The sequence below is a fragment of the Anomaloglossus baeobatrachus genome, chromosome 4 (genome assembly GCF_048569485.1).
Source record: "Anomaloglossus baeobatrachus isolate aAnoBae1 chromosome 4, aAnoBae1.hap1, whole genome shotgun sequence".
NCBI lineage: Eukaryota > Metazoa > Chordata > Amphibia > Anura > Aromobatidae > Anomaloglossus > Anomaloglossus baeobatrachus.
In genome coordinates, this window is record NC_134356.1 from 351725431 (window position 1) to 351869609 (window position 144179).

The 144179-nt window shown below is 46.5% G+C and overlaps 2 protein-coding genes across 2 annotated transcripts in view; one reads left to right on the forward strand and one right to left on the reverse strand.

Annotated features, from left to right (window-relative positions):
• Positions 1-3434, forward strand: part of ALG12 (ALG12 alpha-1,6-mannosyltransferase) — a 60904-nt gene extending 57470 nt beyond the window's left edge. Inside the window, exon 9 of the mRNA XM_075345103.1 lies at positions 3122-3434. Within this exon, the coding sequence (XP_075201218.1) occupies positions 3122-3347 (226 nt within the window). The 3' untranslated portion in view covers positions 3348-3434. The remainder of the gene's footprint in view (positions 1-3121) is intronic.
• A 45233-nt stretch (positions 3435-48667) lies between these two features.
• Positions 48668-108322, reverse strand: ZBED4 (zinc finger BED-type containing 4). The gene is made up of 3 exons (XM_075342550.1): positions 108190-108322; positions 56767-56829; positions 48668-53204 (listed from the first exon to the last, which is right to left on the reverse strand). The coding sequence occupies exon 3, from the start codon at positions 53011-53013 to the stop codon at positions 49555-49557; it is 3459 nt and encodes a 1152-aa protein (XP_075198665.1). The 5' UTR covers positions 53014-53204; positions 56767-56829; positions 108190-108322; the 3' UTR covers positions 48668-49554.
• Between the last annotated feature and the right edge of the window lie 35857 nt (positions 108323-144179).

Below are 144179 nucleotides of genomic sequence, written 5' to 3' on the forward strand. Positions count from 1 at the left end.
TGATTCAGTCATGGGTACGGGATTGAAATAGACCAGGTGAGTGCTGCTAAGAGCAGTTCTATTATTTCATATGTGAGGCCGTTTGGCACATTTTATAAAAATATTTTAGTGTTAGGACTGCCCCAAATGAGATTTGCTGTGGAGTGGCGCGGTGGCTCAAGAAATTGCAATTTTTTGCCAAAAATCTCAAATTTATAATAAGTACAGTTGGAATTTTTAGTGCTGTAGTGCACATTTAGTGCTAGCTTTTTTGTTTTTTCTTCAATGTACTTGCTTAAGCAGGGGAACATGTCCGGGCCCGTCTGAAGGTTGCTAGAGAGCATTTGGATTATCCAGAAGAGTATTGGGAGAATGTCATATGGTCTGATGAAACCAAAGTAGAACTGTTTGGTAGAAACACAACTCGTCGTGTTTGGAGAAGACTGAATGCCAAGTTGCATCCAAAGAACACCATACCTACTGTGAAGCATGCGGGTGGCAACATCATGTTTTGGGGCTGTTTCTCTGCAAAGGGACCAGGATGACTGATCCATGTACATGAAAGAACGAATGGGGCCATGTATTGTGAGACTGAGTGCAAACTTCCTTCCATCAGCAAGGACACTAAAGATGAAACGTGGCTAGGTCTTTCAGCATGATAATGATCCCAAGCACACCACCAGGGCAACGAAGGAGTGGCATCGTAAGGAGCATATGAAGATCCTGGAGTGACCTAGCCAGTCTCCAGATCTCAACGCCATAGAAAACCTTTGGAGGGAGTTGAAAGTCCGTGTTGCCCAGCGACAGGCCCAAAACATCACTGCTCTAGAGGAGATCTGCATGGAGGAATGGACCAACATGCCACCAACAGTGTGCGTCAACCTTGTGAAGACTTACAGAATATGTTTGACCTCTGTCATTGCAAACAAATGATATATAACAAAATATTAAGATGAACTTTTGTTATTGACAAAATACTTATTTTCCACCATAATTTGCAACAAAAAAAAAAACCTGCCTACAGACTGCACATGGATGACAAGTGAGGAAAATAACCCAAATTTCTGGATGAGAATGGGACCAATTTTATTTTTATTTATTTATTTATAAACACTTGTGACCCCCAGTGTAAAGCTCTCCCTCTTGCATGCGGAGTAAGCACATATCGCAGTGTTTGCACACAATTCAAAGTATGACTCTCTTAAGGTCCAGTCACACTAAAGAACTTACCAGCGATCCCAACAACGATAGGGATCGCTGGTAAGTTGCTAGGAGGTTGCTGGTGAAATGTCACACAGCGATGCTCCAGCGATCCCACCAGCAACCTGATCTGGCAGGGATCGCTGGAGCGTCGCTACACGAGTTGCTGGTGAGCTCACCAGCAACCAGTGACCAGCCCCCAGCGCCGCGTGGAAGATGCTGCGCTTGGTAACTAAGGTAAATATCGGGTAACCAACCCAATATTTACCTTGGTTACCAGCGCACGCAGCTACACGTGCAGGGAGCAGCGCACACTGAGCACTGGCTCCCTGCTCTCCTAGTTACAGCACACATCGGGTTAATTACCCGATGTGTGCTGCAGCTAAATGTGCACAGAGCAGGGAGCAGCGCACAATGCTTAGCGCTGGCTCCCTGCTCTCCTAGCTACAGCGGGTTAATTAACCCGATGTGTCCTGCAGCTACGTGTGCACAACAGAGCAGGAGCCGGCACTGACAGTGAGAGCGGCGGAGGCTGGTAACAAAGGTAAATATCGGGTAACCAAGGACAGGGCTTCTTGGTTACCCGATGTTTACTGTGGTTACCAGCCTCCGCAGAAGCCGGCTCCTGCTGCCTGCACATTCAGTTGTTGCTCTGTCGCTGTCACACACAGCGATCTGTGCTTCACAGCAGGACAGCAACAACTAAAAAATGGCCCAGGACATTCAGCAACAACCAACGACCTCACAGCAGGGGCCAGGTTGTTGCTGGATGTCACACACGGCAACATCACTAGCAACATCACTGCTACGTCACAAAAGTTGTTCGTTAGCAACGTTGCTAAAGGCCCCGTCACACTAAGCAACATCGCTAGCAACATCGCTGGTAACGAACAACTTTTGTGACGTTGCTAGCGATGTTGCTGTGTGTGACATCCAGCAACAACCTGGCCCCTGCTGTGAGGTCGTTGGTTGTTGCTGAATGTCCTGGGCCATTTTTTAGTTGTTGCTGTCCCGCTGTGAAGCACAGATCGCTGTGTGTGACAGCGAGACAGCAACAACTAATGTGCAGTGAGCAGGGAGCCAGCTTCTGCGAGGCTGGTAACCAATGTAAACATCGGGTAACCAAGAAGCCCTGTCCTTGGTTACCCGATATTTACCTTTGATACCAGCCTCCCCCCGCTCTCAGGCTCCTGCTCTGTGCACATGTAGCTGCAGCACACATCAGGTAATTAACCCGATGTGTGCTGTAACTAGGAGAGCAAGGAGCCAGCGCTAAGCATTGTGCGCTGCTCCCTGCTCTGTGCACATTTAGCTGCAGCACACATCGGGTTAATTAACCTGATGTGTGCTGTAACTAGGAGACTGGGGGCTGGTCACTGGTTGCTGGTGAGCTCACCAGCAACTCGTGTAGCCACGCTCCAGCGATCCCTGCCAGGTCAGGTTGCTGGTGGGATCGCTGGAGCGTCGCAGTGTGACATCTCACCAGCAACCTCCTAGCAACTTACCAGCGATCCCTATCGTTGTTAGGATCGCTGGTAAGTTGCTTAGTGTGACTGGACCTTTAGTGTGACGGGGCCTTTATTCTAAAGGGATTATCCCACAATCAACATTTATCACCTATCCAAAGGTTAAGTCATAAATGTCTGATTGTCCCATGTCCCCCGATCAGTATCTCCGAGATCTTGAGTGGCACGATTCTTGCGCTCTCCACAACTATAGTGAGAAGACTCCTGGATGGAGCGATGGTTGTATGTGCTCTGTCGCTCCATTATGTCTGAGCAAAAAAAAAAAAAGTTGTGCTCTGTGTAGTTTGGTGAATAGGACATAAATATTGATTGTGAGAAATTCTGTTGAAGATTAGTTTCCTCGTCTGGCTCCATGAGCATCACATAATGAGTAATGTTGTTGATCAATGTGACACTTTTTTTTTCTTCTTTTATAGGTATGATAAAAGAGAAGACTTATCAGCCAAAGAAAAAGCAATGGCTGCTTATACTCATATCATTATGGAATATAAAGAAGCTAATTTGCAACTCTACAAAAATACTCACAGAATATTGAAAGTAGTGCCTGGATTTGAACGACTTGGCTTTAATTATACTTTTCCACCAGTCTATCTCAAATTATTACCAAAATTAATAATCTTACAAAGGACCCAGTTTACATAATTTTTTACTTTTTTTTTGAGACCTTTCTTTGTTAAAATGACAAAAAAAAAAATTCTATTTGATTTAATATAAAAACAATGCTGGTAATGTTTCCTGTGTGCGACTGATGAAAGTACCTACCAGTCTGTGAAGGTAACCATACACTTTGAGACAATTGTTGACTTCTATACCAGACCCCAAAAAAAAAAAAAAAAAATCAGTACCTGAACTATGTCCTATAATTAACCACCCCAAAGTGAAGCCCAGTCCTGGTGAGGAAAAACAAAACAAAAACAAAACTAGCCACAGTCATTTCAGCCCACTTTATTGCACCCCCCCGCACCTTGTTTGTCTTCCCCAAAGTTTTTTTATTCATAATGCCAGTCACATGCCTCTTTTAAAAGGTGCTGGCTACTACTGTACATATCCCTTTCATGTGAACTGCCACTTCACTAAATACCCTGCCTTAGCAAATCCTGCTATAGTCTGCACTGCTTTTCTGGCCATATGATTTCTGGCAAAGAATTTCCAGGCTCTGGAAACTAGTGGAGGGCGGGGCTTGCTGTGTGGGTGGGCGGTGATGCAATCAGTAGAGCTCACTCTATCTGTGAATGCTACCAGCTCTCCTTGCAGACTCTCCTCTCTCCTATCTGAATAAACAGCAGTAATGCACCCTGCTGTATTACCTTTGTGAATACATTCAGATCTCTTGCTTATATTTTAATATATTGGTGAATACACCAGCACCCCCAATCAAAGAAGATGCAATCATGACGCACTGTGAGCTGCTGGAGATAAGGTTTTGTGCACCCCATAATGGTTCAACAATGACCAGTATAAAGTTCACAGCGGTCACGAAGCCCTAGATTCATAATGGGGAGGGTCTGAGACCCCTTCCCCCCCCCCATTCCTAATTTGTAAGTGAAAAGAAATAAATTTTAAAAAAAGCCTTCATTTGAAGTAAAATACAAAAAAAAAAAACACCCTCTTTCACTACCCCAAAACACCCAGTTCCGACATAATCCACACAAGCTCCCATGACCATTCTGGCTCTGCTACATACTGAACTCATACTGCGTCAGCACAGAACAGGTCTGCACGCTGAGGGCTTCAGGCAGAGACTGACTTCGTTCATCGCTGTGGCGGTGACATCACTCAGCTTATTTGCGGTCACAGTTGGAGGATCCCACGGTACCCCACCTTTGACTGCAGGCAAACTGACCTCATTAAACTCAGTGACCTCACCTCACGTGAGTTCTCAGACTTGCATCTCCTGGCAGAAAATCGTGTTTTATTTCATTTTTATTTTATTTTTTTTGCCAAGAGGTGCAGATTTAGTGCCAAAATTTATACACCATATTCCTGCACCCAATCTATATCTCCTGGCAAAAAATTGCATCAAAACCGCATTGTGTTTTGATGCATTTTTTTGCCAGAAGATGCAAGTTTGGTGCAGGAATGTAGTGTATAAATTTCAGCATCAAATCTGCATCTCTTGGCAAAAAAAAAAAAACGGTTTTCTGCCTGGAGATGCAGGTCTGAACTGTGGCAACCTCCAGCTGTGACCACATATAAACGGAGTATAGTCACAGCTGAGGCTCAGTCAGTCTCTGCCTGAAGCCACAGTGTGCGGACATGTTCTGTGCTTGCATGCTGTGACTTCAGTATGTACCAGAGCTGGAAATGTTGTGGGACCTCGTATGGATTACGTCAGAACTGGGTGTTTGGGGTGAAAGGGTGTTTTTGTTTTGTTTTTTTATTTCTTGCTATTTTAAGGCTGGGAGGGGCAATAACCATGGGCCTCCCCAGCCTGAAAATAGCTGTTGGCTTTTTATCATGGCTGGATATCCAAATTGAGGGAGGGCACCCCAAGTAACCGCATAAGGTCCCTCTTATTTTGATACACAGCCAAGAAAAGCACACAGCTGCAGACTATAGCTGTATGCTGTCTGTGCTGAGTATCAGTCTCCCCATATTATGTAAAAACATTTTTTTTATTTATTTTTACACACAGCGTGTGAGATTGAAAGCAGTCAGACATGCTGTATCACTGGGTGTGGGTGTCATCCGACTGCAATCAATCACAGACGCTGGGATTGCCGGTGGGTAGGGGAAGCAGTGAGTATGCATGAAATTACTAAGTGGCCCAGGAAATAGCGTTACAACCCAGTGGAGGCTTGTAAGTATAATGCGGCTGCTCTAATCCCCCTAGCCCTTTTGCCACAATTTAAAAGCGCATGTTTCAAGTCTCGAAACATTTTTATGGGGATTGATGTCCGCCCAGATATCTGGAATTAAATTTCGAGCCCGAACCGGGTTTTTAAAAAGAAAAAGCAAAATCGGGTTCGACCCTTTGATACCGGATGTCTTCGGCTTTGCCCATCACTACGTATGAAGAATCTCCACATAAGTAGTAGAATGAAGACAACTGCTTAAAAGGAAATGCTATACACCAGAGATCACTGCTTAAAATGAAGGGTGGCATTCACCCCCCCCCCCCCCCCTAATAAATAAGTGGTTTCAATGGAGTAAATATGAAAAATTCTAAATGATATTTTAATTTTTAAAGACTAGGGGGAGAAGCTGCTGAAATTTGCCAAGAAAACCTAGTGTACAACTAGCCTGCATTATGAGTGCAGTAAAAGTGGGTTTGATCTCCACACGAGTCTAACATATATCCTTCCCTTTTGGGCGATTGCAAAAGGATAAGGGAGGATGACGTTTAGAGCCACAGAACAGAGCCATTTTGTTGGTGACTGCAAGGTGATATTGACATGTGGAAAGTGAGGACGGCTGGCAGCACAGATTGTTTCTTGGTGCTGCTTGCTGTATCGTGCTGGGGTTAGATACACAGAATACATCATGTGCTACAATTAGACAAACAGTGTAACGTGCTGGGATTAGATGTAGGGCTTAGTGATGGGATTAGATGCAGTATGTAATGTGTGGCCCCGCTCTGTCCACTTCTATGGGGGGAGTAATGTAATAAGTGACAACTCTCCAGCCAATTCTATGGGATCGGTTATGTAATGTGTGACCCTTCTCCATCCACTTCTATGGGAGCAGTGGTGTAATGTGTGACTGATCCATCGAATTCTATGGGAGGAGTACTCTGTGAACCCCCTTTCTGTCCACTTTATGGAAGCACTGGTGTTATGTAATGGGCATTGGATACAATTGCTTGGGGGTATAATGCATGATTGACATTAGATACATGTCTTTGGGGTGTATCAGAGATGCTGGTCATTAGATACGCCCCAAAGCCATGCATCACATGATAGCATTAGGCATATGTTCTGTTATGTCAGTATAAGCTTAGAGGCTGTACAGAGACATAGCAGAGGTGAGTCCAGTGTTCAGAGCACAACAGTGTGATAATTACACTGTCTGCTCTGAACACTGCAGTGACAGCGGTGTGGAGTGGTGATAGTCAGCCTGCTACTGTACTACTAATCCCAGGCTGCTGATCACTGCTGCCGAAATCTAATCTTGAGTCTCTGCTCCCAATACTTCCTGTCATACTGGCATGCGGCTCCTCTTGTCACTATATGCACTGTGAGAGATTTCACTCTCATTCAGTTGGGACCCTGCAACATGATCACAGGGGCCCGATTTTTGCCATAGCAACCAGAGGTCAAATGACGACTTCTAGGTTACCTGGCTACGAGGATGGGCGTCATAAATCCACCAGAATTAAAAATTAAAGTGAACCTGTCAGGTGCAATATGCACCCAGAACCAGGAGCAGTCCTTGGTGCATATTGCTGATCCCTGCCTAACCGTTCCTGTATACACTAGCTTGCAACGGTATACACTGTACTGTATAACACTGTATACACTAGCTATAAAGAGATCTTTAGAAAAAGTACTTCTAAAGATTCTTTGATTTGCTAATGAGCGCAGGGACTATTTCCCACGACCAGTCCACCCTCCGTATGTTAGCACGCCCAGACGTGCGTACCTGTGTCAGTTTTCACCACCTCAGAACGCCGGGTTTTCGGGTCAGTGCACATGATCAGAAGTCCCAGCACTTCCGGTCATGCGTGCTATAAAGCTGGGTGTACGTGTCCCAGCTTCAGAGAGGTCTAGTGTGCAGGACTTCTGATCATGTGCACTGACCATAAACCTGGTGTTCTGAAGCAGTGACAGACACAGGCACTCGCGTCACTGCTGATGACTGTAGGCAATGGGCATTGTAAAGCATGTTATAGCATGCCCCTGTGGGTGTGCTAACATGCTACAAGGCCGGACGTGTTGGGGGATATAATGCCCCTACGACTGGTCCCTGCGCTTATTAGCATATCATAAAGGATCTTTAAAAATACTTTTTCTAAAGATCCCTTATTTATGCTAGTAGATACAGAAACAGTTAGGCAGGGATTAGCAATATAAACCCAGAACTGCTCATGGTTCTTTGTGCATATTGCACCTGACAAGTTCCCTTTAAACATTTTATTTCAACCACAAAATATATATACACTGATAATACCACGGTCATGGCTAGGTCTAGAGATAGCAAAGGTGCATGGTTACAAACTAGTAAGGAGAAGGTATAAAGTGCAAATTCTAGTGCAATACTTCTGCAATTCAGTGGCAGAGAAAGTCAACAACTTGCATATATTATAATTCATAATATTATAACTCCCATATATAATTGTCTAAATAAATCCTGTCTGCCCACATACAAAAGGTTAGAAAAAAATAATGCAGGCAGATGAGATGGACACAATGTTAGTAGCACTCACCCATGGTTCCCCAGCTCAAAAACAAAGCATCCGTACAACCCTGATGCGTGTCTTGCATGGACTTCTGCTGGGTGCTTCGCTACCATGTGTGACAGTGATATCCACAGGTGTCATATCTTTGTCGCAAAATGCGGCTCATGTCCAGTCTTAGAAATCCCCAAGCTGCGGGGCAGTAAGGCATACAATACATAGGGGGAAAACTCTCCATGACGTCACAATACTGTAAGTAGATACCATCGATGCCATCTTGTGGCAGTCAGATGCAGAGTGGATCCACGTAAATGTTCCATATCACCTGTGACCCAGATGAGCGTTTCAGTGGCAAATTGCATGCGTTCAGCTTTCCCAGCAAAGTGTATGAGAAAGCCGAAAAATCAGTGCACACGCTGCGTTTCTAAACGCAGCGTTTTGGATGCCACAAATCGGTGCGGAAAGAAAAGCAGCATGTCACTTCTTTTGTGCGGTGTGGCTGCGTTCTCTCCCCCATTGAATCAATGATGTGGGTCAGACCGCAGCTACCCCGCAGTGAGCTGCTTTTTTGTTGCGGTACGCGGGCTTTGTCGGCATGCCAGAACGCAGGCATTTACCTGGAAGTGAGGTCAAGAGGTTTCCTGTTGACCTCACTTCCTGGCAAAGTCCTGGAAAGCCCCCGGTGTCGCTAAAGTGCCAGCCCCGACCCCCGACCCCCCTCCCGAAAATCCAACATGGCCGTGCGCACAGCAGCGCACCGGCCGCCCTGCTCCTATGATTTCTGTCGCATGTGCCTTGAGACATGCGACAGAAAAATGCCCCCCAGGCCCTGCCAGGTCAGCCCCTATTCCCCTCGGTATTCCCCCTTACCTGTCCGGTCACAGCGCTGATCCCCCGCGGCCCCCTCCTCCTTCACAGTGCACGCTGGCCGGTCACATGTGCCGAGCAGCTGACAGCCAGCACTGTGTTCAGAGAGCTGTGCTGGCTGCTCGGCACTCTGCAGCTGTGACCCGGGGAGAGTGGGTGCAGATTTTTGGCACCCACTCTCCTCAAATGGAGGGTCTGCCCTCCTAGAAAATGGGGGATACGTTCCCTGAACGTGCCCCCATATTCTAGAAGGTCCAGAGGCGACGTGGGACGTCCAAATGGATTTCTGCGGACCCATTTTTTTTCAAATTTTTTGATTAAATTGGAGAACAAGGGAATGATTTGGGGAGTGTTTTTTCTAATAAAAAATTTTGTCTTTTTTTTGCTTTTGTTTACTGTCAATTAGTTATGTCTGGTATCTGATAGACGCCGTGACATCACTAATTGCTGGGCTTGATGCCAGGTGACATTACACATCTGGTATCAACCCCATTTATTACCCCGTTTGCCAACGCACCAGGGCGCGGGATGAGTTGGGGTGAAGCGCCAGGATTGGCGCATCTAATGGATGCGCCACTTCTGGGGCGGCTGCGGCCTGCTATTTTTAGGCTGGGAAGAGTCCAATAACCATGGCTCTTCCCACCCTGAGAATACCAGACCCCAGCTGTCAGCTTCACCTTGGCTGGTGATCTAATTTGGGGGGACCCCACGTTATTTTTTTTTTAATTTATTTATAAATAAAAAAAAAAAGCCTGGGGAGCCCTCCAAATTGATCACCAGACAAGATGAAGCTGCCAGCTGTGGTTTGCAGGCTACAGCTGTCTGCTTTACCCTGACTGGCTATCAAAAATAGGGGGGACCCCACGCCATTTTTTTCATTGTTTTGTTTTTTTGGATAAATACTAAGCTAGGCACCCTTTAGTGCCACATGAAAGGTACTAAAGGTGCCAGCTTAGAATATGCAGGCGGGGGTGGGACATTATATATATTTGACATCCATTCATCCATTGACGCTTTTTAGGCTGTGTGTCCACAATCAGGGTTTGCAACGTTATGGGCGCTGAGTGTTTTCCCTGCATCCATAACGCTGCGTTGTGCAGTAGAAGCACAGTGGAAGGATTTTTGGAGATCCTATGCCCACTGTGCTTCTTTTCTCCGCAGCATAAACTGACCGGTGGCATGGCTTCCCGAGCCTCAACATGTCAATTTATGCTGCGGAGACTAGAGTGTTCTCTGCAGGTAGAATAGAGCTAAAGTCCACAGCAGCCTGAACCCAAATCGTGGGCATGGGCAGCTGCAGGAAGGCTGGCACTGTGTACTAGACGCCGTGTCGCTGGATCATGGCCACATAGCCTTAGGCCTCTTTCACACGTCAGTGATTCTGGTACGTTTGTGCTTTTTTTTTTTAAACGTACCAGAATCACTGACATACGCAGACCCATTATAATGAATGGGTCTGCTCACACGTCAGTGATTTTTCACTGCACGTGTCTCCATGCGGCGTACCCGCGTGTGCGTGATTGCCGCACGGAGACGTCCATTTTTTTCTGGCATCACTGATGTTCCACGGACCACGCAGTGGTGTGGTCCGTGAAACACGTGCCAGAAAAAAACATGCTTTTAAAATAAAAATCATTTTAACTCACCCAGCGTCCAGCGATGTCCTCTGCAGCCCGTGCAGCTTGCTGCTTCTGAGCCGGCTCATTATTGTCGCGCTTATTCATGATGCGCGACACAGCCGACCCGGAAGCAGCTGCTGCGGGGGTCAGCACCAGCCGGATGCTACACCGCGGGAGCGATCAGCACCATGGAGAGCGGAAGCGGGCGCAGGTGAGATGATTACTGAGTGCAATCACGGGCCACGGAGAACGGAGCCCGGATTGCACTTAGACAACCCACGTGTGCCGTGATTCACGGCAGACGCAGGGACATGTGCGTGTTTTACACGCCAGTGAAAAACGTCAGTGTTTTTCACTGACGTGTGAAACGGGCCTAAAAGTGAGAATATTGTTGCTACAGCAACATTTTGGGGGAAGTGGCTGTGGATTCAAAATGCTTAATATACTCGAATAAAATCCTTGAGGGGTGCAGATTCCAAAATGGGGTCACTTGTGGGGGTTTTCTGACGTATAGGTACCCAATGGGCCCTGCTAATGTGACATGGTGCACGAAGTTTATTTCAACTTTTCCAAAATTCAAATAGTGCTCCTTCCATTCCAAGCCCTCCCATTTATCCAACTAAAGAATGTATGTCTGGAACACCAATGGTGTGAACAGGGTGCAAGACTCAAACATATACAACTAAACAATAGGATAAAGAGTTGCACACCAGTCACAATGTATAGGGGAATAATGAAAAGCATAACTGCTATATGAATACTAGACTGAAAAATACAATGGACTATCTGAAATAAGTGAAAAACATGAAAATGGTATCTGCATAACTGTTATGAAAAATAGAAATGAGAGATATTTAGCCATTGTATTGATCAATGCAAAGGAGCCCCAAAACCAAACGCCAAGGTAATCTCTATTTTTGGGGTCCCTAACCTATGTATGGGGACCCCAAAAATAGAGATTACCTTGGCGTTTGGTTTTGGGGCTCCTTTGCATTGATCAATACAATGGCTAAATATCTCTCATTTCTATTTTTCATAGCAGTTATGCAGATACCATTTTCATGTTTTTCACTTATTTCAGATAGTCCATTGTATTTTTCAGTCTAGTATTCATATAGCAGTTATGCTTTTCATTATTCCCCTATACATTGTGACTGGTGTGCAACTCTTTATCCTATTGTTTACTCCCATTTATCCAAACAGAATGTGGAGAAGGAAATGACATCACAGGTTTTTTTTTTTCCAAAGGTCTGTGTTCAACCAACTTTATTAACACTGACAAGTCTTAAAAAAACGCACCTTGAAAAACGCATGCGTTTGATGCGTTTTTCTCAAAAAGCATTGTTTACAATTCTCCCCTCTGCCAGAGGGTGCGTTTTTTTCCGCGCTGAAAAAAAAGCAACGTGTGCACATAGCCTAAGATGGACACCATAAGACCGACAGAATTTAACGATAAAAACGTGACAACACAAAATTAAAATTTGGACTAAAAGGAAAATCTATAAATCACACAATAATTAGAGGAAGGGGACAAAGCTCAGTTTTTCATTATGTCCATCTGTGACAATCCAGCGACATTCTAGTTTGGTCAGAAGGCATTGTTTTAGCCCCTAATGCCGCAGCGTAAAGTGTCAATACTCCGGAATTTTAGGTAGTTGGTATTCTAGTCAAGACAATTTAGAATAGTAAAATAATATTGTGGTGTGTGCATGTATGCTGATCACCCTTGTTCTTTTATATGAACTGGTAATTTATTTTTATACCGCACTTGTCACTTTAAAATTTGTGTGATGTTGTTATATAGTGTCCTTATATGCACAACTGCTTTGATTTATGCTTCTGTTTATTTCACTGGCACATTTTCTTTCTATGTTCTGAGGTGGTTTGCAACATTTATGTAGTTCCACTCTGCTTCTGATTGGCACAAGATGGCGCCGGTGGTCTCTTAGGTTTTTTTTTTTTACCTTCCCAAGATGGTGCCCCAATGCAGATGCAAACGTAGTTCCTGATACCCATAAGATGGCAGTTACACATTACATTCATTCACATACACTGTCAAGATGGTTCCCGCGTGTGCTCTTGCACAGTCTGTCTCGAATGGACATGTGGCACCGAAACGCTCATTTGGCAACGTGTCTGAGTATTGTGACCTAATGGGGGATTTCCCCCACAAAGTATTATACGCCTATCTGCCCGCACCTGAGGGATTACTAGGACTGGGCACGTGCCACATACTACAGCCAAGATATAGGACACCTGTGGATATCACTATATAACCTCACCCAGGAACACATGGTTGCAACCCACAAAGCCCCCCTCTTCCAACACCCCATAGGAAACCCATTTGAAAAATTATTTGGGTTGCACGGGTGCTTGGCTTTTGACCCGGGGAACCATGGGTGAGTGCTGCTAACATTGTGCCCATCTCCTCTGTCTGCATTATGGTTTTCTAACCTTCTGTACGTGGGCAGACAATTGATATATGGGAGTTGTTTAACTTTCTCTGCTACTGAATTGCACAAGTTCTACACTTTATACACTCCCCTTACTGGTTTGTAACCAATCACCTTTGCGGCCTCTAACCCTCACCATGACTGTGATTTTATTAATGTATAAAAGGAAAAAACAAAATCCAGCTCACCCGACTTGCATGGAAACCAGTATTAGAGGACGGTGCACGGATAATGTAGCAGGCCTGGCTGTGGAATCCAAGGAAAAAATCTCCAGCATCCAAGTCCATAAAATAAAACTTCTGTTTTTATTGGATATAGATTAAAATTGCAGGTTCATAATCATAAAACCATACGAGAACTGAGATGGTACGCGTTTCGGACATCTTGTGTCCTTAGTCCTAGTCCGAAATATGTAGATATTTTCACAAATAAAACAAACAAATTCTACCTAAATTTACCACTAACATGAAGTACAATATGTCATGAAAAAATCTGAGAATCACTGGGATCTGTAGAAGAGTTCCAAAGTTAAAACCATATAAAGTGACATGGGTCAGAATTATATAATAAAAAAAAAATGGCCTGGTAATGGTGAAGACAGACTTTGGTAGTAAGGGGTTAATACAAAAAAAAAAAAAACAACCTGCTTAAATTGCTACCAAGAACTGAAAATTTTAAAAAGCACCTTGTAGGAAAATTATGGCTGCATCAAAGATTAAGTAATAAGAATAAGGTTACGAAATAGAACAAAATATAAATGGCATACTAAGGTGAGAGAATAAGAAAATTGTCCTCAACTATATGCGATATAAAAATTCAGCATGTCCATATGATCAGTCTGAATTTGTAGAGGGAAAAACGTCTCCATGCTATGGCACTCTGGCCAGCAGTGTGCACAGCAAACTTGTGTATAACATCCATATGGTACTGGTGGGCGGGTGACATTGCCACTTTTTTTTGTCTCTTTAGATCACCATACCTGCAGTGGTGACATCACTCGCTAAATTTTACATTACAGACTAAGAACTCTGATTCAAATAGAAAAAACAAAAAGACCAGTTCACCTGTACCCAGTGCATGGACAATCACCTCGAGGGATCCAAATGAGAAAAAAGTAGTAGGTCCAGCACATATAAAAAATCATCTTTTATTCCATTATTATAAAAAAGTAGATTCACATACAGAGATACACTTTTAAAAACAGGTCAGGATAGTCCAGATAACACGTTTCAAGGATAACCTTAGTTTCTGACAGCCTTAAAGTCAGAACGTAGAGTCAGTGACATCCAAGCCCCATCTATAGATCCTCCTTTTACTCTGGTTTTTGATGATAGAGTGGTCCTGAGACCTGACCCTGCTTACCTCCTGAAAGTTTCCAGTTTTCATAAGTCTCAGGAGATTATTTTCCCGTCCTTCTAACCACAATCAGGTAGACCAGCAAAAATTTCAGCCACAAATGCTGGGAAAATTGTTCGGGATGCAAAGAAAAAGCTACAAACAACATCAGCTGAAATATAGCACTCACTGAAAACTAGCAGTGTGGCAGTTTCAAGATGCAGAATAATGAGGCACTTGAAGAAAGTAGACCTACCGGTAATAGTATTTCCAGGAGTCCAACATGACAGCACCACAGGAGGGTTGCCCCTATCCTCTGTAGGGAAAGGAAACACACAAGAGGTTAAAAAGGCCACTCCCTCCCACTCCTCCCCAGTGCTTTTTCAAGGATCACACCAGGACGGATGCAATTTTAGTTTATTAAACTCTGAACACATGCTAATGTCACATAGGTATACAGGGAGGGATACTAAGGGTGCTGTCATAATGGACTCCTGGAAATACCATTACCGGTCTAATGACTACTTTCCAAGTCGTCCCTCATGACAGCACCACAGGAGAATACCAAATAAGACACCTTAGGGAGGGACCACTGCCTGTAGGACTTTTCGTCCAAAAGACATTCTCTGGACTGAAAGGACATCTAATTTATAATGCCGGCAGGTGTTGGGCCCTGACCATGTAGCTGCCGCATAAATTTGTTCTAAAGATGCTCCCGCTCTAGCTGCCCAAGAATTGGAAATAGCTCTAGTGGAGTGGGCCCAAAGAACCCCCGGAACTTCTAACCCCTCTAAGGAATAGGCTAACCCGATCAAAGACTTAAGCCATCTAGCCAGGGTAGATTTTCAGGCCTTCTTGCCCTTCTTCTTTCCCCAGAATTGAATAAACAATCAGGAGTCCACTCTCCAGTCCCGACTTGCCTCCAAATTGGCCAAAAGTGCTCTCCAAACATCCAGGCAATGAAGTTCCTGATTCTTTGGATTCTTCAGATGTGCACAAAAGTAAGGAAGCATCATCTCCTGATTCAGAGACTCTAAAGACAAAATCTTTGGGGAGAAGGTCAGATCAAGTTTGAGAATGATGTGGGGGGGGGCATGGCCTGGATGGCAATGTGAGGAGACTTGTCTCTGGAGCTCTCCTGCAAACACCCACAATAAATACCTGAACACCGCTGTTATCACTGCCTCAGCCGGCTGTCTGGAAGATACGGTGGTGGGGACTTGTTTGGGGTGAGTCTGGTGGATCCAGAGTGGTGCCATGGTCCGTCGCAGGCAGAAAGATACTGGAGGCGGGAAAGTCCCCAGCTCTCAAGATGGTGCCATGATAAGTGAGGACGCTGAGAAAGCTAATGCAGCCTGTCAGCACAGGATGCAGGTCGCTGCAAGGCTGGAGAAGTTTCCTTGGAATTCAGAGAGATCCCTGCAGCATCCAGATAACAGAGGTGAGGAGTAGTGGATAGACACTGCCAGTTCTGATGAGATGGGGGATGGTGAAGAGCAGCAAGATAATACACTAGAGGTGGAGAAAGCCCATAGTGCAGAGGAGGCTACAGAAAACCCCACTCTAAAGGACGTTTTTGCAGTGGTGTCCTTTTGTAAACAAGCTCTGACTACCCTGACAAAACAAGTTACAGGAATACAGGCAGAGGTGGCTGGCATTAAGAAAGACCTAAAAAAAGCTGACCTGAGAACAGGAGCTGTGGAAGAAAGAGTTGGGATAACAGAGGATCATATCACAAAACTACAAAAATCTGAAAAAAACATTTGCACAGCAGATAGCTGAAATCATGGCAAAAAACGATGACTTAGAGAATCTTTCTAGAAAGAACAACATCAGGAATGTTGGCATCCCTGAGAAAGCGGAAGGAAGAAACCCCACTGAATATGTAGAAGGCTGGCTCAGGGGGAAAATTGGTGCTGATGCCTTATCCAAGCTCTATGACGTGGAACGTGCACACAGAGTCATGATGCAGCCAAAGCCAGCGGGAAGGGGCCCCTCACACTATGCTAGCCAAGCTCCTTAGGGACAGGGACACTATATTACGAAAGGCAAGAGACATGGAGGATCTTATGATTGACTGCCAGAGAATTTCCATATACCCGGACTACTCCATTTCTGTTCAAAAGCTACGTATGACTTTTACTGGAGTAAAGAGGCGCCTGTGAGAGATTGGAGTGCAATACTCAATGATGTTCCCAGCAAAGCTAAGAGTGACGGCGTTTGAGCAGGTGCACTTTTTTACAACTCCGAAGGAAGCCATGCAGTGGTTGGACGCAAACAAAAAGCGGATTCATTTGAAGGAATGAGCTGACTGTCTGAATCTGCAGTGTATTGGAGAAGGCTGGCTGAGGCTCTACGACATCCTTAGGAGCTTACCGGGGACCCTTCTTGTTTCCCCCCCCCCCCGTTTTTTTTTTCTTTTTCTCCCTCCTTCCCTTTGGGATTGAGGTAGAATGCAGGGGGAATGCTAAGTGTTTGATGTGAGCTTCGCAAGACTTGGGGACTGCCTAATTAGGCGTTGTGGTGGTGTTTACAATTTGAGATTCCAGTTTAATTACTGTTCGCCATTTTACTGTTATATTGGTTGAGTGGAATCTGATTATACATAGAAAGGGTGGGAGTGGAGAATTATTGGAAAAGGGACGAGTTTCAAAATGTGTCTAAGAGGGGAAGATGAGGGAGGTGGGGAGGAATTTAGTAGGGATTCTGGACCAGGTTTGGAAAACCCGATGCTTCACAGGAGTACTCAAAAACAGGAGGTGGTGGGGAGCAGGAGGGGAGGGGAGCAGGGGGTGAGGGGGGAAAGGAGTAGGGTAGAGGCAGCATGGGGAGATACTACAAGGTTTGATGGTTTTACTGGGTGGGATAATGGGGGATAGAATTAATGTGTTGAGTTGGAATGAAGGGAATTTTGTTTACTTACCGTAAATTCCTTTTCTTCTAGCTCCAATTGGGAGACCCAGACAATTGGGTGTATAGCTACTGCCTCCGGAGGCCACACAAAGTACTACACTTAAAAGTGTAAGGCCCCTCCCCTTCTGGCTATACACCCCCCCGTGGGATCACGGGCTCCTCAGTTTTAGTGCAAAAGCAAGAAGGAGGAAAGCCAATAACTGTTTTAAATACCAATTCAACCCGAGAAACAACCTCGGAGAACTGAACTGTTCAACATGAACAACATGTGCACCCGAAAAAAACAAACTTCCTAAGAAAACAGGGCGGGTGCTGGGTCTCCCAATTGGAGCTAGAAGAAAAGGAATTTACGGTAAGTAAACAAAATTCCCTTCTTCTTTGTCGCTCCTAATTGGGAGACCCAGACAATTGGGACGTCCAAAAGCAGTCCCTGGGTGGGTAAAAGAATACCTCGTGATAGGGCCGTCAAACAGCCCTTTCCTACAGGTGAGCCACCGCCGCCTGAAGGACTTGTCTACCTAGGCCGGCATCCGCCGAAGCGTAGGTATGCACCTGATAATGCTTGGTAAAAGTGTGCAGACTCGACCAGGTAGCCGTAGCCTGGTGCCGTAATGCCCAGGACGCACCCACGGCTCTGGTAGAATGGGCCTTCAGTCCTGATGGAATCGGAAGCCCAGCAGAACGGTAGGTGTGAAGAATTGGTTCCTTGATCCACGCGCAAGGGTGGATTTGGAAGCTTGCGACCCTTTACGCTGACCAGCGACAAGGACAAAGAGTGCATCCGAGCGGCGCAGAGGCGCCGTGCGGGAAATGTAGATCCTGAGTGCTCTCACCAGATCCAATAAATGCAAACCTTTTTCAAATTGGTGAACTGGATGCGGACACAAAGACGGTAAAGTGATATCTTGATTGAGATGAAAGGAAGATACCACCTTGGGAAGAAATTCTGGAATTGGACGCAGAACTACCTTGTCCTGGTGAGACACCAGGAATGGAGATCTGCATGATAACGCCGCCAGCTCGGACACTCTCCGAAGAGACGTGACCGCCACTAGAAAGGCCACTTTCTGTGAAAGACGAGAAAGGGAAACCTTCTTCATAGGCTCGAAAGGCGGCTTCTGGAGAGCAATTAGAACCTTGTTCAGGTCCCAGGGCTCCAACGGCCGCTTGTAAGGGGGGACGATATGACAAACCCCTTGCAGGAACGTGCGTACCTGAGGAAGTCGCGCCAGGCGTTTCTGAAAAAATACGGATAGCGCGGAGACTTGACCCTTAAGGGAGCCAAGCGACAAACCTTTTTCCAACCCAGACTGCAGGAAGGAAAGAAAGTAGGCAATGCAAAAGGCCAGGGAGAAACTCCCTGAGCAGAGCACCAAGATAGGAATATCCTCCACATCCTGTGCCTGAGGCCGCTAGGATCCAGGACTCAATGGCCACACAGTCAGGTTCAGGGCCGCAGAATTCAGATGGAAAAACGGCCCTTGAGACAGCAAGTCTGGACGGTCTGGTAGTGCCCACGGATGGCCTACCGTGAGGTGCCACAGATCCGGGTACCACGACCTCCTTGGCCAGTCTGGAGCGACGAGAATGGCGCGGCGGCAGTCGGACCTGATTTTGCGGAGCACTCTGGGCAACAATGCCAGAGGTGGGAACACATACGGTAGCCGGAACTGCGACCAATCTTGAACTAAGGCGTCTGCCGCCAGAGCTCGGTGATCGTGAGACCGTGCCATGAAAACCGGGACCTTGTTGTTGTGCCGTGACGCCATCAGGTCGACGTCCGGCATCCCCCAGCGGCGACAGATCTCCTGAAACACGTCCGGGTGAAGAGACCATTCCCCTGCGTCCATGCCCTGGCGACTGAGAAAGTCTGCTTCCCAGTTTTCTACGCCTGGGATGTGAACTGCGGATATGGTGGATGCCGTGTCTTCCACCCACGTCAGAATCCGCCGGACTTCCTGGAAGGCTTGCCGACTGCATGTTCCCCCTTGGTGGTTGATGTATGCCACCGCTGTGGAGTTGTCCGACTGAATTCGGATCTGCTTGCCTTCCAGCCACTGTTGGAAGGCTTGTAGGGCAAGATAGACTGCTCTGATCTCCAGAACATTGATCTGAAGGGTGGACTCTTTCCGAGTCCACGTACCCTGAGCCCTGTGGTGGAGAAACACTGCTCCCCACCCTGATAGACTCGCATCTGTCGTGACCACCGCCCAGGATGGGGGTAGGAACGACTTTCCTTTTGACAATGAGGTGGGAAGAAGCCACCACCGGAGAGATTCCTTGGCTGCCTGAGAGAGGGAGACCTCCCTGTCGAGGGACGTCGACTTCCCGTCCCATTGGCGGAGAATGTCCCATTGTAGTGGACGCAGATGAAACTGCGCAAAAGGAACTGCTTCCATTGCTGCTACCATCTTCCCTAGGAAGTGCATGAGGCGCCTCAAGGGGTGCGACTGGCCCTGAAGGAGAGATTGCACCCCTATCTGTAGCGAGCACTGTTAGTCCAGTGGAAGTTTCACTATCGCTGAGAGAGTATGAAACTCCATGCCAAGATATGTTAGTGATTGGGTCGGGGTTAGATTTGACTTTGAAAAGTTGATAATCCACCCGAAACTCTGGAGAGTCTTCAGTGCCACGTTCAGGCTGTGTTGGCATGCCTCTTGAGAGGGTGCCTTGATAAGTAGATCGTCCAAATACGGGATCACGGAGTGACCTTGCGAGTGCAGGACTGCTACTACTGCTGCCATGACCTTGGTGAAGACCCGAGGGGCTGTCGCCAGCCCGAAAGGTAGAGCTACGAACTGCAGGTGTTCGCTTCCTATAACGAAGCGTAGAAAACGCTGATGCTCTGGCGCAATTGGTACGTGGAGATAAGCATCCTTGATGTCTATTGATGCTAGGAAATCTCCTTGAGACATTGAGGCGATAACGGAGCGGAGAGATTCCATCCGGAACCTCCTGGTTTTTACGTGTTTGTTGAGCAGCTTTAGATCCAGGACGGGACGGAACGACCCGTCTTTCTTTGGCACCACAAACAAATTGGAGTAAAAACCGTGACCTTGTTCCTGAAGAGGAACAGAAGTCACCACTCCTTCCGCCTTTAGAGCGGACACCGCTTGTAGCAGAGCATCGGCTCGGTCGGGCGGTGGAGAAGTTCTGAAGAAGCGAGTTGGAGGACGAGAGCTGAACTCTATCCTGTACCCGTGAGACAGAATGTCTCTCACCCAACGGTCTTTGACCTGTGACAGCCAAATGTCGCCAAAGCGGGAGAGCCTGCCACCGACCAAGGATGCGGAGAGAGGAGGCTGAGAGTCATGAGGAAGCCGTCTTGGTAACGGTTCTTCCGGCTGGCTTTTTTGGGCGTGATTGAGTCCGCCAAGAATCTGAGCCCCTCTGATCCTTTTGAGTCCTTTTGGACGAGTAGAATTGGGACCTGCCTGAGCCTCGAAAGGACCGAAAACCAGACTGTCCCCTCCTCTGTTGGGGTTTGTTTTGTCTGGGCTGAGGTAAGGATGAATCCTTACCCTTGGAGTGTTTAATGATCTCATCCAAACGCTCACCAAACAATCGGTCACGAGAAAAAGGCAAACTGGTTAAGCACTTCTTGGAAGAAGAATCTGCCTTCCATTCTCTCAACCACAGGGCTCTGCGTAAAACCACAGAGTTGGCTGACGCCACCGCCGTACGGCTCGTAGAGTCTAGGACAGCATTAATCGCGTAAGACGCGAATGCAGACATTTGAGAGGTCAAGGGTGCCACCTGCGGAGCAGATGTACGTGTGACCGTGTCGACCTGTGTAAGCCCAGCTGAAATAGCTTGGAGTGCCCATACGGCTGCGAATGCTGGCGCCAACGACGCTCCAATCGCTTCATAGATGGATTTTAACCAGAGCTCCATCTGTCTGTCAGTGGCATCTTTAAGTGCCGCCCCATCTTCCACTGCAACTAGAGATCTGGCTGCAAGCCTGGAGATTGGAGGGTCCACCTTGGGACACTGTGTCCAGCCCTTGACCAGGTCAGGGGGAAAAGGATAGCGTATATCTTTAAGCCGTTTGGAAAAACGCTTATCAGGATAAGCGTGGTGTTTCTGGATTGCGTCTCTAAAGTCAGAGTGGTCCAGAAAAGTGCTTAATTTACGCTTGGGATACCTGAAATGGAATTTCTCCTGCTGTGAAGCTGCCTCCTCCGCAGGAGGAGCTGGTGGAGAAATATCTAACATCTTATTGATGGACGCTATAAGATCATTCACTATGGCGTCACCATCCGGGGTATCTAGATTGAGAGCGGCCCCAGCATCAGACTCCTGATCAGTTACATCCGCCTCATCACACAGAGAGTCGTCCCGCTGGGACCCTGACCAGTGTGATGAAGTTGAGGGTCGCTCATAGCGAGCCCGCTTAGGTTGTCTGGGACGGTCGTCCGAGTCAGAGCCGTCACCCTGGGGTGCATGTGACACCCCCGGAGCTAGGAAGTGGTCCAGCTGAGGGGGACAAGGGGGCAATGAATCCACAGTGCCCATGGTCTGAGTTACTGGTCTAGACTGCAATGTTTCAAGAATTTTAGACATAGTCATAGACAATCTGTCAGCAAAAGCTGCAAACTCCGTCCCTGTCACCTGGACAGCATTCACAGGTGGTTCTCCCTGGGTCACCTCTAGCAGCGGCCCCGGCTGAGCAATTGCCACAGGGGCCGAGCACTGCACACAATGGGGGTCAGTGGAACCTGCCGGTAGAGTAGCCCCACATGCGGTACAAGCAGCATATAAAGTCCGTGCCTTGGCACTTTTGCTTTTTGCGGACGACATGCTGTTGTCTCCTTGAGAAATCTAAGGAGGGTATATAGCAGAAAATCACCAGCGACTGTACAGTGCAAAGTATTGCCAGCACAAAATACAAAGTACACTATGGCACAAGTGGGGGAGAGCCCTTGAGGGCTGCTTACCGCCCGCTGAAAAGCGGGTGTGAGGTCGTAGAATCCCTTGTCTGAGTCTCCCAGCCTCCCCTCTGCAGCTCAGCGTGCAGGCAGGAATGGCTGCCGGCGTCCTGTGAAGAGGGGCGGACCGTGGGCGTCACAAACAAAAGTGCAGGAAACTGCGTCCCACTGTGCCTAGTGTGAGGGCTGGAGTATGTAAAACAGACTGCAGCTCTTAGCGCTGCTGGTCTGTACAGCGTCCCGCCCTCCTCCTGACTGGCAGGTCTGGGGGCGGGAACGATACGAACTAGGCCGCAAAAGCCGGGGACTGTAGTAATCTAGCGCGGCCGTCATATATGCACGGCCAGCGCGGAAGTCCCCGGCGCACCACAAATCCCAGCCGCGACGCAGTAAAAACTGACCCCCGCGGCCGGATCGGCCGATCGTACTAAGTCACCTCACTCAGCAGAGCTGTAGTGAGTAACGGCACAAGCGCAGCAGCGCTGTTTACCCCGGCGCACTAACACACCCAGCAATGCTGCAGTGTGCGTGCGATAAGCACGGGGACACGGAGTACCTTGATGGAGCAGGGTCCTGTCCCTGAGGAAACTCCGCTCCGTATCCAGCAGATCCTCCAGGGGCTGTGGATGGAGCACGGCCTCAGTGCCCGGAGACCGGTAAAGTCCCACTTCACCCAGAGCCCTAATGGGGATGGGGAAGGAATCAGCATGTGGGCTCCAGCCTCCGTACCCGCAATGGGTACCTCAACCTTAACAAACACCGCCGACAGAAAGTGGGGTGAGAAGGGAGCATGCTGGGGGCCCTCGTATGGGCCCTCTTTTCTTCCATCCGACATAGTCAGCAGCTGCTGCTGACTAAACAGTGGAGCTATGCGTGGATGTCTGGCCTCCTTCGCACAAAGCATAAAACTGAGGAGCCCGTGATCCCACGGGGGGGTGTATAGCCAGAAGGGGAGGGGCCTTACACTTTTAAGTGTAGTACTTTGTGTGGCCTCCGGAGGCAGTAGCTATACACCCAATTGTCTGGGTCTCCCAATTAGGAGCGACAAAGAAATTAGAGGGTTATCAGATAGGTCTAGGAGAGCGGCAATAATTAAATATGTTCAAGACCAGAATCCGTCAGTAATAGGTCTACTAGAAACGCATCTAACAAAGGAGACAACACATGTTTTAAATAGGAGACGGGTGCGGAAGGCCTATCACTCCACCTTTTCCAACTATGCAAGGGGTGTATCACTGCTGATCCATAACTCTGTGCAATATGAAGAGATAGAAGTGTATGTGGATAAAGAGGGACAGTGTGTGGCCGTCAAGTGTAAAATATTTGGCAAACTCATGTGTATAGCTGCAATATATATACCACCTCCATATATGTGCACAAAACTAAGGGAGATAAGGGAGTTCTCTGAGAAGGGGGGAGTAATCCCTTTTTTAGTGGTTGGGGACTTCAATAATGTGATAGACCTGTAGTGGGATAGGAGTAGTAGACTTCCAGGTATTCAGGATAGTTATATGACTTCGTTTGGCAATCTTATATAGTGATTTGATGGATGCAATGATAGACGAAGTGCAATATTTGACAAGAGTGATTTCAGATCATAGCCCGATTCTAGTGTCTATATGACGGGGGACCCTGAAAGGGGGAAGGAGGGGAGTGGAAGCTTCATCCAGTATGGATCCGTCATATTAGTATGAGAAATATAGAACGGGATCTCGGAGAATTCTTTATCCACAGCAAGGGTAGCACTGGTCCCCTGGTGGTATATGATGCAATGAAGGCATACCTCAGGGGGCTCCTGTTCAGGGATATCTGTAAACGTAAAACACAGACAAGGCAGGATGACAAAAATAGCCTGGAGGCCTTAGATAAGGCGGAGCTGGAAGTAATTCGGAGTAATACTACGAACGCGAAGCAAAATCTTAGGCAGACCCATGAACAGGTTAATAAGATGCTTTTGGAGAAGGCGGTAAGGAAGCAGGCATTCCAAGAAACTGCATTTTTATGAAGAGGGAGAAAAAGTTGGTCATCTATTATCAGTCATAGCTGCAGCTCAAAAGAGTAGCTCATTTGTGCATGGTATGGACACGGTGGAGGGGACACAGGTCACGGAGGTTGGGGAGATCCTTGGGGTCTTTAAAGATTTATCGCACGCTATATTCTTCTAGTGGAGAGATGAGGGTGGAAGAGGTGGACTCATTTCTTGAGCGAGGTGAGCTTCCGGTGTTGTCTGTGGCGGATAGAGATAAATTGGAGTCATCTATTACTATTGATGAACTGGAGGACGCTCTGCATGGCATGAGCAATGACAAGGCACCGGGAGCAGACGGACTACCGGTTGAAATTTATAAACAGTTAGAAGAAATCCTATTACCCAAACTATTGAAAGTCTTTGAGGTAGCGGAGGGGGAAGGTGTATTGCCTGAATCTATGAGAGAAGCAATAATAGTAGTAATTCCTAAAGAGGATAAAAATCCGAGGCTTCCAGACTCCTATAGACCAATCTCATTATTAACAGCGGACGTGAAGCTTCTGGCTAAGGTGTTGTCAAACCGGCTGACTGGCGTTATATCTAACCTAATACATATGGATCAATCAGGGTTCATGGCCAATAGGTCGACAGCTGCTAATATCAGGAGATTATATCTTAATCTACAGTTGCCGCCTGACAACCCTGGCCGGAGGGTGATCGCTTCGCTAGATGCCCAGAAAGCGTTCGATAATGTTGAGTGGGGGTATCTGTGGAAAGTGTTGCAGCATATGGGTTTTGGCCCACGGTTTGTAAAGTGGGTGCAGCTGTTATATAATAGGCCTACTGCTAAAATTAGAGTTAACTGTATGACCTCCACAGAGTTCGAGTTGCATCGGGGAACGAGGCAGGGCTGCCCACTATCACCGCTACTATTTGCTATTGCAATAGAGCCTCTGGCTGCGGCCATTAGGAAATCCATGGATTTAGAGATGGGCATTTAGAGGAGAAAATAACTCTTTATGCTGATGACTTACTACTTTTCTTGGGGGATCCGTCAGCCTCATTGGATCATGCCATGCAGATAATAGAGAAATTTGGAGAAGTTTCGGGTCTAACCATTAATTGGTCTAAATTGAGCCTCTTTAAAGTGGATGGGGAAGTAACCTGGACAAATGATGATACTGGGGCTAACAAATTGAAGAGTGTGGACGAATTTAAATATCTAGGTATCCAGATATCTCCGCCAGTAGAAAAATACATACAGGTGAACTTATGGCCGGTTCTTAAAAAATGGAGAGCCAAAGTGATGCCGGAACAAGCTACATTTGTCAGTTGTTGGAAGGGTTAATTTACTAAAGATGGTAGTAATGCCTAAACTTCTAGACATACTGGACAATGCCCCTGTTTGTATTTCAAAGAAAAGATTTAAAGGGATAAACCTAGTGTGGGGTAAAAAGCAGCCTAGGGTGCTATTAGAGACTTTAAAAACGCCGAAAGATGAGGGAGGGGGGGTCTAGCAATCCCAAATCCGGAATTGTATTATATGGCAGCGCAATGTCAACACCTCAGGGAATGGTCTGATCGAGAGAGAAAGATGGGGGCATTAAAGACGTGCTGGAATACATAGTGGGTAGAAGTCCATTGGTAATGGGACTAGAGGATGGTGTGGTGGGGCTCCTGGGTGGAACATCTCCTACAATGGCACTTATAAATAAGACCTGGGAAGCTGAAAATGGTGAGAGGGGTGACCCGGTTAACTAAGTTTACACCTATCTGGCATAACAGTAATCTCCCGGAGATTCAGAAATTGGGAAATATTGAGGAATGGAGATGCAAGGGTGTAACATACATGCATCAGATATTGGACAGAGGAATTTTGAAATCGTTCCCACAGTTAGAGTGAGTTTCAGTTGACGGCATCTGGCTGGCTCCACTACAGTCAATTGAAACATGCGATTGCAGCCCAAGCGGCTAAAAAAAAAAAAAAAAAAAAGTGTGGACATACTCCAGTACCAGGTCAGTCTGTATGTATGTAAGGGGGGGAGGAAGCACTAAAGGGATAAATTCTGGCACGTATAAAGATATACTACATACCTTTCTTTTAGGCTACCCACTTAAAACTAAATCTAAATGGGAGGAGGAAGTTGGGACGATAACGGAGGTGTGGGAGAGTATCTTAGAGTATGTCCCTAAACTTTCCATGAGCGGACCGGCCAGACTATTTCACCTATACGTGATACACCGGGTATATAGGTCTCCCTTACTGATGTTTAAAACTGGGTTGAAAAGGAATTTCGGAGTGTCCAAGGTGTCAGGGATCTGACGTAGGTATTTTTCATATGATGTGGTTTTGTCAGAGATTGGTCTCCTTTTGGACTAAGGTTATTCACAAAATAGGAAGAACATATGGGTGTGTCCTTCCCAGGGAACCATTGATATGCCTATTGGGATATGTTGAGGAGCTTGGGGTGGAAAATACTATGAAAATTGCCATTGCTAGGCTGCTGTATGCGGCAAGAAAGCCAATTGCCAGGTCCTGGATTAAAAAAAGACCAGAGGAGAGTACATTAAGAGGGTGAAATGTATTCTTCAGCTGGAACAGGGGGTGTATGAAAGAAGGGGGAATGTTAAAATGTTTGAGAAGCTATGGTCTCCTTGGCTGCAATGCGAATAGGACGAGTGATGGACCAGTAAACTGGTTTGGGAACGGGATAGCCGTCGGAGACCTCTGATGTGTGTTTTGTTTAATTTGTGTTACTAGTAGTTCCTCCTGCACATCGGGGTGAACGGGATGGTTGCTATACTGCAGTTGGAGGGTCTTCTAAGTGTGTACTAAATGGGATGTAGTATTGGGGAGGAGTGTTGCTGCCGGAGTGGGGTGGGAGGGGGAGGGAAAGGGGTAATAGATATGATAAACTTAATTTAGATGCGGATTTGTTATTCTGTTGTATGTATTCTGTTTTAATAAAACAGTATCTGATTAAAAAAAAAAAAAAAAGTTTGAGAATGATACAATCATTGTGACTCTTGAATGGATAAATCCTGAAACTCTCCGACCCTCTTTGCAGTTGTATTTGCAATCAGGAACAATATCTTGAATGAAATTTCCTTACGAGAAAGCCCATCCTCAATGGAATAAGGAGGTCTGCAGAGAAATCGAAGGACCAAGTTGAGGTCCCATGGAGGTGAAGAATCCCTTAAAGTGGGCCGTAATCATTGGGCACCTTTTCATAAATCTTGCAATCCATGGATGAAGCGTCAACTGGTAATCCAGGAACACACAGAGTAGCAATCTGTACCTTCAAAAGTACTAGGCTTGAGGCCTTTATTAAAGCCCGACTGGAGAAAAATCGAGAATCTTCGCTATATCCAGAACGACTGTGGCTGCATCCCCCACAAAGGAACAATAGGTCCTCCATATTTTCTGGTAAATTGCTTTCATAACAGGCTTTCTGCTGGAGATCATCATAGAAACCACCTGGTCTGAGAGACCTCTAGAGCGTAAGATCTCCCGCTCAGGATCCAGGCTGAGAGGTGGAGCTGGCGTAGGTTGAGGTGCCGTACGTGACCTTGAGACAGCAAGTGTTGCGACACGGCGCTGCCATATCCGCAAGCAGCCTGCAGCAGTTCCAGTTGCGCCCAGGCGCCGGCCGCCATTTTTGGCCGTGCCTCGGGTCGTCCAGCTGGCTGCTTCCTCCTCCACGTCTAAGTGTGGAGATGCGGCTAGGGCGCATGTGTGTGCCAATTTACCCCAGGTAGAGCCAAAGTCCAGTGTTTTGCCTAGTGAGCATGCTCAGCCTGACTGTGCCATTCCTGAGGCTAAGTCCTCAGCTCAGGCTACTGAGCATGCTCCTACACTTAGTGCGAAAAGTCTCTTTGCACAGGTACTTTGACATTGTGCCATGTCTAAGTCCTGTGTTGTGCCTACTGAGCATTCTTGGGCAGCTAGTCTGATTTCTGAGACTGTTGTTCAGGCTAAAGAGCATGCTCATCAATCAAAAGACTGCTGGAACACCATTGTAAATGTGAACAGGGTGCTAGCTAAAATATACACAATCTATATGAAGTGAAAGCTGGACACCAAATTCAGAGAAATATGAACAAGCATAACTGCTTTATAATACAATTATAAAGCAATTATGCTTGTTCATATTTCTCTGAATTTGGTGTGCAGCTTTCAGATCATATAGCTTGTGTATATTTTAGCTAGCACCCTGTTCACATTTACAATGGTGTTCCAGCAGTCTTTTTTCATTGTTATGCATTTTTTTTTTGTCTGATAACCCAGTCCTGCCCTTTAGCCATGTTTATTCAATTTCCTATATAGCCAGGTCCCTTGCTTCCCATACACAAGCAGGTTTCAACCGCACATAGGGGTAACATTTGGTTAGGGGCCTATACACATAAGCAAGTTTTAACTGCATATAGAGGTAACATTTGGTTAGGAACCCCATAAATAAGAGATTACCGTGAAGTTGGTCATGGGGCAATAATGAATTGATCAATACATTAGCTAAATATCTCTTTTTTCAAATAATCCTCAGCAGTTTTGCAATGCCACATTTCAATTTTTTCAATTATTGATATGGCTAATTGTATTTTTCATTCCTTATGTATTATAAAGCAGTTATGCTTGTTCATATTTCTCTGAATTTGGTGTGCAGCTTTAACTTCATATAGACTGAGCATGCTCAGGCACTTAGTGCATCAGAGGCCAAGTCTGGTAAGGACCTCACTGGGCATGTCTGTGAGGTGGCAGACTCTGATAGGCCGACACACATCAGGTGTCCTGATGATGTGGCCACTCTGGACTGGCTCACGGAGGCCCGCCCCTATGACACGGCCCCTCACCATTGGTCGTCAGACGATGACTGGTGAGGTGTTTGGGGCGTGGCAGCCATGAGGTCATCAGTGACGTAGCGGTTCTGGACAGGCTGCTGGTGATGTCGCTGATGATGTGTCACTCCACTATTGGACCCTGGAGGTGCCATTGTAGTCCACCCTGGTTTTGGGGCAGACCCAGGTTATAAAAGGGTCTGGAAACAACATGAAGGTGCGCAGTCTTCACATTTGCTCAGACAGAGCATACCTCCATGTTAGAGCCTCATTGCGGCATAAGCCATAGATTGGAAGCGGTAGGCAGAGTTAGGCATCCGGTGCTTGTCACGCTAAGACACCCGTAGCTCAGCACGTTAGGGTCAGGCACCAGTCTTCCACCTCCTACCATCCTGTCCTGCAGGTGCAGCCCAGTAGAATCAACTGGGCTGCGGCTGCTGCGCCACCTGTCCTCCTCATATCGGCTTCCCAGTCAACGCTACCTGTGTGACCACCCGGCCTGACGTGGCAAGTTGAGAGCCCTGGTGGTCCAAAACGCTAGTCGGGGGACCGCTCGGTCTGACGTGTCGTACACACGTGGCCGACAGGGCACTTTCGCAGCAGTCTTCCGGTCAACGCTACCTGATCACCACCCAGCCTGAAGTTTTCCCTGCACATGTGGTCAGTGTATCACCAAAAGGTACACCAAAACGCTAACTGGGTTGTCGCCCGGTCTGACGTTTCCCTACACATGTGACCGGTTCCCAGGTCTCCTGGGTTCTCAGAGCCATCCAGCTCTGCATTCTCCACCTAACCTTCGGTTTGCCAGCAGCTCCTTTGTCATCTGGAGCATGGTGGGCCCCGACTGGCGATTGGGATATTTCCCACCTTATCCTGATCTGCCAGTTTTCCGTAACAGCAAGTCATCCTGAAGTGGAAGCATAAGCAGTGGTTTAAGTGCCAGAACTTACAGAAGTTATTGTAGCCTTGTCTTGCTGAATCTTCCGTAACACTCGAGGAATCAACGGAAACGGGGGAAAAAGTGTAACTGAGAACTTCGTCCCATCGCTGAGACAGGGCGTCCACTGCAACCGGACTGTTATTCAGATTAAAGGAATAAAATCTTTGACCTTTCGCATTTTGTCTGGAAGCAAAGAGATCCATCAATGGCTGACCCCATCTGTGAAAGACTCCGGAACACCTGCTCGTTGAAACTCCACTCTGCTGATCTCATCTGATGCCGGCTGAGATAATCGGCCTCTGTTGTCTGCACCCCTGAGGTAAACTGCTGAAACTGAACGCACTGTCCTCTCCAACAGAAGAAAAATGTCTGCCAACTTTTGTAGAAGATGCCTGGTCCCCCCCCTTGGTGACGAAGAAAGGACACGGTGGTGACGTTGTCCGAGAAGACTGACGTGTTCACCTTTAAGGATCCCCCTGGACCGACGAACCATTTCCAGAACCACCCTTAGCTCTAGGTAAATCGAACTGTTTGTTCATACTGAAGAAGGCCAAGAACCTTGAAAATAGGTCTGACCTACTCATGAACCCTAACCCATGAGACTCGCATCTGTTGTGATGTGAATACAGGGCTCCCGCCGCCAGTGAACTCTTCTGAGATTTGTCAGGTCGCACTACCATTCCAGGGATCGTCGCGCACTGTCAGAAAGTAGAAACCGATGCTCCAGAGATCTGTCGACTTTGTCACTTCCAGAATGTTCCTCTGCAATGGTCAACAATGGAACTGACTCCAGTTCACACAGGTTATGCAGGACATCCCGAGACCGAGAATTCTCATAGCCTGGTGGACTGTAACCAACAGGCGTTTGGAGAATTTTAGAATCTCTGAGCTGACAGAGCACCTTCTCTTGAGGCAGGAAGGTCATCTGACGTACTGAATCCAGATTGACACCCAGGAATTTATGACAGGTAGTCACTTGAAGGGAAGACTTTGAGGGTTCATAATCCAACCGAGCCAGTCCAAGGGGGCACTGGTAAGTAGCAACTGACAATCCATCTGGGCTGGAGATTTGGTGACCAGTAGGAAATCATCCAAATAAGGAATGATATTCACATCCTGAAGACGAAGAAATGCGACCATATATCCGAGGAGCAGATGACAGGCCATATGGTAGGCACTGAAACTGGAGGTGGACAATCTCGGAGCCTCGCATGAGGGCGAATCTTAGATAACTGACTGAACAATGAATGGGGAGGTGATAATAGGAGTCTCGCAAATCTATTGTGCACATGACTGCCCCCCTCCTAGATCAGAAGAATGGTAGAACGAATAGACTCCATCCTCAACCGCCTGTATGTGACCCATTAGTTGGAGTTTGAGATTTATAATAGTGCGGTAGTCGCCTGACAGCTTTCTCAGAGAAAGGAGTGGAATAGTGACCCTGGAAAAATCTGATCGGGAGGTACACAAGTAACTGCTCCTATTAGCAACAATTTGTTTCCTTTGTCTATGGGCAGACAAAGAGGAGGAGCCCTGAGTCAGCACAAAATAACACGGGGGAAGTTCTCATAACTCGATCCTGTAACCCTCGGAAATGGTCTGTAACAGCCAAGGATTCTGAGAAACCTCACACCACCCTGTGATGAACTGGGATAACCGACCACCGACCTGAACATAGTCATGATCACTTAGGGCAATATTTGGAGGAGGAGGACTTGGATCTCTTCTCTTTAGAACCCTTAGACTGCCAGAACTGAGACCCTTTCCTAAACTGATGGCCCTGCCTGCAGGTGGGAAAGGACCTACGAAAAAACTGGGATATGTTCTCTTCTGGGAAGCTCTTCCTCTTATCTGAAGCCCTATCTAAAATTTCATCTAGCACCGGGCCAATAACTCTTAGACCTGAGGAAGGTATAGAGCACAATTTACTCTTGGAGGCCAAGTCACCCGACCAAGACCAAAGCCATATAGCCAGTCTTGCTGAATTTGATGGAACATTGTTCTTTGCAGAAAAGTGCACGGTCTCTGCAGATACAGTTAGGTCCAGAAATATTTGGACAGTGACACAAGTTTTGTTATTTTAGCTGTTTACAAAAACATGTTCAGAAATACAATTATATATATATAATATGGGCTGAAAGTGCACACTCCCAGCTGCAATATGAGAGTTTTCACATCCAAATCGGAGAAAGGGTTTAGGAATCATAGCTCTGTAATGCATAGCCTCCTCTTTTTCAAGGGACCAAATGTAATTGGACAAGGGACTCTAAGGGCTGCAATTAACTCTGAAGGAGTCTCCCTCATTAACCTGTAATCAATGAAGTAGTTAAAAGGTCTGGGGTTGATTACAGGTGTGTGGTTTTGCATTTGGAAGCTGTTGCTGTGACCAGACAACATGCGGTCTAAGGAACTCTCAATTGAGGTGAAGCAGAACATCCTGAGGCTGAAAAAAAAGAAAAAATCCATCAGAGAGATAGCAGACATGCTTGGAGTAGCAAAATCAACAGTCGGTACATTCTGATAAAAAAGGAATTAACTGGTGAGCTTGGGAACTCAAAAAGGCCTGGGCGTCCACGGATGACAACAGTGGTGGATGATCGCCGCATACTTTCTTTGGTGAAGAAGAACCCGTTCACAACATCATCTGAAGTCCAGAACACTCTCAGTGAAGTAGGTGTATCTGTCTCTAAGTCAACAGTAAAGAGAAGACTCCATGAAAGTAAATACAAAGGGTTCACATCTAGATGCAAACCATTCATCAATTTCAAAAATAGACAGGCCAGAGTTAAATTTGCTGAAAAACACCTCATGAAGCCAGCTCAGTTCTGGAAAAGTATTCTATGGACAGATGAGAAAGATCAACCTGTACCAGAATGATGGGAAGAAAAAAGTTTGGAGAAGAAAGGGAACGGCACATGATCCAAGGCACACCACATCCTCTGTAAAACATGGTGGAGGCAACGTGATGGCATGGACATGCATGGCTTTCAATTGCACTGGGTCACTTGTGTTTATTGAGGACATCACAGCAGACAAGAGTAGCCGGATGAATTCTGAAGTGTACCGGGATATACTTTCAGCCCAGATTCAGCCAAATGCCGCAAAGTTGATCGGACGGCGCTTCATAGTACAGATGGACAATGACCCCAAGCATACAGCCAAAGCTACCCAGGAGTTCATGAGTGCAAAAAAGTGGAACATTCTGCAATGGCCAAGTCAATCACCAGATCTTAACCCAATTAAGCATGCATTTCACTTGCTCAAATCCAGACTTAAGATGGAAAGACCCACAAACAAGCAAGACCTGATGGCTGCGGCTGTAAAGGCCTGGCAAAGCATTAAGAAGGAGGAAACCCAGCGTTTGGTGATGTCCATGGGTTCCAGACTTAAGGCAGTGATTGCCTCCAAAGGATTCGCAACAAAATATTGAAAATAAAAATATTTTGTTTGGGTTTGGTTTATTTGTCCAATTACTTTTGACCTCCTAAAATGTGGAGTGTTTGTAAAGAAATGTGTACATTTCCTACAATTTCTATCAGATATTTTTGTTCAAACCTTCAAATTAAACGTTACAATCTGCACTTGAATTCTGTTGTAGAGGTTTCATTTCAAATCCAATGTGGTGGCATGCAGAGCCCAACTCGCGAAAATTGTGTCACTGTCCAAATATTTCTGGACCTAACTGTATATCTGCCAAAAATGCTATAGCCATCTTCAAAAGGGGCAATGAGCCTAGAATAGATTCCCGAGAAGAACCTTCTGTAACAGGTTTCTCAAAAGTCCTCCAGCACACTGCCATGGATCTAGCCACAGAAGTAGCTGCCATTTCGCCTTTATAGTGATCGCCAAAACCTCCCATGCCTATTTCAGAAGACCATCCACTCTGCGGTCCATTGCGTCTTTTAAACCAGAGGAGTCCTCAAAAGGGAATGGACGTCTTCTTCAGGACTAACGATTGGCACATCAATCTTCGGTACCGTATCCTATACTTGAACATCCTCTGCGTTAAACAGAAGACAATATCTGATTTCTTGTTGAACAAATAAAAGGCTACTCTGCATTCTCCCACTCTTCCAAGATCATATCCTTAATATGTGAATTTACTGGATAGACCTGTGAATATCTGGAACGGAGACCAGCGAACATCTGCTCCTGAATGCAACCCGATGTCTCAGGTTCCTCGACTTGCATGGCATAGTATTCCGCACCATACGTAAGAGTGTATTCGTATCATCCGTATGGAACAAATAACTCTTCTTCCCACTCCTCGGTAGATATGAATCCTCCTGAAATTCTTCTACTGAGCTGCCTGATTTTGACAACACATCTTCAGAAGATGGTTCAACATCCCACCTGGGACGCTTGCGCTTGCCATGGGAGGCTGCCTGCCGTGGTGTCAATGAAGCCATAGAAGCGTTAACTTCCTCTCTAATCATGGTCCTTATTAGAAAGCAAAGAGCACTGTTCCTCCTGGATGACTGACTGGATACATGAAGGGCACATGCGTTTTGTATAATTGTCAGCCAATTTCCCATCACACACAGGACAACGCTTGGATTTGTCTAAGGACTTCCTGCCATCCTTTTTAGTAACAGTAGCAACTGGCAAAAATCCTTGCCCTAATAAGATATAGGGGCTAATTAGTAGGGAGACAGTCAGTAGTGTGCAAGGGTACCTGTTAGAAGAATCCTTGTGCGGACCTGAGGCGACTCTGAAGGAGGATCTGTCAAAGCAGAATCCATGACCTGGGATCCAGAGGTCGTACAGTCGGGGGGCTTCTGCAATCCTATACACCGCCAAGCACGCTGTAGCAGGGACATATACTCCCAACCCCCTTTTGTTTATACATTACCAGATCCAGTAGCTGCAGTCCTCCTCGCTCCAAGCCTTCACGTCCTGCCGCACTGAGTCCCGAGCCGGAAGTGCTCCGTGCACTGCCGGGGTGAGGCAACAGTCTGCGCATATCTGGAAGCCAGACATGCCAACGCTGCGAGCTCCTGCTGCCACCAGCCGAGGGACCCATGGGGGGTTTCAGCCACTAGTGTGCCTGCTTGACCAGGAGGAAGGAAGCCTGTCTAACCACATACCCCGGTGAGTAGATTCAACGCTGAACGCTCTTGCATGCTCCCTGTCCTGTAGGGACAGGAAAAACACTGGGGAGGAGCGGGAGGGAGGGGCCTTTAACCTCTTGTGTGTTTCCAGTCCCTAAAGAGGATAGGGGCAACTTTCCTGTTGTGCTGTCATGAGGGACGACCTGAAAAAATGGGCTGCATTGACGAGTCGCCAGAAGAAAATAATTACTGCACAAATGCTGCAAAGTATCTTGCCTAGAAATTACAGCAAAAAAGGGAAATTGTTGCATAACAAATACACCTAGGTTACTTACCGGTAGCCGGTTTTTCCAGAACCCATGACAGCACCACGTGACAGGGATCCGCCCAGCGAGGACAGGAAACCATTCTGAAATAAAAGGGTGGTACCTCTCCCCTTCGTCAGTTGATTACCGAGAATTGAGAGGACCTCCAACAATCGTTAGAACTTAACTCTATCACCAACTATAACACACACACATGCACACCCAGAATAGTGCACACTAAGGGTGAAAAGGGAGGGATTATATGGGTGCTGTCATGGGTTCTGGAAAAACCGGCTACCGGTAAGTAACCTAGGTGTTTTCCCCTCACCCATGACAGCACCACGTGAGAGATTTCCAGAGAATAACGTATTAGGGAGGGACCAACGTCTCAAGCACCCTTCTACAAAACGAGAGATCAGCCGAGGAGGATAGATCCAACCGATGGTGACGGAAGAAAAGGAGAATGTGAAGACCAGGTAGCGGTCCTACAAATCCGGTCAATAGATACCTGCGTCTTCATAGCCCCGGAGGGCGACACTGCACCAGTGGAATGGGTCCTTATGCCCTCAGGGAAGGCAGCTCCACTAGATGATTAGGCCAAGCAATGGCCTCCCTAATCCACCTAGAGATAGTGCAGTTTTACACCCACAGACCTTTCCTACTACAGAGAGGGCTATGAAAAAGGACTGTGTTTTCCCCACACTATGTGTCACTGAGATGTAGAGAAGCAGGGCCCTATGAACCTCCAATGTATGAATCTGTTTTACCCCTGTATTTGTAGGATGGCTGCAAAAGGAGGGAGGATTATCCCCTGCGTGCTATGGAATCGAGAGGCGAACATTGGAAGAAAGGGTCCTATTAACACCTGACCCAGTCTATCGTTGGACAACTGAGCGTAGGGCTGTACTACCGATAAGACGTGTAAGCACTAATTCTGCGAGCGAACGTCAAGGCCCCGAGCAAAATCATTTCCAATGTCAGCAACATCAGAGATTTTTTTTTTTTGGCAATAGGTTCAAAAAGGGAGGACTTGTGAGGGCGTCCAACCCCAATTTGATCCCCCGGTGGAACTTTCAGGCATGAACTCACAAACCCAATAGCCTTGAACCCACCGGTTTGCTGCCAGTTTACCAATGTATAAAGGTTCCTAGGGCAGAACAGGAACCCCTAGAGTGTACACTGAGAATCCTAGAGCAACCCCGTCTGCAAGAATGCCAATTTGCATGGACTAGGAACTCATATCCAAGGGACCATTTGCAAAGAAGGGGAACTTTTGCCACCCTCTCCCATAGAGTGTAGTGGTAACCGGTAAATGGCTCTTCAGCAAGGAAGAGACCGGGTCAGAGGAGAAGCCTTGCGCATCAGCAACAACCTCTCAAGTTCTGAGCTGTGAAATGAAAAAACCCTTTTCCTGCACGAGGAAAACAGGTTACTGCACTAACAGGTCCGGAATCCCCGGCAGAACCCCAGGATCCGGGACAGACATTGTCCTCAGGAGAGAGAGCCATGGCCCCTTGGGCCAGAAGGGGGCGAGGGGAAGGACCCTCACCCGAGCTCTTGGAGAACCATGGAGAGCATGACAACAGGGGGAAGGGCAGAGGCTATTCCGAAGGTCCATGGAATGGAAGTGCATTCACCGCAAGGGCTGGACTGCTGGGATCATGGAACAAGAGGTCTATATGCCAGTTTAGCCTGGAGGAAACAGGTCCCTCCGCGGTATTCTCCACAGAGCCACTACCGTTGAAAAGATGCGCGGATTCAGGGATCATTCCACTTGCCGCAGTTGATAGTGCCTGAGGTAAGCTGCCAACTACAGGAATGGCCCATCGGAATTCAAACCCACAAGCTCACACATCCAAGACCACAAGCTTACCACGAAACCATGGAACGAACATTGGCATTTAGAATCCTGTGAAGTGTAGAGCCGAGGGGGATTCTGTCCCGCCTAGTAAAGACCGTAAGATGCCAGAATGAGGGATGAGGATCGTGCCCCCCTCCCCAGCGTTTCAGGAAGGAGACGGTAGACTGAGTGGCCGACAGCAACCGAACGTGTCGACCCTGGAGGGGGGGGGGGGGCAAAGGGAATGTAGTGTTTGTTCTTCAGACCCTAGCGTCAGGAGGCGTGAGGGCTGTGCTGCTTCCTGCGCTGACTACCAGCCCAGGGATATCTGCACCTGGAGGCGAGCATCCCCAGCCGTACCGGCTGGCATCAGCAGTGACCACCTTCAGATGCCGAGGCAGACAGGAACCTCACAGACAGGTTGCCTATGGACGTCCACCAAAGCAGGGAAGTCTTAACTGTCAAGGAGACAATGACGTCCCCTTCAAAATATCTTCCGAAGGGTGTTCCTTTTCGTTTTTTTTTGTTTTATTTTTGTTTGGCAGACAGGATTTGCCATTGGAGAGCCCTGGAGTGGAACAGGCCCCATGGAGCCGCCGGTAAGCACAATATCATAGTGCCCCGCAGGGATATAGCGCGTCTCAGAGACATGATGGCATGGCAGAGTGCCCTTAGGGCCTATTCTGACACCTTGAGTATCTACTCTGCTGGAACAAAAGGGATAACCTTTGGAAGGGCTGCTTGGCGTCGGATACGATCTCCAACGCATCTTCCAGCTGTTTACCAAAAGGAACAGATCGACATATGGCCCTGAACATAATTCATGCTTGGTTTGCAGGCATATAGGACAGCCCTTCAACCATAATGCCATTCCGGCCAGATTAGACAATCCTGCACAACGGGCTCCCAGCCTGATCGCATCGGCTGACGACTCTGCAAGAATGCCGCTGCTCCCTGCAGCAGTGGTAAGTTTAGAAAAAGATATACTCCCGAGGAGTTTTATCCTTCAGCTGATCTACAATTGTTTGTAGCCAGATCTTGAAAATCACGGGCCGTGCAGGGGATTTGGCAATAGCCGGCTTCAGAATTCCTGCTGATGTTTCCCACAAGTGCGTAAGACCGCCGCCCGCTTCTTTGTGAAGGGCGTCTTACACCTCTTCTAGAGGATTGTGCAACAGCTGCATCGATTCCTGGGCAGTTTTTCCATAATACTTTTTTTTTTTTTAAATTTTTGGAATGATTTGCCTGTTTAGCCTCCGAACATGGTGTGTATTAGGGCCTCGAAAGAGTTCAATTTCGGTCTCATCTCACCCGACTATATCCTCCCAGGAATCTAAATATTGGTCTAAGTGTCGAACAAACGGTAATGTGCTGGACCTGCTGTTGGCTGAGCAGTGGAGGCTTGTATGGCGAGCGTGCATACTGGAGCGTGCATATGGGTCCTGGAGAGTGAGTGCCATGACAGCTGTTAAGACAGAGCTGTCACTGTGTACATGTCATTCTGTAGGCATGGACCCCAACTTATGCTGTATGTCATAGGGGTGTTACCAACCGTGGAGGCTGCCGCTGCTGAATTGTCACAAAGGAAGGGGCTGCTACCAACCATATAGCAATACATTGTGAGGATTAGCTCAGGTAGGCATAGGCAAGGTCACAGGACGACACAGTATCTTCATAAAAAATTCCAGCCATTTATTAAAAACTTGTCATAAACGGCAAACCGTAAACATAACAGGCCTCTCCTGGCTTAAAGCAAAAACATAGCACAACCACATACCGTGGGCTTCCAGTCAAATACGGTCTCTATTGGAAGTGTGGCACCTGTACACACTGGCTCCTGCCGGCGAACAACAGTTGCTGCGGCTCCTTCCAAGAACCCAGAGACACTCTGCAGACTCCTGTCTGTCTCTCCACTCAAGGAGAGCTTTGGTCTAGTAGCCACAGCACTAACCAGCCTGGTTGCACACTACTTCCAGTCTAAACCCAGACTGAATTCCAGAGCCCCGTGTTCAGCCTCCACACAGGCTGATACATCCAGAGCTCCCTGCTCTGCTCTCACACTCTCCAGAACACACACTGCCAGTCTCCTAAATCAGACAGGACACACCCACAGGTGGGTCAGTGATTCTACAGATCTGCACAGCACACTGGTCTTACTAAAAGGAATCTGACCCTTATATGCAGAAAGAAGCCTTTGTGGAACTACAAGTCCCATAGCAACCTCTTCAGTTTAATATCGCAGCGAAATTCTCCACTGCGACATATAGCGACTATTTACCATATTGGTGGTCGCTACCTCACAACATATACACATTTGTAACTCGCATGCAGCAATCCATAGATCGAAGCAGAGAAATTGCCATCTATGCCCCACACAAGGTGTCTCCGACACTCGGCCTGCAGGCCATATCTGCTCTCTGCACAGGGGACACTCCTTATGGATTTTAGGAGCCACCTAATGATGCGGATGACATTCACGAAGATCACTCACCCACCACAGGAGATCAAGGGTACCGGTGCTGGAGGCTTCGTCGGAACACCCACAGGTCCCGCAGAAGTCGTGGAGCCACAAGAGGTTTTGCCCTTCTGGCTATTGAGGCCGGGGAGGTCTGTGTCACTTAGAACGGCGACTGTTCATACGGCTATGCTGCCGGTGCTCCAGAGTGCTGCTGCCTTTCTGAAGCCATCCTGGGATGTAGGCATGAGCACCCGTGCTGCTCCTCCACCTTCCGGTCCCATAAAAGGTGGGAAGTCCTAGACAGCAAGGGAGCGCAAGGGGGAGGACAGAGCGGCGGTCCGGAACCCCTGATGGGCCCTGCCGCACACCCCCACACGGACACCAGGACACGAGAATCAAATAGCAACAGCGCTGCTGCGCTTGCAAACCACATATATCCTCAAGGCACCTTTTCCATATACTTCAGTGCTTCAGTGCACATCATCCTTCACCCTTCAGTCACCTACTATACAGCGACTTGACTAAGACCCAGGGCGGGTCGAATCGTCGTTGGATGTTGCTTGACCACTTTGCTCAAATTATTTCTCACTCTTTGCAAATTTACAAATTTGAGTGCAGTTAATTTATTATATTTGGAATAAATAAGTCATGTGCCAGTTCCTTTATATAGACCACACATGTATCTTTTTTCTTAGCTAAACATTGAAAAAGTTAGCTACCTGTCATCATATGGGAGGCCTTCCATTCCCTGAAGCAGTCTAGTTGCCCGCCTTTTTTACTAACTTCTGAATGTCCTTTTTAAAATGTGGAGCCCAAAACTGGATCCCATATTCCAGATGTGGCCTTACAAGTGATTTATAGAGGGGTAACAATACAGTGCCTACAAGTATTATTCAACCCCTTGCAGATTTAGCAGGTTTACACATTCGGAATTAACTTGGCGTTGTGACATTTGGACTGTAGATCAGCCTGGAAGTGTGAAATGCACTGCAGCAAAAAAGAATGTTATTTCTTTTTTTCTTAATTGTGAAAAGTTTATTCAGAGGGTCATTTATTATTCAACCCCTCAAACCACCAGAATTCTGTTTGGTTCCCCTAAAGTATTAAGAAGTATTTCAGGCACAAAGAACAATGAGCTTCACATGTTTGGATTAATTATCTCTTTTTCCAGCCTTTTCTGACTAATTAAGACCCTCCCCAAACTTGTGAACAGCACTCATACTTGGTCAACATGGGAAAGACAAAGGAGCATTCCAAGGCCATCAGAGACAAGATCGTGGAGGGTCACAAGGCTGGCAAGGGGTACAAAACCCTTTCCAAGGAGTTGGGCCTACCTGTCTCCACTGTTGGGAGCATCATCCAGAAGTGGAAGGCTTATGGAACTACTGTTAGCCTTCCACGGCCTAGACAGCCTTTGAAAGTTTCCACTCGTGCCGAGGCCAGGCTTGTCCGAAGAGTCAAGGCTAACCCAAGGACAACAAGGAAGGAGCTCCGGGAAGATCTCATGGCAGTGGGGACATTGGTTTCAGTCAATACCATAAGTAACGTACTCCACCGCAATGGTCTCCGTTCCAGACGAGCCCGTAAGGTACCTTTACTTTCAAAGCGTCATGTCAAGGCTCGTCTACAGTTTGCTCATGATCACTTGGAGGACTCTGAGACAGACTGGTTCAAGGTTCTCTGGTCTGATGAGACCAAGATCGAGATCTTTGGTGCCAACCACACACGTGACGTTTGGAGACTGGATGGCACTGCATACAACCCCAAGAATACCATCCCTACAGTCAAGCATGGTGGTGGCAGCATCATGCTGTGGGCCTGTTTCTCAGGCAAGGGGCCTGGCCATCTGGTCCGCATCCATGGGAAGATGGATAGCACGGCCTACCTGGAGATTTTGGCCAAGAACCTCCGCTCCTCCATCAAGGATCTTAAGATGGGTCGTCATTTCATCTTCCAACAAGACAACGACCCAAAGCACACAGCCAAGAAAACCAAGGCCTGGTTCAAGAGGGAAAAAATCAAGGTGTTGCAGTGGCCTAGTCAGTCTCCTGACCTTAACCCAATTGAAAACTTGTGGAAGGAGCTCAAGATTAAAGTCCACATGAGACACCCAAAGAACCTAGATAACTTGGAGAAGATCTGCATGGAGGAGTGGGCCAAGATAACTCCAGAGACCTGTGCCGGCCTGATCAGGTCTTATAAAAGACGATTATTAGCTGTAATTGCAAACAAGGGTTATTCCACAAAATATTAAACCTAGGGGTTGAATAATAATTGACCCACACTTTTATGTTGAAAATTTATTAAAATTTAACTGAGCAACATAACTTGTTGGTTTGTAAGATTTATGCGTCTGTTAATAAATCCTGCTCTTGTTTGAAGTTTGCAGGCTCTAACTTATTTGCATCTTATCAAACCTGCTAAATCTGCAGGAGGTTGAATACTACTTGTAGGCACTGTACGTTGGGGATCACGGGATCTAATGTCTCTTTTTATACACCCTAAAATCTTGTTTGCTTTAGCCGCTGCGGCTTGACAGTGCTGCTCAGCTTATTTGTAATGAGAATACCCAAGTGCTTCTCCTGTTCTGTAGTCCCAAATTTACTTCCATTTAATGCATACGCAGCTATTGGATTACTCCATCCTAGGTGCATTACTTAAAAATCAACATTAAATCTCATTTGCCAAGTATCTGCCCATTCTGACATCTTATCAGATCTTTTTGTAATATTGTTCTATTGTACTATCAAGGTCAGTTTTAATATAAATAAATATATATATATATATATATATATATATATATATATATATATATATATATATATATATATATATATATATACACACACACACACACACACACACACACACACACACACACACATATAAGTGTGTGATCTTTTTATAATATTGTACTATCAAGGTCAGTTTTTATTATCCTACATAGTTTGGGGTCGTCAGCAAAGACTGACACTTTACTATCAATCCCATCCACAAGGTCATTAATAAACAGATTGAAAAGAATCGGTCCTAGCACAGATCCCTGTGGCACCCCACCGCGTGCTATAGCCCATTTAGAGACTGTGCCATTTATGACTACTCTGTTTCCTATCTTTTAGCCAATTCCTTACCCTATTGCATATAGTTTCCCCTAGTCCTTGCTTCTGGAGCTTTAGTATAAGGCTATGTGGTACAGCATCAAATGCCTTTGCAAAGTCCAAATAAATCATCAGCTGCATTACCAATATCCAGGTTTGCACTTACCCCCTCACAGAACCCCAACAGGTTGGTTAGACACGACTTTTCTTTCATGAATCCATGCCGTCAGTTATATTATTTTCTGCAATATATTTTTGCATGTCATCCCTTAAAATGCCCTCAAAAACTTTGCATACTACTTATATGTCAGGCTTACTGGACGGTAGTTGCCTGGATCTACCCTCTTACCTTTCTTAAATATCGGTACCACATCAGCAGTCCTCCAATCCTGAGGCACCAAACATGTTACAAGCAAGTCTAAAAAGATGACATCCAGCGTTCTGTCGATTATGGAGCTCAATTCCCTCAATATTCGTGGATGAATGCCATCTGGCCCGGGGGATTTGTCAATCTATAATTTACTCAGCCGCAGGCGTACTTCATCTTTTTCACTTGTTGAATGCTCCCTGGTACAGTCAGTTCCTTGGTGAACACATGAGAAATGCCTTTTTAATATCTCCATCTTATGTTTATCCTCTATAACATGTTATATTTTAAAGGGGCCAATACTATCCTTTGTTTTCCTTTTGGCATTAATGTATTTATAAAAAGATTTGGGGACTTATATTAATGTCATTGGCAATTTTTGTTTCAGTAGCTAGTTTTGCTTGCTTGATTTCTTTTTTACATTTCCTATTGATATCTTTATACTTCTGAAATGCTATTTCTGTATTCTCAGCCTTTAAGATTTCAAACGCCCTTTGTTTTTGTTTTATCTTAGATGCCTGTATGGGATGCGATCATGGAGGAGTGCTTCTTGCAGACTACAAGCCCATCGACCCCTCCATGATCGCGTTCTGTACACGCGGCTGAAGCCGCTGCTGTCAGTGCTTTACTGCAGTTGAATGCTTTACAGCACCGCAAATCATTCAACTGCAGTAAAGCCATGACGGCAGAGGCCCAGTGTACAAGACGCTAATGTGGAGTGCTCTATGGGCTTGAAGTCTGCCAGAAGAAGCTGAAGGCACCGTGGGAATGGAGGACAGGTGAGAATAAGGTTTGTGTGTAAAAAGGCAAAAAAGGCGACCAGTAGGAGGACAATACTAAACAATGGGCTCATACAGTACCGTGCACCACCGTATAAGATGACACCACGACATAAGATTTTCAGGGGTTAAAAAGTCGTCTTATACTCTGGAAAATATGATATATATTATATACATACATTCTGCTGATCTAGACATGTGGTAAATGTTATCTATTTTGTGTGATACAATTGTTGATGTTTTCATAAATGCAAATCATATCAACTCAAACTCACCAGTAATAAAGTACAAATGTGTCAAAAAAAAAAAAATCACTGGGATGTCGAAGCGTTTCAGTTATTACCTCATAAGGCGACGCTGGTTAGTATTGTAAAATTTGGCCTAGCCAGGAAGGTGGAAAACTTGGTGGGTGATGAAGGGGTTAAGCCAACAAGTATTGAAGAGTGATTATCAGCACTGTCCATGCAAACAGAACAAAAACCACAAACTTGTGATAAATTAATCCAAAATGCTGTAAATAATCGTTTAATTTCAGAAACATCTTTTGACCATTTATAAATACACTAATACACTGATGTAAAAAAAAAATTAGAACTGACTTCAGTACATCATGAACAAAAATTACAGTTAAAATGTAATATACAGCAACAAAAAAAACCAAAAGAAAATACAGACCAGTGAGACACATCCCAGGGTAGCAAAGAATCACTCATTTAGAATTGTAGATTTAAAGTGGAAAAGTAATTTTAGAAAATAAAACTGAATTGATTTATAACCCATATGTACAACCAAAACATTTACATCATTTTTAAAAAAAAAAAAAAAATCACACCGTTAAAATAAAAATGTGTGTAAGGAGTGTACTGGGCGCTTGCTGATATGCTTTGTGTGTAGAACTAGATTTCTGCTAGTTAGCCAGTGGCACAGCATTAGGAGTTAGTTCACAAAAAGACTCATTAAAAACTGACATTGAATATTAAACAGTTGCAAATTTCATATAAATGGAAATATCAGTCTCCTCTTCTACACAGCATGTTCCACAAATAGTTTCCGTTTTTTACTTTGACATTTGTGTAACAGACTAAATGCACAAGGGACTAATGACAAAGCTGTAAACATCATTTCTCGATTACTAACACGAGACGGACAGGCCCAATGTTATGTAGCAACAGAGAACCCAATTCAAAAGGAATCTGTCAGTAGGATCAACCCTCCTAAGCCATCTGTATGGGCATGAGGATCATAGTTAAGTTGATTAACATTACACCATGTTTTTCTTATATGTATATAACTGAAGATCTATGGGCCGGACACCACGCTCCCAGAATCTGCCTCCAGGACTTATTGTAACCCCTTCCCAAGATGGCTCTTACATTCGTGTGTTTATTACTTTCTCTGCTACCAACAGCCACAACTATTTTTCTATCCACATAGCTTTGAGTAGAGTTGAGCGTATCTATATATTTTCGGGTTTGCCGGGTTCAGCCAGACTAGCGAATAGTTTCAGAACCCATGCTTTACCTGAACATCTTCCCAGACCCCAAATAGGTAAAAGGGAACCTGAACTTACGGGCTAGATTCTAGTATAATGGAAGTCAATGATTGGGCAGTTCAGCTCTCCGCCCATATACAGCCAGCCATAAACAGAGCATTTCAGGGGATGGGGTTTTTTTTTGCATACACAGCATCGGAAAACGTTGTCTTGACCCCCAGTGCGAGCCAGAGAATGCAAGCGGCTCTCACTGGCTCAGCACAGGGTGAACCTGAGCACATCGATGCTCGATCAAGTGGTTAGCAAACAAACAAAGACAGCGTTCGGGTTCTAGCACGGACACCCATTCTTCGGTACGAACCTCAACCTTTAAAGTTCAAGTTCGCTCATTTCTAGCTATGAGGGCGCTTTTTTTGCGGGACGAGTTGTAATTTTGAATGACAATTTTACCAAGTTATGTACTAGAAAGCTGTAAAGTTTCCAAGTGCAGCGAAATTGTGAAAAGAGGGCAGTTCCACAATTTTACAGTGTTCACTATACGGTAAAAATCTCTTAGCAATATGATTCTGCAGGTCAGTAAGAATATGGCAATATCAAATATAAAAAAAATGTATTTTAGTGGTGAAAAAAATTTAAAAAATTGGTGAAAAAAACAATTTTGAATATCACTCCATCCTGTTCGCTCGCAATGCTGCTGTCAGGAGATTGAAGTGGCATTTAACAGGTTAACCAATGCAGGCAGAAGTTAATGGCAGATGATGGCTGAATGACATTGCCATCATCTACTGTGAAAGGTGCACGCATGCATCAAAGTCAGTGAGTCGGCATATGACGTAAGTGTAAATCTTATGTGAGTAAGGGGTTAAATGAATGGGGGCGTGAGACATGTAATGACTGAGTCAGCTCTTGTGATGTACATGCATGATTAAGGGCAAGCCCAATAGGGTTTCATCCACGTATATTAACCTTTTAACGACCGCTGTATTTAATCTGTAAAAATCGGCTGAGATGTGCGCCTATCTCCTGCTGCTGGCGGCAGCAGACCGCGGGCAGTAACACTACGACCTCTAGGACATAAGATTACTGCCCGCGGTCTGCCGCCAGCAGCAGCAGGAGATTGGCGCACATCTCAGCCGATTTTTACAGCTGAAATGTGTGCCTGCCAGGCACGGGCAAAATAGTTATCCGCCCGTACCGTTTAACCCCTTAAATGGCGCTGTCAATATGTGACAGTGCCATTATAATGGCATCGGCGGGAAACATACTCACAGCCCGATAACGAAAGTCAGTTGACGCGATCACGTGACTTTCGGTTGTTGTCATGGTAGCACAGTCATGTGATGACTCCTGTAGCTCACATGACTCACTTCCTGCCTCACACAGCCAAGAGCTGGGTGAGACCGCTTAGGAGCATATCTGCTGTTCACAACTGTGTAGCTGTGATCAGCAGATATGGCAGAGCGATCAGACAGCTGATCCATATAGTCCCCTAGGGGGACAAACAATAAAAAGTAAAAAAAGTAAAAAAGTTTAAAAAAAAAAAAAAAAAATAAACCCAAAAGTTCAAATCACCCCCCTTTTGCCGCACTGAAAATTAAAAAGGTTTTAATAAAAAAAATAAAAAACACATTTGGTATCGCTGCGTTCAGAAATGCCCGATCAAAATATAAAATCAATTAATCTGATTGGTAAACTGTGTAGCGGTAAAAAAAATCCAAATGCCAAAGTTACGTTTTTGGGTCGCCACAAATTTTGCGCTAAATGCAATAACAGGCGATCAAAATGTAGCATTTGCGAAAAAAGGGTACCGTTAAAAGCGTCAAATTGATACGCAAAAAATAAACCGTCACTGAGCCAGAGATCCCGAAAAATGAAAACGCTACAGGTCACGGAATATGGCGTAAAACGTACGCCACTTTTTTTTTTGACAAACCTGATTTTTTTTTAACCCCTTAGATAAAAGTAAACCTATACATGTTTGGTGTCTACAAACTCGCACCGCCCTCAGACATCACACCCACATATCAGTTTTACCATATAGTGAACACAATGAATAAAATATCTCGAATACAATAGTGCTATCGCACGTTTTTTGCAATTTTTCCGCATTTAGAATTTTTTTGCCATTTTCCAGTACACTATATGGTAAAACTTATGGTTTCATTTAAAAAGTACAGCTCGTTCCGCAAAAAAAATGAGCCCTCACATGACCATATTGACTGAAAAATAAAGTTACGTCTCTTGGAAGAAAAATGACGAAAAAAAAATGGAAAGCGCAAAATTAGCCGGTCGTGAAGGGGTTACGGTTAAACAATGGTGGTATGCTCACCTCTCAGGGTTGCGAGTAGCACAGCCACCATAAGAGTACATCAGCTGCTGCAGCGTCCAACAAATGTGAATACCAATGGATTGTGGAGTGAATCTGTGGTGCTGATCAATAAAGGATACATTATTATGAAAGTGGTTTTATTGTCTCAGCGTTTCAGAGTTGATTTAACTCCTTCCTCAGAATAAGGGGTGCTTCACACACAGCGAGCTCGCTGCCGAGATCGCTGCTGAGTCACGCTTTTTGTGACGCAGCAGTGACCTCATTAGCGATCTCGCTGTGTGTGACAATGAGCAGCGATCTGGCCCCTGCTGCGAGATCGCTGCTCGTTACACACAGCCCTGGTTCGTTTTCTTCAAAGCCGCTCTCCCGCTGTGACACACAGATCGCTGTGTGTGACAGCGAGAGAGCGACAAATGAAGCGAGCAGGAGCCGGCATCTGACAGCTGAGGTAAGCTGTATCCAATATAAACATCGGGTAACCAAGGTGGTTACCCGATATTAACCTTAGTTACGAGCCTCTGCAGCTCTCACGCTGCCTGTGCTGCCGGCTCCGGCTCTCTGCACATGCAGCTGCTGTACACATCGGGTTAATTAACCCGATGTGTACAGCAGCTAGGAGAGCAAGGAGCCAGCGCTAAGCAGTGTGCGCGGCTCCCTGCTCTCTGAACATGTAGCTGCATTACACATCGGGTTAATTAACCCGATGTGTACTGTAGCTATGGTAGGAGAGCAAGGAGCCAGCACTCAGTGTGCGCGGCTCCCTGCTCCCTGCACACACAGCTGTGCGCTGGTAACTAATGTAAACATCGGGTAACCATACCCGATGTTTACCTTAGTTACCAGTCTCCGCAGCTTCCAGACGGCAGCTCCGTGCAAGCGCAGCGTCGCTTGCACGTCGCTGCTGGCTGGGGGCTGTTCACTGGTCGCTGGTGAGATCTGCCTGTTTGACAGCTCACCAGCGACCATGTAGCGATGCAGCAGCGATCCTGACCAGGTCAGATCGCTGGTCGGATCGCTGCTGCATCGCTAAGTGTGAAGGTACCCTAACTAAATGGTAGCAACATGTGGTTGTTCTGAAGGAATTGGATTAACTCAAACGTGTAGACAATAAACCACCTAATCCCGATCCTATATCTTTATTGACCAACAGCACAGATTCACTCAACGATTCATTTGTATTCACTCTTCTGATTTATATATCTCACACTTTTAATGCCAACTTTGATTTAAAATATGCTGTGAAAGGAGATTCATGTCTGTCCCACAGCTCATTAACATATTGAAGAATAAACAGATTTTTCAAGAACAAACCACTGATATCTGCGATCCAAAGTATCATTTTATCCAACTTTCTATGACCTGCATGCACATATAGATGGCTTAGGAGGGTAGTAGGTCCTGGCAGATTCACTTTAAACTCAATTCTGATCTTCTGGAAATGTTCTAATCTACAAAAACGCAAAATTGTTAGACTACAATAAATTAGCACCTATAATGGAAACAAAACCTGAAATATAAATGCCGCTTTATTTATAAAAAAAAAAAAAAATCTATTCCAAAGAATCATGACTAAAATACAGTACCTTTCCATTTTGTACATACTTGAAGTAAAACTACAGAATAAAATTGTTTACATCTTTTCTCCCCAGTCTAACAAATTTTTTACATATGCATTTACAATTCTGAAGACAAAAACAGAATTTCCTAGATATGAGAAGACTAGCTTTTGTAGAGTGATAGAAAATAATTATACACGGTCTGGCTGCCTGAAGAACTGAGTAAGGCACATGAAGACAAGAGTTAAAGCAAACCATTGTGACACAATAGAAAACTACAGTCACTTAAATGTCATACATGGCCCCAAAGGGAGCAATTTACCATAACATACAAAATTCAGTTATTTGTTAAGCAACAAGAATTTTCACCTGACTGTTTTCAATACTGAAAGTAAATCAACGGGAGATTAACCTTTAAAAAAATTAGCTGCTCAAAGTGTTCCATCATTAACCTAGACTGATTAAAATTGCCACTTTCGTTTGAGGTGTTAAACAGTTTCTCGGAAGGAATAACACTTGGCGGACAGCCAAGAAATCGCACTGCCAGTTTTGACAAAACCGGCCAGGAGGATTTTTTCAAGTTCCAATATGTTAGTGGATCACAGTTATGCTCAAGCACTTCTTCTTCTAGGTAAGCAAACACAATGTCTTCAGGTAATTTCTCTTTTAAATTCTTGGATCTTTTTATATTGGCCATAAGTGACCAGATATTGTCATCCTTGTGGTTGGGTGGAGAATGCTTGGTACACCCATTGACAACAGGTGTATCATCTGAGGTAGAATTTAAGATTTCCAGTTCCCTGATTAACCCAAGTTTATATTCCTCAGCTTCTTCTTCAGCAAATAGGGATGCCTTGTACCGAGGGTCCAGAAGAGTGGCAAAAATGTATCTTGGATCGTGAAGTGTTGACGACAGACGACAAACCATGGCCTCCTTCAGAGACTTCAGCATGGTGTCTATACCCATTGTTTCTTCAAATAGCATTTCAATTTTCCGGTTTAGAATGTGGATCATTGGAATTACCTGACTTAACGTAGCCGTGTGCATGCTCATTTCTTTACTAGCAGCCTCAAAAGGTTTCAAAGCATGGCAAACAGACTGAATCACCTCCCACTGATCACAACTTATCAACTCCCTGAAGTTGCACTCAATAGACAGCTCATCGATGGCTCTTTTTTGCTCAATTAAACGTTCTAGCATGTGAAATGATGTATTCCACTTTGAAGGAACATCTTGAATTAACTGATGTTGAGGCAACCCGTATTCCTTTTGCAATTCTGCCAATTTTTCCTTTGCCTTTGTTGATCTGTGAACACGTTCACAAATTTTTCGCGCGATGCTCAGAAGGTTTTGGACCATTCTTTGACTCTTAATAGCTTCATTCACAATTAAATCAATGGTGTGCCCAAAACATTCAACACTAGAATGATCACTTTCATTTAGGGTTTTTCCTATGCTATGATTATCTGTTACAGTGATGCCTATTTGAAGGCCGTATGAGGTTATCCAAGACTCCCACAAGTACTCTAGATGCTTCTGGACACTCAGGCCATTATAATCACAATCAATCTGGGAGACGTGTAGAAGTGCAGAACAGTGGTAATCTTCGCTGTGTGGCTTGAATGAAGAGTCAAAGGTAACCCAGTGAGCAGTAAGTGTTAAATATTCCCGTGTCTGACTGCTCATCCAGATTCCTGCAGTAAAATGGATTACGCCACTCTCAGCTTCTTTTAGGTGAGAAATAATTATGTGCTTCACATTTTCATACATATCTGGTATTGCCATCCTAGAAAAGTATGATGGAGATGGTAATGAATATTGAGGTTGCAGGTATTCAAGAAGTCTATTAAAACCAACATTATCTACAAAAGAGTATGGTTGAAGATCAAGTGCAATCATTTCAGCTACAAGACTGGTAATTTTTTTGGCAACAGGATGCACGTCACTGAACTTATCATTGGTTTCATCGAAAGTAGCGGCTGACAAACCGGAATTTACTGGCATGTGACCATCAGCAGATGGTAAGGCTTCTGAAACACCATTATTCTGTAACACATTGCTGTGGAACCTCTGTAAGTGCCTCAGGAGACAACTGGTGCCTAAATTTGTTGGCTTTTTCCCTCTGCTTATTGTGCGCCCACAGTGCATGCATATGACTTTAGTTGAATCCGCAGAACAAATTGAGAAATGATTCCACAGTTTTGAGGTCTTTTTGCTGTTTGATGGAAAAACTATTGGATTATCATGAGGTGCAGCAGTTGAAAGCTCAATAACTTTTGAGGATGAGCATTCTGCAGACGCTAAGGTAGCATAAGGAGAATTTGCAAGACTAATGTCAAAACTTTTTTGGTTTAAAACTATTTCGGGATGTCTCCTGTAAAGATGCCTCATTAAGCAACTGGTTCCTAAGTCCCCCTTTTTACCTCTGCTGATCATGCAGTTACAATATCTACAGACAGCTTTTAAGTTGTCGGTAGGTGATAATGTAAAATGATGCCAAACCTCAGATTTCAATCGTTTTATAGCCTTCTTATTCTGCTGAAAAAAAAGAGGAGAGTCGTACACAATCGTTTTGTGACAGTCATTAAGTTTTTCAGGCGAGGATACAGATGCTTCACCAATATTTTCTGAAGAATGCAAAACTGCTGTCTCACAGTCTATCAATTCACCATTAGGGACACAGTACTGCACATCTTCGGAAACTCTTTCAGGTGAGGATGGTACGGAAATAGTTTCCTTCCAATTTTTTCCCGGAGAAATGGAAACGACATCACCATCGGTTGATAAGAGAGAAGGCAATAATGTAGGAGGGACTGAATATGGAGGGGGTAAGCTTGTGCCACCACTGTTTTCTTGCAATACAATTGACCGATGAGCTCTCCACATGTGCCTTATGAGACAGCTGGTACCCAGATCTTTTCCATTCTTTCCTCTACTAAATTCATTCATGCAGTGGATACAAACTGCTTTCGAATTATCCAGTGGTGACAAATAAAAGTGTTTCCAAACGGCAGATCGTCTCCTAGAACCCGATGAATTCTTTTGAATAGACATTTGCTTTTCTGAGACATTTTCGACCGCTTCATCACTATTATTTGGTAAGGATGAAGGAGAAACGGTAACTTCTTCCTTGACTATTTTTTCAGATACTGACACGTCTGAGGAGATTTCATCAGAAGAGAGCACAGATAAAGGTTCCTCTACTATTTTTTCGGGAGGAGATATTTTGAGCTTCCTTGTTTTTGTTGGGGTAGTATTGCTATCCACAACATCGGGAGGCTGCAGAGGTAGTACTAAGGTAGGAGGAGAGTATGAGGATATGCTTGGCATATTTCCATTTTCTGAGGCAAGAACTCTGGGATGTGCTCTTCTTACATGTCGCATCAAACAGCTGGTACTCAGATCTTTTTCGTTCTTGCCCCTGCTGAACTCTTTCATGCAGTACATGCATATAGCTTTGGTGCTGTCCCGAGGTGAAATAAAGAAATGATTCCAAGCCGGGGATTTTTTTCGGTTACTCATATTTTTGTTTGTAATTATGCTCTGTGTAACGGCCTCCATCGCGGCGTCATAGAGGGTTGTAGTATACTGAGAGAACAGAACACCATAATCTTCCTCATTCTCATTTGATAATGTGTGTGAGGTATCTGCACAATGTTGTTCTTGGTCGTCTTGTTCATCGCCACTTTCAGCTTGTTTGATGCTATCTGCCTCCATCTTGATCTTCACTTGTTCAACATCACTAACCATTTCATCATCGTCTTCAACTTTTATACTATTCATTTGTTCCATTGTGAGATTATGTTCAGTATCTATTACCGAGCCCTCCTTTGTCATCACTTAAAACGGAAACGTATTCTAGTAAAGCTAAAAACAAGAATGCAGGGTTTTTGTCATCCAATTTCAGCAGAATGTTGTAAGTTTGGTCCGTGTAGTCATTCTTTCAGGCTTCTTATTTTGAAGTATCATCTGATGCTTTTCTCTTTTAGCATTTGCGCCATTTGCAAAATTGCAATAAATAAGGTTGCCTAAAAGACAAAAACAAAAACACTAAAGAAAAACAGATAATAGGTTACATGTCAAAACAGTAAAACAAAACAAAAACTACCTCTCTAAAGCAAATGCTTAAATATTTTTAATTCAGTATCAATGCTCCCAGGACGTTACTAGCTGGACACAGCCAGGCTGTAATTTGCTCAAAATAAGCCATTTCTTATTCAAATTAAATCTTAAGGAGAAAAGAGGGTTGGGGTCTGTATCTTGGCAAAGCTATTGGAGGCTAATTCTTGGCCACCTTCTCCCTACCCCTTTGACTGCTAGATCTCTTCCCAAGTACATGCACAGAAAAAAAAAAGATCAGTGTAGGGGAGAAGCAGCCCGATACCATGGTTATATAGGCCGGCATTTCAAAGTAGATGTACTCAAGCTATCCAAAGTAAGGCTATGTTCACACTGAGTTTTTGCTGTATTTTTCGGCAGCCAAAACCTGCTCTCTTGATACTAGATAAGTGGCTTCCAAAAAGCAGGTTTTGCTGCAGATTATTTCATATGTCTACAGCACAAGATTAAAAAAAAAAAAAAAAGTTCGTGTCATGCAACAAAAACGCAGCATTTAACACTGCTACAAAAAAAGCTAAAAACTGACATACTCCCTTCAAAAGCACAACAGTTTACCTTTCCATTCAGGTACAACCCCCCCCCCCCCCCAAAAAAAAAAAACAACTGTGCATGAGATTTCTGGAATCTACTAGGATTTTGCTGGTACTGTTAGAAGCAGCTTTTAATTTGCAAGAAAATCTCATGAAAAAAATGCAATGTGTGAACATTAAGTGGTATGTTTTAGGCTAATTGTGCAGCCAACATCTGACAACAGGATCCATTTAAGAGTAAATGCAATGGAGCAAATTTATTAAAACTGACTAATTTTTAGACTCCGTTCACAGTCTTAACATGTGGGAAAAAAATACTACTTCTTATGCCACCTTCACACGTCAGTGTTTCTGGTACGCATGTGCTTTTTATACGTACCAGAATCACTGACATACGCAGACACATTCTAATCAATGGGTCTGCTCACACATCAGTGATTTTTCACTGAACGTGTCTCCGTGCAGCGTACACGCGTGTCCGTGATTGTGCACGGAGACAAGTTAGTTTTTTCTGGCATCACTGATGACCCACGGACCACACTAAGGTGTGATCCGTGTGTGATCCGTGAAACATGTACCAGAAAAACACTGACGTATTAAATAATAAACATTTTCAACTCCCCTTTCCAGCGATTCGCTCTACAGCCTCCGCTCTCTGCAGCTCCTGCCCGGCTCATGAATATTCATGAAAGCAGGAACAGCCGACCCGGAAGTAGCTACAGAGAGCGGTGGGCGGATGCTGCAAAGCCGAGGAGTTCAGCACCATGGACAGCAGGAGCGAAGGCAGGTGAGTAATGTCCATTTGCAATCAAGGATTGCACATGGACAACCCACGTGTGCCGTGAATCACGGAACACGGAGGGACATGTGCGTGATTTACACGTCAGTGAAGAACGGCAGTGTTTTTCACTGACATGTGAATGGGGCCTTAAATGAAGGGTTGCCTTGTATCTTATATCTCACACTATAAGTGCCTATGCTAGCAAAGCCAATTTTATTTAACCTTTAGCGGGTTTTCCTTTTTTTTTTCCAGGTCCCCCTCTCAAACAAAAAAACAACATTAATGTACCTCATTCATTCTAGCATTGACACAATACATTAGTAGACAAGGGCTCAGATTTAAAAAAAGCTTTTACCCCACAAAACTGAGTTTTAAAAAGTTTCAAAATTGTGACATGGCATTTTCACTCCAGTTGCCAGTTGTCAAACTGGAAAGAGCTGAGGCAAAATGGGTGCATGCTGCCACTGCACATTTAATTCATGACTAGCTGTGGTGTTCCTTACTCAAGAAATCTTACTCCAGTCTCCGATTGGTATAAAATTTGTGTTGAGGTGCACGGATGCATGTCACTTGTCAAACGCTAATGATTCAAAAAGGTGCCACTTTAAGCGTCTGACTGCCATTCCCCTCGTCAAGACCGGCGTGAAAATTGTCAGTCTTTATGAATCGAGGCCAACGAGTCTACTTTTGACGGGCAAACTCAGAAATTATGCTTCATGGGACACAGTACTTTCTTTTCTGTAGTCTACTAATATTATGGAGGCGTAAAGTTCTTGGAAAATGTGCTTGTTTTTTGCAAAGGCAGAGCCGTGGAAACATTTAGCGACTTTTGGCATTTTCACGTCAATCTTTGGAGTATATCGTCCAAAATTGATGGAGATGGAGGGGTGGGGGTGGGGGGGGGGGGGGGAAGAGCAAGGCTAGCCCGGTTCATTCTGCAAAAGTGACTTTTTATGCCAGAAAGGCTACCCAGTCTGACTGGAGTAGCATTTCTGACAACGTGCAACAGAACCACACATTGAGAAAAGGCACCTCTTAATGAATACTGATTTGTACTCCCGCAAGCTCTTCCGTATGACTGGCCCATAAAATGCCAACATTAAAAAAAAAATGCCTTTACGTTCTGTAATTGTATTTTGTATAAAGATTACAGGCATTACCAACACTGTATCCTTTTGACAAGACTGTAAAACTGGAGAGAGGCAAAAAAATTGCTGTTCTGTTCTTTTTTGTTGTACCTGGTTTACAGCACACTAGACGATAGAGACTAAGGTATTCCCAACTTGGCAAGTGGTCACCTGTTCTCAGTATGGCATCCTTTTCACTCTAACAAGGCATTTCAGAGCTTTGCTCCAAGGATCAGCGAGTGTCCCTGAGATTGGACCCCTTGTGATTTGTAAGTTATTTCATTCAAAAGGGTCATTCCCAAATTGACAACTTAAGACCAGGCTTACCAATAGGTAAAAGGATCTAATATGTATATTTTTTTAAAACTTTTTTTATTTTATTTGGTCCCTTAGGGGACTATAACTATCAGCTGTCTGATCGCTCTGCCATATCTCCAGATCACAGCTACACAGCGGAGATCTGCAGATATGCTGCTTTACTTTTAATACCGACACTATTCCCAGCATTGAGCGCAAGTGACTCATGTTAGCTACAGGCGTCATCACATGACCCTGTGCTACCATGGAAACCACCGGAAGTCATGTGATCACATCATGTGACTTCTGATGGGGGCGGGGTAAGTCATAATAATGGCTGCGCGCATATACATCTTGCTACCAGATTTGGCAGCGAGATGTAAGGGGTTAATAGTCACGGGTGGAAGTGATTTCCACTCGCGACTAGCAGGCACACATGTCAGCTATTGAAATCAGCTGATATGTGCACGGATCTCCATGGCCTGCCCACGGCAGGGGGCGGGGATTACCGCACATGATCCATGACGTACCCAGTACGTCATGGATCGCTAAGGGGTTAATATCAATGAGAAAAAATAAAATTTCAAAGAAAGGTTGGACAGAATAGAGAAAACCTAGTCATCCAAGGAAAATGCCTACTCACCTCAATTTATTAGGGTTAGACATTGTGACTCACTAGTGAAACCGATTTACAATATTCATATAATTCTGCATAAATACAGACATTCTAACATACCTGAAGCACTTCAAAGTATATTTAACAACCAAAATACTCTTCCATTTTGGCCAGAACTGTCACCTGAAAGAAAATGGATAAGAAAATTACTTTCCTTGTATATGCACACTAATACTATACACACAAACAGGTCACTGATTCAGAGAAATCAACGGGATTCCAGCTTTCCTTCTACACAGGTAGTTAATTGAACTGAAAAAGGCACATCATCTTTGCAAAAAAATTCCATTTTCCACTTGAGCTCAGTAAGTGACCTCAAGAACTAAATAAAAAGTGGAACTTTTCTGTGCTGCTGTAAGAATGCTGAAAATCTAGAAATGCCCAACAAAATGTAGGTGGTTTGAATCTACGCGTTTCAAAGTGTGTCCTCAGGAAACCCACCTGATGAAGTAAGGACACATCGAAACGCGTAGAATAAAACCACCTACATTTTATTCAGCACTTATTTTTTTATGTTTTTTGGGTAAGGTCTCACTGCGCTTTCTATCCTCAACTCTTATCCGTAAGTGACCCGCAAAATAAAACTAGACTGTGGCTTGTCTTCACAAAAAAAAAAACATACCTTACATTTCACTATTTGGATTGTTTGGTTACAATAAGCAGGGCTGCAGACCAAGGTAAACCCCCACAGAGACAAAAACAAAAAAACACAAGAATGCAATGAAACATGAAAGGCTTTGTATGGTTGTAGCCATATACAGTTTGTTACAATAAAGAACATTTAAGAACATTTATATCAATCTGGCTTGAACCATTCTAAAAGTATAAAATCCATAAACTATAACAAACAGCAAAGATTTACCATTCATACCATAGAGCAGGGGTCTCAACCTAGCTGGGTGTATGGGCCGCACAGAGGAAAAAAATAATTTGGGGGGCCGCATTCTTTGCGGGACAAAGTCACTTTTTTTTGGTACCATATACATTTTTTTTTTTACACACCTTTGGATCACTGATTTTCAACATTTTTCACTTGTTTATTATAACAAATGTGCACATTCTTTGGTTAAATATAAAAAAAAAAAATAAAAAAAATTTTGATGGTAAAAAAAAAAAATAATGTTTTATTTTGTTTTTTTTTACATTTTATCCCTTTCTTGTATAAAAATAGTCTTACAATTATCACTATATAGAAATTTTGGCTAACATCTTTTAGTAATGTTCCCCATCCTATAGTAATGTGCCCACCTTGTCCCCATCCTATAGTACTGACCCCAGCCTTGTCCCTATTCTATAGTAATGTGCCCACCTTGTCCCTATTCTATAGTAATGTGCCCACCTTGTCCCTATTCTATAGTAATGTGCCCACCTTGTCCCTATTCTATAGTAATGTCCCCATCCTGTAGTAATGGGTGGTGGGGGTAGTGGCGGCGGCCTGTGAAAGTGGGTGCTATAATTTACCGATCGCTCTCGGCTGCCACCCACGGACGACGGAGTGAAGCTGAGGGAGCGGTCTCCAGCCCCAGATCCACAGTGATTGGAAAGACCGGCCTTGTGACCGATCTCTCCAATCAGAGCTGGGGGCGGGTGAAACTGAGGTCACCCAGCCCCAGCCAACGATCAGGGCTACAGCTGCACTGATCAGGGCTGGATTTCAATGTTACAGCCATTTTCAATGGCTGAAACATTACAGTGGCTGTGATTGGCTGACGAACGCCGCACAGCCAATCACAGCCTCCGTAGGTCCAGGGAGGAGACACTACCCCTCGTGAGGCTCCCTCCTCCCCGAATCTAAGGTATATTTGCTATTTGCAATGCGAACAGCGATCGCAGCCACCGGGGCTGCGATTTCACCGTGACGTACTGGGTATGTCATGGGTCCTTAAGTAGCAGGGAGCCATGACGTACCCAGTACGTCATAGGTCGCTAAGAGGTTAATGTGCCGTCCTTCACATACACAAAAAATAAAAAAACCACCATTCTTCTCACCTGTCGCACGTTCCCTCGGCTCCTCACCTCTGCTTCTCGCTGTCTGCAGGCCGTGCCCCGGTGACTGCCCCTGGCAGCGATTTATGTCAGATGAATGTTTTGCCGGCGCTGCGCGCGCACAGTCCTTGCCTCAGAGCGCAGCGCTGGCAAAACACTCATCTAACAAAGTGCAGACAGTGGCTGCGGCCCCTGCACCGGGCGCGATAATGAACAGGGAAACTTGCCTGGGGGCCGCACAAAGCAGCCTGACGGGCCGCATGCGGCCCGCGGGCCGCGTGTTTGAGACCCCTGCCATAGAGAGACATAATCGTCAGTCGAAGGAAAAGAAATAAAGAGAGAAAGAAAGAGGTAGACAAAGTGAATAATGACAGGGAAAAGGATCATGGGGAAGGGCAAGGAAGGGCCGGGAATAACTAGTAGGGAAAATCTAGGTAATGTCTCAACTCGCCCCAAAGAGGGACCTGAGGTCCGGAGAATCCAAAAAACCCAGGGACTCCAGATCTTAATACATTTTTCAGTTGCATCCTGAATTTCAGCAATGAGACTCTCCATTCTGTAAAGGGAGGCCATCTCCCCAAGCCACTCATCCAAGGCGGGGGCACGGGGGAGACCTTCTGCGTCTGGGGATCACCGTTCGGGCAGACGCTAGGCAAAACCGCAATAGTCCCATTTTCTGAGATTTAACAGACCCCGGTAGGATAGATAAGAGCTATTTGTGGAGAACCAGAGAGGGCCTCCCCGTTAATGCTATTGTATGCCGAGAAGACCCCACTCCAAAAAGGCTTAATGAGGCTACAGCTCCACCATATATGCAACATATCCCCCCTCTCGTGATTACACTGCCAACATCTGTCTGACACTGAAGGGAAGATTGCGTGTAGGGCATAAGGGCAGCGGTACCAGCGGGTGAGAATTTTATAACCCCTTTTCCTGGACCAAACAAGCCCTAGAAAATTTGTGGGTGAAGAGAAAAGCGGTCCTCCATTCCTCAACCCGGATAGTCACGCCCAAGTCTCTACTCCCATCCCCCCACAAATTTGAGCTCGTCCACATTCTCCTTCTGGATCAAAAGGCTGTAGATAAGGGACAGGGTATGTCCCGGAGCCTCTTCCAAAAGAAAGAGCTTTTCAAACGAGGAGGGGAAGGGGGGGGGGAGGGGGGGGGGTCAGCATAAAGTGCCTCTCGGTCTGATCCGGTCAAGAAAGACCTGATCTGGAAGTATTCAAACCAGGGCATGGCCCCTCCCAAGGCAGAGAGCAAGTCGTATGTGGGCAATGGGGATCCCTGAAGTATGTGAAAGAAGCGCACGTCCCGCTCCTCCTCCGACACAGGAAAACATCGGCCCCAACTGCCGGGGCATAACCTGGGTTTGAAAAGATAGGGGAGAGGGGACCGCGCCCCCTGGACAGACTGCCCCTTTTGATTTCTAAATCCCCCGTCCTCAAGAGATCAGCCTCAGAGAAGCTGGCCCCTGGAGCCCGAGCTAATCCAAGGGAGGTAACGCAAGGGGATCTCGTGGTCCATTTCTTTTAGGCTTACCCACTTCTTTGTGGCCCCATGATATTGCCAATCTAGTAAATCGCATCAGTAGAGCCGCTTTATGAGAGTTTAAAGTTGGGCAATCCAGCCCCCCCCCCTGGCTTTTGAGTCTGCAAAGGCTAGTGAAGCCTATCCTCGGGCGCTTACCTCCCCACACGAAGCGTGTGATAATTGACTGCAGGCTGGAGAAAAAGGCCGCAGGAGGAACCAAGGGGACCGTCTGGAACAGGTACAAAAAGCGAGGCAAAACGTCCATTTTGATAACATTTATTTGTCCAAACCAGGATAGTCTTTTACTATTGTATGAGGTAAGATACTTTCTTGTCCTGTTGAGAAGGGGGAAGGTAATTAAGCTGATATAGTTTTGAGAGATCCATGGGGACTGTTATCCCTAAGTAAGTAATGGCGGAGTCCTGGCACTTGAAGAGGAAATTTTTCTTGATATGATCCACCTCAGTATCAGGGAGAGATATGTTTAATGCCTCGGATTTGGAGTAATTGACCTTAAAGTTGCTGAGGTGGCTGAATTTTTCAAACTCTTGAATAAGTGAAGGGAAGGAAAGGAGAGGCTGCGAGATGAACAGAAGTAGATCATCTGCGTAAAGAGCTGCCTGTTTCGGATGGCCACGGCAAGGTGTTCCATAGGCAGGACATAAAGTGGGGGGAAAGGGGGCACCCCTGATGTGTACCATTATGTATTGCAATTGGTGATGAGAGAAACCCATTGACTTTGACCCTGGCGGAGGGATTCCTATAAAGGGAAGAGACCCTTTCAATGAATTTGTCTCCCAGTCCCACCTGGCGCAGAGAGGCCATTACAAACTCCCAGCTGACTATCAAAGGCCTTCTCTGCATCAATGGAGAGAAAGCACGTAGGGAGACCTCTGGCCTTAGCCCCCATCATAAGAATAAGGGTTTTGTTGGCATTGTCCCTGGCCTCACGACCCAATACAAACCGAACCTGATCAGTGTGAATAATACCGGGAAGAAGTGGAGCCAGTCTATTGGCGAGAGCCTTGGAAAAATTTTGATGTCAGCATTGATGAGGGATATGGGTCTGTAGTTAGAGACAGATGAATGATCCTTCCCCGGTTTGGGTAGAACACTAATATGTACATTTCACTATTTGTACAGTAAAGGCCACGTCTCACTAAGCAACATCGCTAGCAACATCGCTGCTGAGGCACATCTTTTGTGACGTAGCAGCGATGTTGCTAGTGATGTCGCTGTGTGTGACATCCAGCAACAACCTGGCCCCTGCTGTGAGGTCGCTGGTTGTTGCTGAATGTCCTGGACCATTTTTTAGTTGTTGCTCTCCCCGCTGTGAAGCACACATCGCTGTGTGTGACAGCGAGAGAGCAACAACTGAATGTGCAGGCAGCAGGGAGCCGGCTTCTGCGGAGGCTGGTAACCACGGTAAACATCGGGTAACCAAGAAGCCCTTTCCTTGGTTACCCGATATTTACCTTCGTTACCAGCGTCCGCCGCTCTCACGCTGCCAGTGACGGCTCCCTGCTCTCTGCACACGTAGCAGAGTACACATCGGGTAATTAACCCGATGTGTACTGTGGCTAGGTGTGCAGGGAGCCAGCGCTAAGCGGGTGTGCGCTGGTAACCAAGGTAAATATTGGGTTGGTTACCCGATATTTACCATAGTTACCAAGCACAGCATGCTTCCACGTGTAGCGATGCTCCAGCGATCCCTGCCAGGTCAGGTTGCTGGTGGGATCGCTGGAGCGTCGCTTAGTGTGACGGTACCTTAAGTGTCCCATGTCATGTTGAAAGTCCAATACCAAAAGTATCCAGCAACATTCCAGGTCTCATTCAGACCTGGACAATCTACGACTCGCGGCCCATGGACCGGGACAACCAAAGAACTGGAATCAGTGGTGTCCCGCACCATGTATTTGCCCGTTGCCAGCATCCTTGGCATACTAATATTTTTGAAAAGAAAGATGAAACTAGGAAGTCATCTCCCTCTCCCACCACTCAGCCTGTGCATCACAAAGCACAACAGATGCAATTACGTCCTTACGTGACTGCTGCTGTGTGGAGCCTCAGTGCACTGCAAACTGGGGCAGCAAGGGGAACGGGGTTAGGAGCAATTTTATTTGTTAAATTGTCAGTACTCTTGGGGGCATCATATCATGTTGGGAGCTGTTGATCAAGGTACAAAAGGCTGAACAGGATGATTGACTGCTTTTCATGGAGTTTGTAAACAGCAATAAATTATATAGTTTTGATTCGCTGTTACTGATAACAGCAGGATACAATGCGCCTCAGTAAAACAAGTATTAAGACTTAGCACCTAGATAGTATTGAGCAGCGTTAAGTCTAAGTGCGAAAAATTAACAAAACAAAAATGAGACAAATTAACCCCTTTACGACCGCGGGCAGTAATATAACGTCCCTGCGGTCATAATAGTGTTAATCCCCACCTGCTGCTGTGGGTGGGGATCCGCACACATGTCAGCTGCTGACATGTGTGCCTCACAGGTACGAGTGGAATCGCTATCCACCGTACCTGTTAACCCCTTAAATGGCGCTGTCAAGATGTGGCAGCGCCATTTCAACGGCAATCGCGGTAATCAAATCCTCACAGGCCGCTACCGGAAGTCATGTGACGTGATCACATGGATCCAGGTCATGGTAGCACAGGGTCAGGTGAGGACTCCTATAGCTCACATGACTCAGGTCCTTTAAGAAGCAGCCGAGTACTGCAAGTTACAAGACATGATAATTTCTCCCGATCTGAGCGATGCTGCTCTGATGAGGAGAAATAAATGAGCGATCAGACAGCTGATCATTACAGCCCCCCAGGGAGACTACTAAAATAAAAAAAAAAAGTTTAGAAAAATTAAAAATAAAAAAAAAAAAAAAAAAGTTTAAAATCACTCCCCTTTCGCCCCATTGAAAATTAAAGAGTTAAAAAAAAATACATACATTTGATAGCCACGTTCAGAAATGCCCAATCAAAATCTAAAAATCAATCTCATCGGTAAACGGCGCAGTGGCAAGAAAAAGTTCCAAATGCCAAAATTACGTTTTTGATTGCCATAGATTTTGCTCAAAATTCAATAACAGGTGATCAAAATGTAGCATCTGCGCAAACATGGTACAATTAATGTCAGCACAAGATGCAAAAAATAAGCAGTCACTGAGCCATAAATCCTGAAAAATGAAAACTCTACAAGTCGCCGAAAATGGCGCAAAACGTACGCCACTTTTTGTACAAACTTCTGCTTTTTTTTTGGACAAACTTCTGCTTAGATAAAAGTAAACCTATACATGTTTGGTGTCTACAAACTCGTACCGACCCGAGACATCACACCAACATCAGTTTTTCCATACAATGAACACTGAATAAAATAGCTCAAAAACAATAGAGCACTCACACTTTTTTTGCAATTTTTTTGTCGTTTTCCAATACACTATATGGTAAAACTCATGGTTTCATTTAGAAGTGTCGCTTGTTCCACAAAAAACGAGCCCTCACGTGACCAGACTAACTGAAAAAGAAAGTTACGTCTCAGAAGAATGATGAAAAAAAACCGTAAAGCGCAAATCAGCCGGTCGTGAAGGGGTTAAAGGGAATCTGTCACTAGATTTTTGCTAGCAAATCTAAAAGCAACATGATGTGAGGGCAGAGAGCCTGATTCCAACAAGGCATCACTTAATGTGGTTTTTAATCAAACCTTTGTTTTGTTTTATCATTAGGAGGTTATCACTAGGGAACTTGTAAACCTGCAGCCAGAAAGTCCAACCACCCCAAAACACTGATTTGCATAGGTAAAAAGCTGCCAATCAGTAATGTGGGCATGATTAAGCATTTAGAAAATTGGTAAATTTACAGCCGATATAACGTGGTAACAGATTTCCTTCGAGAGCAGCATCTCTGTTTTTACTACCACATCCAAGTTCAGGTAAGGTACCCGAAACACATGTCGGGCATGGACCCTGGACCAGCTCCCCTCCTGCCTGAACCTTTGGTATGTAACTCACGGTATCATTTATCTCATTGCATGCTATGGATATGTTCTAGTACTGGTATGCTGAGGATATTACCTTACTATTTGCACCTTGGTTTTTGGTCGGGGGGGGGGGATTTTTCACTATCTATGCCTGGGAGAATAACTGGATACTAAGATCTAATACAATCTAGGCGGTTTAGCCTCATATTGTTCCAGACATAGCGTTCTGTCACTCTTCTGGTCCTGGTCCCCACGTAGTGAGATTATGTCCTCTTATTTAATGGTATAGGGATGGGGAGTTTTGCATTTGGGCACTTCCTTTTAACCTGTCTGTGATCGTTTAATAAAATGTTTGGATAGCAATTTACTCCATTGTGTGGTTTCACATTTTTGAAGAGTATAGTAGGAGCTTGTCCTGTCACTAGAAATCCAATATTATGGGGATTTTACTGGTCAGATATCTGCAAGCATGATTGGATGTATTGATACAGTCCCCTTTATTTCTATGAAAATTGTTTCAATCATTATCTCTGTTATTCACAGCTTTGTTTTCTGGATCAATGGATTTCAGGGCACGCGATAACACCTGGCGATCCCATATCAGTGAGGCATTTAAAGAGTACCTCATTTCTGGTTTTAGTAGCAAGCATAATGATAATCAGGCGGATATGCAAAGGTTAAAACAGCGGTTACACAGGAGAACCAAGTTATGGTGGAATAAAGGCTTCTTGGAGCAATATGTGGCCAGAGGACTGGTACCACAGGGCCTGCGAATCCAGGTGTTCCCCTCCTTTCATATTCAGGAGGAGTGGTTTATTAACGCCTGGGAGAATTGTGCCGATGCTTGTTCCAAGCAGTTTATGGAATTATTAATCAAGTTCAATGAGGTTAATGTAGGGGAGATGGAGACAGAAATTGAATCTATTCAGGAGAAAACTTAAAAAGGAATTAACAAACAGGAATATCCAGACAAAGAAAAGGCAGCACTCAGCGGAATCCAAATGCAGAATTTCTTTAATCCAAATTCATGCCAAGGGGTACAGGTGGTGGGGGGTGGGAGGATTAGGCACAAAACGCCGGACGACGGCAAGCCGTTTCGCACCTTAGTGCTTCCACGGGTCCAGTGAAGTGAGACCCAGGATCAGTCTCTTTTTCAGAGTAACACAGATCCTGTGTCATCAAGTGATTAGAATAAAATTTAAATAAACAGCACCAGCTGCACGGAGCAAGGTAGGACATGCATTTTTTTTTTAACATAAGTGAGTCAGAATATTGTTAGAGAAAGATACATATAATAAACTCGAACAGTAAATCCGGTTCTGTAAACTAGTTTTTTTTATCAAAAGACAGATAAGGCGTTCTTATCATTCATGCCAAGGGGGCCGAGAGCTTTTAAATCCATAATCATTCTGGATTCCTTTTGAAGTAGGAATCGATGGGTGTCACCTCCAGTAGCACGAGGGTTAATTTTTGCTATACCATCAAACCTTAGAAGGCGGGGGTTGCATTCATGGCAGTCCTGCATGTGCTTTATTAGTCGGGGTGATCCAATCCCATAATGTTATGGACTTAAAATGTTCCCTGAACCCGACAGAGTGGCCGGATTGTTTTCCCTATGTAGAAATGCTGACAAGGGCAGAAAATAGCGTAAACTAAAAAATTAGATTTACATGTGATGAAATAATATACTTTAATAAATTCAATACCGATTTTCACGGTATCCCCCCGTGTAGCGGTATTCACAAAAGGGACAGTTACCACATTTAAAATTACCTGTGGCTCTTTTATAATCTAACCTTGTTTTTTCTTTTTTGGTGGTATAGCGATTATTTACTAATATGTCGTTCAGGTTTTTACTCCTTCTATAGGAAATTAGAGGGCCAGCAGCGGCTATGTCTGCAAGGTTAGATAATAAAAGAGCCACAGGTACTTTAAATGTGGTAACTGTCCCTTTTGTGAATACCGCTACACGGGGGGATACTGTGAAAATCGGTATTGAATTTATTAAAGTAAATTATTTCATCACATGTAAATCTAATTTTTTAGTTTACGCTATTTTCTGCCAGTGTCAGCATTTCTACATAGGGAAAACAATCCGGCAACTGTCGGGTTCAGGGAACATTTTAAGTCCATAACATCTGGGATTGGATCACCCCGACTAATAAAGCACATGCAGGACTGCCATGAATGCAACCCCCGCCTTCTAAGGTTTGATGGTATAGCAAAAATTAACCCTCGTGCTCCTGGAGGCGACACCCATCGATTCCTACTTCAAAAGGAATCCAGAATGATTATGGATTTAAAAGCTCTCGGCCCCTTGGCATGAATGATAAGAACGCCTTATCTGTCTTTTGATAAAAAAAACTAGTTTACAGAACCGGATTTACTGTTAGAGTTTATTATATGTATCTTTCTCTAACAATATTCTGAATAATAATACCCTCACTTATGTTAAAAAAACGCATGTCCTACCTTGCTCCGTGCAGCTGGTGCTGTTTATTTAAATTTTATTCTAATCACTTGATGACACAGGATCTGTGTTAGGCTAAGTTCACATTTCCGTTGATTTGTATCAGTCACATGCGTCGCTTGACGCATGTGACTGATGCGCTGTTCAACGCTGTACAACGGGGGCGGGGCCAGGCGCTGAGGATGTCAGTGGAAGTGCTGCGGTCTGCATGGCTGGGGACAGGTGAGTGTATCTGTGAGTGAGTGAGTGTGTGTATGTGCATGTATGTATGTATGTATGTATGTATGTATGTATGTATGAATGTATGTATGTATGTATGAATGTATGTGTGTGCACATGCAAAGTGCGGGAGGGGGCGGAGCAGAGTGGGGGGCGGGGCCAGGCGCTGAGGATGTCAGTAGAAGTGCTGCGGTCTGCATGGCTGGGGACAGGTGAGTGTATGTGTGAGTGTGTGTATGTGCATGTATGTATGTATGTATGTATGTATGTATGTATGTGTGTGTGTGTGTGTGCACATGCAAAGTGCGGGAGGGGGCGGAGCCGAGCAGGGGGCGGGGCCCAGACGAGGGTGTCAGTGGCAGTGCTTGTCTGCATGGCTGGGGACAGGTGTGTGTGTGTGTACATACATGTGCGGAGTGCGGGAGGGGGCGGGGCCGAGCGGGGAAGTGTCGGCCTCCCTGCACACGTAACCAGCCTAAATATCGGGTAACAGCAAAGCACCCCGATGTTTACCTTGGTTACCCGATATTTACCTTGGTTACGGGCCTACACCGCTTAGCGCTGGCTCCTTGCACCGTAACCAGGGTAAATATCGGGTAACCAACCAAAGCTGGTGACGTGTGCAGGGAGCCAGAGAGCATGCGCAGCGAAATCCGACGGATCTCGCTGCTCAAAAAACGTTACATGCTGCGTTCCTCCCGCCCGGCGGTCAGTCGTTCCACGACTGATCAGTCGGGCGGAGGGTGCAACGCAGCATCATCAGTCACAATCCGCTGCTTATACAAGTCTATGGGAGCAGCGGAATCCGCTAAACGGATTCCGCTGTTTACAAGAGCAGCGGATTGTGACTGATAGATTTTAGCGGAAATGTGAACTTAGCCTTACTCTGAAAAAGAGACTGATCCTGGGTCTCACTTCACTGGACCCGTGGAAGTACTAAGGTGCGAAACGGCTCGCCGTCGTCGTGTGCCTAATCCTCACCCTCCCCCACCACCTGTACCCCTTGGCATGAATTTGGATTAAAGAAATTCTGCATTTGGATTCCACTGAGTGCTGCCTTTTCTATCTTTGTCTGGATATTCCTATTACCTTACTTTGGAACATGCACCCGGATCCTGTGGTATCAGGAACGTCCATAGCAGACTCTGGATTGCAGTGCCCGGTGTCCCTCACCTCAGAATTATTGTGTTAACAAACAGGTTTATAGATGGAGAAAAGGTCGTTTGAATCAACCCAATTATAATAGACCAAGATCTGTATCCATATCATCCCGTACCTCGGGGGAAAGTACGGAAGTGGAGAAGGATGAGAACCATACCTCCCTGAATAATAAAAAATCTAATGAAGGTCGACAGACCCGGGGAGCAGCTCAGGGGAAGAGGAAGGGAATCTCACCCGTGATACCTCAAGAACAACAAAGAAACAAAAAGAGCCAACTGGAGGTAATCAACTTGTCCACCTGTTCCTTGACCGAGGCTCAGGTTCAGGTCCTTCATTCAGTTGGCTTTATCGTTTGTGCCTAACGGGCACTTTCGATTTATTTACCACTGTAAATGACCTCCACCTTTTTGCTCGAAAATTGGTTCTGCATAAACTACATCACAAGGTCAATAAAGGTGAAGAAACACTTACTGAGAGAGAACAGGAAGCTATTGCTATTCTAGAAGAGTTGGAGAGGGAAGGTGATGGCGGTGTGTCTACTGTATTCCCAAGGGAAATTTTCCCTAGATCAACAACATTTCCTCCTCTGTCCATCTATCCGCAGATTGAGATCTTCAGGTTAGTCACCAAGGAACTTGAGAAAATTCCTAAATATAGTTCTGGTGACAACCTGACTAGACAGCAACGTACTGCTATTCAAGAACTTCGTAATATGACGGACGTTGTAATAAAGAATGCAGATAAAGGAGGAAACGTTGTGTTATGGCCTGTCTGCAAATATGAACGTGAGGCAGACAGTTGAATAATAAGGAGACATACACAAGACTCACCGCCAATCCTACTTCAGGCTATAGATTGGAATTGATTTCTCTACTGGAGGAAGCTTTACTTGAGGGGTTATTACCCCTAAAGTTAGGGATGGACTCCTGGTGAAAACTCCCAGACTACCAACCTTTTATCTGCTGCCGAAGGTTCACAAAGATGCCGCCAACCCCCCCGGGACGCCCCCTTGTCTCGGGGATTGGCGGCCTTTGTGAATCAATCTGCACCTTTGTGGACTTTATTTGAAGCCACTGGTGCAGACTCTACCATCGTACTTACGGGACACAAACGATCTATTGAGGAAACTGGATGGTATCCACGTGGAGGTGGACATGTGGTTGGTTACAGCGGACGTCGAGTCCCTGTACACCTGTATCTTTCATCAGCAGGGCTTGGAGGCTTCGAGGCATTTTTTATTGGGCAGTGCTTGGGATAGATCCCTTTGTGAATTCATTTTAGATCTCTTGGACTTTATCCTCCATCACAACGCGTTTGCATTTTAGCACCGGTTCTTCCTGCAGAGGCGTGGCACTGCCATGGGAGCGGCATGTGCACCATCGTACGCAGGGCTTTTTCTGGGCAGGTGGGAACAGACTGTTACACGAGTTGCCGCTTGCCCAGTATATAGTCTGTTGGTACAGATACATCGATGACGTGCTGCTCCTCTGGCAGGGTGCCCGCTCTCTGCTGGTTATATTCATGGAAGATCTGACCTGGAATAACTTTAATGTTAAACTTACATACAAAGCAGACCAGAAAAAAATTGACTTTCTGGATGTTGTGGTGGAGGTTGGAGATGGGGGTCTGATTGAGACTGATTTATTCAGAAAAACTACTTCTGTAAACGCACTACTACACGCGCCATCAGAGATCAACCATTAGAGCTATCCCTACTGGCCAATTCCTGAGGGCAAAGAGGATTTGCTCTACCCCTCAGAGATTCGAGGATCAGGCTGAAGACCTCCGCATGTGGTTCAGGGATAGGGGATATGGCGCCCGTTGGATCAAACAAGGTTATAAAAGAGCTAAACAGACACCCAGAGAACATCTCCCCTATGGTCCCAATACGAAGACAGAACGGTGGTAGTCAGACCAGATTCATTTCTACTTTCAATGCGCGGATCAGGGAGGCACTGTCCAAACACTGGCCTGTTATACAGACAGATGCGGTGTTGGCCAGTGAATTACCAGGAGCCCCCCTATTAACCTCCACTAGGGGCAGGAGTCTACGGGACCTCCTGGTGGACAGCCACTATGTGGCTAGGACACCCGGGAGTCTCTTTGGATGTAGTACCCCTAGGGTGGGATGCTTCACTTGCGGCGAATGCGTGGCATGCAAGTTTGGTAATATCATTAGGGGCAAAGAGTTTTTTCTCGGCTGAGGAAAACGACGCTTCTGCATTATGAAGTATATCTCGTGCAGCAGCACGTACGTGATCTAGGCCCCTGTGATATGGTGTATGTGGGCCTGACTACCAGACAGCTACGGGTTCGCATACGCGAACACGTTTGTGATATTCTTAAAGCGCCATCTGTGACGGACCTGACATTGTTAAGGACTCTCCCCAGGCACTTTAAAGTCCACCATAATTGTGATCCGACTGGATTAAAGGTGATGGGGATTGATCTTGTCAGTGGCGGGATCCGTGGGGGAAATCTTAAAATGGCCCTCTCAAGGCTAATGTGTAGGTGGATTTTCTCCCTGGGGACTCTGTCCCCTGCAGGCCTAAATGAGCAATTGAGTTTTGCTTCATTCCTCAATATAAGATCGTTTCAACTAGAGAACAGGGTTTTCCGTGTATCATCCTGTGGATGATCTTGTTTTAATATTCGTCTGTATCTATGCTGCTTTTTAATTGCATGTTGTTTATATTCCAGTAACAATATTCCATCTAAGGATTCGTTGGATTTATCTTCTCCTCCCACTTATGATACGACTATCATTCTGGAATCACGAACGAGGATGCCATGGCACACCATTTGGATGAAATATGAAAATTGACCAGGAAAAGAGATCTATCTTATGTATTTGCACTAGAATATTGGACTAACTGTAATGATGATTTTGCTACTTATGATCTTGGGGGAGTAACCTGATATTTATGTGGCATTTACCAACTGTATATATTTAATATAATGTGAGAATCTGGCTATAGGAAACCCCCATTTAATGAGACAATCAGCTGGGTGGGCATTGGTTCTGCATATGCAGACCACATAATAAATATATCTGTTTAGCCCCTTGTTGTGTGGTATTATGTATATGGACTAGGGAGTTATATGCGCCAGCTACTATTATATATACCCCAAGATCTGGGAATTTCATCCTCATATACTAAATCTTACTAGTTTCTATGGATTCCGTTCTCATTTACTGATCTTTGACTAGCCAAGCGCGCCGTCCAGACGCGATTCTGGGTGCATACACCCGGCGGCACCGAAGGTGATACCGCACATGCGTAAATGACGTCACAGAGATACTCTCTCCAGCGCATGCGGAGTGTCACCGCCTGCCGCCGGTCTGCGTGCTTACCACTTCTGGATCGCGATGCACGTGTGCGCATAATCGGCGGTCGGATGAGTAATGATCAGGACTTACCTGCTATTTAAAAGGTGGGTGTGATGGGATTAAGACAGCGTGCGGTGGCCCATGAAAAAGGTACCCGAGTCTCCCCTCCTGCCTGAACCTTTGGTATGTAACTCACGGTATCATTTATCTCATTGCATGCTATAGATATGTTCTAGTACTGGTATGCTGAGGATATTACCTTACTATTTGCACCTTGGTTTTTGGTCGGGGGGCGGGGGGTGTTTCCACTATCTATGCCTGGGAGAATAACTGGATACTAAGATCTAATACAATCTAGGCGGTTTAGCCTCATATTGTTCCTGACATAGCGTTCTGTCACTCTTCTGGTCCTGGTCCCCAAGTAATGAGGTTTCTTATGTCCTCTTATTTAATGTTATAGGGATGGGGAGTTTTTGCATTTGTGCACTTTCTTTAACCTGTCTGTGATCGTTTAATAAAATGTTTGGATAGCAATTTACTCCATTGTGTGGTTTCACATTTTTGAAGCACATCTAAGTTCAGTCTATTGGTTCGGCGCTCCACAACAGTCACTGTCATGTGGCCACTGTGGAAAAATTACACACCACTGGCTTAAACTGCAAACCCAACAATGGTGCTTGAATTGCAATACTGATTCTATTGCATGTAATTATCCTTAGACTCTACAAAAAAGAGAAACGGCACAGTAGTGTATACAAACTTAACACAGCCAGATAAATCAAGACTATCAACACCCAATGTATACTTCAATACACAGTCACCAGATATTCTATGACTCGTTTTACAACAGTGTAAGGCCGGGGCCACACGGGGCACTAGTGCGATGCTCACATGACACTCTGGTCACGCTGGTAGTACAGCAGAGCAGAGTTTCATGCTAGTATCCCTGCGACTGCAGTCCCGACTGTGCGAGTGGACCTCAGCTTTGGGGGGGGGGGGGCCGGCACTGAGGAGGGGAGGGAGGAATTTATCTCCCTCTCTCCTCCGTAGCCGCCTATTGCTATTCTCGCCCTGCACTTGTGGTACACCGGAGTACCGCTGAGTGCAGTGCGATTTTTCTCTCGTCCCATTAACTTGAATGGGTACGAGAGAAAAGAGTCTCGCATTACAGTTGCAGCATGCTGCGATTGTTTTCTCGGTCCGATTAGGACTGAGAAAATAATCGCTTATATGCGCTGACACACAGGCTAGAATTGGTCCGAGGGGAATGTGATGTTTTATCGCACTCCACTCGCACCGATTTTCTCGCCGTGTGGCTTAGACCCAAGGCTGCTAAAATGCATATTTAGTGCTTTGCCTGCTGAGTTCAGCTGAGTGTCTAAACCTACATCCAATGCATGAGTTTTGGGGTTTCCATAACCCTATTCACATTTAAAAGTTATAGTGTGCTATAATAGTGATGTCATTTAGATGTGCACCCTGAGCCCAATTGAATAACAGGTCTATTGCAGATACAATTTTTTTCAGGATCTGCTGTACACGCAACAAATGTGCAGCAGAAACCTGAGAACTGACTGGATTGTGTCAAAGAAATATATGCTGGGTTTTAATTTCTTGTGTATACATACACCCAAAAGGGGAAAGGAAAAAAACAAATCCTTCATATACAACACCACTTGGGCCACTGAAGGCTATATAAGGAGAAGTTACCAGGAAGGAAACATTTTTTCCTCCACCCTAACAAACCTGTGCTGTTCCCCAAATATTTCACTTACAGCTTTGTCAGCTATTCCTTGCAAGTTTTAGTGCAACAACTATTTGAGTCGTATATTTATGCTGAACACACTGCCACAATTCCCCTGTAGGCCGAGCGAGTGGGCAGTCACGTGACCACAGGTATATAAGTGGCTTACTTGCAATCACATGCCAAATAGTCTCATAGGGCTTCTCTCAATTCTCTTCTATTGAGAGAAGCAGGATAAGGAAAGTCGGTAAGTAACTAAGCACTTGCTCAGTGCCCTATAGATTTCTTAAAGGGAGTCTGTCAGCAGATTTTTGACACCTTAAATGAAAGCATTATAATGTTGGAAGAAAGACCCCGATTGCAACGATGTATCACTTAGTTTACTGGGTGCAGCAGTTGGAAGACAATCAGGTTTTTGGATGGAACATGTAGCAGAGCTCAGAAAGGAAACCCCTTCCACACAGCTCCTTGTGTAATTGTTTACTGACAGTGAGCTGCTTATCAAAGGAGAGGGTTGGGGGGGGGGAGAATCAGTCTAGCAGGTACCTGAGCTGTAGTCCAAGCAATGATAATCTCCTGGTGACAAAAACTTTATAGTACGTAAATAACAGCACACAGCCTGATATAACTGCAGGACACTCTCCCCGTAGGTACATAGCCTTACTCTGCAGCCACTGTATGCGACAGCAGAGTAGTGAAATCTCAGTGTGCAATGTGCGATCTGTCAGGATTCTCCAGAGGCGGGAGCAGCAGTGTGTGATTGCAAGCATGTAATTTACATGCATGCAGTCGCATGACAACTAGACGTGTGCGGCTTCACTCAAACAAGTGAATTGCGCAAGGTCGGACACATACAGTCTGAATGTAGCTGGAAATATGCAAATTGCATACTTGCGGGTCACATGACCACTAGATTTCAGGCCCAGAGAATCCGAACAGCGTGCACACTGCACACCATGAGGATTAAAAAGGTGGTTCACCCATATTTTTTATTGTCTAGATCGCTATTATATTGAGAAACAATGTTTCTCTCAAATACCTTATGTTGGCAATTGTGCCTGTGGGAGGCGCTATTGCAGACCGCTGTTCCCCTCCCCTGACACCCAGGCTCCGTGACCTTGGGGATCCGGTGACATCACATCAAGTTCCGGACAAGTCACATCCCTGCGGCCAGCCCCAGTCTTCCCGAGTCACTGGGCTGTGTTTCACCGCTTGTCACAGCTCAGCGTGTCTCCTGCTTGCAGCGCTTTGCTGTGAGGGAGGAGGAAGCTGATGGGCTGTGACGAGCAGTGAAACACTGCCCACAGCCCATCACACCGACACTGCGGCCGGCCGAGGTGTAAGGAACGTGACGTGACGTCACCGGATCCCCGAGGTCACGGAGCGGGGGATAGCGATCTCCAATAGCGCCTCTCACAGGCACTATTGCAAAAATAAGGTATTTGAGAGAAACTTTGTTTCTCAATAGAATATCGATCTAGAAAATAAAAAATATGGGTGAACCACCTCTTTAACAAGTCTGCAGTCATATGGACAACCCGTTTAATGACTGCCAATACCCCTTTTTACAGTGGTAATAGAGAAGCCTATTTACTCCAATTAAGTAAATCGCACCCCCATTGTGCAAAAAAGCAGCAGTTGAAACTATTAAACATTTTGTGCATATTTAGCCAACACCCTGCTGCATTAATACCGACTGGTTCTAGCATTGTTCATAGCCATTTAATTCTGTAGATGCTTCTGCCAATCGCAAGAGTGACATTTAGATGGTTAAAAAAGTGCACTTTCTTATATTAGAACTAAACTCCTCAAGGAACCCAAGCAAAAGCTGTGTTGGAGTGTATGGCAGGGGACAATTCTATTATGCAATCAGGTTTATAACTCAGCTTGTGGCTATGTGGTTTCGAGAGTCCACATGCATGGTTACATATACAATGGAACCTTGGTTAACGTGAACAATCCGTTCTGGGACTGTGCTTGTTAACCAAGTTACTCGTTCAGCAAAGCAAGATTTCCCATAGGAAATCATTGCAATGCAGACAATTCGTTCCACAACTTGTTAAATATCCCATCCTGGTCCCCTGTTGTGCCATTACACAAACACACACACACACACACACTGCTCACCTCACCTTACCTTCTGTTCCATCGCCGGCCTCCTGGGTCTTGAAGTTCGCCGCGAGGATTCCTCCCTAGTCGCGATGTACCGGCAAACTACAAGAACCATGAGGCCGCCGATGGAACGGAAGGTAAGGTGAGCATAATACTGTATGTGTGTGCACATGCGTGTTTGCGCGTGCGTGCGTTTGTGTGGACTGCAAGAGCGGGTCAGAGCGCGGTGGATGTACGGAACCAGAAGGGTGTGCGATGAGTATTTTGCTCGTACAGCAAGGCTCTCTCGTAAACAAAGTTAAAAATTTACAGAAAGCTTTGCTAGTTAAGCGAAAATTCTCGTTAACTGGGTTACTCGTTAAGCGAGGTTCCACTGTAATTGTAATTTGGGTTCATATAGTAGAACAATGTTCATACATCTGTGCACTGTCACTTTATATAAAACACAACCATGTGATTCATTTTTACGCATAAAATTATATATTACACACACACACACACACACACACACACGAATATGTGGACACTATAGAAATCAAAAGGAAAAAACAAAGCAAACGCATAAAAAAACGATAATCCATTTCACTTTTAAAATATCGCATGAGAAAAATTTGAACAAAACGGTCACATTTATCCCATATGACAAAAAAACAAAACAAACAAAAACATGGTAAAAATCTAGTTGTCATCCTGACATACACACACAAATAAAAGAAAGGAACAGAGCAATAAAAAAAGTGTATTATGTGTACATACATACAAATAGTTGGGTCCAGAAATATTTGGACAGTGACAAGTTTTATTATTTTAGTTGCTTACCAAAACATTCAAGATACAGGTATGTTATCCATAACATACTGCGAAATCAAGCTTTTGAAAGCAAAAAAGTGGAATATTCTATAAAGGCCAAGTCAATCACAAGATCTGAACCCCACCAACATGAATTTCACATGCTTAAAGAGGATCAACCACCAGAATTTTCCTATATGAACTTAAGCCAGTGCTATCATGTGGATTCTAAACATACCTTCAGTTGTGAGATCGGATGTATAGTTTCTGAAATATAAGTAAAGTTTGTGAAATGCACTGTTATTTGATGAGAGGTGCAACGGGATATCTAATAGGTGGGTCAGGTGTTGCTAGTTATTCCCGCCCTTGTCTGCCTGTCCTTCTCCCCCCTGTCTCTGTTATTTATGCTAATTACAGTGTATCACAGATTTACTAAATCACTTCACTAAGATAGGGTACCGTCACACTTTAGCGACGCACCAGCGATCCCACCAGCGATCTGACCTGGTCAGGATCACTGGTGCGTCGCTGGTGAGCTGTCAACTAGGCAGATCTCACCAGCGACCAGCCCCCAGCCAGCAGCGACACATGGAAACGACGCTGCACTTGGTAACTAAGGTAAATATTGGGTAACCAAGGGCTTGGTTACCCGATATTTACCTTTGTTACCAGCCCACACCGCTTGCGCCGGCTCCCTGCACTCCTAGCCACAGTACACATCGGGTTAATAAGCAAACCGCTGTGCTTATTTACCCGATCTGTACTCCAGCTACATGTGCAGGGAGCCGGCATTGGCAGGCGTGAGAGCTGCGGTGCTAGTAACTAATGTAAATATCGGTTAACCAAGAAAGGGCTTCCCTTGGTTCCCCGATATTTACCTTAGTTACAGCTTAGCGCAGGCTGCCAGGCGCCAGCTCCCTGCACGTTCAGATCATTGCTCTCTTGCTGTCACACACAGCGATGTGTGCTTCACAGCGGGAGAGCGACGAGCAAAAAATGAACCAGAGCTGTGTGTAACGAGCAACAATCTCACAGCAGGGGCCAGATCGCTGCTCAGTGTCACACACAGCGAGATCGCTAATGAGGTCACTGCAGCGTCACAAAAACCGTGACTCAGCAGTGAACTCGCTATGTGTGAAGCACCCCTTAGCGTCAGAGTTAGTGCCAACCAACTGGCGTCCAGTAGGTGGACAATCCTTCCAGCCAATGAGTCATTGTTTTATAAAAAGGTTTATAGATTTTTTAATTTGTTCCGGAACACTTTAAGCAGATATTTGTTAATCTAAATAAGAACTTAAGGGGTCTGGAATTCACTTTCTCTTATTTCAAAACAGGCACTGAATTTTTCGATTTGGTTATTTCCAAAACCGAGAGTGGTGGGATTTGTAAAGCCACTGACTTTACAGATAGCTGTTTACATCCACATTTTTAATTTTCCAGTTGACGCTTTCCAAAATGGATCAAAAATGTGTCTTATAGTCAGTATAGGCGCATTGGAAGAAAAGAAAAAAAAACACGAAAAATGATTAAAAAAAAATCGTGCATCTTACAAAAACAATTTAAAGAAAAAGGTTCTCTGATATTTTGAGGGATGCTTACAAGAGGACTAAGATATTGAGACAGTCTCATCAGGGAGAATCCAATATTGAAAAAAAGTCTTAGGCTATGTGCGCACTAGGCCGTTTTACCCGCGGATTTGCTGCGGAAATTTCTTGAGAAAGGTTTGAAATCTTTCTGCAGACATTTCCCAGCAAAACCTATGGGAACAAAAAAAAAATAGCTGTGTGCACGCTGAGGATTTTTCTAAAGAAAATTTCTTGAGAAAATGAGCATGTCCATTATTTTCCGCAGGTACCTGCAGCATACCTCCGGTATTTCACTCCATTCACTGTAATGTAATCGCGAAATTCCGAGGGTATACCGCAGGTAGCAAATGATGTGCGGTATACCCCCGGTATAGCCGCGATTTACCTGCAGTAATGCTCATCGCTGCCTGCGGTTTTGCAGGGAGCGATGTCATTATGCCAGGAAGAGGAAGCGGAGCAGAGTAAACACACACGTCACACTCCCTGGACGCCGCACAGAAGCACTTCCGTGTGACCTCCAGGTGCCCGTGCAGTCTGTGTCCCGCTCCGGCCCTGCCGCTGCCAGCACAGCCGTGTCAGTGTCTGCCCGCAGTGTCAGCAGCTTGTCATCCTGCAGCGCAGGCAGACACTGACACTCAGCAGTGCGTGCAGCCGCGGGGATGACGGGCGCTGCTGTCAGGAGGTGAGAAGAGATCAATACCTGCTGTGACGATCTCCTGCCTCCTGACGTCACCGCTGTCACTGCCGTCTATGCCCGCGGCACGAGACTGTCACTAGCAGTGACGTCACGGGCTCTCGCGATACTGCTAACAACGCGGCGGGCCTAGAAGGCAGTGACAGCGCTGATGGCAGGACTACAGGAGATCATCACAGCAGGTAATGATCTCATCTATCCTCCTGACAGCAGCGCTAGTCATCCCCTGCAGTGACCTGGGCTATTGATGGTAGCTCAGGTCACTGCATTGCTCTCCCAGCCAATGGGGAACATTCTGTTCTTCATGGACTGGGACAGTGACTATGGTATGGATCGCCGTGGGACGCCCCCCCCTTATTGGATTACGCCGGACGTGGAATTGATTGTTCTTATCAATACATTGGTGAAAGAGGGAATGTGGGGAGGTTTTTTTTTTTTCAAATAAAACTTTTTTTGTTGTCTATTTTATATTTCTTACTGACTGGGTTTGTAATGTCAGGTATCTGATAGACGCGTGACATCACTAACCCCAGGGCTTGATGCCAGGTGACATTACACATCTGGCATCAACCTCATTACCTCGTTTGCCACCGCACCAGGGCAACGGGATGAGTTAGGGCGAAGCGCCAGGATCAAAATTTGCTAGCTCTAGGCCCTGGGGATTCCTATAGTCTATTTGTACAACCAATAATCCCCACTTTTGTGAAAAATATCTTAATTTTTATTCAATATAGAAAAATAACATATCACACCATTTGTGCATTATTACATAGATTATAAAGAACAATTGTCTTATGCCACCAATTGGCAACCCCTGATCTTGAATATCAAGACCAGGGTTTACAATACAGTATTAAAGACAAATTGATACAATTTAAAAACATGTATCCAATAACTGGTTCACAAACGGACACAAATTCTACCCAGTGACTAGTTCACACAAGGACACAGATTGCAAGGTCCAAACTTAACTTGGTGACTCCCCAGATGGCTGAATTGGCACTTTTGTGCTGACACTGCGGTCATAATCATGTATGTTCATCCAGGGGCATCCACACAGGGTATAAACAGGTCCTTTAATCAAAGTCGTGAACCATCAGATATTTCCTATCAATAAGACGTCTCCACCTCGACGCGTTTCCCCACACAGGACGTGTGGTTCATCAGGAGGTTGTCAGATAGAAAAGTTAGGGGATATGCAGGTCCATGGCGCCACACGAACAGATCAGCAGCACTCCAGTCAATACTGTTTAGATATCATGCTCCCGTCCTCCAGGCGTCATGTTTTTAAATTGTATCAATTTGTCTTTAATACTGTATTGTAAACCCTGGTCTTGATATTCAAGATCAGGGGTTGCCAATTGGTGGCATAAGACAATTGTTCTTTATAATCTATGTAATAATGCACAAATGGTGTGATATGTTATTTTTCTATATTGAATAAAAATTAAGATATTTTTCACAAAAGTGGGGATTATTGGTTGTACAAAAAGAAGCGCCAGGATTGGCACGTCTAATGGATGCGCCACTTCTGGGGCGCCTGCAGCCTGCTATTTTTAGGCTGGGGAGTGTCCAATAACAGTGGACCTCTCTAGTCTGAGAATATCAGACCCCAGCTGTCCGCTTTACCTTGGCTGGTCATCCAATTTGGGGGGGGGGACCCCACGTTTTTTGTTTTAAATTATTTAATGTAAAATAACAGCGTGGGGTGCCCTCTGTTTTGGATTACCAGCCAAGGTGAAGCTGCCAGCTGTGGTTTGCAGGCTGCAACCGTCTGCTTTAACCTAGCTGGCTACAAAAATAGGGGGACCCCCACGTCATTTTTTTTAATTATTTATTTTTTGGCTAAATACAAGGCTAGGCACCCTTTAGTGCCACATGAAAGTCACTAAAGGGTGCCAGCTTAGAATATGCAGGGGGGTGGGAAATTATATAGGTCTTTCTCATCTATCTATCCATCTTTCCCTCTCTCCATTATCTGTCTATCTATTATCTATATTTATTTCTGTTCAGCATAAAAAAAACGCAGGGACCAACCTGCGGAAAAACCGCGGCAAAAACGCATGCGTTTTTCCTGCGGATTTGGTGCAGTTTTTTACCGCAGGTGCGGTAATCTTCAAGTCCCAGAAGTTTCTCAAGAAATTTTCTTGAGAAAAATCACTTTTCTAGTGCGCACATAGCCTAACAAAATATTTTCAGTCTAAGGCTATGTGCGCACGTTGCGTAAATACATGCAGTTACGCTGCGCTTTGTAGCGCAGCGTAACTGCATGCGTCCTGCGTCCCCTGCACAGTCTAAGGAGATTGTGCAGGGGCCGTGCGCACGTGGCGTCTTAGAGCGCAGCGCTTCGGCTGCTGCCCAAAGCGCTGCGTTCTAAGAAGTGACATGTCACTTCTTCTGTGCGCTTTGCCGGCAGCTCCTGCTCTGTCTATGGCAGGAGCTGCAGGCAGAGCGCATGGAATCGGCTTTTTTTTTCTCTACGGACATTTTCTGCAGCGATTTGAAGCGCATGTGTGCTCTTCAGATCGCTGCAGAAATTTCTGCAGGGCTAGTACGCAACGTGCGCGCATAGCCTTACCACTTTTAACTAAAACAGGAACATTAGCGGGATATTAAAGAGTGGTTTATTTTAAAGGGAACCTGTCACCTAAAATATGCGTTCTGAGCCATCAGCAGACACATGTGTGCCCTAATTACACCCCATCCCGGTGTTGTAAAATTGTATAACATGAAAGTAATAAAAAAACATTTTATTACCTTCATATTTCCTATATAAATAGCAGGGAATATGGTCACAGGGGCGGCGCCTTGCCCTGCATACGCCCCTGTGGGCGTGATACCATGGAGTCACATGATCAACGTCACCGTCGCTCATTCTATCCTGCGTGCATTGTGGCAGGCTTCGTTTCCGGGTGTTCACGCGACGGCTTCAGACGCGCACTGCGCACTGACTAGGAGAATCCGGAAGAGAAGCCTGCCGCAATAGTAAGTGTAAACGTGCGCAGGATAGAATGAGCGACAGTGACGTTGCTCATGTGACTCCATGGTATCACACTCACAGGGGCGTGATACCACGGAAAGTATGCAGGGCAAGGCGCTGCCCCTGTGACCATATTCCCTATTATTTACATAGGAAATATGAAGGTAATAAAACGTTATTATTACTTTGTTATGCAATTTTATAACAGGGATGGGTAGGGATGTGTAATTAGGGCACACATGCGTCTGCTGATGGGTCAGAACGCATATTTTAGGTGACAGGTTCCCTTTAAGAAACACGATTTTATCTGCTAATCTACTCCAAAGCCCTAATAGTGTGTACAGGAGGAATACAAATTAAAAAAAAAAAAAAAATTATATTGTATCCAGTTGTATCAATACCAATAACACTGACCAATAACAATGGGATCAGTTATCCTTTTTCCAAAATTTAAGGAAATATTTAGCTTTTTTAGACACCTCCGAATAGTGTAACGTTTTATGAAACACCTGGGGTGTCAATATGATCAGTGTACACCTAGATGAATTCATTGAGGGGTGCAGTTTGTCTAATGGGGTCACTGGTTAGGGATTTCTGCTGTTCTGGTACCTCTGGTACCACATCTGCCAATGTGATATGGTACCAGGGCTGTGGAGTCAGCGTCGTGGAGTCAAAGTCGGTATCCAATTTGGTGCAGACAAAATAAAATAGACCGACTTATAAAATATATAATAAATCGGGTACAGCGGTTCAATGCAGTATGTGATGAATAATTTCTCATAAGAATATGGGAAAGTTAAGAAATGTCCTATAAATGCCCGTTCTATTCCTGGTCAAAGAACCTAGGCTTTCAGTTTAGATGAATCTGTGCCGCACTTCAGCTACATGATAGAAGTAGTGTAGTAAACATGAGTGATGGACAGATTAAACCAGAAGTTTACATAAACCATCTAAAGAGACAAGCATTTCTCACTATCTGACATGAAATCCAATATGGCCCTCTTCACTTTGTACTGTGCATCAAAAGTAGGTTTTGGACCACATATGGGGTACTCGGGACACAACTTGTATGCTCCATTATCTCCTGTTACCTGTGTGAAAATGAATTTGGGTTTAAAACTATTTTTTTTGTAGCAAACATTTTTTTTTTATTTTTTTCAGATAAACATAAAATTCTCAGAGGGATCTGGGGGTTCAAGGTGCTCACTAAACCAATCTAGATAAAAGCCTTCAGGGGGTCTAGTTTCCAAAATGGGGTCAGTTGTGCGGAAGATCCACTGTTGCAGCACATCAAGGTCTCTCGAAACACGACATGGTGTCTGCAAACTATGCTAGTTAATTTTGCGTTCAAAAATCAAATGGCGCTCCTTCCATTCCGAGCACTGCTGTGCACCCAAACAGTAGATATGCAACACCTATGGGGTATCTATGTACTCTGGAGACCTTGCACAACATATTGTATGGTGTATTTTCTCCTGTTACCCTTTTAAAATTGAACGATTTAGAGTTAGAGCAACATTTATGTGGTAAAACTGATTTGTTTTTCATTTTCACAGCCCAATGTTCAAAATTCTATTAAGCCCCTGGGGGCTCGAGGTGCTCACTGAAAGAAAGTCTGTGTCACCAACGCCTGAGAAGACACTGTAGACAATTCTTCTTAATAAGGAGGGGCTGAGATTTATTAGAGAACGCAAAAGGGCAGATACAGGATACAGGATATAAAGCATGTAGAAACGCACAGGTGTCCTGATGAAAAGGCAGCGGGTGGTCTACCTATCGATGAAAAGGCAGCAGGTGGTCTACCTATCTAGCCCCAGACTGGTATAGGACTATAGGTGCTTTTTACACATGACTAGACAAAGCTGCAAGAAGTATACATTTTACACACATGAAGACTTTATATTGTGACTAAAGACATATTTTAGGACAAAAGGCAAAAGGTCCAATATGATAATATTAAACATCACTACAATTCCATTATAATCCCATAAATCTCCATGCTCCTTTTGACTAATATCATTACTCACATTCATGCTTTTCCTCTACTCACATAACTCTTCAACATTTGAAAGCACTATGGTTCTGGTTCTTATATTAACCCACTATAAATCACTTTTCTACCATATAACACCACATATTAACTATCATAGCCCTGAGGCTGTTTCAATTAGTGTTTTATGGATTCTCTTCATACTTTCTAATGACACGGAGATCATTTTATCACTCCACTCTGGGGGGAGCACTGCAGCTACTGCCTCTCATTAACTGCAAAGTTTGCCTAAAATGACTATTAAGTACAACATAGCTGCTCAGAATAACATAGCAGACCATTCTCTTACACTCACTAAACATTTAGATAAATTCCGTGATGGGTCTTGTTTCCAAGATGGGGTCACTCGTGGAGGAGTTCCACTGTTTATACACATAAGGGGCTCTGCAAATGCAACATGGCATCAGCTAACAATTGCAGATGATTTTGCATTCAAAAAGTCAAATTGTGGGGGGCGTGGCTAGACATGGCCGTGTAGAGACGTGCAGTTCCTGAGCTCCGCTGCAGAATTCCACGATCCACCGGCATCCCCACACCAAAATGGTGCGTACCGCTGCCAAGAAGGCCCGGTCCCGCTCTGTTGCCCGCCCGACGTCCCCACAGCCCACTATGGAGGCTTACCTCACCAATCCGGGGAGTGAAAAACCTGGGGCCTCCATACGTCCTGCCCAGGGACCAGATTATCCGGCTGAATCCGACGTGGCGGCGAGCGGAAACCGGGCACCAGAGGAAACGAGAGGCACCCCAGCGCAGACCCGGAGGAATGGGACCGGAGCGATTGGGACCCCCATACCGGAGGTGGAGAAGCCTGGCGCGGCGGCGGCGCCATTCCAAGATGGCCGCCGCAGCAGCTCCCCAGCCAAGACGGACCGGGTAAGCAGGCCCCAGACCCTGCAGCTGCAGCAGCTGACAAGCGGCGGCCAGGTCGCACAAGAGGGAGGGGGAGGACGATGCTTGAAACACCAGTCGCCTCTGCCCCTGATGGAAAATCCGGAGTCACAGAAGGGAATAGCTGGAGTCTGTCCAGCCCCCCCCTCCACCCCAGACTACGATCCCAATAGGGGTGGAAACACAGAGCCCGGGGTCTCACAGAGAGCTGGGGACGCTTGCCCCCTACATATGGGAGAGGGGGATGGGGAGTCCCCCATGCAGAAAGAGGAGGCTGTCATGCAAGAAGTGTTGCAGAGGGAGGAGGCAGCATCAAGCTCCCCAGCCAGATGGTCCACTGGCTCATCATGGGCAGACAGTCCCCCCGCCAAGCACCCAGCCACACCTGAGAGGCATCCCACCCTGCTTCCAGAGGGCCCTGGCACTCGAATGGTACCTCACGCCCCAATCATGATCGCAACTCCGAGAGAGGGGAGACCACAAATATACAGGCCACAATCAAGCTTCCATACCTCCCATGTGGCCTTCTCGCCGACTGCAGGGGGTGAGGATAGGCCGGCCTCCCTGGCGGACCTCCGGGCATTCATGCAGGCGATACCTACCAAAAGTGACATCGCGGCTCTAGCAAACCAAGTTGTTGCGGAATGCAAGCTGGAATTTGCCCAATTCAGAGCGGAACTCTCATCTCTAACAGATAGAGTGGATACAGTTTCCACGATACAAGAAAATAACTCTACCTCTATCCATGCTTTACAAGCTACAGTGACAGAACACGCCAAACAATTGTTCTCCCTGCAGCAAAATATGGACGACCTAGAGAACCGCAATAGGAGAAACAATCTCCGTGTCAGAGGATTGCCAGAATCTATTGCTTCCGTGGATGTACCGTCGGTGCTCACCACAATTTTCAACAGGCTGCTCGGGCGCCCGCCAGGGGTCAGAATAGAGTTGGACAGAGCTCATAGAGCACTTCGCCCTTTCAATCCGGAGGACCCCCACCCAAGGGATGTTATCTGCCGGGTCCATTTCTACGCTCTCAAGGAGGCGATCCTACTGGCAAGCAGGAAAAAAGCTGACCTCTCCTATAATGGGACCCCTATTAGAATCTTACCGGACCTTTCTCGCCACACACTAGCTCAAAGAGCGGCCCTCAAACCTCTATTAGATGTTTTAAAGGATAAAGAGATCCAGTTCCGGTGGGGATTCCCTTTCTCCCTCTCGGTCCGCCAGGGCTCGAAGTACTTCACCCTCCGTACACCCGAGGACTTGCCCTCTTTTACGTCGGGCCTTGGCTTGCCGCCGATTCTCCTCCCCCAGTGGCCTAACACGCTGCTCCGCCCATGGGGTTTGGGGCTGCGCACGGGTCCTCTTGAGAACCCCTCCACAAATCGGCAATCTGTGGGACTACCGCGGAGAGAGGAGAGATTCCGGGGCAAGAGACGCCCACATCTGAGCCGCGGTAGTCCGGACCGCGCCTGAAGGAACCTCTCTAAGATATCTATAGTACATGATATTGATTTATATGGGATGCCGATGGTTTCGTACCATGCTAATGTTTTTTTTTGCCTCACTATATTCATGCTCAATTGGAAAGGAGTTGTCTTTTGGTGATGTCTGACCAGATTCTCCCCCCAATAGGTTGGAAGCCCCTGCCCCGCCGGTGTGCGGCGGACATGCTCCTGTTGTTTGTATTAACTTGCTTAGTGTTAAGTGTGGAGGCTCTCCCTCTGCTTTTGTTTTGTTCCTCTGAATCGTCTTCCTTCCTCTTTTCTCTCCTTTTCCTAATCTTTTTTCTCTGTACTAGACCTCGCCATGGGGACCGTCCACCAAAACTGCAAACCTGCCACCCTTCCATTGCAGCATCCGGATTCCCTTCTAAATGGCAGACCTGAATATTGCATCCTTCAACGTGAAGGGTTTCAACACCCCAGAGAAACGGGCCCAGATCCTTTATCACCTGCACAAGCGTAAGGTACACCTGATTTGCCTCCAGGAGACGCACTTTAAAACTAACCACACCCCAAAGATTAAAAACAAATACTACACCACATGGTTTCTTGCCAACAATCCAGAGACACGTTCAAAGGGGGTGGCGATAGGGATACACAAATCACTCCCTCACCAAGTATTGGACGTTAAAATAGATGAGGCAGCACGTTATATTGTCTTATCATTATCTCTTAGTGGACAGGAATTTATTATAATTAATGCGTATGCACCTAATCAGAACCAAGACTGCTTTGTCGCCGGATTGGTACGTTCGGCCCTCCCTTTGGTTAGGGGCTCAGTGGTTCTCTGTGGGGACCTAAACATCACGCTCGATCCGGCTATGGATAACTCCAAGGGTCGGTCAAGCCTCTCCTATGCACTAATTAAACGAGTTAAAAAATCTTTATTACAGCTTCAACTGTATGATGCGTGGCGCATACAGCACCCCTCGGACAGGGATTACAGCTTTTACTCGCACCCGCAGGACTCATACAGCCGCTTGGATTATATCCTGGTGCAGCACAATGTATTATCTTGGCTGTCCCATACCGGGATTGGAAACATCCTATGGTCGGATCACGCTCCAGTGTTCTGTTCCATGCATGTTCCATCCATGGCAAAGACGGCAGGATCCTGGCGGCTTAACGAGTCACTGCTTTTGGATGAAGGCTGCACCTCAGACATTTGCTCCTCTATCACAAATTTTGTGGGGGACCACGCATCAGACACCACTGCGCCTGTGTTTAAGTGGGAGGCCCTAAAATGTGTCCTTCGTGGGACTTTCATTAAACACGGCTCTCGAATTAAAAAAAGTAGGGCACAAGCCATTAAAGACGCTCTTCAAAAAGTCACAACACTTGAACTCCTCCATAAACGTGCTCTGGCGGCCTCGACACTCCAAGCACTTCTAAGAGCGAGGTTGGAGGTTAGGAAATTACTGGACTCCTCATATAGTCACATTATTCAATTGGGTAGGAGCAAATTCTACGAGTTCGGCGACAAACCAGGTAAAATGCTAGCCAACGCGTTACGTACCAAAAGGGCAACAAACCTGATTCCACATATTCAGGACTCATCGGGTGGCCTGGTTCATACTACCCCTGAGATTTCAAATGCCTTTCATAACTATTATTCTAGGTTGTACAATTTACCCCCTCCTAGGGCGTCCCCCAACGCCTCAACAGATGCCCCCCCTTCCCCCTTTAAAAAACTGAATAGTGCCATATTAGAAAATCTTGAGGCCCCGTTCACGATAGAAGAATTATTGCAGGTTATCCAGAGTGCTCCTGGCAATAAAAGTCCAGGTCCGGACGGGCTAACAGCAAAATTCTATAAATCCTTTTCGACCCTACTTGCGCCTCTGATGTTGGAATCTTTTAATTCAATTTCAGACACCGCCCTCTTTCCAACAGACTCTACAGCGGCGCACATCACAGTCATTCCCAAAGTAGGCAAGGACCCGGGCGTTTGCGGTAGCTATAGACCGATTTCCCTGCTCAATGTAGATATTAAGTGCTATGCTAAACTTATTGCCAACAGGCTCAATCCTCTCCTTCCGGATCTGATCCACCTAGACCAGGTTGGGTTTGTCCCGGGACGAGAGGCTAGAGACAATACCCTTAAAACTCTAGATATTATTCAATTTGCTCGCAACCGAGGGATACCATTGATGATCCTGTCCTTAGATGCCGAGAAGGCCTTCGACAGGATTTCATGGGAGTCACTCGCCCAAACATTAAATCACCTGCAGCTGGGCCCAAACCTAACGGCTAAAATACTTGCACTGTACCACACCCCGCCGGCGCGTATAAAAATCAATGGCACCTTATCGGACACTGTCACCATCCATAACGGGACGAGACAGGGATGCCCCTTATCCCCTCTTCTATACATCCTAGTGATGGAGCATCTCATGGCGGCCCTGCGAGCCAACCCAGACATCCAAGGGATCAAGATAGCGAACCATGAATATAAATGCTCGGCTTTCGCCGACGACCTCTTAGTTTATCTCACTAACCCGCTTGAGGCTCTCCCATCCCTAATGTCAGAGTTGGATAATTTTGGAAGATGGTCCAATTTCCGGATAAACCTCGACAAATCAGAGGCTTTGAATGTCTCCCTTCCTCCAAATCTAGTTTCTTGCCTACAATCCAAACACCCTTTTAAGTGGCCACAAAACAACAGTATCCGATATCTGGGTATCACCATTCCATCCGACCTGTCCAATCTGTTTTCACTTAACTTCCAACAATTTCTTATCAAATCAGAGAGGGATCTAGCCACCTGGCATCAGGGGGTGGTGTCCTGGTTTGGTAGGGTTGGCGCCCTCAAAATGACAGTACTGCCTCGCTTATTATACCTTCTGCAGACGGTACCCGTCCACATCCCCGCGTCATATTGGTACAAAATTCAACAACTATTTATCCAGTTTGTCTGGGCCAAGGGCCGACCCAGAATACGAGGTAGTGTTCTGACCAGACCAAAGGACGCGGGAGGGCTGGGACTGCCGGACTGCCGAAAGTATCACCTAGCAGTGGCCCATGCCCGTGTCCTGGACCTGTTGCATAATGAGGGGTCTAAACTATGGGTGCGTCTGGCCCATGATCTATGCTCTCTGTCGGCGCCAACTCTGCCTTGGACGTGGCCACGGCTGAACCGTCGCAAATTGGTGGTGGGGTACAGTATCGAGCAGACTCTGCGCACCATACACGCCCCTGGTAGGAAATGCGATCTGATTCGTGCATATGGACCGCTGATGCCGGTGACCGATAGTCCGGATTTTCTTCCGGGTGCCTCTGTCACTCGCTTCCTGGAAGGAACTAAACGGACGCCTCTTCGGCTCATCCATATTGCCCCACAGGGACGGACACTACCACTCTCTACGATTTTAGGGGAGAAACCCCAAAAACTACGCCACAATTTCGAATACGCCCAACTCCAGCATTTTATTACATCACTCACACAGACGCACGAGCTTGCACTCTCTCCATCCCCTTATGAGGCCATGTGTACAACAACGACTGCCCCGAATCACAACATTTCAGTTATATACAAATTGCTGGTCTCCGGGGGCTTGGATGATCTCCCCCCCTTTTGCGGAGCATGGGAGGGGGAGCTCAACCAAACATTCTCTAGAGAACAATGGGGGCGATGCTTCCACTTGTCACACAAGTCGGTGACTGCTACTAAGTCCCAGGAGACCAGTTATAAAGTTATATCACGATGGTATCGGGTCCCTTCCCTCCTGCATCGGTGGTGGCCTGAGACCCCAGACAATTGTTGGAGGTGCGGAAGCCAGGGGGGCACCATGACGCATATATGGTGGTCGTGCTTAGCCTTGCAGTCCTTTTGGGAGGGGGTGCTAGAGGCGATCAAAGAGGTTTCAGGAGTGACCGTGCCTAGACACCCTGAGGCAGTTCTGCTTTACATGTTCCCTATGCCGCAGGCTGCGTACAAAAAATCTGTTCTGCGACACCTCCTACAGGCGGCCAAGACGGTTATACCCCGTCACTGGAAGAAGGCAGACTCCCCCACCCTGGAAGAGTGGACTGACGAGGTGAATGCAATATACCGGATGGAGAGGGTTCTGGCCCAGTCGCGGGGGGATGCAGAGTCTGTGGTCACAAAATGGTCCCACTGGGAGTCTTATTTGGCAGGATCTGGCTCAAACCCATGACATGACCCAAATCCCCTTTTTGATCGGAACCTTTTACCTCCTTACATAAACATGGCGGGCAGGTGAAGGACCCATGGCACCCTCTTTCGATACTCTTTCTCCCTTTCTGTTTTCTTCCCTTTCTCTTTCCACTTTCTGACCTTTCTTTTTAGGAGTTTCTTTTATGGTAAGTTTCCTTTAGGAGAGTGAGAGACGGGTGGAAGGGGGACTCTGTGCGCCAGGAGCTTCTCTAGGTGTTGTAGTGGATAATTGTCACAATATCGCCTATGTGCAATGCCCTCCAGCCCCCTCTCTTCCCTTCTTTCCTTTACCTGTTGGACCTCATGGTCCTGGTTCTCATAGTTGTTATGCAATATGTATCTGTATGACATGACCCGTGTTGTTGTCCATTTTTTTTTCATGAAAACCAATAAAACACTTAAATTGAAGAAAAAAAAAAAAAAGTCAAATTGTGCCCCTACCCTTCCGTGTGCCCAAACAGTAGATTTCCACCACATATGGGGTATCTGTGTAATCAGGAAATTGCACAACCAAGTGTACAGTGCATTTTCTCCTGTTACCCTCGTGAAAATAAGAGATTTGGGTTAAAGAAACATTTAGGTGGGAAAATTCTCCTTCCAAATTTCTGTAGTTTGTGTGAACCACCTAAAGGGTTGATTTCTTGGATGTAGTTTCGAGCAGTTTGAGGCAGTTTTTAGCTTTTTGGGGGGGTCACTTAGGTCTCTCAAAGTCACTTCAAATGTAATGTGCTCCCTAAAGAAAACGTTTGTGAATTTTGTTGGAAAGTGAGAAATTGCTTCCTAACCAAAAAAAGTTTCAAAAATTGTGCTGATGTAAAGTAGAAATGTTATTTATTAACCATTATGTGCGATACGGTAACTCTAGTATAAGGCTATAAAAATTCAAAAGTTTGAAAATTGCAAAATGTTAAATATGTGTGCCAAATGTCCGATATGTTCACAAAAACGCAAAAAATATAGTAATAATTTACCACTATCAAAGTACAGTATGTCACAAAATATCTCAATCACTGGGATCCGTTGAAGCGTTCCAGAGTTATAGACTGTCAAAGTGCCTTTGGTCAGAAATGTTAAAAAAAAATAAAAAAAATAAATAAAGACTGGTGAAGGTGTAATCAAAGGGGACTGTTTGATAACTACATTATTGCCTTATTCAAGTGTCAGTAAACCTTAACCCCTTAACGACCGCGGGCCGTAAAATTACGTCCTAAATGACATAATCTTACTGCCCGCGGTCCTCCGGCGGCAGCATGCCGCGATCGGCACACATCTCAGCTGATTTTCACAGCTGAGATGTGTGCCTGCTAGGCACGAGCAGAATCGTTATCTGCTCGTGCCGATTAACCCCTTATATGGCGCTGTCAATACATGACAGCGCCATTATAAGCGCGATCGCGGTAAAGTTTTACTTACCGCCGAAACCGGAAGTCACGTGACGCGATCACGTGACTCCCGATAGTTGTCATGGTAGCACAGGGTCATGTGATGACTCCTGTACTACACATGAATTGGTTTCACTTTCGCTGTGCCCGGGGCACAGCAAAAGAGAAAGACAGCGTATCTGCTGTTTACAGCCTTCCAGCTGTGATCAGCAGATACTGCAGAGCGATCGGAATGCTGATCGCAATAGCCCCCTAGGGGGACTAGTAAAATAAAAAAAAAAGTAAAAAAATAAGTTTTAAAAAATTAAAAAAAAACAAAAAACCTAAAAGTTCAAATCACCCCCCATTCGCCCCATTGAAAATTAAAGGGTTAAAAAAATAAAAAATATACACACATTTGGTATCGCCGCGTTCAGAAACGCCCGATCTATCAAAATATAAAATCAATTAATCTGATCAGTAAACGGCGTAGCGGCAAAAAAATTCCAAACGCCAAAACGTCGTTTTTTTGTCGCCACAACTTTTGCGCAAAATGCAATAAGAGGCGATCAAAACGTAGCATCTGCGCAAAAATGGTACCGTTAAAAACGTCAGCTCGAGACGCAAAAAATAAGCCGTCATTGAGCCTAAGATCCCGAAAAATGAGAACGCTACGGGTCACGGAATATGGCGTAAAACGTGCGCCACTTTTTTCGGACAAACTTCCGATTTTTTTTTAACCCCTTATATAAAAGTAAACCTATACATGTTTGGTGTCTACGAACTCGCACTGACCTGAGGCATCACACCCACACATCAGTTTTACCATATAGTGAACACAGTGAATAAAATATCTCAAAAACCATAGTGCTATCGCACTTTTTTTGCAATTTTTCAGCATTTGGAATTTTTTTGCCATTTTCTAGTACACAATATGGTAAAACTGATGGTTTCATTTAAAAGTACAGCTCGTTCCGCAAAAAATGAGCCCTCACATGACCATATTGACTGAAAAATAAAAAAGTTACGTCTCTCAGAAAAAGAATGGCGAAAAAAAAAAACGGAAAGCGAAAAATCGGCCGGTCGTGAAAGGGTTAAAGGGAACCTGTCAGCAGAAATTTCGACTAAAACCTATCAGATTCCCCCTCTGCAGCTCCTGGGCTGCATTCTAGAAAGGTCCCTGTTATTATAGTGCCCCCTTTCTGACCCAAAAAAAGAGTTTATATCGAGGTACCTTTTTGGCTTCTGATTCTCTAAATGTGTCACGGGGGCGGGCTGCCTGATGGCCGTTATTCTGCCCCCTGTTCCTGTATGCCGCCCCCATCGCCGATTTCTATACTTCTGGATGCCGCCCACTGCTCCAGCCATCCCCGCGCATGCCCAGTGCTCATCTCTCGTGGATGAGCACTGTGCCCAGTGTCACCGGTGGTGACGTGCGCGCAGGGTTAAGATTATGGGCGGTGCTGTGATGTTAATTACCAAGCAACCGCCCATAATCGCGGGACCGCGCATTCCCCCTCGGCCTGCTTCTTTCTGCGCAAGCGCGCTGCAGCTGAACTCACGTCACCTCCTTCCCATCTTGCCCTGAGGCAGGAAATAGATGGGAGGAGCGCGGAGCAGTGACTACACCGATCAGGAGGAGTTCAGCTGCAGCGCGCTTGCGCAGAAAGAAGCAGGCCGAGGGGGAATGCGCGGTCCCGCGATTATGGGCGGTTGCTTGGTAATTAACATCACAGCACCGCCCATAATCTAAACCCTGCGCGCACGTCACCACCGGTGACACTGGGCACAGTGCTCATCCACGAGAGATGAGCACTGGGCATGCGCGGGGATGGCTGGAGCAGTGGGCGGCGTCCAGAAGTATAGAAATCGGCGATGGGGGCGGCATACAGGAACAGGGGGCAGAATAACGGCCATCAGGCAGCCCGCCCCCGTGACACATTTAGAGAATCAGAAGCCAAAAAGGTACCTCGATATAAACTCTTTTTTTGGGTCAGAAAGGGGGCACAATAATAACAGGGACCTTTCTAGAATGCAGCCCAGGAGCTGCAGAGGGGGAATCTGTTAGGTTTTAGTCGAAATTTCTGCTGACAGGTTCCCTTTAATAGGTCGGGCAGAGCAGGATCCAGGCCTGAACGCTTTGCAGTGCATGAGACCAGTGGTCAAGGGGGGGTGAGGTGGGGGATAGATTAACCAATAGATTAAGTCACTATAGGGTTTAGTTTGTCAAAATGTGTCACATGTGGGAGTTTCTGAATTTCTGGCACCTCAGGGGCTCTGCACATTAAACATGTTGTCCAAATTTTCTCTCCAAAAAACAAAGTGCTGTTCACTTTCTGAAGTCTGCCATGTGCTCAACCATGTTTGGGGTATCCATACGTTCGTGAGAAATTGCGTAACAAGTTATGAAGTCCATTTTCTCCTATTATCCATTTTAAAAATTACAAATCATGGGCTACAATAAAATTTTAGGGCAAAAAAAAAAAACCCCACAACTATCATTTTCATACCCAAAGTTTTAAAAAGCTGTGAAGTAGCTATGGGTTCAAAATGCTCAACACAACCCTACATAAATACCATGGGTCTAAATACCAAGGTGGGGTCATTTGTGTTGGGGGGGTGGGGGGGTTCTGATGTTAAGGTACCTTAGGGGTTCTGCAAATCTGACAAAGTGCCACTAGTCAAATTTGAGTTCCAAAATTAAATTGGAGCTCCTTCCCTTCTGAGCTCGGCCTTATATCCAAGCAGAGGTTGCCGGCCACATGTGGGGTATCAGCGCGCTCAAAGAAACCGGATAACATTTTTTGGGTCCTTTTTGCGATTTCTTGTAAAAAAGTGAATTGGGGCATAAAGCAAATTTTATTTTTTTTTGTAAAATGTTACTTTTTTCCTTTCTACTCTGCATTCATTCCTGTGAAGCACCAGAAGGGTTAAACTTCTTGGATGTGGTTTTGAGCAGTTTGAGGGGTGCAGTTTTTACAATGGTGTCACTTTTGGGTATTTTCTGTCACCTACACCTCTCAAAGTCACTTCAAATGTTCTTCAAAAATTTTTGCCCAGTTTCCGATTTTTTCACAAATAAATGCAAAAAAATATTGGCCTAAGTTTACCACTAACATGAAGTACAAAATGTCACTGGGACTCGTTGAAGCGTTACAGAGTTATAACCTCAAAGTGCCATTGGTCAGAATTAGAAAAAAATGGCCTAGTCATGAAGGTGAAAATTGGTTCAGTCATTAAGGGGTTAAGAAAAAAAATAAAATTACTATGCCTTCCAGTAAAGGTTTCTGAGTGATACTCAGTGATACTCTCCTATTACCACTGTAGTGGATCTATGGCAGGGCGTGAAAAAGGATATCGTTTTCGTTCATTTGTCACATGGCCACTTAGGCCTGTAATTAGCTGCAGTGGTCAGGTGAATAAGTGCTGGTTATTGGTTGTTTCACTGATCATGAGCCATTTAAGCCACCTGATTGGCTACAGCAAATCAAAGGGCTTCAGCAGTAGAGATGAACATAGTTCGGTTAGCTGGACTTCAAATAAAGTTCGGTTTGAGACCTGGACTTGACTTGAACCCCAATGAAAATCATTAAAGGGAACCCGTCAGGTGCAGTGTGCACAGTGACACACAGGCTAGAATTGGTCCGAGTGGAATGCTATGTTTTATCGCACTCCACTCGCACAGATTTTCTCACCGTGTGGCTTAGGCCTAACTGTACCTGTATCTAGTAGCATAGATAAAGATCTTTAGAAAGAGTATTTCTAAAGATTCCACATCATATGCTAATGAAGCCAGGGACTAGCCGCAAGGGCGTTACTTCCCTTGGCTAGTCGGCCCCTGTGGGCGTGCCAACATGCTAATGAATGTGCAGCGTCAGAGGCATGGTTGCGCTCACCGCTCCCTGCTGCCACTGCGCCAGACGCTGGATTTCGGCTCAGTGCGCATGTTCATGAGAAGTCCCAGACTTCCAGTCATTCATACTATGAAGCAGATTGTAAACGTCCCAGCAGTCCGGGGACGTTCTGATCGTATGCACTGAGCCGAAAACCAACAGTAGCAACAGAGGTGAGAGCAACCATGCCTCTGACACTGTGCATTCATTAATACGCCCACAGAGAGCATGCTTACATGCTAAGGTGGCCGACTAGCCAAGAAAAGTAACGCCTTGGCAACTAGTCTCTGACTTCATTAGCATAGTATAAAGGATCTTTAGAAATAAGTTGTCAAAATCTCTATCTATGGTACTAGATACAGGGACAGTTAGGCAGGGATTAGCAATATGCAACCAGAACTACTTGTTCTAGATCAGTGTTTCCCAAACTCCAGTCCTCATGGCTCCCAACAGGTCATGGTTTCAGGATTTCCTTACTATTGAACAGGTGACAGAACCATTAGGCTATGTGTCCACGGTAGAATGTACCTGCGGATGTTTGTGCCTCAAAATCCGCAGCTTTCCCCCAGAATCCGAACCTTAGCATAGCTGCGGATTTGACGCGGATTTGGTTGCGGATTTTGATGCGGATTTTGTCCATTGTACTCTAATGTGTTTCTGAATAAAGCTTTGACTGTTTTGAAGGCAAAAAAAAGTCTGTCATTTCCTGTCCCAACCCTCCTTTCTTCTCCATTATCCATTTTGTTAGCAGTCTCACAGTGTGCTTATACAGAAAAGCTGCGGCCAACACCACTGGGCTCTTACATTCTAACAGGCTGTATATAATAACCCAGTGGTGGTGGCCGCAGCTTATAGCTAAAAAATGTGGTCCCATGTTCCCTTTCACTGTTATTTAAAAAAAAAAAAAAATGTGCTCCGCTGTATTTTCACTGTCCAGCCCGATGCAAGCAAGCAACTGAGGGCTGTGCTTCTCAGCGGGATAAGGCTGAAGCATTCTCTGCCCCTGCCGCTGAGAAAAACAGTCCTCAGCTGCCCCTGAAAATGGCGGCTCCGTTGTGAAGCGCCATTCTCAGGTGCTGTACCGAGGCTCATCCAGCTGCCCTGATGCATTTGGCTGGGTAATATAAGGGGTTAATGCCAGTTTTCTGCAAACTGGCACTAAGCCCGAGGTTCATAATGTCATGCCTGTGTAGACACAGCCATTATGAACCTCCATTTGGGAAAAAAGAAAACACAACACCTTTATTAAAAATTTTAATTGAAATAAAAACACACACACACATCCCTGATTGCCATCTTTATTACTCCCAAGCCTCAGAGGTTAATCCAGGACAATATCACAGGAAAGCTCTCTGCCGGCTGCTGGGAGCGGCAGAACTCACTGGCCGGGTCAGCTCAGTTCATAGCTGAGCTCGGGTCAGCTGACTTCAGAGCATCAGCTGACCCGGGCACAGAAGTCAGCCGGTCAGCTGACTTAATTCGCGAGCGCGGGCGGGTCAGCTGAGTGCACATCGACAGCTGAATAGTCGGCCGATGTGCACTCATCTGGCCCGGGCACGGACATCAGCCAGTCCCAGCAGACGGAAGAGAGCTTTGCAGCATCTCGTACACTGACGGCTGCTGGGACTGGCTGACGTCAGTGCCCGGGTCACATGACTGCACATCGTCAGCTGACTTAATTCGCGATCGCAGGCGGGTCTGCTGACTGCACACCGACCAGCTGATGTGCCGGGCTCCGATGTGCACTCATCTGATCCGGGCACGGACGTCAGCCGGTCCCAGCAGACGGAAGAGAGCTTTGCAGCATCTCGTACACTGACGGCTGCTGGGACCGGCTGACGTCAGTGCCCGGGTCAGCCGGGTGCACATCGGAGCTGTCATGGATTATCGTCGGGGGATTCAGGGAGTAATAAAGATGGCAATCAGGGATGTTTGTGTGTTTTTATTTCAAATAAAATTTTTCAAAAAGTGTTTTCTTTTCTTTAGTACCAAACGGAGGTTCATAATGGCCGTGTCTACACAGGCATGACATTATGAACCTCGGGCTTAGTGCCAGTTTGCAGAAAACTGGCATTAACTCCGTTATATTACCCAGCCAGCCAAATGCATCAGGGCAGCTGGATGAGCCTCGGTACAGCACCTGAGAATGGCGCTTCACAACGGAGCCGCCATTTTCAGGGGCAGCTGAGGACTGTTTTTCTCAGCGGGAGGGGCAGAGAATGCTTCAGCCTTATCCCACTGAGAAGCACAGCCCTCAGTTGCTTGCTTGCATCGGGCTGGACAGTGAAAATACAGCGGAGCACATTTTTTTTAAAAAAGAATTGTGAAAAAAGAGCTGGGATCCTGTTTTGCCAGCTAAAAGCAAGCAGCCTGTAACTAGCTGCTTTTAGCTGGCAATCCAGAGTTCGGACACAACACGACTACACTGCCACTACTCTACACTACAAAATGGTGAAACTTCCTCTTCCTGAACTATCCTACATCACTTCCTGCGGATTTGTTTGCGAGATCCGCACCAAATCCGCAGGAAAAAGAGCCTGTGGGAACAGACCTGCGGATTTCATGCGGATTTTACACCTTGCATTGACTTGCATGGGAAAAATCCGCACCAAAATCCGCAACAATAATTGACATGCTGCAGATTTTTCCGGATCAAAATCCGCGGCAAATCCGCCGCGGAAAAATCCGCAGCATGGGCACAGCATTTCCAAAATGCCATTGAAATGGCTTGGAAGTGCTGCTGCTGCAGATTTTCGGCAAATCCGCGGTAAATCCGCGGCAAAATCCGCGGTAAATCCGCAGCATGGGCACATAGCCTTAGGCATCACCTGTGCTATATTAAGGAAATCCTGAGAACATGATCTATTGGGGCCCGTGAGGACTGTAGTTTGGGAACCACTGGTCTAGAGGCCACCTGACAGGTTCACTGTAATTTGACAGTTCAGGTCTCTGGCCACATGCAGTCAGCCAGAAACAGAACACTTCCAGGGGCAGGTTATGGTTTTTTTTGGTGCACGTTACATCCGATCACGCTGTTACCCCAGAACACTTAGCAGCTCGCACTCGGCTGCGCACCGAGTGTACCAGAGCTGTGATGCTCGTACAAGTTTGCATATGTAAAATACCCGAACTCTGATTTTTATGTAAAGTCTGTGTTCGATATTAATACCGATCTTCAAGTTCGCTCATCTCTACTCAGCAGTCCTGTGACAGAAGACTAAAAACTATGCCCCTAATAAAAGGCTTATCCAGTTATATAAAAATACTAAGAGCAACACCCAAACAAAAATATTGAGAGCTAAAGTTTGAGGCTGTGCATCTGCTATAGACAAGGACAACAAAACAATGGTGGCCTATGCTGCACAAGGATAATTACGTCATTACTTCACCAGAAACATGCACAATCAAAAGGTCAACGTCCACTAACTGCTACTGTGTCACAAGACTCACTGCGGCAGCCTGTACCACTGACAATAGCAGCTAAATACAAGACATGCTACACCAGACAGATTAGGAATATTAAACTGGTTCTCTTATCAAGACTGCCCTTTCCACAAGGCCGATACATCTTCACTTCTGCATATGGAGGTGAGCGGTGCTAATTCAGTCCAGTCAGCGGGTGTCAACAAGAATTTCAGGCAGAGAAAGATGCGGCCAGTAAGATTTCCTACGACCACAATCGTCTGGCTCTCCAGATGAGCCACCGGCAAAAAAGTCGGACACTAGCTGTCTCACAGAGAACACAAGAGCGCTCAGTTGAGCCAGAAGTATCTGTGTGCAGTGGATGGCAGGAAGTTTGCAGTTGGCCCAAAAAATTATTTGGCCAACAGCTAACGAGTACGGTAATTATAGTATTCTATGCCAAAATCAAAATCCTAAACAACTTCCTGTAAATTGACGTGCAACATTGTTAGTGTTGCTGCAGAAAAAAAAAAAAAGTCAAGGTATTAAGTAATCCATCACTTAGTATGTGTGTAAAACGCATGGATTAGCCACTTTAAATTACAACAGGACTAATCCTTGAGCGGATCAGTGCCGACTAAACATATGGCCAGCTCAATACAAGTGCACTGAACGATGCAGACACGGCTAGTCGGAACGTGGCTGGAAGTGTGCAAATCACATACTAACTGGCTCCCACAGCACAGTGAGGCTTGAACTTGAGCCCCCAAGCCCGGACTAAAAAAGGCTTTACACGCAATGATATCGCTAACGATAAGTCGTCGGGGTCACGAAATTCGTGACGCACATCCGGCGTCATTAGCAACGTCGTTGCGTGTGACACCTATGACTGAGTGTTAACGATTAGAAATACTCACCTAATCGTTGACACGTCGTTAATTTCCCAAAAATCGTTGCTGGACGAAGGTTGTGCATCGTTCCTGAGGCAGCACAAATCGCTACGTGTGACACCCCGGGAACGACAAACAACGTACCTGCCGGCAACGAGGTGGGCGTGACTTTCATGCGGCTGCCCTCCACTTCTATTGGACGCCTGTCGTGTGACATCGCTGTGACGCCGCACGAACCACTCCCCTTGGAAAAGAGGCTGTTCGCAGAACACAGCGACGTTGTTAGGAAGGCAAGTATGTGTGACGGGTCCTAGCGATATTGTGCGCCACGGGCAGCGATTTGCCCACAAACGATGGGGCGGGTGCTTTTGGAAGCGACATCGCTAGCAATGTCGCTGCATGTAAAGCGCCCTTAACTCTTAAAGAGACTTCTGTGTTCTTTCAAATTAAAAACAACCAAATGAAGGATTAAAGTTAATTCATAAATTACCCCTCATACTCATTATTGCTTCTTTGGTTTGACAGAAAATGAAATTTATAACCATTTTCTCTGCCTAGGATATAACATATCCGAAGGAGCCAAGGGACTGGTTTGGCAACTTCGTCCCCTGCAAAGATTTTCCCTGTATATATTACCACATATAGTAACTGATTGTGGACAATCCTCAGTAAAGGGAACCTGTCAGGTGCAATATGCACCCACAACCACGAGCGATTCTGGGTACATATTGTTAATACCTGCCTATAGTACCATAGATAAAAGGATCTTTAGAAAAAGTATTTCTAAAGATCCTTTATAATTTGCTAATGAGGCCAGGGACTAGTCGCAAGGGCATTAGTTCCCCTGGCTAGTCGGCCCCCTTAGCATGTTAGTACACCCCTGTGGGCGTGCTAACAAGCTAATGAATGTGCAGCGTCAGAGAAATGGTCGCTCTCACCTCTGCCGCCACCGCTAGTTTTCGGCTCCTTGCGACCAATCAGAACGACCCAGACTTCCAGTTTGAAGCCAGGAAATGTACACCCGGTTTCATAGTAAGCATGACTGGAAGTCCGGGACTTCTGATCACGCACACTGAAGCCGAAATCCAGCGTCGGGCGCTGTGTCAGAACAACCAAGCCTCTGATGCTGCTCCTTCATTAGCATGGTAGTACGCCCACAGGTGCATCCTTACATGCTAAGAGGGCCGAATGGCCAAGGGACACTTGACAGGTTCACTTTAAAGGGTAGGAATGTATCTTTAGGATAGACAATACTGATCGCTGGCGGACCATCTGATCCAGAGAACGGTGACCTGCAGAACATCGTAAGGTATTCGTAGTACCTCTGCTCCATTGCGTGTGTGAGCCTGCCGGAGTTCTTGCAATTGGACAATCACTGATCAAAAAAATTGACGTAATCTTGTAGTGATATGCTATTACTTTCTGTGAAGCCTAACTCCAATTAATCCGCATGTCTATTGTTGGCATGCATTTTTTCTTCCCATCCCTTTAACCCCGCGCTGTAGACTTATGAGTGCCCGAACACCCCAATGCTTAATCAAGTAACGAGCACTGCATAGCACGCTCGCTCATCTCGTGACCACAAGTATGCGATTTGTATATTTCCAGCTACATTGTATTGTAAGTAGACGTATTAGGTCTCACTCAATTCACTTTCATTGAGCGAGGCCGCACATGTATAGTCGGCATGTGACTGCATGTAATCGCATACTTGTGGTCACATGCCCACCATCGGAGAATCCTGACAGCGCACACACTGCGCGCTGTGAGTACTCAAGTCTACAGTCACAGTGACTGCAGACTTGATCACCAGGGGCCGGACAACCTCTTTAATGCTCTACAAAATTTAAAAGGGGTTGTCCAGGTTTGAGAGGTAAGGGTACTTTCACACTTGCGTTGAACGGTATCCGTTGCATTGCGTTGTGTAACGGATGCAACGGATGTGTTGCATATAGTGGCACAACGGATGCAACGGATGCTGCAAAACAAAGCAATTCGTTTTGATTTTCTTTTTTCTTACAGTTTAACCAGCGGCAGACTATTGTAAACGATCAGCTGATCGCTCCCTGCAGCCGGCCGCCGGGTGATCAGCTGAGCGCTGTCACTTGCCGGCGGCCGGGCATGCCGGCGCTCAGCTGAGCGCTGTCACTTGCCGGCGGCCGGGCATGCCGGCGGGCGGGCGCTCAGCTGAGCGCTGTCACTTGCCGGCGGCCGGGCATGCCGGCGGGCGGGCGCTCAGCTGAGCGCTGTCACTTGCCGGCGGCCGGGCATGCCGGCGGGCGGGCGCTCAGCTGAGCGCTGTCACTTGCCGGCGGCCGGGCGCTCAGCTGAGCGCTGTCACTTGCCGGCGGCCGGGCGCTCAGCTGAGCGCTGTCACTTGCCGGCGGCCGGGCGCTCAGCTGAGCGCTGTCACTTGCCGGCGGCCGGGCGCTCAGCTGAGCGCTGTCACTTGCCGGCGGCCGGGCATGCCGGTGGTCGGTCGCTCAGCTGAGCGCTGTCGCTTGCCGACGGCTGGGCGCTCAGCTGAACGTTCGGCCACCGCGAGCCAAAATAAAGTTTGATTTAAAAAAAAAAAAAAAAAAGAAGAGCATGCGCAGTGGAATCCAGAGGATTCCGCTGCTCAAAATAACGTTACATGCTGCGTTCCTCCCGCTGGGCGGAAGCAACGGAGCGTCGCCCAGCGGAAGCAACGCAGGTCCTTTTGGTACAATCCGTCACCTATACAAGTCTATGAGAAACAGCGGAATCCGTTAACGGATTCCGCTGTTTCCCAAAAGGGCGGATTGTAACGGAAGGAAATAAACGCAAGTGTGAAAGTACCCTAAGTCTGCACACTATGTGACTGCAGATTTCTGATGCGCATGCTTTCTCATTCACATGACAGCATGAATGCTATTTCCAAACCTGCCGTCATGTGCAGGCTAGCTGCATTCAGCATTTCTCAAGTGGATAATTGGCATGTAAACACATGTATGCTGTCATGTAACCAATCACTCGCATCACTATTGGACAACAGATCAACTGCATATGGATCTGGAGAAAGTAAAGAAAAATTGGGTAACTGTCCCCTGGACCAGCAGCATTGCTCCGCTCACAGAACTGTATCACCACCTGGTATCATGTGACCAGTGTAGTCTTCACAATTTTCTTTAGCAAAAGAGCAGTGTTTCTTCCACTTGCACAAAACTGAATGCAAAGTTTATGGTATGAGACCGACGGGACCCAAGGCTACGAGGGAAGCAGCAGCGCTGGTCTAGGAGGCAAGTATAATTTATATTTTATTCTAGGCTCGAAAACATTTTATAAAAAAAAAAAAAAAAAAAAAAAAAAAAAAAAAAACAACAAACGTGTTTAAATCCTTTAAAAACCCCAGTGTCTGAACCTGAATGATGAACATGTCGCGCCTCCAGCTTCTTAGGCTAAGTTCACACATCCTGTGTTTTCAATCCGTCAGGTCCGTCAGCAACGGATCAGTCATTTTCAAGATGTCAACTGATGCAACTGATGTGTTTTTCACAGGATTCCTTTCACAGGAATCCTGTGAAAAAACGGATCAGTTGCGTCCGTTACATCCGCTGTGCGTCCGTTTTTTGACGGATCAGTCATGATCCGTCTGTGTTTGGGACAGCCCAGTGGGCGTGCCAAGCATGCTGGGCATGCTCAGTAGAGCATGACGGAATCCTGCGCTGGATTCCGTTGTAAGACGGATTACGACGGAATCCAGCACCATAGACATGCATTACAAGCTTGACGGATGGCGACGGATTCCTGCGCGGCGCGTTAATTTTGACGGCCCGAAAAACGTTACATTCTGCGTTGCTCCCCGCTCTGCGGTCAGTCAAAAACGACGGACCGCGACGCAGCGGATGCAACGCAGGGTCATCAGTCGCAATCCGTCGCTAATAGAAGTCTATGGGGAAATACAGGATTCCTGCAAAATATTTTGCAGGTTACCGTAATTCCCCAAGGCGACGGATTGTGACTGATGCAAAACACAGGATGTGTGAACTTAGCCTTAGGCTATGTGCGCACTAGGCGTTTTTGCCGCGTTTTTAGCGGCGTTTTTTACCGCGTTTTTGTGCTGAAAACGCAGTGACATTGCTTCCCCAGCAATGTCAATGGGTTTTCATAAGTGCTGTCCCCACACAGCGTTTTTTTTTAGCTGCGTTTTTGTGGTGACCACAAAAACGCAGCATGTCAATTATTTCTGCGTTTTTCACTGCGTTTTTCACTCATTAAATTCAATGAGATGTTAAAAACGCAATGAAAAACGCATATAGCCGCGTTTCTATGACTAAAAACGCAGCTATACACGCAAGGGGTGGGCACTACAGTGACGTGTACAGGAAGAGGATTCCTTCTGTTGGTAAACACAGAAGCATGAATCCTCCCGGTACCGTCACCGCTGCCTCCACCTCCCGTCCTGTGCATGTCAGCTCCGTGCGGCGCCATGTCTGGGCGGGAGGTGGAGGCAGCGGCGAAAACCAAAGTGAACAGTAGAAAAATAAAAAAAATGTCATATATACTCACCTGTCTGCAGGGTCCCGATGCCATGCCCGCTCCCAGCTCCTCCCGGTCCCGCCGCTCTGGCTGTGTGCAGTCTCCCCGGCCGGCAGGACCTTGCTTGCAGGACCTGGCGAGGGATCACCTGATGCAGTCACCTGACGCATCAGCTGATCGTAGTCTCGCCGGCTTCTTCGCGCCTGGCCGGCCATCAGCTGATCCTGCCGTCAGGGGACTTCATCAGCTGATTACCGGCAGCTCTTGCAGCGATCGGACGGGATCAGACTCCTGTCCAATCGATCGCTCCAGGAGCTGCCGGTAATCAGCACAGCACACAAGTGAGTATTATTATTTTTTTTTTTCTACTGATGCATCAGCTGATTGTATAACCGGCTTTTATACAATCAGCTGATGTGGGATGTGATTCAGGCACTTGATCCTGACACATCATCTGATCGCTTTGCTTTCCAGCAAACCGATCAGATGATATTGGATCCGGATTGGACGGCGCGGGACCCTGACCCAGGATTACTGCGGAGGGGGGTTAATTTCAATAAAGATGGAGTCACTAATTGTGTTGTGTTTTATTTCTAATAAAAATATTTTTCTGTGTGTTGTGTTTTTTTTTTTATCATTACTAGAAATTCATGGTGGCCATGTCTAATATTGGCGTGACACCATGAATTTCGGGCTTAGGGCTAGCTGATAATATACAGCTAGCCCTAACTCCATTATTACCTAGCTAGCCACCCGGCATCAGGGCAGCTAGAAGAGTTGGATACAGCACCAGAAGATGGCGCTTCTATGAAAGCGCCATTTTCTGGGGTGGCTGCGGACTGCAATTCGCAGTGGGGGTGCCCAGAAAGCATGGGCACCCTGCACTGTGGATTCCAATCCCCAGCTGCCTAGTTGTACCCGGCTGGACTCATAAATTAGGCGAAGCCCACGTCATTTTTTTTTTTTAATTATTTCATGAAATAATTAAAAAAAAAGGGCTTCTCTATATTTTTGGTTCCCAGCCGGGTACAAATAGGCAGCTGGGGGTTGGGGGCAGCCCGTATCTGCCTGCTGTACCCGGCTAGCATAGAAAAATATGGCGAAGCCCATGTCATTTTTTTTTTCTTTTTGGGCAAAAAACTGCATACAGTCCTGGATGGAGGCTGCTGAGCCTTGTAGTTCTGCAGCTGCTGCCTGCTCTCCTGCATACACTAGTGAATGGAGGATGCTGAGACTTGTAGTTCTGCAGCTGCTGTCTGCTCTCCTGCATACACTAGTGAATGGAGGATGCTGAGACTTGTAGTTCTACAGCTGCTGTCTGCTCTCCTGCATACACTAGTGAATGGAGGATGCTGAGACTTGTAGTTCTGCAGCTGCTGCCTGCTCTCCTGCATTCACTAGTGAATGGAGGATGCTGAGACTTGTAGTTCTGCAGCTGCTGCCTGCTCTCCTGCATACACTAGTGAATGGAGGATGCTGAGACTTGTAGTTCTGCAGCTGCTGCCTGCTCTCCTGCATTCACTAGTGAATGGAGGATGCTGAGACTTGTAGTTCTGCAGCTGCTGCCTGCTCTCCTGCATACACTAGTGAATGGAGGATGCTGAGACTTGTAGTTCTGCAGCTGCTGTCTGCTCTCCTGCATACAATGAACATTTTGAAGAAGGAAATGACATCAGACCTTTTTTTTTTTTTTTCTTCATCAACAATCTTTAATGGCATTGTGCACTGATTAAAAACGCAGTGAGCAAAAACGCAGCAAAAAACGCACCAAATCGCGGCAAAAACGCATGCGTTTTTGCCGCGTTTTTTTAGCCGCGGGTGCGTTTTTTAGACAAAAACGCACATAAAAACACAGCGTGAAAAAAACGCCTAGTGCGCACATACCCTTAGGCTAAGTTCACACTTCAGTTGTTTTCAATCCGTCAGGTCCGTCAGCAACGGATCAGTTGTTTTTAAGATGTCAACTGATGCAACTGATGTGTTTTTCACAGGATTCCTTTCACAGGAATCCTGTGAAAAAACGGATCAGTTGCGTCCGTTACATCCGCTGTGCGTCCGTTTTTTGACGGATCAGTCATGATCCGTCTGTGTTTGGGACAGCCCAGTGGGCGTGCCAAGCATGCTGGGCATGCTCAGTAGAGCATGACGGAATCCTGCGCTGGATTCCGTTGTAAGACGGATTACGACGGAATCCAGCACCATAGACATACATTACAAGCTTGACGGATGGCGACGGATTCATGTGCAGCGCGTTAATTTTGACGGCCTGAAAAACGTTACATTCTGCGTTGCTCCCCGCTCGGCGGTCAGTCAAAAACGACGGACCGCGACGCAGCGGATGCAACGCAGGGTCATCAGTCGCAATCCGTCACTAATATAAGTCTATGGGGAAATACTGGATTCCTGCAAAATATTTTGCAGGATTCCGTAATTCCTCAAGGCTACGGATTGTGACTGATGCAAAACAACTGAAGTGTGAACTTAGCCTTATATAACCGTGTTTGCCAGTGTACTAGGTATTTGTAGGATACTCAGAATCTGCGCTTTCAGCCTGTAATGATTCTTATCTTATTTTGGTAATCCTGCAAGTTATAGAAGCAGACGCTTAACTGACCAAGAAAATAAGGGCCAGCTAAGGAATGTGGAAGAGATATGATGGGGTTAAGGTTCAGTTTATATTATGATCTCAGCAGCCATTGAAATTAAATAGGTAGTGCTCAGAGGAAGAATAGACCATGTAGGCCAAACAGAGTACAGCTAGGCTAGTGATTGGCCTTCCTTATTAAAGGGGTTGTTCAATACTGGTTATTAATAGCCCGTGGCGCAGCACAGGTGACCAGCACATGACAGTGGCACAGCCCAGCCACCAGGCCCATGATGGTGGCGCTGATCAGGTAACCCAGTACCATGATGGTGGCGCTGATCAGGTAACCCAGTACCATGATGGTGGCGCTGATCAGGTAACCCAGTACCATGATGGTGGCGCTGATCAGGTAACCCAGTACCATGATGGTGGCGCTGATCAGGTAACCCAGTACCATGATGGTGGCGCTGATCAGGTAACCCAGTACCATGATGGTGGCGCTGATCAGGTAACCCAGTACCATGATGGTGGCGCTGATCAGGTAACCCAGTACCATGATGGTGGCGCTGATCAGGTAACCCAGTACCATGATGGTGGCGCTGATCAGGTAACCCACCCATGATGGTGGCGCTGATCAGGTAACCCACCCATGATGGTGGCGCTGATCAGGTAACCCACCCATGATGGTGGCGCTGATCAGGTAACCCACCCATGATGGTGGCGCTGATCAGGTAACCCACCCATGATGGTGGCGCTGATCAGGTAACCCACCCATGATGGTGGCGCTGATCAAGTAACCCACCCATGATGGTGGCGCTGATCAAGTAACCCACCCATGATGGTGGCGCTCATCAGGTAACCCACCCATGATGGTGGCGCTCATCAGGTAACCCACCCATGATGGTGGCGCTCATCAGGTAACCCACCCATGATGGTGGCGCTGATCAGGTAACCCACCCATGATGGTGGCGCTGATCCGGTAACCCAACCATGATGGTGGCACAGCCCAGCCACCAGGCCCATGATGGTGGTACTGATCAGGTAACCCACCCATGATGGTGGCACAGCCCAGCCACCAGGCCCATGATGGTGGTACTGATCAGGTAACCCACCCATGATGGTGGCACAGCCCAGCCACCAGGCCCATGATGGTGGTACTGATCAGGTAACCCACCCATGATGGTGGCACAGCCCAGCCACCAGGCCCATGATGGTGGTACTGATCAGGTAACCCACCCATGATGGTGGCACAGCCCAGCCACCAGGCCCATGATGGTGGTACTGATCAGGTAACCCACCCATGATGGTGGCACAGCCCAGCCACCAGGCCCATGATGGTGGTACTGATCAGGTAACCCACCCATGATGGTGGCACAGCCCAGCCACCAGGCCCATGATGGTGGCGCTGATCAGGTAACCCACCCATGATGGTGGCACAGCCCAGCCATCAGGCCCAGGAGTACAGCACTGCTGCACACATTGCGCTCGGCCATGAGTCTATATGACAGCACGGCCTCCATGCGCACAATGGTCCGGGCCGGAGGTCAGTGTGTCTCAGGCCTTGCTCGCACTACCCCTCCTCACACCGGAACTCCGGCCATCTCCTCTGTGCTCTCACACAGCCGCCCGCTCCCGGGGCACGTACCTGGCCTCTCCCAGGCCTCAGCAGCCGCTCACTCTCCGCAGGCCAGCCAGAGCTCTCACGGCCCCATTCATTAGTTTAATGCTTTGTCTCCCTCCCGTTCACGCGACGTTCCGTCCGACGGCGAGATGAAGACGAGAGGCGGAGCGCGGCCTGCGTGCCACTACGTCACCGAGTCAAAGGTTCTGAAAATGGCGGCTTCCTGCAGACGGCTGCCCCACGGCGTCAGCATAGTGGGGGCGGGGTAGAGCGGCCGTGCATTGGCTCCGCCCCTCTGCATACAAACACACACTGTGGCGGCCACGCCTGCCCGCCCGCCTGCCCGCGTCGCGTTTGTTTTGGCAGATGGCAGTCGCGCTGTACGGGGTTTCCGCAGCACTTGTGGCCTCCAGCCAGGGCGGGGTGAGCTGGGAAGACAGTGGCGGCTCATTATAGCCAAGACCTGAGGAGACAACGACATTACGGCCTTTGTTCTGAGGAAGGAAGGCAAACTGGGGGTTAACGGATATTGTTCACCCCACAGTAAATAGAGGAAGAAAGAAATGAGAATATAGGAAGAGACACATGGCCGTATTGTGGCCGGACGTGTAGAAACAATATTCCAGTATAATGTCTGGTCAGATAACACTGCGTGTAAATATAGGGTTAGACGGCAGCCTCATGGGGTCCCAATGTACGGTAAAGGGAGAGGTCCAGTCTGATAACACTGCAAATATAGGGTCAGACGGAAACTTTAGGGGGTCCCAGTGTATTTGGTAAAGGGAGAGGTCCAGTCAGATAACACTGCAAATATAGGGTCAGACGGAAGCGTCATGGGATCCAAATGTATGGTAAAGAGAGCTGTCCACTCCAGTCAGATAAGGCTAAGTTCACATTTCCGTTGATTTGTATCAGTCACATGCGTCGCTTGACGCATGTGACTGATGCGCTGTTCAACGCTGTACAACGGATGACAAAGAACAGAATTCTTTGTCGGATTCCGTTGTGTGCGGGGGGCGGAGTTCGGGGGCGGAGCCGAGCGGGGGGCGGGGCCAGGCGCTGAGGATGTCAGTGGAAGTGCTGCGGTCTGCATGGCTGGGGACAGGTGAGTGTATCTGTGAGTGAGTGTGTGTATGTGCATGTATGTATGTATGTGTGTGTGTATGTATGTATGTGTGTGCACATGCAAAGTGCGGGAGGGGGCGGAGCCGAGCGGGGGGCGGGGCCAGGCGCTGAGGATGTCAGTAGAAGTGCTGCGGTCTGCATGGCTGGGGACAGGTGAGTGTATGTGTGAGTGAGTGTGTGTATGTGCATGTATGTATGTATGTATGTATGTATGTATGTATGTATGTATATGTGTGCACATGCAAAGTGCGGGAGGGGGCGGAGCCGAGCAGGGGGCGGGGCCAGACGAGGGTGTCAGTGCTTGTCTGCATGGCTGGGGACAGGTGTGTGTGTGTGTGTGTGTACATACATGTGCGGAGTGCGGGAGGGGGCGGGGCCGAGCGGGGAAGTGTCGGCCTCCCTGCACACGTAACCAGCCTAAATATCGGGTAACAGCAAAGCACCCGATGTTTACCTTGGTTACCCGATATTTACCTTGGTTACGGGCCTACACCGCTTAGCGCTGGCTCCTTGCACCGTAACCAGGGTAAATATCGGGTAACCAACCAAAGCTGGTGACGTGTGCAGGGAGCCAGAGAGCATGCGCAGCGAAATCCGACGGATCTCGCTGCTCAAAAAACGTTACATGCTGCGTTCCTCCCGCCCGGCGGTCAGTCGTTCCACGACTGATCAGTCGGGCGGAGGGTGCAACGCAGCATCATCAGTCACAATCCGCTGCTCATACAAGTCTATGGGAGCAGCGGAATCCGCTAAACGGATTCCGCTGTTTACAAGAGCAGCGGATTGTGACTGATAGATTTTAGCGGAAATGTGAACTTAGCCTAACACTGCAAATATAGGGTCAGACTGAAGCTTCATGGGATCCCAATGTATGGTAAAAGGAGCTGTCTGGTTAGATAACACTGCCTGTAAATACTAAATATAGCCTCATGGGGTCCCAATGTATGGTAAAGGGAGAGGTCCAGTCAGATAACACTGCAAATATAGGGACAGACGGAAGCGTCATGGGGTCCCAATGTATGGTAAAGAGAGCTGTCCAGTCAGATTGTAACGGGGTGCCAGGGGTGCCTCGGGGGTTGTAGTCGTGGCCCCATTTTCTATCAGGCCAACCCCCGGCTCTGCCGTCACTATTGGGACAGGGGATTGTTCTGTGGGGCAGAGTGTGGTGTAAAAGAGCATACTTTCAGCCGCAGGAAGACTCTTCAGGCAGGGTTCAGATAAACCAAACGACATCTTTATTGCACAGAGTTTCACAGACAGCTCAATGCACGGATTTTGTAGCGCACGGTCACAATTCCTGTCCGGGGAAATCTTTCCTTGTCGTCTCCTCTAGTGGGGATGTGCCCGGCTACTCCACTTCACCTAGGCTCCCACTCCGGCTAACACAGACTGGACCCACACCAATTCTGCTTCACCCTTGAGGACACTTCTTCTCTTCTTCCCTTCTTTCTTTCTGCCCACTCAGCTCCACACTCTGCCCCTGACTGTTCCTTCTCCCCCGTCCGGAATCAACTAACATTTACACACACACACACACACACACTCTCTTTCCCCCTAAGCTGCTGGCTCCTCCTCCCTCCTGCACAGTTTCTATGGGGACAGCCATCCCACTCGGCCACTAGGGGAAACCCAGCTATAGGGTATGTGCGCACTAGGCATTTTTTTCACACTGCGTTTTTATGTGCGTTTTTGTCTAAAAAAACGCACCCGCGGCTAAAAAACGCGGCAAAAACGCATGCGTTTTTGCCGCGATTTGGTGCGTTTTTTGCTGCGTTTTTACTCACTGCGTTTTTAATCAGTGCACAATGCCATTAAAGATTGTTGATGAAAAAAAAAAAAAAAGGTCTGATGTCATTTCCTTCTTCAAAATGTTCATTGTATGCAGGAGAGCAGACAGCTGCAGAACTAGTGTATGCAGGAGAGCAGACAGCAGCTGCAGAACTACAAGTCTCAGCATCCTCCATTCACTAGTGTATGCAGGAGAGCAGACAGCAGCTGCAGAACTACAAGTCTCAGCATCCTCCATTCACTAGTGTATGCAGGAGAGCAGACAGCAGCTGCAGAACTACAAGTCTCAGCATCCTCCATTCACTAGTGTATGCAGGAGAGCAGACAGCAGCTGCAGAACTACAAGTCTCAGCATCCTCCATTCACTAGTGTATGCAGGAGAGCAGACAGCAGCTGCAGAACTACAAGTCTCAGCATCCTCCATTCACTAGTGTATGCAGGAGAGCAGACAGCAGCTGCAGAACTACAAGTCTCAGCATCCTCCATCCAGGACTGTATGCAGTTTTTTGCCCAAAAAGAAAAAAAAAATGACATGGGCTTCGCCATATTTTTGTATGCTAGCCGGGTACAGCAGGCAGGTACGGGCTGCCCCCAACCCCCAGCTGCCTATTTGGACCCGGCTGGGAACCAAAAATATAGAGAAGCCCTTTTTTTTAATTATTTCATGAAATAATTAAAAAAAAAAATGACGTGGGCTTCGCCTAATTTTTGAGTCCAGCCGGGTACAACTAGGCAGCTGGGGATTGGAATCCACAGTGCAGGGTGCCCATGCTTTCTGGGCACCCCCACTGCGAATTGCAGTCCGCAGCCACCCCAGAAAATGGCGCTTTCATAGAAGCGCCATCTTCTGGCGCTGTATCCAACTCTTCTAGCTGCCCTGATGCCGGGTGGCGAGCTAGGTAATAATGGAGTTAGGGCTAGCTGTATATTATCAGCTAGCCCTAAGCCCGAAATTCATGGTGTCACGCCAATATTAGACATGGCCACCATGAATTTCTAGTAATGATAAAAAAAAAAACAACACACACAGAAAAATATTTTTTTTAGAAATAAAAACAACACAATTAGTGACTCCATCTTTATTGAAATAAACCCCCCTCCGCAGTAATCCTGGGTCAGGGTCCCGCACCGTCCAATCCGGATCCAATATCATCTGATCGGTTTGCTGGAAGGCAAAGCGATCAGATGATGTGTCAGGATCAAGTGCCTGAATCACATCACACATCAGCTGATTGTATAAAAGCCGATTATACAATCAGCTGAAGCATCAGTGCAAAAAAATAAATAATACTCACTTGTGTGCTGTGCTGATTACCGGCAGCTCCTGGAGCGATCGATTGGACAGGAGTCTGATCCCGTCCGATCCCTGCAGCAGCTGCCGGTAATCAGCTGATGAAGTCCCCTGACGGCAGGATCAGCTGATGGCCGGCCGGGCGCGAAAAAGCCGGCGACACCGCGATCAGCTGATGCGTCAGGTGACTGCATCAGGTGATCCACCGCCAGGTCCTGCAAGCAAGGTCCTGCACCGGGGAGACTGCACACAGCCAGAGCGGCGGTACCGGGAGGAGATGGGAGCGGGCATGGCACCGGGACCCTGCGGACAGGTGAGTATATATGACATTTTTTTTTTTCTACTGTTCACTTTGGTTTTCGCCGCTGCCTCCACCTCCCGCCCAGACATGGCGCCGCACGGAGCTGACATGCACAGGACGGGAGGTGAAGGCAGCGGTGACGGTACCGGGAGGATTCATGCTTCTGTGTTTACCAACAGAAGGAATCCTCTTCCTGTACACGTCACTGTAGTGCCCACCCCTTGCGTTTATAGCTGCGTTTTTAGTCATAGAAACGCGGCTATATGCGTTTTTCATTGCGTTTTTAACATCTCATTGAATTCAATGAGTGAAAAACGCAGTGGAAAACGCAGAAATAATTGACATGCTGCGTTTTTGTGGTCACCACAAAAACGCAGCTAAAAAAAAACGCTGTGTGAGGATAGCACTTCTGAAAACCCATAGACATTGCTGGGGAAGCAATGTCACTGCGTTTTCAGCACAAAAACGCGGTAAAAAACGCCGCTAAAAACGCGACAAAAACGCCTAGTGCGCACAAGGCCATACAGTGCAATTACAATAAAACATCAACAGCTTTGTCTACCCCAGCGGGGGTATCTTCAGGGGGAAACACTGCACCTCTTTGTAAGGGGTCTGCCCACCCCTTACAAGATAACACAGCAAATATAGGGTCAGACGGCAGCCTCATGGAGTCCCAATGTACGGGAAAGGGAAAAATCCAGTCAGATAACACTGCAAATATAGGGTCAGACGGAAACTTTAGGGGGTCCCAATGTATTTGGTAAAGGGAGAGGTTCAGTCAGATAACACTGCAAATATAGGGTCAGACGGAAGCTTCAGGGGGTCCCAATGTACGGTAAAGGGGAGAGGTCCAGTCAGGTAACACTGTAAATATAGGGTCAGACGGAAGCTTCATGGGATCCCAATGTATGGTAAAAGGAGCTGTCTGGTTAGATAACACTGCCTGTAAATACTAAATATAGCGTCATGGGGTCCCAATGTATGGTAAAGGGAGAGGTCCAGTCAGACAACACTGCAAATATAGCGACAGACGGAAGCATCATGGGGTCCCAATGTATGGTAAAGAGAGCTGTCCAGTCAGATAATACAGCAAATATAGGGTCAGACGGAAGCATCATGGGGTCCCAATGTATGTTAAAAGAAGCTGTCCAGTCAGATAACACTGCAAATATAGGGTCATATGGAAGCTTCAAGGGGTCCCAATGTACGGTAAAGGAAGCTGTCCAGTCAGGTAACACTGCAAATATAGGGTCAGTGTTTTCTCAGGCTGGTCTCTCCGAGATCAGTGATTGTTTTGTCTTGATAATGTATGGTAAAGGGAGAGGTCCAGTCAGATAACACAGCAAATATAGGGTCAGACGGAAGCTTTATGGGATCCCAATATATGGTAAAGGGAGAGGTCCAGTCAGATAACACAGCAAATATAGAGTCAGACGGAAGCTGAATGGGGTCCCAATGTACGGTAAAAGGAGCCGTCCAGTCAGATAACACTGCAAATATAGGGTCATATGAAAGCTTCAGCGGGTCCCAATGTACGGTAAAGGGAGTTGTCCAGTCAGGTAACACTGCAAATATAGGATCAGACGGAAGCGTCATGGGGTCCCAATGTACGGTAAAGTGAGAGGTTCAGTCAGATAACACTGTTAATATAGGGTCAACGGAAGCGTCATGGGATCCCAATGTATGGTAAAGGGAGAGGTCCAGTCAGATAACACTGCAAATATAGGGTCAGACGGAAGCGTCATGGAGTACCAATGTATGGTAAATGGAGCTGTCCAGTCAGATAACACAGCAAATATAAGGTCAGACGGACGCGTCATTGGGTCCCAATGTATGGTAAAGGCAGCTGTCCAGTCAGATAACACAGCAAATATAGGGTCATACGGAAGCTGAATGGGGTCCCAATGTACGGTAAAAGGAGCCATCCAGTCAGATAACACTGCAAATATAGGGTCATATGAAAGCTTCAGGGGGTCTCAATGTACGGTAAAGAGAGCTGTCCAGTTAGGTAACACTGCAAATATAGGGTCAGATGGAATCGTCATGGAGTCCCAATGTACAGTAAAGGGAGAGGTCCTGTCAGATAACACTGCAAATATAGGGTCAGACAGAAGCGTCATGGGGTCCCAATGTACAGTAAAGGGAGCTGTCCAGTCAGACAACACTGCAAATATAGGGTCAGACGGAAGCTTCATGAGGACCCAACAGGGGCGTAACTACCACGGTCACAGATGTCGCCACTGCGACTGGGCCCGGGCGTGCAGAGGGCCCGCCAGTTCCTAATTCAGCTAGATGTGTGTCGGAGGCTTCGCATCCAGCTGACATACATCGGAGCACAGAGTCCCGTAGGGTCTCTGTTCTGCGATGTACTGGCCGCCGATTAAGGCCATGAATATTCATTGCTCCCCACGCACACGATCCTGGGCATGGGGAGCAGAGAATATGCTGACATCTGCCGGTGCTGTAAGTGGCCTCGCATGATGCTGACGTCATGCGCTGCGCCGCTTACATGCTGGTCGATTGCTGGCATGCCAGCGTCGCCGGGGGAGCGCAGGGTAGGTGAGTACCATGGCCACCAGTCGCACAGGGCCCATTCCAGCAGAGAGCAGATGGGGCAACACGGGGAGCAGCAGTTCACTGTCACTTGCTGCTCCTGCAGTGCACAGGCTTCAGCACAGGTCACCCTCCCCTCCTGTGTGTCCTATCTGCTTCCGTCTTCACCATGCAGAGAGGGGGCAGGGGCGCCTGCATTGCTGCGGCCAGAGAGAGGCTCCTACACTTCTGCGGCCTGAAAGAGAGGGTGAAGGGGTGCCTGCACTGCTGCGGCCGGAAAGATAGAGGGGGGAGGGGTGCCTACACTGCTGCGGCCGTAGAGGGAGGAGGGGCGCCTGCACTGCTGCGGCCTGAGAGATAGAGGGGGAGGGGTGCCTGTGTGGCGCCACAGGTGCTTCACCTCATCCAGAGGTGTGGTATCCCATCCCAGTGTAAGGAAGGGGTCATCCACCGGTTCATACGACACACGCACACAGACAGACTCAACACAACACTCCACTAAAACTTGGTTAGAGGAAGGCGTCACAACTTTGAGCTTGGTGTCTGGTGCCACTACCACAATCTGGTAACTACATCTTCTTTTCAGCATGTATTAATTGCAGCAGCACCTAGACGGTGTTATTATGACTTTTTGATCACTGCTGCATGGTCAGGGGTTTATGTGCCCTCCGTTTCCCAGGAATTTTACAGTGCTACTTATTATGGCAGCACATACAGTTAGGTCCAGAAATATTTGGACAGTGACACAATTTTCGCGAGTTGGGCTCTGCATGCCACCACATTGGATTTGAAATGAAACTTCTACAACAGAATTCAAGTGCAGATTGTAACGTTTAATTTGAAGGTTTGAACAAAAATATCTGATAGAAATTGTAGGAATTGTACACATTTCTTTACAAACACTCCACATTTCTCTATCGTTTCATTGAGGGACACAGGACCATGGGTTATGCTGCTGTCACTAGGAGGCTGACACTAAGTAAACAGAAAAAGTTAGCTCCTCCCCAGCAGTATAACCCCTGAGCCGGAGGCGGGCTCAACCAGTTTTTTGCTTAGTGTCGTAGGAGGCTGATGTGGGCCGACTGGGCCCCTTTCAGCCACTTGATTTTTTGCGTATTTTTTTCATTTTTTCTCGGCGACGCTCGTCGCTCTCATCTGTGGTACTTTTCTGTTTCTGCAGCTATCGTACTTATCTTTCTCAGCTCTCGCAGCCCGGTGGGTACCACTCCCTAGGGTCGCAGAGGTTTGAGTCTCCGGGCCCTCGCCCCCGTCCATTCCCGCGGTACCAATCCCTGGTGTGTTCGTGCGGGGCAGAATCTTCCTGGGCACCCCTATCCGCTCTGCGGTATCACCCCAAAGGGCGCAAGGGGCTCGGCAAATAGGGACTGGACCACAGCGCGTCTCGATCTGGATGGGGCCCGCAGCGCTGCTATGTTTTTAGGGGTTTCTATCCCCCACCAGGTCCACCTCCCTGCCTTCTTCAGCCGGTTCCCTGGTGCCCGCAGCCATCCCTTCTGCGAGCGGAGCACACAGGAGCATGTGCAGAGTCTCAGCCTGCACTCTGCAGCGCGCCGAGGATCAGGTAGGACACCATCTCCTACCTTCTCCCCCTCGGGCGGCTGCAAAAATTTAGGACCCGGTCTGGGCCTAGTCGCCGGGCACCCCCGCTACATCCGCAGAGCTCCCTGAAGACTCCTAGGCCGGGCAGATTCGGATCGCTGCTGCGACGCCGCCGCCTTGCGGCCGGGTCCGCCGCCGCTGCCTCTGCCCGCGCGGCAGCCTCAAATTTAGCCCCCGGCTTCGGCCGGGTCCTTGGCGTCCCAGGCCGCGCCGCCGCCTCGCGGCCGGGTCCGCCGGCGCTGCCTCTGCCGCGAGGCAGCGTCAAAATTTAGCCCCCGGCTTCGGCCTGGTACTTGGCGTCCCAGGCTGCGACGCCGCCGCCTTGCTGCCGGATCCGCCGGCGCTGCCTCTGCCCTCTGCATAATTTAGCCCCCGGCTTCGGCCGGGTCCTAGGCCGCGACGCCGCCGCCTCGCGGCCGGGTCCGCCGGCGCTGCCTCGGCCACGAGGCAGCGTCAAAATTTAGCCCCCGGCTTCGGCCTGGTCCTCGGCGTCCCAGGCCCGCCTCCTGCGCAGCGCTATTGGCCGCCGGCCTCTCCTTCTCCGCCCTCTGCTCTGCCCCAGGCATCATCAGGGGGGTGGGGGATATTTTTTCCCGCTTCCTCAGTGTTCATTTTATTTAAAAAAAAAAAAAAAACAACAAAGATTATGGCAGACTCCCGGTCTGCGGATTGCTGAGGCTGCAGCAACCTTTTTCGGGGAAAAACAGAACACACTTTTTTGGTAGTGTATATTTTTTATATTGGGTCGATTTTTTATTATAGATACGTGCATGATCTTTCATACATTGACTCCTACATTGCTTATGCGGGCACTTGTTTTTTCTATCACGTTTTTAGTACATAGCGTTTCCAGCTCGACTTTTTAGTGATTTTGGGCCGGTAAGCCCAAGACTCGGTCCCCACTTTTGTGAGTTAGTTTCAAGAAGATGTCAGATTGCTGTTGACCCCTGCCGGCTTGTAACGCCCTGTCTCAGGCCACAACTCCCCTCGCTACGTCCCTCGGGTTCGTGCGCATGCGCCGCGTCTCCGGCCGATGCTCGGTCATACCATCCATAGGACTGGCGCAATCCCCTCGGGGAGGGGAGTCCCGTACCAGGGACTTTTTCTTCTATGCTGGAAGCGGACCCGCCAGGTCTCGTCCTTGTGGCTCCCCAGTTTCCACTTATCCCCCAGGTCCAGACTGTCCTTCCTCTGGCAGTCTTCCGACATCTCGGGTGATGGCCCAGGCTTCCACCTCTGCTGGATTCCGAGCAGGACCTAGATGTCTTGGCGCATGACGAATAGCCTGCTAAAAATGGTGAGTCAAGCCGTAAGGCTACGGACAGCCCTCTTCTCTCCGTGCACGCAGGTCTCCCTTAAGACATTTGAAGCAGACCCTTATGTGCTCAGAGGACATCCAGAGCTCGCCGAGTTACCGCGGGCTCACAGACAACTACCAGACACGGAGTTGACCAGCAGTAAGTCTTGTCATTGTCTTTTTTCCCTTCTCCAAGGCGATTTCAGAGAGAAGGGGCACACTATACTGGAGTCGCTAATGATCACAGACGGCAACCAGACACGGCGTTTACCAGCGGTAAGTCGTGTTATTGTCATTTCATCCCCCCAAAGGGCTCTGGAGAAAGGGGGCATGCCTCTTTGCAGGGAACAAGGTGGGGGCCACTGCGGGTTTTTTTCAGTGGACAGCCAGTTCGCACGGTGACTGCGTGATCATGGATAATCCCCGGACGTGATTTTTCCCAGTGGTAAGTCCGTTTATTTGTCTTGCCCCTTCTCGAAGGGGGCTCCGAAAGGAAGCGGCACGCTACCATTTATGCGACCCGCCTGGGTTCCTCCGGGCTTCTCGTCACTATCGTGCCGCTCCGCAGGGACTTCCCGGACACCATACGCAGCGGTCCACGTCCCACCTAGGCCGACCCAGGGCTGGGTCTCCTCTTGAGTGAGTACCCTCTTTTCACAAACCTGATGTCTGCCCGCTACTCGGCCTGAACCTCTAGCATCAGTGTTCCCACCATCGAGACCTCTGACTCGGGATCAGGAACGCAGATTCGACATCTAGGAAGTCGCTGACTTTTTTTCCGACTTTCGGGAACGCCCTTTCGGAGATAGGTCGAGTCTAGTTTATCCCTAGGCTACGTCAGGGTAGGCTACTCTCCCTCCTAGGCTACGTAAGAGAAGGGTATATCCCTTTCCCGGCATCGGCCCTGATGCACCAGGTTCGTTCCCTCACGCAAACCCGTCTGGAAGCCTTTATCCCTACAACAGCCATCTCCGCCTTGCATGGCTGCGGTCCTTTCCAGCCTTTCTAAAAACGCTTACAGGGATCACTGTCCCTACGTATCCTACTCTGCAGAGCTGCTAGGCTTTTTCCGCCCAGAAACGACCGGGAGGCCCAGAGTCTCCCTTCAAGAACCATCGCCTTGAGGCTTAGACCATCATCACCCTCTAGGAAGCTACCCCTTCCTTGCTACTAGGGTAGCTGAGCTACCGGAAGGAGTCCTCCCAGACCCGGCCCGGTCCGGTCCATCATCCCTCAGGCACAGTATTCGAGCCGTTCAAGGGTGGCTACTCCTCACGCAGGAGTAGTTTTTTCCCTCCTGACACAGAGCCCCACGTGCTTTTTGCCTCCCGCGCCCGTTTCTTCCCTTCGGTTTTTTGGCTCCTTCACAGCCTGTGGCGGTGATAGCGACGGTGCACATACCAGATTTCATCCCGGACTCTCCAACGGAGCAAACTGAGGAACGGAGACAGGAAGGTTCCGTCTTCGCGGGTGACCCGCCAATCCCCTCCTAGCGGACCAGTCTTCGCAACCATCCCTGGGAAGCTCCCTTTCCTCCTCTGGAGCTTATTATCAACCGTCACCAGCCTCCCGTGCTAGGGTATGCTATCCCACCATTCCTCGGCAGGGTCCCGAGGGACACTCCTAGAGCGTCGTCTCTCCTTCAACATTCCGGACTTCAGAGGCAGCTGGTTAGCCCAGTTACAATTTCTTCTCTAGGTCGCGGTGACCCAGCCAGGTTCCAGTCGGACCATGCCACAGCGGTGATTACATCATCCACCAGGAAGATGCAGAGAGTGTCATGGCAAGGGAAGAGGCCAAGAAGATCTTGCTCTGGGACGGGTCCCTTCACTCGCTAATCTCGGCAGCACATCCCTAGCGTGGACGTTTGGACGGCCGATGTCCGCGGTAGGATGGACCTCGCGTAGGTAAAGGGCTCCAACGCGGAGATCACCAGCCAGATCTCTGGCGAAGGAAGACCTCCGGTCGTGGACCATTTTTGGCCTTCCGATCCAAATCTCAGTCAAGGGTGCTTAGAGTATGCACCTGCTCTGGACTAGATGTCGACGCCCTAGTCCGGTCGTGTAGCCTGTTCAGGCTCTCGTGCATCTGCCCGCGGCTTCCTATGATCTCGAGGGTTCTCAAGATGGACCAAGGCAAGCGATAGATCGGGAGTGACCCAGGCGAGCATAGTTTCACATAATTTACTCATCTCCTCGCAAATGCCCCGTGGCCCCTTCCAGACCGCAAAATTCTTCCGTGTCGGGGCCCCTCTATTCTACCAGGGCTCAGAAGTCCCAAGTTACATGGCCTCATCAGTGGATCCCGGATGCTGGCTCGTCAGGTCTGTGGGCAAGATGATGGCAGATATTGAAGAGGGCCGGGAATCAAGTTTCCTCGAAGATTTATTTCATCGTTCACTAGAAATGTGGGGCCTGAATCCAGTGATGGGTTCGCTCAAGGTTCCCCTTTTTTCCCTGCTCCCACCTGTTGTGATAGGTGGGCTCCTCGTGGCCATCGGGTTGTTACAGACGGCATCAGGGCGGACAGCCCTCTTGTCGTTTTTTCCCCACTTTTCCGGCTCCGCCAGCAGGACAAGGGGGGGCTCCAGCCAGAACCTTTCGTTTCTGTCCAAGACACCTCGCTGTTCCTTCCAGCAGAGGACTTTGGGTTTCGGTCTTTCGGTTCTGGGCTCCTCTCTCAGCCTAAAAAGGGCATAGTTCGTTCCAGGGCTGGTGCGAGCCCTCAGTTTTTCGTGTCTGCAGGACACCATTTTTCGGTTACACCGACCGTCAATCCATCCTTTCACCCTTGCCCAAAAAGCGTGTGCCGGCGCCAGGGGCCAGAATTTCACATGGATCCTTTCCTCCATATGTGCAGACTATCGCATGAAGGACGGACTTCCGCCGCGGTCTACCGGGCAAGGGGTACCCTCGAACGATTGGACTCCAGTCGTCGATCGACCAGGTCCCCTGGTCCGCCACCCGCTCTAGCTGGCATACCTTGACTATTTTCTACCAGGGTCACACCCAAGCTTCGGCAGAGGCCAGTCTTAGCGTAGGGTTTGCGGGTGGCATTGGCACACCTGTAACAACATTAGGCGCTTGTAGGTCTGGGTCAAGCCCAGCAAGGGGGAAGTGGCTTCCTTCCTATCTCCGGTGATGGTTTTTCTTCCCACCCAGGGACTGCTTTTGGACGTCCCATGGTCCTGTGTCCCCCAATGAAACGATAGAGAAAGAAGGATTTTTGTGTACTCACCGTAAAATCTCTTTCTCTGAGTCTTCATTGGGGGACACAGCACCCACCCTGCTTGTGTTTTTTGTTATATAGGACATGCCTGTTGCCCCAGTGCCTGTATTATAAACCAATTTTATTTATATTAGAATAGAGGATCACTTGAAAACCAGAAAAAATTCTCTCTAAAACGTCACTTTTATTAATACTATTAAAATACTAAAATAATACTGAATTCTGGAATAATGTCCAGAAGTAAAGACATCAACAAGTCGTGCTTAGTGATAACTGAGTAAGGTCTTGAAGGTGGACAGGGGACAAGGGGTGTGCACCGCCTACTAAATTCAATTGATATGCTGATAGTTATGAAGGTAGGATAGGGGGTCTGATAATCCCTGATGTTATTCCCTACCTAACCACGGAGGTCAAAAGCACCTTAATTTTTTGGGTGCCCCCCCGTTCCTCGGCGGCTAGCCCTAACTGCCCCTGTTACTACTCCTGACCCTGACCCACCACCAAGTGGATTGTGCAGTGGTGCATAACAGTCATGTGTCATAAGTCATACCAATTACAATGAAGATCCTGTGTGGTCCAGTGGACCTGATGCCACAGTGAAAGGCTGTCACTGCAGGCACCTATTGCCTAGAGAGCCTTCCTGGTACCATTATGTGGAAGGAGCTTTCATTGTAACTCCAGCACCTAATGGGGGGTACAGAGTATCAACTGGACCCACATAAGGACCACACAGGATCTTCATCTTATGGAGAATATAAACAACGAGGAGATTGATGGCCTAAACAGATTAGAGATAATTTGATATATCTATATCCCCTGATGAACCCCAAGACGTTGGGGGGAAACGCGTCGGGATCAAGTTAGTCCTGGCAGGATAAGTACTAGGACCACAGGTCCATCATCTTTTGTTTAGACCCTTATTCTCATGTATCTTCCCAGTTTCATAGCCATATAGGCAATTTGTAAAACTGTGATTTGAAATCCTTAATTTGCACATGAGATTTGGGTTTATTATTGTAATTGGTATGACTTATGACACATGACTGTTATGCACCACTGCACAATCCACTTGGTGGTGGGTCAGGGTCAGGAGTAGTATATATAAAGGAGAGAAGCTCCGCGTCACCGATAAAGTAGGTGCTCTAGGGTAAAAAATAGCACATGAGAAAAGAGTAACCCCGGCACACTACAACTCCCAGAAAAAAGGCAAAATGCAAAAAGTTGTATACAATATTTTTATTAACACAATAGTTCCTTGAAAATGAATATGGTCCAACAAACTGGACGTTTCGGCCACAGGCCTTCGTCAACATGGACTATTATCATGCACAATCAAATGTATGCGAATATTCGGTAAGGGACTAGGAATTATGGAAATGAGTAGATTCTCATATGTTTATCACTGTGTCAATTCGCATACCCATAATTGGAACGGTATATACGTCAAGGGTATTCGATGCTAGTACATCGATTCTATACTGTGTGTAGCATTAGAATGGTGCTACAGAATAAGACCTATATGTATGGTGCCAAAGAGGGAAGGGGCAGCATGTATCTGGTCACAAAACACAGGGGAATAACCATAAGCTGGTACTCAATTGAATCCTATCTCCACCTGGAGAGAACTGCTAAAAAGCAGTGAAGCAGGAAACTTGTAGTAGCTGATGCACACTCTTGCATGTGCTGTGTCAGTGTAGTCGTTCTATGTCCTCAGGCAGTAGGGGAAAACTGAAGCCGGTAGAACCGGAGGTGCAATTGCCCGGACCAAACCGCAGCTGGACGTGTGTTCTGTAAGTGCAGGTGACTTGTTACAGAACACACGTCCAGCTGCGGTTTGGTCCGGGCAATTGCACCTCCGGTTCTACCGGCTTCAGTTTTCCCCTACTGCCTGAGGACATAGAACGACTACACTGACACAGCACATGCAAGAGTGTGCATCAGCTACTACAAGTTTCCTGCTTCACTGCTTTTTAGCAGTTCTCTCCAGGTGGAGATAGGATTCAATTGAGTACCAGCTTATGGTTATTCCCCTGTGTTTTGTGACCAGATACATGCTGCCCCTTCCCTCTTTGGCACCATACATATAGGTCTTATTCTGTAGCACCATTCTAATGCTACACACAGTATAGAATCGATGTACTAGCATCGAATACCCTTGACGTATATACCGTTCCAATTATGGGTATGCGAATTGACACAGTGATAAACATATGAGAATCTACTCATTTCCATAATTCCTAGTCCCTTACCGAATATTCGCATACATTTGATTGTGCATGATAATAGTCCATGTTGACGAAGGCCTGTGGCCGAAACGTCCAGTTTGTTGGACCATATTCATTTTCAAGGAACTATTGTGTTAATAAAAATATTGTATACAACTTTTTGCATTTTGCCTTTTTTCTGGGAGTTGTAGTGTGCCGGGGTTACTCTTTTCTCAGGGTCAGGAGTAGTAACAGGGGCAGTTAGGGCTAGCCGCCGAGGAACGGGGGGCACCCAAAAAATTAAGGTGCTTTTGACCTCCGTGGTTAGGTAGGGAATAACATCAGGGATTATCAGACCCCCCTATCCCACCTTCATAACTATCAGCATATCAATTGAATTTAGTAGGCGGTGCACACCCCTTGTCCCCTGTCCACCTTCAAGACCTTACTCAGTTATCACTAAGCACGACTTGTTGATGTCTTTACTTCTGGACATTATTCCAGAATTCAGTATTATTTTAGTATTTTAATAGTATTAATAAAAGTGACGTTTTAGAGAGAATTTTTTCCCAGTGCCTGTATTCCCAGGTCACTGGTCACACGAATGATCGTCATAGTTTCTTACCTTGTTTTATTCAGGATTGTTTGGTTCTCCTCCTACTGCTTGTGCACTAAACTGATTGAGCCCGCCTCCGGCTCAGGGGTTATACTGCTGGGGAGGAGCTAACTTTTTCTGTTTACTTAGTGTCAGCCTCCTAGTGACAGCAGCATAACCCATGGTCCTGTGTCCCCCAATGAAGACTCAGAGAAAGAGATTTTACGGTGAGTACACAAAAATCCTTCTTTTAGGAGGTCAAAAGTAATTGGACAAATAAACCAAACCCAAACAAAATATTTTTATTTTCAATATTTTGTTGCGAATCCTTTGGAGGCAATCACTGCCTTAAGTCTGGAACCCATGGACATCACCAAACGCTGGGTTTCCTCCTTCTTAATGCTTTGCCAGGCCTTTACAGCCACAGCCTTCAGGTCTTGCTTGTTTGTGGGTCTTTCCGTCTTAAGTCTGGATTTGAGCAAGTGAAATGCATGCTCAATTGGGTTAAGATCTGGTGATTGACTTGGCCATTGCAGAATGTTCCACTTTTTTGCACTCATGAACTCCTGGGTAGCTTTGGCTGTATGCTTGGGGTCATTGTCCATCTGTACTATGAAGCGCCGTCCGATCAACTTTGCGGCATTTGGCTGAATATGGGCTGAAAGTATATCCCGGTACACTTCAGAATTCATCCGGCTACTCTTGTCTGCTGTTATGTCATCAATAAACACAAGTGACCCAGTGCCATTGAAAGCCATGCATGCCCATGCCATTACGTTGCCTCCACCATGTTTTACAGAGGATGTGGTGTGCCTTGGATCATGTGCCGTTCCCTTTCTTCTCCAAACTTTTTTCTTCCCATCATTCTGGTACAGGTTGATCTTGGTCTCATCTGTCCATAGAATACTTTTCCAGAACTGAGCTGGCTTCATGAGGTGTTTTTCAGCAAATTTAACTCTGGCCTGTCTATTTTTGGAATTGATGAATGGTTTGCATCTAGATGTGAACCCTTTGTATTTACTTTCATGGAGTCTTCTCTTTACTGTTGATTTAGAGACAGATACACCTACTTCACTGAGAGTGTTCTGGACTTCAGTTGATGTTGTGAACGGGTTCTTCTTCACCAAAGAAAGTATGCGGCAATCATCCACCACTGTTGTCATCCGTGGACGCCCAGGCCTTTTTGAGTTCCCAAGCTCACCAGTCAATTCCTTTTTTCTCAGAATGTACCCGACTGTTGATTTTGCTACTCCAAGCATGTCTGCTATCTCTCTGATGGATTTTTTCTTTTTTTTCAGCCTCAGGATGTTCTGCTTCACCTTAATTGAGAGTTCCTTAGACCGCATGTTGTCTGGTCACAGCAACAGCTTCCAAATGCAAAACCACACACCTGTAATCAACCCCAGACCTTTTAACTACTTCATTGATTACAGGTTAACGAGGGAGACGCATTCAGAGTTAATTGCAGCCCTTAGAGTCCCATGTCCAATTACTTTTGGTCCCTTGAAAAAGAGGAGGCTATGCATTACAGAGCTATGATTCCTAAACCCTTTCTCCGATTTGGATGTGAAAACTCTCATATTGCAGCTGGGAGTGTGCACTTTCAGCCCATATTATATATATAATTGTATTTCTGAACATGTTTTTGTAAACAGCTAAAATAACAAAACTTGTGTCACTGTCCAAATATTTCTGGACCTAACTGTACATCTAACTAGTAACACTATTAGGCCCTGTGCGCACTGGAAAAAGGAATTTTCTTAAGAAAATTCCGCGGGCACTGAAAGATTACCGCACCCACGAAAAAAAACGCAAAAAAAATGCACCGAAATCCGCATGCGTTTTATTGCATTTTGGTGCGGTTTCGGTGCGTTTTTTCCAAGGGTTGGTACATGTGTTTTACTGCATTTAATGCAATAATACACATTGAAAAAAAGGGGAAAAAAAGGTAATTTCCTTCTGATATACAGTCATATGAAAAAGTTTGGGCACCCCTATTAATGTTAACCTTTATTCTTTATAACAATTTGGGTTTTCTCTGACGCCTCATTGGGGGACACAGGACCATGGGTGTTATGCTGCCTATCCATAGGAGGACACTAAGTAGATGCAAAAGAATAGCTCCTCCTCCGCAGTATACACCCCCTGGCCGGGCCAGGCAACCTCAGTTTTAGCTTAGTGTCTGTAGGAGGCACTTCCTTTCAAGGTTTGTTATCTTTTGAGGGTGACAGTTTCCTTTTGGGACCGATCTCCCACTACCATCAATGGGCGGGAACGTGGAGTGTCACCTCCACGTACTCCCTCCTGCGACGCTGGATCCTGGGCTGGACGACGGGTTCCACAGACACCGATTTTCAAAAGCCCAGGGTAGAGGCCTGTGCCCCTATAGCCCAATTCCTCAGCCCCTCTTTGCAGGCTCTGAGTTGAATATGGCACCAATTCCTCAGCCCCTCTTTGCAGGCTCTGAGTTGAATATGGCACCGGTGTGACCGGACACAGCAAGCTGACTCTGCTATTTTCACTGCCTGGACTGAAGCAGTGTTTAAGGTGAGATCCCCCCTGACTGGTTTCCCAGACAAAGGGAGAAAAGACGGTGCAGGGAAGCCTCCCAGGACATTTACAGTATTTATTATGAGAAAATTCCTTGCTGATTGCAAGGAGGAGAGCCCCAAGGATCCTGAACACACAGTGTTAACTTTTCTCTAGCTTGCTGGCTGGAGGAGGGGGGAAGTCATTCGCTGTTTGCAGAAAGTCCTGCACAGATAATTTCCCGGTGGCAGGGGGAGGGCACAGAGCTCAGGAACTCACGCTGTTTATTTGCTCTGTTTTATTTGCTCTAGTAGAAAAGCCGGCTGATAACCACCAGTGACAAGCTGTGTGCTGACTGGAGGGAGAGGGAGGAAAACTATCAGAAGCTCCCTTCCCGCCGTTTTTTACTACCCACAGCAGGGGGGGGCACACTGACTTCTTCTTCAAGCTCTTTTAGCGCTAAGCCCCACCCCCGCGGCTGCGATTAGCCCTGCCCCCCCAGGAAAGCGTGCGAAGATCTCCATAGAGCTTACTCCTTCCTGAGGACAGGGCCATCGGCTGATTCTGGTGAGGTGCTTGCTTCACTTGTAGCTCTGCTGACCATTGCTCCCCCTCCTGGCATACTCCTATTAGGAACATGCAGAATTCTAAGGGCACTAAGAGTGCTAAGGCCCACATAGTCTATTATTCACCCTGCACTGCCTGCTACGCTGAGCTACCACGTAAACACACCTCTTCTCTCTGTGAGTCCTGTGCCCCTATAGCCCCCCAAGACCCCCCTGCCACCACCGCCGCAACCGTCAGCCCAGAGCCTAGGGCTCCTAGCCCACCGGAATGGGCACAGTCTCTGTCCCAATCCATGGAAAAACACACAGAACCTGGTGCTGGCTATACAATGTCATCCTCCACACCCTTCTGGGTCCCTGGACGGAACGTAGCCTGAGGATACCCCTATGGAGGATCCTTCTGAGGTAATCCGGGCACATGCTTCACCGGTTGCAGGGATCAGGAAAAGAGCACACGGCCGGGTGTCTCCAGCGGGCTCTCCCTCGGGAGCACACAGGGCAGGCTCTCCCACACCCTCCACGGCTTCTGAAGAGCTGGAGGAGGGAGAATGCTGTTTATACCAAGAGGATTCCTTGGTTTCAGCCTCCCCAGATGATCAAACTGCAATAGACTCCCTTACAGCAGCAATCAACCAAACTCTGCATGTGGAGGATAGTCCATCCACTACCACTGACCATGCGGTCTCCTTTAAGAGGGCAAGGAAACCCCAAAAGGTTTTCGCTGATCACCCAGAGTTTCAGGATATCCTCACAAAGCAAAGGGAGAAGCCTGACAGGCGCTTCGGTAACCGAAAACTCATGGAGTCCCGGTACCCTTTTGCCTCACCTGCCCCTAAGGGCTGGGCCGATCCGCCATTGGTCGACCCCCCGGTCTCCCGCCTTACCACAAAGACGTCTTTACCCGATGGTTCCTCCATCAAGGACCCGACAGACAGACAGGTGGAGCACCTCGCCCGCTCTGCTTTTGAGGCTGCTGGTTCCTCCCTCTCGCCCTCCTTTGCCTCTGTGTGGGTCGCAAAGGCGATCTTGGTCTGGGCAGAATCCCTTAACACTTCACTTGAGGAATCCCAGTTCACTCATACCTTCACAGAGGTAACAGCTCAAATTGCCGCTGCGGCGGAGTACCTCATGCAGGCCTCCATGGACGCTGCTACCTGCGCAGCGTTTGCCGCCTCAAATACCATAGCCATCCGTAGAGCTCTCTGGCTCCGACAATGGCGAGCGGACTCTGCCTCCAAGAAGTCTCTCACGGGCTTTCCCTTTTTTCCAGACCGATTGTTTGGCGAACGTCTGGACAAGCTCATTTCTGACGCCACGGGAGGAAAGAGAACCTCCCTCCCCCAGCTGAAGTCCAGGACGTCCTTCACCAGACATCCACAGTCCTCGTTCCGCTCCTTTTTTAACTCATTTGGTTGGTCGACATCCCGTGCTCTCCCCGCCACCATCCGCGGACTACGCAGGGACCGACCTTCTCAGCTCTCCCCGAAAACCATTTCGTCATGGCAGCCTAGACCGAAACAGTCCAGGACTAGGGAGACTCGGCCACGACGTTTTCCCCCCTCATGACTCCTTCGGCGCCCCGGAAGACACACTCATTGTAGGAGGTCGACTGCGGCTCTTTCAACACATCTGGGCTGCCGCCTCAGACGACAAATGGGTGCGAGACCTTGTGTCTTCCGGTTACCACATAGAATTTCGGACCCGACCCCCGAGTCAGTTCTTTCTCTCAAACCCCCCAAAGACTCGAAAACGACGCGAAGCTTTTTTCTCAGCAATCCACTCGCTCCAAACAGCAGGAGTGATAATACCTGTCCCAGACGACGAGAAGTTCGGGGGTTTTTATTCCAACCTCTTTGTGGTCCCCAAAAAGGATGGGTCAGTTCGACCCATCCTGGACCTCAAACACCTAAACAAACATGTGCACGTACGGAGATTCAAAATGGAGTCCCTAAGGTCCATTATTGCATCCATGGTCGAAGGAGAATTCCTCGCCTCCATAGACATCAAGGACGCATACCTGCACATACCCATTGCCCCAGATCACCAAAAGTTCCTCCGCTTCGCAATTCAGGACTCCCACTTTCAATTCGTAGCTCTACCCTTCGGCCTTGCCACCGCACCAAGGGTCTTCACCAAAGTCATGGCGGCCGCCATGAGCGTCCTTCATGCCAGGGGAGTCGTCGTTCTCCCTTACTTGGACGACCTCCTCATCAAGGCCCCCTCCTTCCGCAACTGCTCAACCAGCGTACAGATCACTGTGGACACCCTATCCCGCTTAGGGTGGCTAGTGAATCTGGACAAATAATCCCCGATCCCATCACGATCCATCACCTTCCTGGGCATGTCCATGGACACCCGTCGGGGCTTGATCCTTTTCCCTCAGGACAAGGCGATCGCTCTTCAACGAGCAGTACGCTGCCTTCTACGTCCTCCGGCTCGCTCCATTCGATTCAGCATGAAAGTGCTCGGCAGGATGGTGGCGGCTATGGAAGCAGTACCCTTTGCTCAACTGCACCTCCGCCCACTGCAGCTAGCCCTTCTAGCAGCCAGGGACAAGAGCCCCTTCTCCCTGGACAGACATCTTCACCTGACGCCTTCAGTCAGGTCCGCACTCTGCTGGTGGCTTCGGTCCTCATCCCTATCAAAGGGGAGATCTTTTCTCCCAGTGAACTGGCTGGTCCTGACCACGGACGCCAGCCTCCTAGGCTGGGGAGCAGTGTACCGGGACCACACTGCTCAAGGACGTTGGATGCCCCAAAAGTCTTTCCTAACCATAAACATCCTGTAACTCCGCGCGATCTTCCTCGCGCTCAGAGCGTTCTGCCCTCTGCTAGCGGGTCGTCAGATTCGAGTCCAATCGGACAATCCGACAGCTGTAGCCTATATCAATCGGCAGGGGGGCACCCGCAGCAAAGCGGCTTATCTTGAGGCCCACAAGATCCTCAGCTGGGCCGAATCGACGGGATCAGTGATATCAGCGGTACACATTCCGGGGGTAGAGAACTGGGCAGCAGACTTTCTAAGTCGCCAAGGCCTGGCCGCCGGAGAATGGTCTCTCCACCCAGATGTGTTTCTACACATCTGCACTCGCTGAGGCACACCAGACGTGGACCTAATGGCCTCAAGGTTGAATGCAAAGGTACCCGCGTTCATAGCCAAGTCACGCGACCCGCAGTCCATCAGCGCGGATGCTGTAGTCTGCTCCTGGCACCACTTCCGCCTGCCTTACATATTTCCACCTCTACCCCTGCTGCCGCGGGTAATCAGGAAGATCAAGGCAGAGGGAGTCCCGGTGATACTGATAGCACCGGACTGGCCCAGGCGCACCTGGTACGCCGAATTAGTACAAATGCTCACAGACGCACCGTGGCACCTTCCAGACATCCCAGACTTGCTGACCCAAAGGCCCATTTCCCATCAGAACTCCAGAGCCCTGAAGCTGACGGCATGGCCATTGAGACCTGGGTATTAACAAAAGCGGGATTCTCCCCCGCGGTTATTTCCACCATGATCAGCGCCCGAAAGCCTGCTTCATCCCGCATTTACCACCGTACGTGGAAAATCTTCCTTTCATGGTGCAGGGAAACTAACATCCAGCCTATGCCTCTGGCCATCCCCAGAATTCTCGACTTTCTACAGTCTGGCTTGCAAGCGGGGTTGGCTCTCAGTTCCCTTAAAGGGCAGGTCTCAGCGCTCTCAATCTTCTACCAATGCCGCCTGGCTCAAAAAACGCAAGTCAAGACCTTCCTCCAGGGCGTTTCCCATCTAGTTCCCCCGTACAAACGGCCGCTGGAACCATGGGACCTCAACCTCGTTCTGGACGGTCTCCAGAGGTCTCCCTTTTAACCCCTCAAGAAATCCTCCCTTGCTCTTCTGTCCTGGAAGGTAACATTCCTGGTGGCAATTACGTCCATCAGACGGGTTTCGGAGCTAACAGCACTCTCTTGCCGCGAGCCTTTTCTGACCTTTCACCAGGACAAGGTGGTTCTGCGCCCCCTTCCGGATTTTTTTCCAAAGGTTCTTACCCCGTTTCATTTGAACGAGGACATTGTTCTGCCTTCCTTTTGTCCACACCCGGTTCATAGGGTGGAAAGGTCTCTGCATTCGTTAGACCTCGTCAGAGCTCTCAGATATTACATATCCAGGACAACCCCCTTTAGGAAAATGGACTCTTTGTTCGTCATTCCTGAGGGGCCTAAGAAGGGACAGGCAGCTTCAAAGGCGACTCTGGCTCGCTGGATTCGCTCTGCGATCCAGGAAGTCTACCGCTTGCAACTCAAGCCCATTCCTAGTGGGCTGCAGGCTCATTCCACGCGAGCACTTGGCGCTTCGTGGGCAATTCGGCATCAGGCTTCAGTGGAACAGGTGTGTAAGGCTGCGACCTGGTCTAGCCTACATACGTTTTCAAAGCATTACAGAGTCCATACCCAGGTTTCAACTGAGGCAAATCTGGGTAGGAAAATTCTGCAATTGGCAGCAGAGCACCTCTCTCAGTAGGCGCTCCAGGCTGTCTGGGACTGGTTCCTAGTCCTTGGGTTGTGTTGTCTTCTTTTATGTTTCCCACCCATGGACTGCTTTAGGACGTCCCATGGTCCTGTGTCCCCCAATGAGGCGTCAGAGAAAAACGGATTTTTGTGTACTCACCGTAAAATCATTTTCTCTTAGCCATCATTGGGGGACACAGCACCCACCCTGTTGGGCCTTGGTTCTCTCAGTACCTTATTTGGTTATGACTCTTTTTTCTCATGTTCCTCTGTTGAGAAGTTTTTACTGTTTTTTTTCTCCTACTGCTTGTGTACTAAAACAGAGGTTGCCTGGCCCGGCCAGGCAGTGTATACTGCAGAGGAGGAGCTATGCTTTTGCATCTACTTAGTGTCCTCCTATGGATAGGCAGCATAACACCCATGGTCCTGTGTCCCCCAATGATGGCTAAGAGTAAACGATTTTATGGTGAGTACACAAAAATCCGTTTTTTGCAACAGCTATTTCAGTTTCATTTATCTAATAACTGATGGACTGAGTAATATTTCTGGATTGAAATGAGGTTTATTGTACTAACAGAAAATGTGCGATCCGCATTTAAACAAAATTTGACTGGTGCAAAAGTATGGGCACCCTGATCAATTTCTTGATTTGAACACTAACTACTTTTTACTGACTTACTAAACCACTAAATTGGTTTTGTAACCTCATTGAGCTTTGAACTTCATAGGCAGGTGTATCCAATCATAAGAAAAGGTATTTAAGGTGGCCACTTGTAAGTTATTCTCCTATTTGAATCTCCTATGAAGAGTGGCATCATGGGCTACTCAAAACAACTCTCAAATGATCTGAAAACAAAAATTATTCAACATAGTTGTTCAAGGGAAGGATACAAAAAGTTGTCTCAGAGATTTAAACTGGGTCATTCCACATCAAGTAGACCAGTGGTCCCCACTCGTCCGTCTCCGATTTTGTTGAAAATTTATAAGGATGTACATGTATGTTTGAAAAGAGGTTCTGTAAATGTTTAGGGCCAGATCTCAAATACATTGGGCACTGTTGACCTTTCACTGGAGGTTCCACCAAGCCTGCGGCTTCAGCTAAGAGGATTTTGCAAACTTTGGCACATAGCCATTAGAGTTCTATACTGGCTATGATTCTGAAATTTGGCATACTAGCTCAACTTTTGCTGCTAAACACGATAAAAATTATTACCGGCAATGACAAAACAATGTTTCGGCCGCAATTTTGTGTCAAAGTAGCTTGGAAAACGCGTTGCATAAAATGTATGCCTAATTTTGCCCATATATAACTCAAGACCAAAAACCAATAGTAACTGGTGTTTTGCCCTGTACACCAAACATCTACATGACTTTGCATTGCTGCAATATCACGGTCAAAGCATATGTATTTGTGGAAATATTCACACCCACATATGATGAAAAACGTAAAAAAAACCCCGAATTTTACCTATTTTTAGGTCAAATTTCTCAAAAAGGGTACCCCTAAAATATATTAATTCTGATATCATTATAAAGAGCACATTTTGCTCTACAAGGATCATTGGTTTTTTTTTTGGAGTCTCTCAGTTTAAGAAAAGAAAAATGGCACTGAACATGGTGTTATTTATGCGCGTAATGCATTGATTTTGTGTTTGATTTTCAGATTCTTATCACATGTTACAGAGTTGTATTGTTGCTAGCAATGTCTATTATAATCAAAAACCTATAAACCTTTTTATTTATGAAAAGTTATTGACTATTGTTACATTATAATGCATATATTATTTATTTTTTAGCGATGGAGAATGAAATTGATGAAAAATCGGCCCAGTGCTCTATCGGCCTTGCGAACAATTCGAAGTGCCACCTGAAGACATTCACCCATAGCAAGGATGAGTTGAAATTGTTTACAAGCTTTGGATTGGATGAACAGAAATTGCGTCGACGAGTGGGGCTACATTTTGACGAACATTCACAAATTCACACCATGAAGCTTCATTCTTGACCAAATATGAGCATATGCAAAAATTGTGTTGCAATCCTTTTGGGAAGAAAGGTCATAACACCAAAAAGAATTTGCGAGCTATCAATTTGTTAGCAGCTTACCAGTTGAACAAATTTACAAAGAATGATGTGAAGCCTGGCCAGAAGATGTGTGCATCATGTCGAAAAGAATTTGCTAACAGGAAAAAATCAACTGATCCAGTTTCCTCTGAATCAGATCCAGATGGAATGGAATGTTCTCCTGAAAGTCTAAATTCAAGCTTAACATCCATTGGCATCTCTCCTCTGAAATATCCACGGGTAAGCCAGTGGGATTCACTTGGATATGCAAGGAGAAAGATAAGCCAGGTACAAAATGCATTTTCTAGCAAGATTGCTTCAATTGGAAGGCTTGAGCCGAATGACATTGAGCAAACAAAAACAGCACAGTGCAAAATGTGTCTGGATTACAATCACCTTTTGCCAGATTTGAAGCAAAAGCTACAGGTGTCCAGTCGGGCAGAAAAGGTCCAAATCTTGACATTGGCACCTAAAAGTTGGTCCATTAAGGCTATATCAGACGAATTCGGTGTCTCTGAACGAATGGTCAAACAAGCTCGAAAGCTTAAATGTGAACATGGGATCTTAGACTTACCTAGAATCAAGTGTGGCAAGAACGTTTCTGAGGAAGTGAAGAAAAAGGTGCAGGCATTTTTTGAGGATGATGAATTCAGTCGAATGTGCCCTGGTAAAAAAGACTATGTATCAGTGCGAATAGCAGGCGAAAAAAACAGATGCAAAAGCGACTATTACTGAGCAATATGAGGGAAATGTTTGTTGCCTATCCGGATCGGAATGGCCCTGAAATTGGATTTTCCAAGTTTTGTGAGCTTCGGCCAAAGTGGTGCGTAACCGTTGGATCTGCTGGAACACATTCCGTTTGTGTGTGTGCCATTCTCCAAAATGTCAAACTAATGCTTGCAGCATGCCCAATCAATGATGACTACAAAGAGCTCATATGCAAAATGGTCTGTGGAATTGAATCCAAGGACTGTATGCTTGGCCGTTGTGATAAATGCCCGGGTCCTGAAGTTTTAAAAGAATTTCTAGTCAATGTGTTTGTCAACAGTGACCCTGAAGATATTATTGAGTTCAAACAATGGATTCACACTGATCGAGACACGCTTGATAGCAAACAACTGACTATAGAAGATTTCATTGAAGAATTGGTTTTGAAAATTTCTAAACTTTGTAGCCATCACTACATCGCCAAGCATGAAAGTTGCTATCTGAAATCGTTGAAGGAAAATCTGAGACCTGGAGAGCTTGTGATCCTTATGGACTTTGCTGAAAATTACTCATTTATTGTTCAAGATGCCATTGAAGGTTTCCACTGGGAAAATAGTCAAGCTACAGTACACCCATTTGTAATTTACTTCAAGGAGTTAAATGTTGAAGCTGCGCAGAACATCAGCTTGTGCATAATCAGTGATTGCTCACGACATGACACAGTTGCAGTCCACACTTTCTTAACCCTCCGTCACATACAATATCGGTTCTAACGAGTTCACATACAATGTGACTGTCAGGCGCAGGCTAGAAAAATACCTATAATATCTAATGTTTGCAATTTCAGTGCTCTAAAAGTGATCAGTGACCTTCATAGGGATGTAATAAAAGAGACTACACATACTCAGGTGCAAAAAAAAAACCCATTTACTTAACATAAAACTAATAACTCTGAAATACAAACATTTCAAAACTACCCCCAAATAGTCCCCATTTCGCCTCTACAAAGAAAATTTATGGAAACAAGCTTAATTTTAAGGTACCTTAAGTACTATTAAACACATATTCAATTAGAATTAGATCCTGAAGTTTCCCCAGAAAAATTACACTTGCAGAGCATATGATGAATCAAAACATAAAATACCAACCTTATTGAGTGTGACGTGTTCACATACAATGAGCCTGAGAGATTAGCGCAGTTAGGCTGGGGCCACACAGGGACTACTGCGATCCACTTGCATGACACTCGGCTCGTGCTGGCAGTACAGCAGAGCCGAGTGTCATGCGTGTGTCCTTGCAACTGAGGTCCGTTCGTGCGAGCAGACCTCAGCTGCGGGGGGAGGGCCGGCACTCAAGAGGGGAGGGAGAGATTTCTCTCCCTCTCTCCTGCGTAGCCGGCTATTGCCATTCTCGCACTGCACTAGCGGTACACCGGTGTACCGCGAGTGCAGTGCGATTTTTCTCTCGCCCCATTCACTTGAATGGATGCGAGAGAAAGAGTCTCGGATTACAATCGCAGCATGCTGCGATTGTTTTCTCAGTCCGATTAGGGCTGAGAAAATAATCGCTCATGTGTGCTGACACACAGGCTAGAATTGGTCCGAGGGGAATGCGATGTTTTATCGCACTCCACTCGCACTGTTTTTCTCGCCGTGTGGCTTAGGCCTTATATCTGTCCTGAAGCTCTGCAATCCAACTGTGGTATGAGGTTTCACAGAGCTGCTAGAGACAGGAGACTACCTGGAGGGAGGGGATTTCCTCACAATCTGGTGAGGAAGGAGAAATGAAAGTAAAAAAGATGTGCCTGTCAGGCCTATTGTATGTGACGAAGGGTTAACAGTAATTGTGGAGTATCTCAAGACTCTCATCTATGGGATTCGTCATATCCACTACTTCAGCGATGGATCTGCAGCCCAGTACAAAAATTTCAAACATTTTCTCAACTTGTGCCACCACAATGCTGATTTCAATATCAGCGTTGAATGGAATTTTTTTGGTACCAGTCATGGAAAGTCACCCTGTGATGGGATTGGAGGGACAGCAAAGAGGTTGGCAGCTCGTGCCAGTCTTCAACGCCCAACTGAAAACCAAATACTGACCCCGGTGGATTTATTCATGTTTTGCAACGAGCAACTGCATGGAATCAAGTTTTTTTTTGTTCCAAAAGAAAAAATTGAGGAAAGATGGAAAGAGGAAAGAGGAAAGGTTCAAAGATGGACATACAATTGCTGGAACATGAGAAAATCACCAGTTTGTGCCAATTGATGACAAAAAGATTCGCATTTCAAGGGTGTCAAATGACCCATCATCTTTCATTGCCCATGTACATAGATCTGTCAGATCAGAAATGCCTTTTGTGCCAATTGCAAACCTCCAGCCAGGGCAATACATTGCCTGCATTTACGATCGGAACTGGTGGATTGGAAATATTTCTGAAATTTCAGTCGACGACCATGATGCATTAATACATTTTATGCATCCTCATGGACCAGCTAGATTCTTTCACTGGCCTGTGACAAAGGATACATGTTGGATTCCCGAGCAGTCAATCATTGCAATAATTCCAGCACCAGCTGCAACAGCAATGGGCCGACAATACAGCTTCTCTGAACTGATTATGTTGCAAATTCAGCAACAATTCCAGACCACTTACTTAGACTGAACATTATGGCTTGGGAACCAACAAAAGATACCCAATATTAGGCTTGGGATCCTAAGCAAAGACACCCACCCTCAGGCTCTGGAACCTGCAATAAAGAGACCGCCCGCGGCTGGCCTTGCACGGCTATCTGCCATGGCTCCTAGGCGATGGGGTTGCCAATTCTCGAAAGACAGCATTATTACAATTCTTAATAGAATTATAATACCAATTCTTAGGGAATTGGTTGTGGTATAACCACCATGGACCAACGCAAGGGTTTGAATAGTGCAGTTACCATTTATTGCGTATTAATAAATAACACCATGTTCAGTGGCAGTTTTCTTTTCTTAAACTGAGACTCCAAAAAACAAACCAATGATCCTTGTAGAGAAAAATGTGCTCTTTATAATGATATCAGAATTAATATATTTTAGGGGTACCCTTTTTGAGAAATTTTGACCTAAAATTAGGTAAAATTCGTTTTTTTACGTTTTTCATTATATGTCGGTGTGAATATTTCCACAAATACATATGCTTTGAACGTGATATTGCAGCAATGCAAAGTCATGTAGATGTTTGGTGTACAGGGTAAAGCACCAGTTACTATTGGTTTTTGGTCTTGAGTTATATATGGGCAAAGTTAGGCATACATTTTATGCAACGCGTTTTACAAGCTACTTTGACACAAAATTGCGGTCGAAATATTGTTTTGTCATAGCCGGTAATAATTTTATCGTGTTTAGCAGCAAAAGTTGAGCTAGTATGCCAAATGTCAGCATCATAGCCAGTATAGAACTCTAATGGCTATGTGCCAAAGTTTGCAAAATCCTCTTAGCTGAAGCCGCAGGCTTGGTGGAACCTCCAGTGAAAGGTCAACAGTGCCCAATGTATTTGAGATCTGGCCCTAAAAATTTACAGAACCTCTTTTCAAACATACATTTACATCCTTATAAATTTTCAACAAAATCGGAGACGGTCGAGTGGGGACGATTTTTAAAACTGGTCTACATGATGTGGAATGACCCAACTATCAGTTTCCACTGTGAGGAACATAGTAAGGAAATGGAAGAACACAGGTACAGTTCTTGTTAAGCCCAGAAGTGGCAGACCCAGAAAAATATCAGAAGGCAGAGAAGAAGAATGGTGAGAACAGTCAAGGACAATCCACAGACCACCTCCAAAGACCTGCAGCATCATCTTGCTGCAGATGATGTCAATGTGCATTGGTCAACAATACAGCTCACGTTGCACAAGGAGAAGCTGTATGGGAGAGTGATGCGAAAGAAGCCGTTTCTGCAAGCACGCCACAAACAGTCGCCTGAGGTATGCAAAAGCACATTTGGACACGCCAGTTACATTTTGGAAGAAGGTCCTGTGGACTGATGAAACAAAGATTGAGTTGTTTGGTCATACAAAAAGGCGTTATGCATGGAGGCAAAAAAACACGGCATTCCAAGAAAAGCACTTGCTACTCACAGTAAAATTTGGTGGAGGTTCCATCATGCTTTGGGGTTGTGTGGCCAATGCCGACACCAGGAATCTTGTTAAAGTTGAGGGTCGCATGGATTCAACTCAGTATCAGCAGATTCTTGACAATAATGTGCAAGAATCAGTGACGAAGTTGAAGTTATGCAGGGGATGGATATTTCAGAAAGACAATGATCCAAAACACCGCTCCAAATCTACTCAGGCATTCATGCAGAGGAACAATTACAATGTTCTGGAATGGCCATCCCAGTCCCCAGACCTGAATATCATTGAAAATCTGTGGGATGATTTGAATCATGCTGTCCGTGCTCGGCGACCATCAAACTTAATTGAACTGGAATTGTTTTGTAAACAGGAATGGTCAAATATACCTTCATCCAGGATCCAGGAACTCATTAAAAGCTACAGGAAGCGACTAGAGGCTGTTATTTTTGCAAAAGGAGGATCTACAAAATGTTAATGTCACTTTTATGTTGAGGTGCCCATACTTTTGCACCGGTCAAATTTTGTTTAAATGCGGATTGCACATTTTCTGTTAGTACAATAAACCTCATTTCAATCCAGAAATATTACTCAGTCCATCAGTTATTAGATATATGAAACTGAAATAGTTGTTGCAAAAACCCAAATTGTTATAAAGAAAAAAGGTTAACATTATAGGAGTGCACAATCTTTTTCATATGACTGTAGATAGATAGAGAAATAGATAAATAATGGATGGATAGATAGATAATGGATAGATAGAGAGATAGAAGGAGAGATAGATAGATAATGGATAGATAGATAGATAGAAGGATAGATAGATGGATAGTAGATAATGGATAGATAGATAGGAAGATAGATAGATAGGAAGATAGAAAGAAGGATAGATAGATGGATAGATAATCAATAGATTGATCTGTCCTCTATCAATCAATAGATAGAGTCCCTGTGAGGTCACTGCAGTTCTCACGGTCGGTAGTGTGTTCACATTACCGACCGTGAGAAATGACCTGTAATTACCTCTGCAGGCTCGTTACGAGGCTGCATTCTGTACAGTGTGTCAGTCGCGGCTGGATGCAAGAGTCATGAGACCTCGGTGGATTACGCCGGAGCTGTGTGTTGGGAGGGGTTAATAAAGGGGTAAAAAAGGGGGCTTTTTTGTCTTTTATTTAAAATAAAGGATTTTTCAATGTGTGTGTTTTATTCACTTTTGTTACGGGTTAATTATGTAAGCTGTCTCATAGACACTACCATGATTAAGCCTGGACTTAAATGGCAGCGATCTTCTGCCATTTAATGACTTATTACCTGGATTGCCCCTGCATCACGGCAATCTGGAAGAGTCGGGGACACTCCGGGACTGTCGCATAATGGATGCGACAGTCCCGGGCAGCTGCGGGCTGATATTCTCGGCTGCGGGGGGGAAAAAGGGGCATTAACCCTGGTGCTCGCCCTCCCCAGCCTGAGAATACGGGGCCGCCGCTGTGTGTTTACCCCATCTGGACGGTAAAAATACAGCGGAGCCCACATTTTTTTTTTTTATATGTACGTTTCATTTCTATGTGTATTCTATATGTCTGTGTGTGAGTGCGATATATGTGTTTACTAGATGTCTGTGTCTGACATGTGTGTGTTTACTCTCTGCTCCGCTTCCTCTTCCTGTCATAATGACATCACCTCCTTGCAAAACGCAGGGCAGTGATGAACATTATGTCCCGAAAACGCGAAATACCGCAGGGAATAACGCAGGAAAACGCACTGAACTGCACAGAATTTGCTACCTGCGTTATTGCCTGCGGGATTTCACGATTACATTACAGTCAGCGGAGTGAAATCCCGCAGCTACCTGCGGAAAAGAAGTGACATGCAGTTGTTTTTGCTGCGGGAATCCTGCAGCAAAACATGCAGCTGTCAAAATCCACATAGTGCGCACAGCATTTTTTTTCCCTCAGGATTTGCTGGTGAATCACTGCAGAGATGTTATGAACATTTTCTGCAGCGAAACATGCAGCAAATCCGCAGCAAAAACCGGCAAGTGCGCACAGGGCCTAATGCTGGGCTCACACAGCGACGCAGCAGCGATCACAACGGGCGACCTGACCTTATCAGGATTGCTGCTGCGTCGTTACATGGTCGCTGGTGAGCTGTCAAACAGGCAGATCTCACCAGCGACCAGTGACCAGCCCCCAGCCAGCAGCGATGGGTGGAAGCGATGCTGCGCTTGGTAACTAAGGTAAATATTGGGTAGCCAAGGGTGTTGTGAATGTCAGTTATGCTTTGGCTGCTGGGAGGCTCCCTCTTGTGGCCAGGAATGGTTTGGACAAAGACCAGGTGTGTTGAGCAATGGGCGTTTCTATTGCTAACTCTCTGCTTATTTAAATCCTGGTCTGATAGCAGGCTATGCGAGATGTCAGTTGTTCTTTGTTCACCAGCCTGCTTCATTCTGCTCCACACCACATCTATCCCAGATAAGTGCTTTGCTTTTTATTTGTTGTTTGGTTCTTTTACTGTTATCTGAGTTTGTCTTTTGCTGTGGTTGTTTTCAGTTTATTTGCATGCAGGGAACTTCCCTCGCAGTTGCTCAGCTGGGAAACTCCCTGCAGTTATGTTTGGAGTATTGCTCATATAAGTCCATGTGTTTGTGGCTTTTTGAATTTGTAATGATTCTTGTTTACTGTTCATTGGTATGTCAAGAGCGCCTGGTATAGGACAGAGTGCAGATCGTGCGATCTGAGGGCCTTTTTGTACGATCAGGAATTTGGAATTTTGCAGGGGTTTTCTCTGGCCACCATCAGCCCCTTTCCTGTCCTTTCCTATTTTAGTCAGTGGGAGCCTCATCTTTTGCTAATCCTATCATCTATCTGTGTATTGTGTTTTCCTATATCACCGCATTCTTTGAATGTGCCGGGCTTGCTATTCTTTATCTATTTTCTGAGGCAGAGAGTTATTCATCTTTCCTTCCTTCAGGATAGCCAGTTATCCGGCTGGGTTCGCGGTGCATAGGATGTTAGTTCACCCCTCGGCTACTTCTAGTGTTGATGGTTAGTAAGGGGATGGCGGCCAGATTAGTTGCCAATGCTCTTGTCACCTTTTACCAATGAATTATGGTGGTCTTCCATGGTTCCGGATCATAACACAAGGGCTTGGTTACCCGATATTTACATTGGTTACCAGCGCACACCGCTTAGCGCTGGCTCCCTGCATGCCAGAGTACACATCGGGTTAATAAGCAAACCCTTGCTTATTTACCCGATGTCTACTCTGGCGTGCAGGGAGCAGGGAGCCGGCAGCACAGGCAGCGTGAGAGCGGCGGACGCTGGTAACGAAGGTAAATATCAGGTAACCAAGGAAAGGGCTTCCCTTGGTTACCCGATGTTTACCTTGGTTACAGCTTACCGCAGGCTGCCAGAAGCTGGCTCCCTGCTCCCTGCTCGCTTCAGTTCGTCACTCTCTCGCTGTCACACACAGCGATGTGTGCTTCACAGCGGGAGAGCAACAAACAAAAAATGAAAAATTATGTGAAACCACACAACGGAATGATTTATCCAATTTTTATTCCTTGAATATACATACAGATTAAAAACAGGAGTGCACACACATACTCCTGATTAGTAATACTCATCACTTATGAGGACATTGTAACCTCACTAACGTGGGGACCAGGACCGGATAGACACTAATAACTAGTAACTCCCTCAACCTAACTCAGATATCGGGTGATACAGTACTAACCCGAATTGCACAATGCACGATCGGGTCACATATGTTAAAAGTACATACCGGAGGCCGAAGTAGGTAGGGGAGCCGGTCCAGAGTCCACGCCCGACGCGCGTTTCGGATACCTTTTTCAGGGGCACCCGATATCTGAGTTAGGTTGAGGGAGTTACTCTCTATGCTTGGGGATAACCTAGGGGTATTGTGACTGGCAAGTTGCCGTTTATTCTCCTAAGCACAGTGGATATACTGTCTATCCGGTCCTGGTCCCCACGTTAGTGAGGTTACAATGTCCTCATAAGTGATGAGTATTACTAATCAGGAGTATGTGTGTGCACTCCTGTTTTTAATCTGTATGTATATTCAAGGAATAAAAATTGGATAAATCATTCCGTTGTGTGGTTTCACATAATTTTGCAGTTAGACTGGAATGTTTCCTCCCATAATTAGATCCTATCAAGGGGATTTACTATAGTCAGATGATGTTTTTGCCTGACATGTATGTTCATAACATATTATACCCCTTCTCTTCTATGAAAATTTGTTCAAACAAAAAATGAAGCAGGACATTCAGCAACGAGCGGCGACCTCACAGCAGGGTCCAGCTCGTTGCTGGATGTCACACACAGCGACGGGACGTTGCTGCTACGTCACAGAAAATGGTGACGTAGCAGCGACGTTGTTGTCGCCGTCTCTGTGTGTTACACCACGTTTACACATGGCTAAGTAACCCTTTCATAGGTTTTCCTTGTCTCCCAGCAATTTTGCAGTACTACCTATTATGACAGCACATACATCTGACAAGTAACACTATACCACATGGTTAATTAACCCTTTTATGTGATCTACTTGTCTCCTAGCAATTTTGCAGTAATACCTATTATGGCAGCACATATAATTGACAAGTAACACTTATTTATGGTTTATTAACCCTTTCTTGCACACGTTACTTTTTGGATTTTTTTTTTTGTTATTTCCTCCTTCTATGGTGGTATAATGAATCATTGTTGATCTTATATTGTGTACTACTAAATACCTAGCATTATGAAGCGCTTTATTGTACACTCTTGTACTTATCGGCCGCCACACGGTACCCCAGCTTTGGAGACATTCATCGACTTTGTTGGTGAAGATCTCCATCACTTAAGGTCTAATATTGAACAGGGGCGTTTACATTGTCATAATAACATCTCTACTATAGAAAAACAGGCTTTACATAGTTTAATCAGTGATACAGATGTAATTGTCAAACCCACTGATAAAGGGGAGCAATAGTGGTCATGAATAAAAACGACTATTCTGATATTAATGTCTATAAAAAACTATCTCAGGATCCCTCTAAAAGACTGGCACTTCCTATCGCCCATACTATTCAGAAATACGTTATAAATAACACCATTGACCAAAAAACATGCGATTTTTTGACTAAAAATAATCCCATCATTCCGGTCCTATATACATTACTGAAAATTCACAAGGATTTATTTCATCCTCCAGGTAGACCCATTGTGGCGTCTACGGACTCTTTACTATCGCAATTGTCCATTTTCTTGGAGAAGATTCTGACACCTTTGACCAAAACAGCCAAATCCTTCATTTTAGATACTGGCGCTTTCCTTGAGATGATTGGAAGTACCAACACTATTCATCCAGATTCTATTTTGGTGACCTTGGATGTGAACAGCCTTTATACCTGCATCCCACATGATGCAGGTATATCGGCTGTACAAAAAGTTCTCCGAGAGTCCAATCTTGACTCTAGAACCATTTTTCTTTGTGTGGATCTCTTGTCCTTGGTCCTCAGGGAGAATTTCTTTCTGTTTGAGGACACATTCT

Excerpts from the sequence above, each read along its gene's own strand:
- ZBED4 (XM_075342550.1), bottom strand. The coding sequence starts at position 53,013 with ATGACAAAGGAGGGCTCGGTAATAGATACTGAACATAATCTCACAATG.